This window comes from Acomys russatus, chromosome 1 (assembly GCF_903995435.1).
Source record: "Acomys russatus chromosome 1, mAcoRus1.1, whole genome shotgun sequence".
Taxonomy (NCBI): domain Eukaryota; kingdom Metazoa; phylum Chordata; class Mammalia; order Rodentia; family Muridae; genus Acomys; species Acomys russatus.
In genome coordinates this window covers 94,701,745-94,813,463 of record NC_067137.1, presented here as the reverse complement: position 1 = coordinate 94,813,463, position 111,719 = coordinate 94,701,745, and the positions used below count along the sequence as shown (strand labels likewise).

Sequence of the window (111,719 nt, the reverse complement as noted above, 5' to 3'; positions counted from 1 at the left end):
GTTCTGGAACTTAGTCTGTAGACCAGGCTGGCCTCGAACTCACAGAGATCTGCCTGCCTCTGCCTCCCATTCAGCCGTCATTCTTGTGTAAGAACAGTGTGAACGTGGAAGAGTTACAGGAGGTTGTGAGTTTCCCACTGTGGGAAAAAAAGAGCTCAGTTCAGGTTCTCTGGGAAAGCAGCAAGTTTTCTTAGCTGCTCAGCCGTATTTCCAGCCGCTTTAAAAAAGGCGGGGGTGGGGGGGTGGCTAGAGAGATGGCTCAGAGGTTAAGAGCACTGTCTGCTCTTCCAAAGGTCTTGAGTTCAATTCCCAGCAACCACATGGTGGCTCACAGTCATCTATGATGAGATCTGGCGCCCTCTTCTGGCTTGCAGGCGTACATGCAGTAGGAGCATTGTATACACAATAAATTAGTTTATTTTAATTTAAACTACTTGCCCAGGAAATCTTTGGTTAACAAAGAGATGAGGTGTTTTAAAAGTTCTCAGTATGCCAAGATACAGTAAATGTGGACTAAGTCCTTCCTACCTTAGTGCCACTCGATATTTTTGTCCCAATTTCTCAATTTCAGCCATTACACAATCAGTTATACAAGGGATACCTGAAAGGAACAAGCAAGACACAGCACAGAAATTACTAACAGAATTTATAAAGATGTCCTCTGAATTACAGTTAGTTCAGTCTGCAAATATCCTGTAGACTTCTGCAATCACAGAAGATTAGGTCCACCGAATCGACCAGTAAGAACTAGAAGAGATGGGCTGAAGACATGGCTGAGCACTGGCTGCTCTTCCAGAGGACCCAGGTTCAATTCTGAGAACCCATATGGCAGCTCTTAATTATAATTCCAGTTCCAGGGAATTTGATACTCTCACACAGACATGAATGCAGGAAATACCAATGTATATAATAATAATAATAATAATAATAATAATAATAATAATAATAATAATAATAATAATAATAATGCAGGAAATACCAATGTATATAATAATAATAATAATAATAATAATAATAATAATAATAATAATAATAACAACAACAACAACAACAACAACAATAACAAGAAGAAGAAGAAGAAGAAATAATAAAAATAATAAAAAAATAATAAAAAATAATAAAATAGCCGGTAGTAGTGGCACACACCGGTAGATTTTCTGAAGGAGGCGGAGGCAGGAGGACCACGAATTCAAGGCCAGCCTGGGCTACACATTTTAAAAAGGCCGGGTGTGGTGGCACATGCCTTTAATCCCAGCACTCAGGGGGCAGAGGCAGGCGGATCGATGTGAGTTCGAGGCCAGCCTGGTCTACAATGCGAGTCCAGGACAGCCCAGGCTACACGGAGAAACCCTGTCTAAAAAAAAAAAAAACAACTAAAAGAGAGTTGGGTATAGAGGCAAAAGCTAGTAATTCTAGCTACTCCAGATCCTGATGCAGGAGGATTGAAAGTCCAAGGTCTACTAGGCGTGGTAGTGCACAAATCCCAGCATTTGGGAGGCAAAGGCAGGCAGATCACTGTGAGTTCGAGGCCAGCCTGGTCTACAAAGCGAATCCAGGACAGCCAAGGTTAACACAGAGAGACCCTGTCTCGAAAAAACAAAACAAGAGCCGGGCGTGGTGGCGCACGCCTTTAATCCCAGCACTCGGGAGGCAGAGGCAGGTGGATCGCTGTGAGTTGGAGACCAGTCTGTTCTACAAAGTGAGTCCAGGATGGCCAAGGCTACACAGAGAAACCCTGTCTCGAAAACAACAACAACAACAAAACAACAACAAAAAAAGAAAAAACAAAACAAACAAAAAAAGAAAGTCCAAGGCCTGCCTGGACCAGAAGGCCATCCTGGGCAATTTCGTGAGACCCTGTCTCAAAACAAAAAATGTGGGCCCAGGACATAGCTCAGCAGTATAGGGCTTGCCTAACTAACATTCAGGAGGTCCTGGGTTCATTCATGCTGAATGAAACAAGACCAAGCAGGAGGCAAGTCCACAGAGACAGAACTAGATTAATGTTAATTAGCAGTGGGAAATATAGGGAGCACTGCTCATGGTGAGGTGTAACAACTCAAGGGACTGGGATTTCTTTGGAGCTAGTTCCCTATTCCTTTGCAGGCCCTGTGTTTATATGGCTGTGAAATTAGTCTTCCTCAAGCACAAACTGCCTTCTTGCTCCATAACTATTTGATTTCATTGACCTAGGATCTCCATTCTTTCCTCATTTAAATTTTAGCTTTTCCCCCTGTCTTTCAAAAGCATTAGTAAATCATACCCATTAATTCATTGGGGGAAGGATTGGGACCACGTGCTACAGTGCATGTGTGAAGGTCAGAGCACACCTGTAGCAGTCTGTTCTCTCCTCCAATACGTGGGCTCCTGGGCTCAAACTCAGCAGGCTTGATGCAAAGTGCCTTTACCTGATGAGCCACCTTGCTGACCCCAGTATATTTGTTTTTTAATATCCTTTAAAAATATTTATTTAGTGAGTATGAATGTTTTTGCCTACATAGATGCACAATCATGTGTATATGGAGGTCGGATGAGGGCGCCGGACCCTCCAGAACTGGAGTTACAGATGGCTGTGAGCCACTATGTGGGTGTGGGAACTGAAGCCAGGTCCTCTAATTCTTTTTGTTTTTCTTTTCTTCCCCCGAGACAGGGTTTCCCTGTGTAGCCCTGGACTTGCTTTGTAGACCAGGCTGGCCTCGAACTCACAAAGATCCACCTGCCTCTGCCTCACTGAGTGCTGGGATTACAGGCGTGCGCTACCATGCCCAGCTGATTGTTTTTGTTTTTGAGACAGGGTTTTTCTCTGTAGCCTTGGCTGTCCTGGACTTGTTTTGTAGACCAGGCTGGCCTCAAACTCACAGAGACCCACATGCCTCTGCCTCCCTGAGTGCTGAGGTTATAGGAATAGGCACAATGCCTGGTGTGATGTCCCAAATCTAATACCGAGCGTCACACACATATCTAAAACACAAAACCAAAGAAACCAGGGCAAAAAGGCAAGACAGGAATGGGAACTGGAAATACAGCTCAGAGGATGACACTGGCATATGCGCACCATCGCAGGATTAGCTCTCCAGCTCTGCCCCACCACACACCAAGAAACTTCAGGCTTTCTTACCATAAATGGAAAAAATGTTTCATTTAGCCTTTATATCGTGAATTGGAATATATCTTGCTTAATATAGATTTCCATTTGTTCAGCATTTTATTTTATTTTATTTTTTGGTTTTTCGAGACAGGGTTTCTCTGTGTACCCTTAACTGTCCTGGACTTGCTTTGTAGACCAGGCTGGCCTCGAACTCACAGTGATCCTGCCTCTGCTTCCCAAGTGCTGGGATTAAAGGCGTGTGCCACCACCACCCGGCTGTTGCTCAGCATTTTAAAACCCAGGTTCAGAATTGGTGTCTCTAATGACAGTCAAAGCACTATATTCTGAATTGTGAAAATATAATTATTCCTAGTCAAGTATTCATTAGCTCCCAATTTATTGAAAACTGTTAGTGCTAGGATATTAAAAATTAAATGGCTGTTGGTTTATTTAATGAGGTTCCTCACTTTCCTTTTTAAAACATGTATTTGGATAAAAATGATTATTCTGTGCAGATGTCAGTCACAGAAACAGGAAGGTCTGGTACTCACACTTGGCATACAGACAGTCCATCATTGACTGCACTAAGTCCAGTTTGGCTTTAATGGAAAAGTTGATGAAGTTGGTATCAACGAGGATGTGGTAAGGTGGACCCAGCTGTGTATTGTACTGGAAGAATAAGCAGGAAGGATGTTGGGGGCTGAAAGGAGAAAGATCACAAATTAAAGTCGACATTGATAAGTTGATGTTCATAAAACCAAAATTGAAGTATCTGGGAAAGTTCACCACAGATAAATGTCCTTTCCCCTTATTAATTGCGAGTGAGTGTTTTAAAAAAGCCACGAGCCAGGCTGAAGCCACAGCTCAGCAGTTAAAGCGTGTCCTGCTGCTCACACAGAGGTTCACTTCCTAACATCCATCCTGGGTGTTCGTAATTGCCTGTAATTCTAGTTTCAGGAGGTCCTATGCCTCCAGCCTTCCCAGACACCCCAACTCATGTGCACATGTCCACATACAGACCCACTTATACACACAATTTAAAAAAAAAAAAAAAAAAGGAAATCTTTTAAAGGAAACAGATTGCTTAACATTAGGATCCTGTACTACAGCGGGCCTGTTACTCATCTGAAAGCCCACAGTGCTCAAGTCTCTGTGTGGACAGTATCTGCTGTGACATCATAGCTCCTGTCAACTGCGGCATGAAGAGCACAGTATCGTGGGGAGACTTTTTTCATGAAGTTAAATGTACTTATTTTAAACAATGACCTTTATCGAGAATATATAACCGTATCAATTTTTGGCAAGATATTCTCTCTTTTGTCTAATTTTGGTGTGGCAAACAACAGTTGTTGTTGTTATTATTATTATTGTTATTATTATTTTGGTTTTTCGAGACAGGGTTTCTCTGTGGTGGAGCCCTGGCTGTCCTGGACTCACTTTGTAGACCAGGCTGGCCTTGAACTCACAGTGATCTGCCTGCCTCTGCCTCTAAGTGCTGGGATTAAAGGCGAATGCCACAACACCCAGCAATAATTATTAATTTAAGAAGTTTTTTCTTTAAGCTAGGCGAGGTGATGCTCACCTTTGATCCCAGCACTCAGGAGGCAGAGGCAGGCGGAGCTCTGAGTTTGAGGCTAGCCTGCTCTACAGACTGAGTTCCAGACAGCCAGGGTTACATAGAGATACCCTGACATGGAAAAACAAAACAAAGCAAAACAACAAGATTATTTTTAGCTGGGTATGGTGGCGCATGCCTGTAATCCTGGCACTCAGGGAGGCAGAGACAGCTAAGGCTACGCAGAAAAACCCTGTCCAAAAAAAAAAAAAAAAAAAAAAAAAAGATATTTGTGCATGTGCTAAACTTACTTGTAAACAACCAAGTGAATCAGCTCTGGGAAAGCCTGGACTCCTAACACGGTTTTAGGAATCTCTTGGTTTAATGGAAAACTTGAAGACGTTTTTAAAAAATACTCACACTTCTCTTTCCTTCAGCGCACTGGGATCTTTCTTCTCTTTCTTTTTAGGTTTTAATCTATCCTTTTCTTTACTGGAAAAAAAAAAAGGAAAAGAGAAAAACGGTGTATTTAAAATTGAAGTTTTAGTTTGTTGGGGTGTCACTCCGTGGCAGAAAGAGCACTGGATGAACATGTGTGGAGCCCCAGGTTCAATCCCTATCACCTCATGCTCCATTCTTTTTCCTTTTTTAGCCATGAAAGAAATCCAATTTTAGACTTTGTGACGTTAATATCAACATAAACTTTGGCCGCAAGTAAATATAGGAGGAAGTAACCTGAAAAATATCAAAATTAGTTAAAATCAATAAACTAAAAAGTGTTAATGAGTAAATTTTATATTACTATTAAATATTTCTTAGTATTTCTCTTATCAATGATTAAGATCTAATTACAAGAAAGTAATGCGGATTGGTTATGTTCAAAATATATATCAGTTTGAAAAATGTCATAATGAAATTTATTGTTATGTACGATTAATATATGCCAATAAAAAGGGGCTGTGAAGAGGTTGATATTAATTTACTGAAGACTTCTGAATATCCCAAGCTGTGCATGGGGGCTCTCCCAGCACTGGAGAGACCAAGGCAGACAGACCCTATGAGTTTGAGGTTTGTTCTACATAGCAAGTTCCAGGCTAGCCAAGGCTATATAGAAGACCCTATCTCAATAAACAACAACAACAACATAAAACCAAAAACAAACCCAAACAAATAAGATTCATATCACCAGTATTGGGGGAAAGTTTCTCCACATTCTTTATAAAGGCCTGAAACATAACACACATATAAAATGAAGACTTAACCACAAATAAATTTCCAGTGGGACATCATTCCTAAAAGATATAAAATAAAGCCAGGTGTGGTGGTGCACACCTTTAATCCCAGGCTATACATAGGGACCCTGTCTCAAAAAACAAAACAACAACAAAAAAGATATAAAATAAAAATCCGTATCAGAAGCTGAGAATAGTAATTCTATTGGTCATTAGACCAATGACCACTCTTTTTGGTTTCTCTCTGTAGTCCTGGCTGTCCTGGACTCACTCTATAGACCAGGTTGGCCTCAAACACAGAGGACCTTCCTCTGCCTCTCAAGTACTGGGATAAAAGGCTTGCTGCTGCCACCCTGCTCTTCTGAGACTCTTAAACACAAAGAAGACCCGACTGGTCTTCATCTAATTAACAGTTCGCGTAGTCTTTGCTGCTGTCAGAAAACTGGTTAGGTCTTCTTCTTTTTTGGGGGAAGAGAGATGGGGGAGTTAGAGACATTGTTTTTCTGTGTAGCCTTGGCTGTCCTGAAGTTTACTCTGTAGACCAGGCTAGCCTCAAACTCAAGGACCCGCCTGCCTCTGCCTGTGGAATGCTGGGATTAAAGAAGTGCGCCACCACGCCCAGCTTTGAATTCTTACAATTTATAAAATAGAACTATCTTGGAGTTTTCCCAGTATCCCTTTTAAACTTGGGTGTCAGGAACTGGAAATCGAAGACTCACATGGTGTGACCATCCTTCCCACCCTCCAGAATGTGTAGATATAATTCCATGCAATATAGCCCTAAAACATAATAAGCAAAACCAAACCAACCAACAAACAAACAAAAACCCTCTAAATTCTACTACTTAGCCCATCGTGACTCTTGTATCTCTCATCAGTTTAAGAAAATGGTTCTGGCCACTCACAGTCTCTGATCTCTGAGACTAAGCATTCGCTTCATAGTCGCATATTTCCTGGTTTTCTTTTGCTTCCCCTTCAAAAGGAAATTTTAGAGTTAAAAGAGCTGGAAACACACCGCATCCTTTAAAGTTCCCTTTTCCTATTTTTCTTGCCCCTTCTCCTTTCCCCAAACAACGCCCAGTCCTTCTCCCTAAACCATAGGTCCCTTCGAGCTAAGATCAGAATGGAATAAAAACATAAGGGAAGCACCGAGGCTATATTTGGCCAAGGGCTGAGCTCCCGATCGACCCCCAAAACGCTCATACAAAGTTCCTTCTCCCACTCTCCTCACCATGTTCACGCCGCACTCCCGTTTCTTCCGGAATCACTCACAGCGCGACGCATTTACATCATCCTTATGCTGCTTCCGGCAAAGGCCAACCCGGAGGCGGAAGCCACTTTGGGAAACGGAAAAGCTCCGGAGCCGGCTCCTAACGCTGGCTGAGACCGACACTGGAGACTTTCGGGGGGCGGGCGGAGGGCAGGCTTTCTGCTGGATGTAGCCGCTGCCTTCTGGGACCCCAGAACTAGGACTTGGCCACGCTGCAGCCCCAGCTCGGGTAACGTTTCCCTTCACGCCCCAGTCAAGGCAGAGAGAGCCCAGCCGACCCGCAGGCACCGGAGTTGCAGAAAGCTAGCGAGAGAAGAGGGACGAGGGCAGAGGGGTCGGAATCCTGGGCTGCCGGATAGGTTGCAAATACATTCTCTATCCTCCGGTGCATCGGGGCTCTATATTTCAGCCCAGAGACTCTGGTTACTGCTTGGTTTTCTTCGCCGGCATGGCACTAAGTGAGGCTGGGTGGACGGTTCTTCGGGAAGAGAGGGGTGTAACAGCGCTTGAGCCCGCGCCCCTCCACCCCCGCTCCGATTCTCCCATATTCTCTGTCTGTCTGTCTGTCTGTCTGTCTGTCTGTCTGCCTGGCTGTCTTCCCGCCTTCCTCCATGTATGTGTATACGAGCACGGGCATCTTCATATTGCTATCCACTTTTTTTTTAAAAGAAAGATTCCGATCTTGGAAACATCCCCCAACTTTCACCCCCGTCTTTTTGCTAGACTGACTGCCCAGAAAGCCTTCGAAATGGTCCCGTCACACTACGCCTGGCTTGTTTTTTACCCAGGTCCTAGGCATCCCAACCCAGGTCCCCTTGCTTGGTCTGTAAGCACTTCACTCACTGAGCCAACTACCCCAGTCGCGGCGGCCTTCTTTAAACCATCTCAAGAAAACCGGTGCATAAGTTGGTATATGCAACTACTTACCAAGCCCGGAATATGATGGGTAACCATTGACGCTTGTGAAGTCTTTTGTGCTGTCCTTAACAGGAGAGGGAAGATTTATAAGAAGGAGAAAGAAAACTTCTGCGATGTTTGTTTTTGTTTTCTGTGTTTTGCTTTTAGTATCTGCTCTGTATTCTAGGTGTTCTTAACCACTTAGAGAGATTTCTTTTATCCCTTGAAAGTCTGTGGAAGGACAGGGACAATTTTCCTGAAAATGGATGTACGAGTGTATGTACACACACTTTAATATGCAGCTTATGAGGTTCTAGACTGTGTAAACTTCATTTTACTTTCACTTTGACCTTCACAGTACCTCAGATACCTTTGCTTTACTAATCTTAAAGTTGTGGGCTGGACACTCGGAAGTCTGTTTGGTTCTAAAGCCCGCGTTTTTCTTATTGCATTGACACTGACCTAGTGTTACTGGGTTAAAACGATAAAACGTTCAAAGTATAACACTGCAAGACAATGCACTGATTACTGAACTCTGGAGTTTGACTGGCTGCAGTTTAGACCCACTTTAATGTTGCTTACCAGCTGTATTATTTGGGGGCCATCGGTTGGTGCCTCTCTGTCTTTGTCCTTAAAGCTAGTACTTCTATCACAGGGATGCCATTGGGACTCAAAATCAGTCCCTAGAAAGGCTTACCATTAAAGTAACTCTTTTAAGTGTTTGAAGTCATCTTGTGTCACATTTTTCCAGCCTGAAATGTTATGCCACCTGCATATGGATCTAGTTTTACTATTTTGAAACTTGAGCATATTGATAAACCTCAGAAAAGTCACTAAATCTTCGGGTCTCTGTTAGGGGTCATCTTGTGTGTTGATTTGGAGGTGGAACTGGGGTCTTTCCTGCTGTCTTCTTTTACACACACACACACACACACACACACACACACACACACACACACACATTCAGATCTTGTAGTCACATACCTGCGGGTTTTGGTGTTGAAATAGTTTCCTCATTGATACATCTTCAGAGATTGTCTGGACCCCCCTGCTTTACCCCCACTGGAAGTTCCTAGTCTCCTCAGAACAGGTTGTCTCTGTCCAGCTAACATTCATGGGTAGAGCAGCCATTGGGTTTTTGTTTTTTTTGTTTTTTTTTTTTTCCCTTTTCCCGAGACAGGGTTTCTCTGTGTAGCCTTGGCTGTCGTGGACTCTCTTTGTAGACCAGGCTGGCCTCAAACTCACGAAGATTTGTCTGCCTCTTTAATTGAAACATGTTAGTGATTAGGCATTTAGCTTTTTAAGTTAACATGGTCAGTTACTTATTTTAAAGAGTTTTTGGAGACTGATTAGAAGAGAAAGTGTGCGTGCACCCACGTGAACTTGATTGAGAACACTTGAAGAGAAAATTGCAGCTAGTTAAACTGTAATTTGCATTTAAATTCAGGCACTGACAGAAAAACCTTTTTCCTCTAAGTTTGAAATCCATGAACTGATTTTTTTTTTTCTTTCTTATTTTAATGTGGTTTGCAGTTTCTGTTCCGAGAACTTTCTGATTCCTTCATTGTTAATAGTTGATAGGGAACTTAAATTAGTGTAGGAACACTGTGGTGGTTGAGAACATAGTTAAAAAACGGTTTTTGCCGCATTGTAATTTTGTCGTAATCTGAGAGTCTTAAAGCCTGCGATTAAAGTATGCAGCTATTATATGGCGTCCTTTGATAGAGATGGAAAGTAGCACGGTTTTGACTGTGTTGGAGGGGAGCAGAGTAACTACTTTTGACTACACACTTGTGAGGAAAAGAATGAGTTTGCTCCTCAGCGGTTCAAGGATCAGTGTGCATTTTCTGGCAGTTCTGAAGACAAATATTCTTTGACCTCTGAGTCCAGTTTGAATACTCAGTTGCCTTTGACTTTGTTCTCCTTACTACCTAGTCTGAATACATCCTTAAGTTAGGACTGCTGGAAGAGCCCGAGAGAACCTCTTGTATTTCAAGTTAATCTAAAGATATTATTTTTAGTTTCAAGCTACAGTTTTACACTTGTCTTTATGGTCCACATGTTCTTTCCCCCACAAACATTTGTTTCTGGTAACTCCTTTGTTGCTAATTACTCATTAATTTGATTACCTCTAGATGAAGTAGCAGGGCTGGAGAGATGGCTTGGTGGTTACGCACACTGGCTGCTGTTCCGGTGGCTCAGATTTGGCTTCCAGATTTGGTTTCCAGCACCCACATCTGACAGCTCACAGCTGACTCTAACTGTAGCTCCAGGGAATTTGATACAGTCTTCAGGCCTTCACCACATACACAGAGAGAGAGAGAGAGAGAGAGAGAGAGAGGGAGAGAGAGAGAGACAGAAACAGAGAACACATACGTATAAAATTTAAAAAAATGTTTTAAAGCATAATATAAGATAAGGCAGCCTTTAATACCAGCCCTCGGGAGGCAGAGGCAGGTGGATAACTGTGAGTTTGAGGCCACCCTGGTTTACAAAGCAAGTCTAGGGCAGCCAAGGCTACACAGAGAGACCCTGTCTCGAAAAACAAGATAAAGCATGTTCTCCTAGATCTTGATAGTGGACTGGTTTAAATGACACTTCAGAGGTCATTAAAAAATACTGCATATTTATCCACAAGGCATTTATTGAGAGTCCCTTCTGTCCCAGACAACATCCTAGTTACCCCAAAAAACTCAGCCTCTGTCAAAGAATTACTTGCAAATAGCTAAATATTATGGCAAGTGGTCAACTAGAGGTACATAAATTCAAATATTTTGGAGAAATTACTGCACCTGTTCAGCCTTCTGGAAGGGTCCTGGTTAGAGTATTGCTCTGTAATATTTATTTGCTACAATCAACGTACCCTATAACAGTTTAGGTTTCATTACATTAGAGAGTTGTATAGTATATTATTTACACATACACTTTAAAGACAAGGCCTGGCTAGCTGGGAGTATTGACACATGCCTTTAACCCCAGCACTTGGGAGGCAGAGGCAGGTGGATTGCTATGAGTTCGAGGCTAGCCTGGTCTACAAAGTGAGTCCAGGACAGCCAGGGCTAACACAGAGAAACCCTGTCTTGAAAAAAAAAAAAAAAAAAAAAAAAAAAAAGACAAGGCCTGATATAATCCCAGGCTGGCCTTGAACTTCCTATTTAGCCGAGGATAACTTAGAATTTTATTTCTTTCTTTATTTGCTTGCTTGTTTTGAGACAGGATCTCTACATAGCCCTAGCTGTCCTGGTACTCACCAGGTTGCCTTGGAACTCCCAAAGATTCACCTGCCTCTGTTTCCAAAGGGCTGGAATTAAAGGTGCGCTCCACTGTGCCCAACCAGCTAGAGCTTCTCGGTTTTTTATTTCAACCTCCTGAGTGCTAGGATCATAGGTGTGCACTGCCCCACACAGTTTGTGCATTGCTGAGGATCGAACCTCATGCTGGGCAAGCAGGTTCTACCAGTTGAGCCACAACCTGAGCCCTCATTTTACCTTTTCAATGCTTCTAGCCATTGATTTTCACAGGTTTCCTTTTCAGTTACTATTCTTTGGTGCCATTTTCTTAGAAGGGTTATTAAATTGCTTAACCTTCATTTTTTTTTTTAATAGTAACGTTCCAAACTTTTAAGGTGGTGTACTGTGTGTGTGTGTGTCTGCTCATGTATGTGTGTGCTTACAGCTAATGCATTTGTTTTATTGCAGTTTGCCTGTTAGTGTAAAATGCTGACATTAATTGCCTTTTGTGTTCATTGTACTTTTTTGGCCAAAGATCAGATAATGGTAATTTAATAATAAGTAACGTACATCTTGTTTAGTCTGGTAATAGTATTAACTAGTTCTTTTTTTTATTAACTAGTTCTTAATAGTTAATACAGATATTTCAATTTTCTATAGAGATCTGCCCTCCCCCCCTTTTTAAAGATTTTCCTTTTTCCTTCCTTCCTTCCTTCCTTCCTTCCTTCCTTTCTTTCTTTCTTTCTCTTGTGGCATTTTTGAGACATGGTTTCTCTGTGTATCCTTGGCTGTCCTAGATTCTCTCTGTAGACCAGGCTGACCTCAAACTCACAGAGATCCACCTGCCTCTGCCTCCCTAGTGCTGGGATTAAAGACGTGTACCACCACGCCCATCAATTTATTTATTATGTACACAAATGTCCCACCTGAATGTACATCTGCAGGCCAAAAGAGGGCCCTGGATCTCATTATAGATGGATGTGAACCACCATATGGGTACTGGGAATTGAACTCAGGACCTCTGGAAGAGCAAGCAGTGATCTTAACCTCTGAGTCTTCCCTCCAGCCCCTGGTCCATGTTATTTTAACTTTCACCCGTTTTGGAACATTCAGATGCAAGGATAGCCTCTGGTGTAAATGGTAAAGCTATTTGGAAGAAAAAGCAACTGAAACCTCCTGCATGTGAAGCAGTTTTTCACATTTTGATAAAGAAGCAAGTACAAGTGGTCAAAGAGTATGCAGCAAGGAGTAGAAACGTTTAATAAAGTGCCTTAACCTTGCATTGCTTAGTCAGGACAGCCATTTGGGGAAGTGAAATACAGAATATTCATATCTACTTTTCATCTCTTTTTTGTTGTTGTTTTAATTTTTGTTGTTGTTTTGATCTGCCTGCCTTTGCCTCCCTGAGTGCTGGAATTACAGGCGTTTGCTACTGCCCCTGGCTCATCCAGCTTTTTCTAATGTTAACTTTTTACATCGCCATGGTACATGTGGCCTGAGAATATAACATTGGTAGAATATCATTTACTAAACTACAGACTTTTGGATATCACAAAAGTTTCAGCTTACTTTCTTTTTCTTTCTTTTCTTTTTCTTTTTTTTCTTTTTTTCTTTTTTTTTTTTTTTGTGTGTGTGTTGTTGTTGTTTGGTTTTTTGAGATGGAGTTTCTCTGCGTTAGCTACTTCTTTTTCTATACATACCCCAATCCAGAGTTCCACATTGCAGTTAAACTGTGTGTAATTTTTTTAAAAATAGAGTCTCATTATGTAGCCCTTTTTAGCTTAGAACTTGTTACCGATAGCTTCAAAATTGTCAAGAATTTTGTTTTGAATGTATAAGTACTGAGCTTCTTTTCATATTAAGTTGAGAGTGATGGCAAATGGTTGTAATCCCTGAATTTGGAAGATGGAAACAGGAGGAGTAGGCATGTTAAAGTCATCCTCAGCTACATAACGAACTAGCTTGAGGCTAACCTGGGCTACATGAAACTCTGCCTCCCCGTCCAGTCCAGTAAAACAACCGACTAACCAAACAGTAAAAAGATTGTTCTTCCTTTCAGTTGTATAATAATTTTTTTCTCTTAAAATTAAGATTGGAGGGGTCTGGAAAGATGGCTCAGTGGTTAAGAGCACTTGCTGTTCTTACAGAGGATCCAGGTTCTGTTCCAAGCAGCCACATGACAGTTCACAACTGCCAGTTCCAGAAAATCCAATAGCAGCTTCTGGCCTCCAAGGGCACCACCAGGTGTATGTCTGCGTGTGTGCGCGTGCAAAACACTCATACACATAAAATAAAAATAAATACTTTTTTTTTTTTGGTTTGTGTTGAGACAACATCTTGCTCTGTGGCTCTGGCTGTCCTGGAACTCATGTAGACCAGATGGCATTTACGTCACAGAGGTCTGCCTGCCTCTGCCTCTCCAGTACGCACCACCACACCAGGCCCAGGAACCCTTAAAAAAAAAAAAAGAAAGAAAAAGTGGAGAGTGGCAATATGGTTCATTGGGGTGAGTGCCTGCCACACAAGCCTGACAACTTGAATTTGATCCCTGGAAGCCATAGTGAGAAGAGAGAACCAACTCTTAAAAATGGTCCTCTGGGGGGCTGGAGAGATGGCTCAGTGGTTGAGAGCACTGACTGCTCTTCCAAAGGACCCGGGTTCAATTCCCAGCACCCACATGGCAGCTCACAACTGTCTGTAACTCCAGATCTGACACCCTCATACAGACATACATGCAGGCAAAACACCAATGCACATTAAAAATAATAAAAAATTAAAAAAAAAATGGTCCTCTGACCTCTATACAAATGCTATGGCACAGGCATACTTTGTGCACACGCTGATCATGGTAATAAATAATTAAAAAAAGCAAAGTTACTTTAAAAAGTAACTTGAAAGGAATGGGCCATAACAGGCGGGAATTTTAGCTTTAGTGTGTGTGTAACAGTTGCTGTTCTACCCCACAGGGTTGCATATCTGGCCATTTGCCTGTCATTTCATGCACAGTTAATAAAATAACAACTTCCTAGACTTATTGAGGGAGACAGCTTGTCAGATTCAGAGAATTGCTTTGGAAGTATTCCTGTTCCAGCCAAGCTCCAGTGGCTCAGGGTTCCCTGAGCATAAAGACTGCCATGGGATGGGAACACTGGGAGCCTGTCCTCATTCTGTGGATCAACATGGAAGAGGTCAATTTATAGACAGAAAAACAGCCGGATAAAAGGAAGCAGTACACTGAACTAACAATTTCTTCTTCTTTTTAAATGCTAAAAAGTAAGTTTTGTTGTTCATTTAGACATATTGTCAGCTCCAAAATTTTTAGAAAAACCTAATCTTTCTAAGCTGGACAGGGCTCCAGAAAATGGTCCCTGCTAACATTCTGAATTGAATATGGAAAGAAGAAGTCAAGAGAAATGTATTCGGACACCAGGTGTGGTGGCTCGTGTCAATAGTCTCAGTAAAGGCTGAAATGAGCCTTGGGAGCTAGATTAGGAAGTTAGCTTGTGTTAGAGAGTGAAACCATATCTCAAAAAGACCAAACCCCTGAACAGGTGGGAAGAGCAAGTGGGTCAAAACTCACCCAGTTAAAATGAAGGAAAGAAAACGTATTATTATTTTAGTTCCATGCATGTGTGTGACTAGGAGGATATTTCCTTGTGAACACTGTTGTCTACAAAGCCAGAAGAAGGTGTCAGGTCCTCATGAACTAGAGTTGCAGGGGCCAGTGAGCCACTTGGCATGGGAACTAAACTTGAGTACGTGGCTTAACTGCTGGGCCGTCTCTTCAGTCCTGTGTATGAAGCTTTAGCACCTTGTCAGCGATCTCTAAAGGTCACATGCTTGAGGTCTTAATGTCTTCCAGCATATCTTCTTGGGCAAGTGATTCCCAAACTCCATTCACTTTGCCATCACTGTTAGGATTTTGGCCACACATAATAGTGTTTCTGAAATATGATTTCTTCTCTGTCCTGACTTCTGTATGTGGGACACTAGTTTACTTGCCATATAGTGACTGAGGACTTAAAGGGAGTTCTTTTGAGAGGAATTCAATCTGAAGCAGCATCATATAGTGTCATTATGTACTTGGGAAAACACTGCTTGGGCAGTACTTTCTAGTTATTATTTTATTTATTTTTTGTTTTTGTGTTTTTCGAGACAGGGTTTCTCTGTGTAGCCTTGACTTCCCTGGATTTGCTTTGTAGACCAGGCTGGCCTCAAACTCACAGCGATCTGCCTGCCTCTGCCTCCCAAGTGCTAGGATTAAAGGCATGTGCCACCACTGCCCAGCTTATTAAAGATTATTTATATACCATTTCTCACTTTGAAATGTAGTCCTGTTCTGACAGATTTCAGTGTAAACAAAGTTTTCTTTTTCTTTTTCTTTTCTTTTCTTTTTTTTTTTTTTGAGACAGAGTTTCTCTGTGTAACCTTGCCTGTCTGTGACTTGCTTTGTAGACCAGGGTGGCCTCGAACCCACAGAGGTCTGCCTGCCTCTGCCTCCCATGTTGTTGGGATTAAAGGTGTGCGCCACCATGCCCGGCAGTTAAGTTTTCTTAGTAGTGACATAGTTAGTGATGAAGGATGTTAGGTTAGGTCCAAGGTAGAATTATATCTCTCACTTTCCATACTGGGTATTGGAGAGTCACCTGTGGGTCTCATACATACTAAGAGGCAAGCACTTTACCACTAAGCTATATTCCCAGCCCTATTAAAAAGTACCACGAAAATACAGCCAAAAGCCTTGAGAAGAAATGTATTACGTTCGAAAATTGTATGTAGCTACTTGCTATAATTGTAATATTTGCTGAGATTAAAAAGTAATACTTTCTGCCAAGCATGATGGCACAATGTCTGCAGTCCCATCTTTTGGGTTGTAGACACAAGAGAATCAGGAGTTAAAGGCCAGCTTTAGCTACATGGAACTTTGTCTCAAAAAAATCACAGAGAGGCTGGGCAGAAGGCTCAGGTGGTAAAGTCTTTAGGACCCGGAGTCCTGACCTTCCGCATCTGAAGGGGAGATAAACCTGTTTTTGTTTTGATCCCAAGTGTGGGATGGACAAGAGGGCAGGATGTTTACCACTTAGATGTGAAAAAACAGGATGTTTTTCTACTTAAAAGTCGAACTACTTCCTGGGGGAGCTTGATGAAAATCATTGAACAGACTGAGAGGGTATATATGTATATATACATGAGCCCAAACAGGAGAGGAGGCTTTTTGCTTGGGGTTTGGTGTTTGGCTGTTCATCCCTGCGCTTCAAGAGGCTCCTAAAGAGAACTGCTCCAGGGAAAGTTTTAAGGCTTTGGACTCCAGCGGAGGCTTGAGGTTCCAGCTGCTGTTCCCGGTTCCAACAACAACTTTGGTGGAATTGCTGGTCTGCTGAAATCCTACTGACTACGCCAGGGACTGATATCTTTAAGGTTTCATTGCAGTGCTCTTTAATATCCTTTTCTGATTGTTTGGGTTAGTTGGGTTGTTAGAGAGGTAGGCTCGTTTAGTAAGTTCATAATAAAATATAATTGATAAGAAAATTGAGCCTACAGGTGGAAGATACAGATTTATAGAATAAAAAGTAGGTTATTGAATCTACTAGCTTCAAATATTTTACATTAATATTGTAGATTAGTGAAAACTTAAAACTATTTTATTCAACTTTTGCTTTATGTATTGTATAATGTATGTTGATACAAACTTAAAACTGTATATTGTATGTTGGTTAAAACGTAAGATCATTTTGTTTGACATTTGCTTAATGTATTATACATGTGCAACTCATTTAAAAAGGTGTTAGACAATTCTAGTCTTATGAAAGCTAACTGTTACAACTTGTTCAAGGTAGTCAGAGATAGAAATTGGTAAGTTGGTCACTTATAAATCTTATTAGATACTGAATTACTTAGTTATAAAATAAGCTTTAGTTTCTTGTATATGTTTTTTAAAAGAAATAGATGATGGATAAGATAGATGGTCTTCAAACACCTCAGAGATCCACAGAAAATAGCATTTAATAATAAAGGGCTTTTATGACAGACACATCCACTCCAGACAGCACCTCCAAGTCTAATTATGAGGGCATCAAAAACAATAGTTGCAGATAGCTACTGGACTGAAAAATTGTACTTATCTCTACTGCTGATGACAAACTGACCATCTACAATGATCAAGCCTGATACTGAAAAATTGACTGCCCAGCCTTACAGAGACCAGGTGGGCCAGTCCTTCAGGATTCCTGCTTCAGAGCAGTCTGTCAGATGGTTTTGGGCCAGCGGGCTGAAGACTCAATGCCTCCCCGGTGGAGAGGAGCCTGTGACTGTCCAGGCAGTCAACTCTCTGTCCTGTCTATACTTTGGAAGTTTCTTGCCTGCACTTCTTAGTGTTAAGTAGTATGTCCTTGGGGGTAAAGACTAAATAGCCACAGTGTTACTATTTTTAAAAAACTCTATAGACACTAAGATAAGACTTAATAGGATAAAATAGATAGTAAAGTAATTTCTCCAAGATTGTCAAATACAAATGGGACTGGTCCTTTTAAGTGTGACTTTTGCTGGATAATTTTCATAATTATTTTTATTGTATTTAGTTTATTATATTTAATAGAAAGGGGGAGATGAAGGGGAGATAAACCTGTTTTTGTTTTGATTCCAAGTGTGGGATGGAGAAGAGGGGAGGATGTGTACCACTTAATACTTTGTGGAGGAGCTTGGTGAAAAACATTGAACAGACTGAATATATATATGTATATATATATCGCTTTTTGGTTGGGACTTGGTGTTTGGCTGTTCATCCCTGCACTTCAAGAGGCTCCTAAAGAGAACTTCTCCAGGGAAAGTTTTAAGGCTTTGGACTCCAGCGGAGGCTTGAGGTTCCAGCTGCTGTTTCCGGCTCCAACAGCAACTTTGGTGGAATTGCTGTTCTGCTGAAATCCTGACTATGGGAGGAACTGATATCTTTAAGGTTTCATTGTAGTGCTCTTTAATATCCTTTTCTGATTGTTTGGGTTAGTCGGGTTGTTAGGGAGGTAGGCTTGTTTAATAAGTTCATAATAAAATATAATTGATTAAAAAGAAATTGAACCTACAAGCATCCATGTAAATAGCTGGATACAGCAACATGGGTGTATGATTACATCCCCAGGAGGACAGATAGAGTCCGGAGAATAGGGAGACTTGATGGCCAGCCCAGCAGAATCGCTGAGTTCCAGGCTCAGTGAGGCAGCCACTAAGGAAGCCTCTGGCCTCCACAGGCACACATACATACACACACACACACACACACACACACACACACACACACACCATACAAAACAAGAAAAACTATATTTTCAGGCTTCTTTTTATGGGACATGTCAGTAAACTACTCGGTCTGAACAGGGCTCAGAGTGATTAGCAAACCGGTCCAGATGGAGTGAGTGCATCTCACTTTTTTTTTTTTTTTTTTTAAATCTGCTACTTACTTCATATTGACTCTAAGGAACTCTCTTGTTGTAAAATTTATTTTTTTATTATGTATGCAGTATTCTGTCTACATGTACATCTGCAGACCAGAAGAGGGCAACAGATCTCATTATAGATGGTTGTGAGCCACCATGTGCTTGCTGGGAATTGAACTCAGGACAACTGTCTTGTTTTAAAGAGAATCTACATAAGAATTAAGGGACATAGGATTGCTTTGGTTCTGGTTATCTTAACCTTTAAAGGACTAAATTTTTATTTTAAAGATTGATTTATTTACTATTTATACAGTATTCTGCCTGCATGTGAGCCAGCAGGCCAGAAGAAGGCACCAGATCTCATTGTAGATGGCTGTGAGCCACCATGTGGTTGTTGGGAATTGAACTCAGGACCTTTGGAAGAACAGCCAGTGCTCTTAACCTCTGAGCCATCTCTCCAGCCCTAAAGGGCTAAATTTTAATTTAACTGGTGAGGAATATGGCTTTCTCCAGCCTCACACAGGTGCAAGTGACTTGAACTAGAGAGAAAATCTTCTGGAATCTTATCATTCACACCAAAATGGTATGTAGTTGAATTTTCCAGCCTTGAACCCAGATATGTGTTCCGAGTTCTAGAACTTGCTCTCAAAAGCAGATTCAGAGCTGCAGAGATTTGGTGTGTTCCGGGTTCTAGAACTTGCCCTCAGAAACAGATTCAGAACTGCAGAGATTTGGGGTTTTCTGAAGATAGCACAGGGACCAAAACCTCGGCTAAATTTAGGTATGCCACTTAGTTGGTAGAAGGGGGTAATCTGTTAAAAGACAAAGTCTTTCCAGATTCAGAAATAGGCTGTACTTTCAGTAGTGCTTAGTAGTGTGGGAGGTTTGACTGTGAGTGAAACAAAGAAATAATAAAACTGAATAATTAGGAGATAAATGGCGTGTAGGTTTTTATAAAACCTTGCTAAAATTTTTGACAGATTTTTTTTTCCCCTTATGAAACTTTTAGAAAACGGGAAAAAAATCTTTGTGATCTTGTCAAAGACTTTAAAAATACAGAACATAGCCGGACATGGTGGCGCATGCCTGTAATCCCAGCACTCGGGAGGCAGAGGCAGGTGGATTGCTGTGAGTTAGAGGCCAGCCTGATCTACAAAGTGACTCCAGGACAGTCAAGGCTAACACAGAGAGACCTTGTCTCAAAAAACCAAAAAAGCAAAAACAAAACAAAAAACAACAACAACAACAACAAAAACAGCCCTAGGAACACAGGCTGAAGACATGGCTCACTGGTTCAGAGTACTTACTGTTCTTGCAGAGTTCAAGTCCCACTACCATGTCAGGCAGTTTATGCCTGTAACTTCACGCCAGGGGATCGGATGCACTCTTCTGGCGTGTGTATGCATACACAATTTTAAAATGGAAGCATAAACTATAAAGAAAAAGTTGGTAAGTTAGATTTCATCAAAGTTGTGTTTACTCTTTTTCCACCTGCATGTGTGCCTGAAAGCCAGAAGAGGGCACCAGATCACATTATAGAAGGTTGTGAGCCACCATGTGGTTGCTGGGAATTGAACTCAGGACTTTTGGAAGAACAGCTAGTGCTCTCAACCTCTGAGCCATCTCTCCAGCCCCTAAATGTTTATTCTCTTTAAAAGTTCAGCTTCCGGTAAGGAAATAAAAAAGAAAGCTAGAGACGGCTCCCCAGTTACAAGCATTCACTACTTTGCCGGAGGACCTGATTTCAGTTCCAGCACCCATATTGAGTGGCTCACAACAGCCTGGAATTCCAGATCCATCGAATCTGACACTTTCTTCTGGCTTTAACAGGCACCTCACATGTGGCATACACACAAATTAAAAAAAAAAAAAAAAAAAAAGCCAAGAGCAAGTCATAGAAAATACCTCACAAGTGTATATCTAATAACAGACTTACATATAGCGTCTATAAAGAATGAAAGCTCTCCAGGACAGTCAGGGCTGTTACACAAAGAAACTCAATCTCGGAAAAACACAACAACAACAAAAACAACTAAAGCTCAGTGACCAGAAGACAAAATAATTAATAGACATTTTACCAAAGAAGCTATTCAATACTAATACATATCTGAGAAGATGCTCAGAGTTCTCAGCCCCCTGAAAAATGCAAATTAAGCCAGATGTGGTGGTGCAAGTTTTTAATCCCAGCACTTGGGAGGCAGAGGTGGACAGATTTCTCTGAATTGGAGGCCAGCCCAGGCTACATAGTGAGATTCTGGTGGGAGGAGGACGGGCAGTTATGGAATGAGTTAAATTAGAGCCACTTACAGTACCAAGTGTTGGTGGAGGCAGAACAACTGGGCCTCTCAAGTGTTGTTTAAATGTAAAGTACTGCAGCTGCCATGGAAAGCAGTTGGGCAGTTTCTTGTAGTTTGAAAATAATGCTTCCCATATGGGACTCATATGGGTATTTACTTCAGAGAAATAAAACAAGAGTCCATGCAGAAACTTATGCTTGAAGATCCATTGCTCCTCTATCCATAATAGCACCCAACTGGATAAAATCCAAATGTCCTTCGGGTGAATGGTTAAACAGCCTGTACTCTGTCCCTAAAAGGGACTGCCATTCAGCGATCAAGAAGAGCAAACTCCTTACGGATGCAATACTATGAACAAGTCTAAAAACTGGCACGCTTGGGGCTGGAGAGATGACTCTGGTTAAGAGCACTTGTTTCTCTATGAGGACCTGGGTTCAATTCCCAGCACCCACATGGCACCTCACACCTCTCTGTAACTCCTCCAGTTCCAGGGAGTCTGATGCCCTCTTCTGGTCTCTGCAGGCACCAGGCACACACATAGTACGCAGACATAACATACAGGCAAAACTCTCAGACACATGAAATAAGATTTTAAAGTAAATCTTAAAATTTGGATGTGATTCTTTGATATTTATGGAATTAGATTCAGCTTAGGGTCAAGATTAATTTAGGTCTGATTTTGCTTTAGATACATGATTTTGAAATAACCATCGCTAGATTGAATTGTAAAGAGCTTATTGGTTGTTAAATTAGGTGAATTTAGAGGTGGAGAGATGACTTAGTGGCTAAAAGGCACTCACTGTTCTTCCAGAAGACCTGGGTTCAATTCCCAGCACCCATATGGCAGCTCACAACTGTCTGTAACTTGACAGCCTTAACACAGACATACATACATGCAGGCACAACAGCAATAAATACTAATTTTAAAAAAGTTAGGTAAATTTAGACTAATGTTCATTTTAAAAATAACTTTATTTTTATTTATGTGTGTATGTACACAGGAGTGCACAGGTGTCTGTGGAGGCCAAAAGAGGGAATCTGATAACCAGACACGGGCTCAGCCATCTCTCTAGCTCCTCAATTTTGGTTCTTGGTTTTTTTTTTAATGCTAAGAATTTAAATTTTTTTATGTGTATGGCTGTTTTGCCTATATATGTGTATGTGTTTTGAGTATGTGCCTGGTGCACATGGAGCTCAGAAGACTGTCGTCAGATGCACTGGCCCTAGAGTTAGAGACAGTTGGGAGCTGCCATATGGGTGCTGGGGTATTGAACCTGGGTCCTCTGGAAGAGCAGCCAGTGCTGTTAACTCTGATCCATCTCTCTAGTCCCGCCTTTATAGTCTTATTTTGTTAATTGTTTATTTATTTATTTATTTTACGCCCCGATCAAAGCTTTCCCTTCCTCCTCGCCTCCCAGCTCTTTCCTTCTCTTCCCCCAACCACATCTATCCCTCCTCCCTTTCTCCTCAAAAAAGGGGAGACCTCCCATGGGTATCAGTCTGCCTTGGCATACCAAGAGGTAGGTCAGGTGTGGTGGTGCACACCCTTAAACCCAGCACTCCTAGGAAAAGGCAGGGGAGTCACTGTGAGTTCAAGGCCTACCTGGTCTACGTAGTGAGCGCCCAGGGCTATGTAGAGAGACTCTGTCTCAAAACAGACAAACAACAAGAAGTATAGGATATAAATTGAATTTGAAGTTGTTAGGTTAGAACACGAATGCTCTAGAATGCTCTAGAAAATAGCTTTGGTTTTGAGTCCCTGCCCTCACCCTCTGGTGTCTGTCTTTCCTGGGTCTGACCACGTTGACTGCTTTCTTCTGGAAATAAATTCTTTTGGTCTCCATTAAGCCACTTTTGCAGCTTTCCCCTTCCCCAGTGATTCCTTGCCAGTGTTTACTCCTTGTGCCTACTTTCCCACACACTTTTTAAAAAAGACTGATTTTGTGTGTGAGTCTCTGCATGGGAGTAAGCACATCTGATCCGTTGGAACTGGTGTTCCAGATGCTTGGAAGCCACCGTGTGGGCGCTGGGAGCTGCACCCTGGTCCTCCTGAGAGCCGTCAGTGCTCACCTTGAGCCATCTCGCCAGCGCCGCCATTTCCTACCTTGTAACACCTGCTTTTTGAGATAGGGTCTCTTCAGTCAAGGGGCTCAGTCTCCACAGTAGTGTCAACTACGAGTCTGTCACCATTGCCTGTTTTCTGACCCCCTCCATCCCCCCACCCCCCCCTCCGACCCCCTTTGGTTACATTGCTTTTCTCAGAGTTCACTTAGTCTGTCTGCTTTCCCGGTCCCCATGTCTCCAGGGTGTTGCACGTGTCTGTACTGTCAGCTATCTTGTTTCCATGTGTTTTGTAGCTATGTCTACCTGGACATCCTCTAAGGGCACAGGCTTAGGATGCTCTTGTGTGCTAACTCTTCACTCGATGTTTATCTGGGCTCCCAAGGTCAGAAAATCTACATTTGTGCTTAGCTTTCCACCCTTGCTTCTGACTGCCTGCACAGGCCACTCACCCTGCTGCTTCTAAGAATGTCAAGAATGCTCTAGCCTCTCTCCAGCCTCAGTTCACTCCTTCCCGTCATCTCCCTCCACCCTTTAAAAATGTTTGTGGCATTGGGGATTGAATCCAGAACCTCATGTGTGAGATAGGTGCTCAACCACTGAACTAATGAGACATAATTTTGCAAATTCAGGCTCACCTTGAAGCCTTGAACTTTTGATTGTTGTGTCTCTACCTCCTGCCACCAGGCTCGGTTTACTTGGGGGCTTAGGGGAATATAGGATCTTACTGTCTGTCTCAGAGTGGCCTCAAACTGGAGTCCTCCCACCTCAGCGTCCTGAGTGCTGGGATCCATGGGGCACCGTGGCTACTCTGATCTTGTCTCTCAGTCAGGAGTCTGTCTTTTTCGTTCTTGTTTACCCCAAAAGCTCTCTTAAAATCTGTTATCCTCTTTTTCCTTTGGTTAAAAAAACAACTTAAAAAAAAAAAAAAGCTGGACATGGTGGCACATGCCTTTAATCCCAGCACTTGGGAGGCAGAGGCAGGTGGATCACTGTGAGTTTGAGGCCAGCCTGGTCTACAGAGCAAGTTCAGGACAGCAATGGCTACACAGAAACCATGTCTCAAAAAAACAAAATAAAACCTCCCTTTTTTGGTTGCTTAAAGTCTAAAATAAAATAATATTCCTTTAAAATTTCAAATTAAATATATAATTTGAGCTCTCATTTTACCTATCTCCCAAATACTCCTCTCCCTGGCGGGGCGTTTATATACAGCAGAGTTTCTGGTTCTAGAATCAAGTTGTCCAACTCCGTCAGCTATCAAGTAGCTCTCTGCCTCTGTTTCCTAAGCTAATTGGTTATATAATAGATAGGCTTAGTATGCGGTTGATGCAGGGGTTGAGTGATCTAATGCAGATGAAAGGCCTCCTAGAGTACCTGGCCCACAGTAAGTTCTCAGTGTGCTGGACTCTTGTTATCAACATCCTTGAGAGAGTCCCACAGCATTCAGTATTTTGAATGGTTGCTATGATTGTTTCCACATGGGATCTCTCTACCTGATCCCTTGGGTAGCATGTAGCCATCTTCCTCACTGGAGCTGCTATGACCTGACATAAGCCACCATCATAGTTGGTAACCCAGCAGCTTTTAAAACAAGGCCCCCTGCATCCAGGATTTTCACTCTCATCTTTCTTTCCCTGTAGCCCAAGGCTTGAGCAGGCTTTCTTCTTTTTTTTTTTTTTTTCCCAGTGTGTTTCCACTTTACAACTGAGAAAGGCTACATCACTAGTCCAAGACCAGGCAGTGCCAAAGGTCATCTTCTTTGCCATTAAGACTGTACTAGAAGCAGACACCTTGTCCCCTGTGGTCTTTCTGAATACGTTGCTTTTATAATGCTGAAATTTGTCATCACTCCTCTTTTGGCTTGGTATTTGTATCTATCTCTGGGATATCAGACTCCCCCGCCTACCTTTACAAGTACTTATCCTTTTTTTAAAAAATAAATTTTAATTATATGTATATTTTGGGTCTGGTGAGGAGATGCTTTGAAAATGCAGGGCTCCGCAGAGGCCGGAGAGGGAGTCACGCCCACTGGAGCTGGAGCAGAATGGGAGCTGGTTCACTTGGTGTTGCGACCCCAGCTCAGGCCCTCTACCAGGCCGTAGAGCACCAAGCCTTCTCAGTGCATTGCTTTCCTGCCTCTATTGTGAAGACATCTTCTGTCTCTTAGGGCAAGGTTACCCCTCTCCTTCCCTGTCCTCCACATTTGGTTATTCTTCTGTCATTGTACTTAGTGCATTGTGCTGTCCATCTTCCATACTGAATCAAGTGTATCAAGGTTAACTAAGTCCCTGTCTTCCCAGCCTTCCCTGAGGAACCATTGGTAGTGGTTGCTGGCCAAGGGGAGTCATTTTCTTCATGAGTATAGCCACTGGTAACTTGCCAACACCACGGCAGATAACCCCTACTTGTTCTCAGGCAAGCAGTCCTAATTAAGTTGAGCTGGTCACAGAAGTCAGCAGCGGCAATAAGAAATGCAAGTTGGGGGAGGACTTACTTCTGGGAAGAAGTGGGGGTTCAGCAGGAATGGGAAGGGAATGAGAGAGGGTAGTGGGGGGGTGAAAATGACACAAATTCATTATCTGACAATTACCTTGTCAGATAATTTATTTTTTTAAAAAGGAAATTATTATGTCTTAGTTGGGCAGCATAGCATGTTTTAGGTCAGTCTAAATACATGGTTAAGGCACTAAAAAAAAAAAACCCAACGACAGGGAGTTTTATGATAGAACCATGGGTAGCATGCCGGGAGGGAGGTCTACGATAGGACCACATGGAGCATGCTGGGCGTTTGTTCTATGATAGAACTTTGTGTAGCTTGCCCGAGGCCTTGATCTTGATACCCAACACAAAAAGGATGAAGGAAAGAAAGAAGGAAAAAAGGGAATCCCACAGGGTGTGGTGGCGCACGCTTTTAATCCCTGCACTTGGGAGGCAGAGACAGATGGATCTTCATGAGTTCAAGGCTAGCCTGGTCTACAAAGCCAGTCCAAGATAGCCAAGGCTACACAGAGAAACCTTGTGCCTCCAGACTTTAGTTTTTAGCAGGTAGTCTGGTGGATGGCAAATGCTCAAGGTATGTGTAAAGACCAAGTTGTGCAGAGGAATCAAGGGTGTTGGTTTCCAGCAAATTACAAAAGGAAAATGTAGCTCTCCAGGGATGGGAAAACGCAGCAAATTGATGCTTAAAATGCAAGTGTGACAGGTGGTGGTGGTTTGTAACCCTCATTCAGGAGAGGTATGTGCTTTTCAGACTTTCATGCACAAGAGCTTTAAGGACCCTGGCAGGGGGCAGAGGCTGGCAGCAGACCACCAAGGAGCCTTTTGGTCTTTACATATATAAGATATATACAGCTATTTGAACATACCCATGTTTTAGAGTTAGAAATTCATGGAACTTTTGTATTCTTCATTCTTATTTGCAATATTTAACTTGAAAATACCTTTTTTCTCTCTAGTCAACTTCCTTTAGTAGGAGAGATATTGTAAAACATCTATCATATGTTCTCTGGCTTTTTGAGTGTTTTGCATTCCCCGAGCCTGAGAGGCAAGGGGTGGGTTGCAGTATGGCAGCACACCAGCCTTCACTGACCTGGGGCACTGTCCTCTCAGAAGTGTTATGTCACGGGACAGGAGGGTGAGCTCATCTGGTTCTGACTGACTGCGCTGGTCCTGGAAGGCTGCTGTTAGTTGGAGGCACCTCATTACAAGAGTGCTGGGGACCAGTTGGAGCAAGTTCACAGGAGACCCACAGGCATGCTTAAGAGGCTGAAGAGCCTGACTGATGAGGAAAGTTTATAAATGAAAACCGTACAACTTGGCTGAACCAAGACAGCAGAAGTACACAACTGTATAAATATCTCAAGAATATAAACTCAATGGGGAGGGCAGCTCTTTATGGTGAGGTTTGGGATCGGGAGAAAAACATCCAAGAATAAAATTAAGATGGCATAGTTAGAAACTAACAATTCAGAGAGGGTATGGTGGGGTATTTTATTTCTGGGACTCTTTACCTTAACAGGCCTTGTCCCAGCTGATGTGTTTTTTTTTTTTTTTTTTAAGTGTTGTAAAATAGCCTGAAAGATGCATTTTCTTGCATTCTACTTGTTTGTGGAAGCGAAAAGGTGAGAACAGAATTCTTGCATGCTGCCACTACTTCTAAATGAACCCAAAGTGGACTTTCACGTGAGTGTTTTCTTGACCTCTTAGAATAGCATTTTGAGGGCTGGAAAGATGGCTCAGTGGTTAGGGGCACTTGCTGCTCTTACAGAGGACCTAAGTTTGGGTCCCAGCACCCAGCTGGTGGTTTACAACCATTCATAATTCAGGTCTAGTTCTAGGGGGTCCAGTGCCCTCTTCTGGCCTCTCCCCAAGCACACATGAGGTACACATACATACACATATATACAGACAAGACAGACAAACAGCTATACACATAGAATAAAGAAATCTTTAAAAATGTTTGAGTAGCATTTTGAAAACAGACTGAGTCATTAGTATATATTAAAATAATTTTAGGAGCAAAAATATATTTGGTCCTTCAGCTACATTGTATTAAAAAAATCCTCTTGCTCAGCCCTTTGTAAATGATTGAATAAACTTCCTAGTTGTCCTATGAATATAGGCATGAGGCTTTTAAATAAGAACCAGGAGTGATTGTTCGCAACTGTAAGCCCAGCGGTTGGGAAGCTGAGACAGGAGAGTGGTGAGTTTCAGGCTAGCCTGTACTACATACTGAGAACCTGTTTCCTACCCTTAGGGGGAAAAAGAATGGAAATGAGAAACATTTGCGTAATTTTATGAGTTTTCTAGCTTTTCCTAGACGAAGTGTAGTAGGGTGGGAAGAAAATAATTTTTATACCTTCATTGATTTATTATAGAAATGTATTTATATTTATAAAAGGCAGCTACATAACTTCAAGATATGAGCTGGGTGTGGTGGTGCACGCCTTTAGTCCCAGCACTTGGGAGGCAGAGGCAGGTGGATCGCTGTGAGTTCAAGGCCAGCCTGGTCTACAGAGTGAGTCTAGGACAGTCAAGGCTACACAAAAAACCTGTCTGGGGGTGGGTGGGCTAGCTGGTTTAAATGAAGCTCTTGGAATCTGAAGCAGGAGGATTGTGAGTTCAAGCCCCACCTTGGCTACATAGAGAGATCCTGTCTCAAAACCAGATACTTAGAGGTTTTTGCTCCTAGCAACTCAGGAAAAAAAAAAAAAAAAAAAAAAAAAAAAAAAAAAAATATATATATATATATATATATATATATATATATATATATATAAATACATTATCATATATATCTAATGCAGCTACTTGGCTCTGCCTTTTTGTGTAAAAACTAGGTGTAGGCTGGGTATGTGAATGAATGACCTTGGCCATTTTTGTTTGTTTGTTTGTATGTATGTATGTATGTATGTATGTATGTATTGGTTTTTCAAGACAGGGTTTCTTGTCTGACTGGGATTAAAGGTGTGTGCCACCAACACCTGGCTTCTCTTAACTTCTTTATGCCATTTCATTATTTGATAAAAGGCAACTTAAACCCCAGCAATGTGGTATTTGCTTATAGTCCCAGCACTGGGAGGTGAGGACAGGAAAGGAAGTTCAAAGCCACCCTTGGCATATGGTGGGTTAAGGCCAGGCTGTATCATACGAGACCCTAGCTCCAAAAGAAAAAACAGAAAAGTCCAAACAATACTTCTCCTCTTCTCTACCCCCTTCTTAAAGAAAGTAGCTCTCCCAAAATGAAATGTTCTGTAGAAGTAGAAACCTTTTACTTGTCTTCGTTTTATTAAGAATCTGGAACACTGGGTCTGGAGACACGCTCAGTGGTTAAGAGTATTTGCTGCTTTTCCAGAGGATCCGGGTTCAGTTCCCAGCAGCCTTATCAGGCAGCTGCCGATAGCTCCCACTCCACAGGGTCCCATGCCCTTTCTGCCCACTGCAGACACCTGCTGTATCCACACACAGGCACATAATATACACATAATACAGTTCTTTGTTTTGTTTTTGTTTTTTGTAAACAAGCCATGCACAGTGATAGACATCTAAATCTCAGGGTTGGGAGAATTGGGAGGGAGACGGAGGCCATCCTCACTCTGAGCTACGCGAGGCTCTGTCTCAGCAGGCTCAGCTTGTGGGCCGCAAACCCTTTCACAGGGGTCATGTACCAGATAGTCTGCATATCAGATACTTATGATTCATTTCATAGCAGCAAACAGCGGAACAAAATGAATTTATGGTTGGGGAGTCAAGATATATGAGGAGCTGTATTAAGGAGTCACAGCATTAGGAAGGTTGAGGCCACTGTTCTTTCTCAAACAGAGCAAGAATATGGATAGGGTGTGAAAGTTATCTGTAATTACATATTCCAAGATGTGGCCATTCCTTTTTGTTTGTTTGGTTGGTTTTTTGGTTTTTCGAGACAGGGTCTCTCTGTGTAGCCTTGGCTGTCCTGGACTGGCTTTGTAGACCAGGCTGACCTCGAACTCACAGAGATCCGCCTGCCTCTGCCTCCCGAGTGCTGGCATTAAAGGCGTGCACCACTACGCCTGGCCTGATATGGCCATTCTTAACATTTTTGTTTTCCTCTGATTTTTAAAAAATGATTTTTAAAAGAGTTATTTAACATTTTTATTGATGTGTATGTATGTATGCCATATATGTATGCACCCATGGATTCCAGAAGACAATGTCAGATCCCCTGGACCTGGGTTTCTAGGTAGTTGTGAGCTGTCCCGTGTGGGTGCTGGGCAGGTTCTCTGCAGAAGCAGCAATTATTCTTAACCACCGAGGTATATCTCCAATCACCCTTTTAAAATCTTTAATAATTATGCAGTGCTGTTCCTAAGATTGGGCTTGTACTGTTTGGACAACTTGTGCTTGCATTTTCATTTAACGTTTTATTTGTGAGCATTTCAAATCTGGTGTTTTTGTTCTTCAAAAGTTTCATTTAAAAATTATCATATAACATTCTAGCATGAGGTCTTGAATAGTTTACATGACTATTCCCATGTTTGTAGATCCTTTAAACTGGTTCCAGTTGCTAGTGACCCATGTTTTGGCTCATATATTTGGCAACTCTATCACCACATGTTAAAATCCATGCATATACTTTACTCATTTTTAATTATAAAAGTCTGCCAAATTGTTTGATCTTCTGGCCTCCAGTCCTTCTGTTCTGGTTTGTTTAGCACTTTGTGTTTTCTTTTTCCTTCTTTTTTTTTTTTTTCTTTTTTTTTTTTGTTCTTTTTCTTTCTTTTTTTTTTTTTTTTTTTTTCCTGTCCTGGACTTGCTATGTAGACCAGGCTGGCCTCGAACTCACAGTAATCCACCTGCCTCTGCCTTCGGAGTGCTGGAATTAAAGGCATGCTCCACCACGCCTGGCTGCACTTGGTGTTTTCAACCTTGGTTTCCCTCAGCAGAAAAAGGAGCATGGTTGTTAAAAATGTGCATTCTGGGGCCAGGCTATCTGCTTTCTGTGATTCAACTGAGAAAGTGCCTTACTCCTTATGCCCTGACCTATAAAATCAGGACGAGAAGTCCTGTGTCTGTGACTAAAGAGAATGATTTCTGTGTGTGAGATACGAGGCGCTGACAGAGGCTTCTGCCATTAGTGAAACTGTTTCTTCGTCTTTACTCTTTACTGGTTAGTAGCTTCTTTTCATTTCATTAGCTTCTTTATGTTAACTCTGTGTGTGTGCGTACCCATTAACTCCCTTTTGTGTTTGAGAGTTAACTGACTTGGTAACTCTATTTTGAAAGTTGACAGATTTCTCCCTTCCCTTACTTATAGGAGCAGGTTTTACAACTCCTCACTTCCTTTTTTGGTCTTGAACTCTCCATCCTGCATTAGCCTCCCAAGTGCTAAGATTACAGGCATGCACTATAGCACCTACGGAGAACTTTAAATTTATCATCTTTTACCATGTCTTGGAACTGTAAGCATGTGGCCTGCACAGGTGGATAGATGAGCATTTAAAGCTCTGCTGGCTCTTCTTCCCAGCAGAGTCCTGGGCTGTTTCCATGTCGTGGCCTTTTGAGAGCTGCCTCTGCTCTGCTTCCATCTCAGGTCTTGACATGCTTCCCACGCCGTGTCCCCACCCCATTACGCTGCCACTAGGCCTGAGGCTGTCTTGAGTCTCTTGCGTCTGTACTGTAGCGTACCCCTGCTGTGTTTGAGCACCGGAGCATCTGGAGAGAGCCATGCTAGTAGTCGAGAGCTTGTCAGGCGACCCTGTGGACTTGGTGGAGTAGTTTCAAACCAGCCATGCTGTTGCTATTGCAAAGCTTGGTCAGAGTTAGCAGCTCTGGGTTACTTTCAGAAACAAAAGCTTATCGCTCTTTTCCTTTTTTCTTTCTAGGATCATTCTGGGACAGCGGAAGAGATGCCCCAGTCAGTGCTGGTGGTCTCTTACACTAGAGAAGCCCGGCGATGACATACTCTTGGGCTCTATTTCCTCACTTCAGCATCCAGCCGCTTCAGTGCAGAAACACTGACGCCTCGCTTACCGGGACACACGCCATCTCAATGAAGGCCTGATGGGCAGATCCCTTTCTGGTGACTTTTTGGTCTTTTTTTTTTTTTTTTTTGTTCCACGTGCAAGCTAGAAGACAAGTGAAAGGAGCTAAAAGTCCCTGCTTTGGTGAATAACTTGGTTCTCAGAACATGGGCCCTCGTTTAAAGGTGAGCATTGTTGTGTGCCCTGTGGCAGAAACACAGGCAAGCACTTTTCTACAGTGTCAGTGAACTGGGCAAACAGTAAACTCATGTTGTACAGTGGGTTTTGTGGGTTCTGTTATAAAAATAATATATAATATATATACATACACACATATACACACGCATTTTCTTCATTCAGCTATAGCTTATAAGAGGGTTAAATGGGTTGAAGAGATTCAGAGTATTTCAGAGAGGCCTGGGAGAGAGAACCTGGGAAGCTGATAGGGTTGAAAGAGTCTCTGGCAGAATAAAATGTGAACACGCTGGACACTGCTTCACTGTGGCCCCATAAAGTCAGGCCACCGCAGCAGAGCTGAGTCAAGCTGCAGAAGTGAAGTGCAGACTGGAGATAGATCCACACAAGTGGACAGAGATGAGCAAATGGCTAGCCAGGTGGCAGTTGGAGTAAGCCATGCCAGGAGTTGGGAGTGAGCTGAGCTAAAACCAACCGCTGTGGTAGTCAGGAGTTTTCTGGCTGCCAGTTGCATGTGCACCAAACACATACATGTGGGCCACACACACCACACCACACATACAAACCACACACAGACTCTACACATACACACCACACACACAGATCACCCACCCACATGTACACACCACACCCACAGCACACATACACACACACACACACCCCACACATACATGCAAACATACACACACCATGCATACACACCTCACATACAGACCACACACACATACCCCACCATACCACACCCCCCAGCCCCCACATACACACACCGCACACAGCACACATACAGACCACACACATCCCACCACAGACACACCATGCATACACAGCGCACACACACACACACACACACACACACACACACACACACACCATGCATACACAGCACACATACAGACCACACACATCCCACCACAGACACACCATGCATACACAGCACACACACACACACACACACACACACACACACACACACCATGCATACACAGCACACATACAGACCACACACATCCCACCACAGACACACCATGCATACACAGCACACACACACACACACACACACACACACACACACACACCATGCATACACAGCACACATACAGACCACACACATCCCACCACAGACACACCATGCATACACAGCACACACACACACACACACACACCATGCATACACAGCACACATACAGACCACACACATAACACACACATAACACACCATACATAACACACACACACACACACACACCGTACGCACATGCAGACACACACTATATCACACACTCTGGGTAGTCAAGTGACAGGTTACAGAGTGAAGCACCCTCCTCTTTCTTAGGAGGTTCAGGTGAGAGTTGCTCCTTTCCTCCATCTGGTGTACCCCGTAAACTCCTGTGTTGCCTAATACGATTCAGATCCACACCTGTGCTACTGTAGTCTAATTGACGTCACAAATATATAGGCTTCACCCTTTCTACTTCAAGGGAGAAGATATGGATCAGACTGCGCTTGTGGGTGGTGCTGGACAGATTGTGCCTTATATACCCACCTAGGTGCAGGCACCGTCCATCCTCCACCCTCAAAATGGTGTCAGTTGCCACTTGTAAAATTGGGGAGTTTCCTAGGCTAGGTCAATTTTTCTACAGCACAGAGTAACTCAGGACAGGACACAACCTGATCTCAGCACTGAGGATGGATTGTGCTAAGACATGGCAACTGTGGTAGAGAACGAGGGTCGGGGCCACACCCTCAGCTGCTAAGACATGGCAACTGTGGTAGAGAACGAGGGTCGGGGCCACACCCTCAGCTGCTTCATGGAGAGAGCAGGGTAGTGAGGCCACACTGAGATTCGACTGCCTCTGGCAGAACAGTTCTGAACAAATTCTTAACTTTTAAGAAATGACTTGTTTAGCTGAACATGGTGGTGCACACCTGTAATCCCAGCACTCATGGGCAGAGGCAGGTGGATTGCTCTGAGTTTGAGGCTGCCCGGGTCTACAAAGTGAGTCCAGGAGAGTCAAGAAACCAAAAAAAAAAAAAAAAAGAAAGAAAGAAAGAAAGACTTTTTTTTTACAACAGATCTTTCTTTGGTGATGGAGCTAAAATATATTAGGTGTTGCAAACTTGAGGATATAGATGTCTGTCAGCATTCTGACATTTCCTGAAGATAGGCACTTTCAAACATTTCCTCCCTTTTCATAAGTCCTGTGAGCTAAGCCGCTCTAGTATTAAGCAACTTGCCTAGGGTTGAGCAGTCAGCAAAGGTATTTCTGCACTAGAGAACTGGCACTGCGTTGCCATGCTTTATTTTTACTTCCAAGATAACAACAAAAAAAAGCTGTAGGAGTTTGTAGTTCTAATTTTAGCTTTGCTGAGAGATTCCAAACAGTTAGATTGGATGACCTTTTTTTTTCTCTCTCTTTCTCTCATTCTCCCCCCCCCCCCCACCCACCCAAGACAGGGTTTCCTTGTGTAGCCTTGGCTGTCCTGGACTCTATTTGTAGACCAGGCTAGCCTTGAACTCACAGAGCTTCACTTGGCTCTACCTCCCGGGTGCTGGGAGTAAAAGTGTGCACCACCATGCCTGGCCTTTTTTTTAATACTTCATTTGTTTTCTTAAATCTTTTTACCCCAAATACTTGGCTATTTCTGTGGCTTGATTCTTTTTCATGATTCACAGGTACAGGTTCAAAGTTAGGGCCTTCAGTTAGCTCTTCTAAGCCCAGCTTTTTTGTGGTTTGGTTCACCTGTTAAGATGAGAATAATTGTGCTTATCTCGTGGTCACAGTTAGGGTACCTAGTTAAGATACGTGAAGCCCGTTGAGCAATGGTTGCTCTCAGTTCTGAGTGCTTGAGTGACCCTCACTTACTGGGACAGGTGCAGCCTTTCGATACTGTGACACAGCCTGGTCCTCTCTGGAGATCATATTCTAGAACTGTGCAGTGAATTGTCAAACAAGAAAAAGAAAATAAAATTAAAAAAAAAAAAAAAAGAAAATCATACAATGCTTGAGTAAGTTAATGGTTTTGCGCTAGGCCAGGCTCAGAGCTCTCTTGGGCCTCCTGTGGCCCACAGGCCATGCAAGTTACCAGCTTGTCAGTACTCCTGTTGGTCTTCAAGTCTAGAGTGTCATCGGTTGTGAGGTTTATAAAGGCAAGCGTACTGTAGAGGGGAATGCCAGCTTTGCATTGAGTAGAATGCTTACCCTGTCTCTTTATGCTTGGGGTAGAGGGGCAAGGTTCCAGTGCAGTTTGCATAGAAGTGGGAGCAGCGAAAACGGAGGGAACTGTAGGAACAAACTGTTGGAGAAGTGTCATGCATGAGAGAGCTCATGGCCCTCCTTGTGGACATTTGATACACTGACTGATCTGAATTAAATTAGTAATTTTGGATGTTAAAGGGCTTACATGAATATATTGGTCCAAGTGATGATAATGGTGGTTCAGTGGATGTTTTTTTTTTTTTTTTTTTTTTTTTTTTTTTTTTTTTTTTTCAGTGGATGTTTAAAAACTGTATTAGGGCTGGGTGTGGTAGCACCTTAATCCTAGTAATTGGGAGGCAGAGGCAGAGGCAGAGGCAGGTGGATCTCAGTGAGTTTAAGGCCAGCCTGATTGATGCAGTGGTTTCCATTTCAGCTAGGACTGCATAGACAGACCCTGTCTCAAACCAGACAATCAAAAAAAACGTATTAGGGTTAGGAGTGTAGCTCTGTGGTAGACCTCTGCTTAATACACGAGGCCATGGTTTCCATCCCAGGACACCAACAAACAAAACTAAACCTACCTAAAAGAGAGGTTCCCTTTATGAAACACTCTTGAACTAAGCATCTGGACGAAGGAAAGAGCAGACAGTTGATATTTAACCAACACTTTATTCATATTATAGTTTCTACCTACAATTACATTGGATGCTTATGAGTATTTAAAGTATTTCTTGTATGTGTTGTTACATATGTTTATGGGATGTGCATGCTGATGCAGACATACCATGTGCGTATGTGTGTGTGAAGGCCCAAGGTTGATAAGTGCCTTTTGCCTCTATTTTCTGAGCTGGGACATCTCACTGAACCTGAAGCTTATTATCAGTTTGCCTAGGGTGACTGCCACTGAGCTTCAGCGATCTGCTTGTCTCTACTCCCAAGAGGGCTGGGATTGCTGGGGACCCAAACACCAGCTCTTGTGCCTGTGCAACAGGCACCAACTAAGCCATCTTCAGCTCCCATAGGGGAAGCTTTAATTTTTGTTTTAAATTAATTACCTTTGAAAATGAAGGATAAAAGAATGTAAATACCATAAAACAAATTTTTAGAAGTTAAGTACAAATTTAGAGGTAGGAAGAGTTTCTAGATTGAAAATGAGAGATTTTAGGGAGTAAGGGGCTAGGGTTTTCCTTAGAGCTTAAGATCAGGACAGAACAGAAACTGAAAATGGGATGATGACAGTGAACATGACTTGAAAAAATTATTGGCTTATATTAATTAGATACATCTATATAATACATTTTGGTTATATATGCAGGAACATGGACAATTTACCAGAGGCTGTGTTACTGAGGAAAATATCTCCCCAAATATCATTCACTAATTACCCATAAATCCTCAGGAAGGCCTGGGGCCTCATGAGTTCATTCATTTTCCATGATAGGATACTAACAGGCTCCATCTCATGTAGATCTTGTGCAGGCAATTACGGCTCCTGTGAGTTAAAAGGGCAGTGGCCATGCCATGTCTATAAGATAGCATCCCACTATTTCACTCCGTCTTTGGCTTTGACATTCTTTGGCCTTCTCTTCTGCAGTGTTCCTTGAGCCTTGAATAGGGCGATACAGATGTCCCATTTATTGCTGAGCATTCAAGTCATTGGATCAGCTATGAGTCTGCAGTACTCCTGGCCACAGCCAATAGAAGGTTCTCTAATGACCACAAGTGACAACAGCAGTAACTTATGAATATGAACCTAAGTCTTTAGAAGGCAGTTTAAGTCGGGCGTGGTGGCGCACGCCTTTAATCCCAGGACTCGGGAGGCAGAGGCAGGAGGATCACTGTGAGTTGGAGGCCAGCCTGGTCTACAAAGTGAGTCCAGGACAGCCAAGGCTACACAGAGAGACCCTGTCTCAAACCCCCCCCCCCCCAATAAAGGCAGTTTAAAAGGCATTGTTTCCATCTAGCTCAACAACAGCAGTAGCGTCTCTTCTGGGGCCTGTGACCTCACTCATGGGATTTTGACCAGGCTTGCTGTACTGGGAGATGGCTTTGGAAAAAGGCACAGAGACAAGGCATCTCAGGGTGTGTCTGGGTAACATAGAATGGCTATGAGGAGAAACGATGGATGACTGTGTGAGGCGTGGTTAAGGAGAGTAGGGTGTAGCAAGTCCGACAGGGCGGAGAGAACCCCTGACAGTCAAGGAGGAACGAGAAAGGGAGAAGACGTAGAGGATTACAAGCCCAGAATGTGACCTTGGGGAAGACGTGGAGAGGACTGCGTGTTTTAGGAAGGCTTTGGAGCTGTGATATTACAGCAGAGGATGTTTTATAAAGGGCAGACCAGCGGGTGAGGGAGTGACAGAGATGATGCCTTACTCATCTGTTCTAAGAGGAGTGCCATTTGGGAAAAAAGTAGTCATTGGGTTTTAAACTGTGAAGAGGCTTGTGGTACAGATGTAGAAATGATGTATTGGAAAAGGTCTAGGTGATGTAAAAGCCGGTACTAATAATTTGGTTGAGACATAATCGAATAGGAAAAACAATGACTGAGGGTTCAACAAGGCAAAGGTGACGACAGTTCCATCCTGGACGCTCCCCAGTATCTGACACATAGCACTCAGTGTGTGTTGGATGGCTTGCTTTAACTTCTTTTTGTTGTTGTTTTGTTTTATTTTTTGTTTTTCGAGACAGGGTTTCTCTGTGTAGCCTTGGCCATCCTGGACTTGCTTTGTAGACCAGGCTGGCCTCAAACTCACATCGATCCACCTGCCTCTGCCTCCCGAGTGCTGGGATTAAAGGCATGTGCCACCACACCTAGCTCTATTAACTTCTTATATAGATTTTCAGTCACCATGTTAGAATAGTGTCAGGGACTCACTCACTCACTCCCTTGCAAGGTAAGATTTGTAACTGTTAATACATTTCTCCCTTGAGAGGGTCAGTAGAGGTTCCCTGAATTTCCTGTCAGCTCTGAAGCAAAAGAGTTGTGATACTGGTTCTGTAGATAAGTACCAGGAAGCCTGAAACTCACTGTGTTCCAGGCGTAGTTCTAGGCTAACACACTAGCCCCTTAAGTCCTCACAGCCCCCAAATGAAGGACATGAGAGTATATCCCCATCTGGCAGACAAGAAGAACTGGCCTAGCTTGGCCAGGGTCACAGTTTAAGCCTATGAGTCTAATTCAGGGATCAGGTCACCTGCCTTGTTCCTCTGTATTTGACTATATGTTATATTCTATGATTTCAAAGGTGTCATTGTTATGGGGAGTTGTGCCAAAGTCATGCTAAAGGAGATGACAACAGAAAATACTAAATCTTAACTTGTTAGAGCAGCAAAAATTGTGATGCTTGCAGAGGTTGTACTTTAGTTATAGCCTTGGCCCAGCCTTTAGGCTTCTGGCTTGCTGTTTGCCAGCTGCCTCACAGGGGAAAGGTGGTAACTGTCAGAGATGATAACGAGTTTTCCTGCCCCCTCATCTCAAGCCATAATGTATTCCAGGGAGCAAGAGGCTTCAGAGCACAAGTCTGTCCATCAGCCGTGTGCGCTTCACTTTTGTCCGATGCCGTAGCTTCCCCGAGGACCAGAAGTTTCAATCCAGTTTAGAGGTACCTCAGTCAGCTGAACTGCCAAGTTTGAGCCCATGGAACCATCTAGCATAGCCTGTGAGGAACAGAGAGCTGTTTGTGAGCGATATGATGACAGCTTTTCTACATAGAGCCCTGGGAGATGAGCTACTGTGAGGAAGGAGACTCAGTAATTCTAGGCTCGGGGTTTGATCCACATAGCAACTGTGTAGTAGATTTTTCTGGGATATCCTGGTCTGCATGTGCCGACAGTTCCAGTGTTCTTCAGACCCCAGCCTAGATGGGAGTTCCTGTGACAGCTGAGATGATCATTCGCTACCTGCTCTGTGGGTTTCATTTAATACATTATTAGCAAAAGAACTGAGGGGGCATTAGCTGCCTCCACTGTTTATGTGTATACACATATTGAGTGTGTGCATATAAATGTGTGGAGGTGCCCTTGGCCCACACATGCAGGTGATGCCAGAAGTTGATGTTAGGTATCTTTCTCAATTGTTCTCCACTTCATTTTTTGAGGCAACATGTCTCACTAATCCTTGGAGCTTGGATTTTGCTCTACTGGCTGGTCAGCAAGCTCTAGGAACCCTGTCATGTCTGCACCTGCCACAGCTATCTTTTAATGGGGGTTTTGAGGGATCAAATTTAAGTGCTATATATATATAGCCGGCAACTAAGCAACCCCTATAGCACCTTTGGTTTTGGCTTTGACACAAGGCCTATAACTATTGGCAGTCATCCAAGTGCTGAGTCACCTCTCTGTAGTTACAAACTTAAAGCAGTCAGATACAAAAGCACACAGGTGCTTGTTTTTCTTTTCCCTTTTCAAAGTTGTTTTATGCCGTCTAAGATCTGAGTCTAGAAATCTTTAGCTGTCTTGTCTCTAAGCAGTAAGTGTTGGGTGCTGATGTAGACATGTGAGGGGAGGGGCAACAAGTTGAGTAACTGAAAATTTCCCCTCAAACTCTGGCCTTAGTGGACACTAATTAGGATGGAAGTTACTATCCCCTCTTTTTTTGTTCCTCCCCTCAGCTTTCTATCAAAGTCACCTTCCGGAGGGCCCATGAGGCTGTCTGGTGTAGTGACATCATGAATGACTTCGCCTCAGTACCCACTACTTACTATTGGAATGACCCAGAGTTCATTTTGGTTACATAATACCAACATGCTGATCATATTTGCTTGTAAAAAGAAATATCTTCAATTTATATAGTTGTTTCTACTTAGCTGAATTACTTCCAGAGGGCAAATAACAAGAGGGGAAAACGTTCCATTATCTTCTTTCCTTGCATTAATTAGCACCACTTTTCATAGAAGAGGGAAACTGTCTTGGGAACCCAGAGCCTAAGAAGATGAAAGCCGGTTAACCTCATTTTGTAATTAGCATTAAAGCAAGTGGCTGCTTGTGTTCTGAGAGCGGTCAGTAGATTTGAACCTTTGAGGGGAGTGTTGCAGTCTTGCTTTCTCTGTATGACATGCAGTATGGAGCCCCTATCAAGCTTAGCGGAGAGGATTGGGACATTTAGGCATTGACTAGACTAGAGAGAACGGGGACGTTTAGGCACTGACTAGACTAGAGCTGCTTGGTTTAAGCCATATGCTCTGCGTTCTCTCCTGAGGTGCTTTGCGGAGACACGGAGAGACACTGAAGAGGTTTTCTTTTGCAGCTGCAGCTGTGATCCTCGGCTCTCTGCTGGCATTGAAGAGACCTGATGTTTTACGTTATTGGTATGTGATAGCAAGTTCTTTCTCTTGTCTTGTGTGTATTGCTGCCTAGTTCCTATTTGCTCCTTATCTCTCCTCCCTCTCCTGGAAAGTGGAGCAAGAAATATTTCCACTTGTGCCAGAATGTACCTTCACACAGTTGGCAGAGAAGTTCACTCATTTGGGAAATAGTCATTGAGTATAGTCTGTGCCAGACATTATTTATTGTAAAGTCCAAATCAAAGTTTAAAAAAAAAATCATCCCTTAAGGAGTTGACAACATGAAGGGGGAGGTGGGCACGTAGGAAGACGTTAGTAGATACAGACGTTTGAGGATGCCCAGGAGAGGGAACCTCCAGCTGATGGGACTCAGGAAAGACCTTAGCCACGTGGACGAGAGAACAAAGCTTCCAAGTGGAGAGAACTGAAGGCACGTTGTTTTGATGGCTTCTGTGGGGGGCAGCACAGAGAGGAGGGCGGGGGGCCGCTGTGTAAGCTTCATGGTAAGAACGGGGTCAGCAGACTTTAAAAGGCAGAAAAGCAAATACATTCCAGTTTTGTAAAGCATGCACACACTCAGCTCTACCTGAGTGGTGCACAAGCCACTCTTAAGGACCAGGTGACGTGATAGCGCAGCATAACCTCATTTATAGAGAGCAGGCAGGGGGTGGGATCTGCCCTGGGTGTACAGTAACCTACTCTTACTCCAGACATTTCTCCTTGAAAAGACAAAAGACAAAAACCAACCAACCAACCAAACAAAACAAACACTTTTCTCTTTACCCAGCATTTTGTTTTTGTTTTTGTTTTTAGTCTTGCAGGCTCATTTTTACTTTGAAGCTTTGTGAGCTCGCCAGTCTGTTTTATAAATGTGTAACGGGCAGGTGGTTTGTTTCTCTCTCTTATGCAGGTGGAATCACAGTGTCTGTGGTTGCATTCTTCTTCACAATTAAGTTCCTCTTTGAGCTTGCCGCACGTGTAGTCAGCTTTCTTCAGAATGAAGACCGTGAGCGCCGAGGGGACCGGACTATTTATGACTACGTGCGGGGAAATTACCTGGATCCCCGGTCCTGCAAAGTGTCCTGGGATTGGAAGGACCCCTATGAGGTGGGCCACAGCATGGCCTTCCGAGTGCATGTAAGGGAATGTTTTCTGTCTCCGTACCCACCGTGGTTTCTGAGTCATTTGCTTTCCAGAGACCAGCGCTGTCTGGGTGGTACAGGCTGGAATGTTAACATTTTCCCTTGTTTTTCAGTCCCTCCCAGGAGCTTGGGAATTGTTAATATCTCAAGAGCCTTGACTTTTCCTGTCCTTTTGGTTTACTGGGTACATGGCTTTGATGATGTGTCAAGCCTAATGTTACTTTTTTAAAGAAGGAAAGCAGTATTGAGGCTGCTTGTAGTTGTACTACTAGGGTGCTAGCTCATGGGAGGTCGATGCAAGAGCTCTCTCTGATCAGGAGTTCAAGGTCATCTTTGTCTCCATAGGGAGTTCAAAGCCATTCTAAGCTGTATGGGGACTCTGGTTCAAAACAAAACAAAACAAAACAAAATAACCCATCAAACATTTTTAGTCCCAGGAGCTAGAGGGAGGTAAAGTTCTGTGAGTTCTGGGCCAGCCTGGTCTACATAATAAATTCTAGGGCCAGGGCTATATTGTGTGACCTTGTCTCAAAAAAGAGAGGGGGGGGGGGCGTGAGACGGGGGGGAGGGAGGGGGAGGGGGAGGAAAGGAAGGATGGGAGGAGGTATAGATCAGGAATTAGTAAAATCTAACATGGAAGCCCAAGCAAACCCATGTTCTATTTCTGTAAATACCTCCTCCTCCTCCTCCTCCTCCTCCTCCTCCTCCTCCTCTTGCTCCTCTTGCTCCTCTTTCTCCTCCTCCTCCTCCTCCTCCTCTTGCTCCTCTTCCTCCTCCTCCTTCATTGCTGTTATTTGAGACAGGGTCTCTCTATGTAGCTCTGGCTATCCTTTAAGTTACTATATAGACCAGGCTGGCTTCTTACCCATAGAGATCCACCTGCTCCTGACTCCCAAGGGCTGCCTGGCATTGTAAGTGCCCTTTAATGGGAGCACAGCCACATTCATTTGTCCTTCTGCCACTTTCTCATTTGCGTAACTAGGATAGTTGTGTATGGTCTGCACAGCCACACTTACTCTCTGGCACTTTACAAAGGAGCTTTATACCCATGCAGCAACTGCCCACTGGGTAGTGTTAAGTTTGGTGTGTGAGCCTGAACCGCTCCCCTTTGCCTGGTGTTACTCTTCTCCTCGGTGCCAGTGCTAGATGCTGTGCTGCTGGCTAACTGCCTGCACATTTAGGTTAGCATAATAGTGCTGGGGACCCCGGGGAGGTGGCACTTACTGTTCAGTAACCTCAAGTTCAAATTGACCTTGTGTTGTATGCTGCCCTGGCCTCTGCACAGGCAAAGAACTTGTCCATGGCTTAATGGCTTTCTTTGTCACATGTGTGAACTTGCCTCTCACTGGGTTCCTAAGAGCAGAACTGAAAGGAACAGCCAGGCTCTGAGGTTTACCAGTGTGGCCTTGGCCCGCTGCTTCCTCTGCCCAGAGTCTTGTCACATGGAAGTGGCTCCCTCTGTTTTACTGATAGTGCCTACCCCCCCTCGCCGTTGCAGTTGTTCTATAAGAATGGACAGCCTTTCCCCGCACATCGGCCCGTGGGACTGCGAGTTCACATCGCTCACGTCGAACTAGCAGTGGAAATTCCAGTGACCCAGGAAGTCCTCCAGGAGCCAAATTCCAATGTGGTAAAGGTGGCCTTCACTGTGCGCAAGGCTGGGCGCTACGAGATTACTGTGAAGCTCGGTGGATTAAACGTGGCCTACAGTCCTTACTACAAAATATTTCAGCCTGGTAGGTTCTTGGTTCGTTCTTTATTTCTCCCTTTACTCCACCGTCCCTTCTCTGTGCTTTCTTCTTCTCTTTTCTGGTCAGGCGTGGTGGGATCCCCGGCCTCATGCTAAGCATGTGCCCTTTAAAAAAAATAACACATTGAGATTTTGCTCACATGCCACAACATGTATCAGTTTAAAGTGTAGCAAGGTTCAGAATCCATTGCTCAGCAGATACCACCACAGTCAATTTTAGAGGAATTTCGCCTTGCCATCAAGAGACCCCAGACCCATTAGCAACTCTGTTGACCAATCTCCAGCCACAGCCGCTAGTCTGTTGCTGCAGTGGGGTTGCCATCTCTGCACAGTTGTCAGTTCTGTCTCTAATCATGAAGTATGAGGCCTTTGTAGGCTCTTGTTTGACTTAATGTAATGCTGTTCAGGTATCCATATGCATCATGTTTAGTCCTGTTCTTTTACTTGCCAGATAATATGCCTTGTATTGTTTGTCTTTTTGTAACTTGTAGACATCTGGGTTGTTGCTTCCTGTGTTACCTCTTGACTAACAAGGGTAAAACTACTGTAAACATATGTACAGGTTGTCTGTCTGTGTCTGTCTGTATCTATCTATCTATCTATCTATCTATCTATCTATCTATCTATCTATCTCCAGGGAGCATATCCAGGCCAGAGGTCAAAGGACAACTTGGGGAGTCAGTTCTTTCCTTCTGTCATATGGGTTCTGGGGGTCACACTCAGGTCAGTGGGCTTGGAGGCAATGTTTTCTTTTCAAATAAGAAAAGTTGTATTACTTTTGTGGTCTTTCCGGCATCTGCGTATGGGTCTCTATGTGGGCATGTGTTTGTATTTCTCCAGGAATAGAATTGCTGAGTAATCAGTCTGACCGCCTCTTAAGGGCCAAGAATACCAGAATAGAAAGGAGATACATTTTTCTGAAAATTTTAAAAAGATTTTTCAAGTAAAAGTACCTTGGCCTAAATCCACTGGTACCATCAGTATGTATTTTCCTTCATACTAAAGAACATTTGTCCATAATTCATGCCTTTTCCCTTTGTGCCTTTATGTCAGATGACAAATGCTCACTGACACTGAGGTCTAAACTGCAGGTTCTGGCTCTTGGTTCTACAACATCGGCGTTCGGTGTTCTGAGGTTTTATCCCAGGTGGACTGCTGCAGCCGGGCAAAGGGAGGGCGCATCTCCTCCTCCAAGGAACCCTGGAGGAACCAAGACTTAACCCATTGCTCCTTCAGGTTGAGTCAGGTGGCCAGGACCTTTCCAGCCTCAGGTCAGAGTTAAGGCTCCATCTTGGAAGTGTTTTTCCTGCTCCCAAAGCTGCCCACAACTGTATTCCTCGTCAAGGGGACCCAGGGTATAGGAGGACAGGGACCACGGAGATGCTTCCATCTTGTCTGTCGCTCACTTCAGGTGTTTTTGTATACTTTTTAATTAGAAAGTTTTGGGTTTTTACTGTTATGGTTTGAGAGCTTCAAATAAATTCTATGTACTAGTCCCTTGTCTGCCGTTTTTCTCTCTCATCCTAATAGAATCTTCCATGGTATAAAACATTTTTCCTTTCATGATCATGCTTTTGATGTGTAAGATTTCTGGCTAGTTTCAGACCCTAAAGGTTTTTCTCCACTGGTTTTTCTAAACGTTGTATTGCTTCACATCTTATGTTAAAACCATGCTCCATTTTTAGTTAATTTTTATATGTGAGACTTGTGTCAAGGCTCTTTGATTTTTATCCTCAAAGCTCTCCGTTGCCCAGGGACCGTGTGCAGAGAGGACGTCTTTCCTTCATGATTAGGGCTTTTGCAGCGTGGTCAAATATCAGCTGTGTGTGTTGGCCTCTCTTGGGTTCTGTACTACAACTTTGGTTGATGTGTTTGCCCCAGCCAACACAGCGCCTTGACTGCTATTTGTCATGTCATGGGCCCTGGCTCTTTTCCATTTATTCTTCTTTTTCAAAATTGCTTTAGCTAGTTCCAGTTCATTTTCTTTGTATAAAGATTTTGGTGTGATGTTTAATTCTATCAGCATTTTTCTAAGATCTTAGTAAGAATTGTATTAAACCTTTATTTCTTTTCTTATTTATTCAATTTGTATACAGTGCTCTGCCTACATGTACATCTGCAGGCCAGAAATAGGGCACTAGATCTCATTATATATAGATGGTTGTGATCCACCATGTGGTTGCTGGGAATTGAACTCAGGACCTCTAGAGGAACTGTCAGTGCTCTTAACCTCTGAGCCGTCTCTCCAGCCCCTAAACCTGTTTTTCAATGTGGGCCAGTTGGCACTTCTCTGTGTTGAATCTTATTTGCAAGCATGATATGTTTTATGTATTTGAATGTCCTCACACCCATGCACAAGGAACTGTACTAATTAGACTCAGCGAGTTAAAAAAGGAGGACATAAGTTGGGATGATTTGTACCTTTTTGATACACTATAGTTTTGGTTTTGTCATTTTCAGTGTTTTTTAAAAAATTCATTATTTGTGTGTGTGTGTGTGTGTGTGTATGTGTGTGTGTGTACACATTCAAATCACAGGTGTGTATACATAGAGATTAGAGGGCCTTTGTGAGATTTTCTCTGTTTCTACCTTTCATGTGCTCTGGGAATCAACTTAGGTCACCATGTGTGCACAGCATGCACTTTACCTGCTGAGCTTTCTCACTGCCTTTGGCCTTTTGTTTTGTTGTTGATTTTTTGTTGTTGTTGTTGTTTTGGGGGGGTGTTTTGTTTTTTTAGACAGGGGTTTTTCTATGTAGTCCCAGCTGTCTTGGAACTTGATATGTAGACCAGGCTGGCCTTGAACTCATGGCAATGAGGCTGCTTCTGCCCCTCGGGTGCTAGTAAAGGTGTGTGCCACCATGCCTGGCTTCAGCACTCAACTTTACAGTCTACCTCAAAGGTTCCCTGAGAGATTGTAGCACTGTGTTTGTGTTTTCTCAGTTCTGTCTTTCAGATGCTTTTCTCATTTTGTGTGGTACAGAAAGAGGGTAAAAATAACAAGAAAAACAAAAACACTCCTCAAAGCAACAAAACCAAGTCACCAGAGTTCATGTCTGTGACTCTGTTTCTTTTTCTTGGGCTTCATTGTTTCAGGAATGGTGGTTCCTTCCAAAACCAAAATTGTGTGCCATTTTTCTACTCTCGTATTGACCTGTGGGCAGCCGCACACTCTGCAAATAGTGCCCCGGGATGAGTATGACAACCCAACCAGCAACTCCACGTCCCTGCGAGATGAGCACAACTACAGCCTGTCCATTCATGAGGCAAGTGCCTTCCGCTCCGTGCTTGTCCAAGGAAGTCAGGCTCCCTCCTCTGTTACCCTCTCCCCCAGCTCTTCTCCCTGATGCCTGAGCCCTCTTGTCTTTGTCTGACAGTGCCTGTCCCATTAGGAAGTGTAAGGCTCTTGGTGAAGCAGAAAGTGATACATGTGACGTCACGCTTTGCTTCCTGTAGCTTGGTCCTGAAGAAGAAGAGAATAATGAAGTCTCATTTGAGAAGTCAGTGACGTCCAACAGGCAAACATGTCAGGTGTTCTTGCGGCTCACCCTGCATTCTCGAGGTTGCTTCCATGCCTGTATTTCATACCAGAATCAACCCATCAATAATGGCGAATTTGACATTATTGTCCTGAGTGGTGAGTTGAAAGCTGTGATGTGGTCTTTGCCCAACCATTTCCTCCTCGTATGTCTGTCCTCCAACCCACTCCACAAACATTTGATATGCCAGCCATATTTACCTTACTGCCCCGTAGGTCACTAAGTGACCGTCAGTAGGTAAGGGTGCCCTCCCGTGATCCCTGTCTCAAACCTTACTCCTTGTACTTCAGATGCTGAGAGGAACATCGTTGAGCGCAACGTGTCCACCTCAGGAGTGAGCATTTACTTTGAGGCTTACCTTTATAATGCTAACAACTGTGCCAGCACCCCTTGGCATCTTCCTCCCATGCACATGAGCTCTTCTCAGCGCCGGCCCTCCACTGCTATTGAGGAGGATGATGAAGACTCGCCCTCGGAGTGCCACACCCCTGAGAAGGTGAAGAAACCGAAGAAGGTGTACTGCTATGTGTCACCAAAGGTTAGAGCTTCTATTCTTGCCTTCAAGTCAACCACCTGAGTCTGTATATAACTGGCATTTAGTGACAGAAACCGTAAAGTGACATTAGGGCACGGTCATCTCCATGTAGGGTTTCTGGGACACTGAAAGAGGCTTCCTGGGTGGGACAGAAGGTCGCCATCTCTGCTGCTGCAGTGGTTTGCTTTGTCTGAGGGCAGATCTCCGCCATGGCCTCTGTGTCTCTTGGCACTGTCGAGTGCCTGAACATTCACCCGCTTTGGGAATGCTGGGGAAGATTTCCTGAGGTGCAGCTTGCAGAATGGTACAGAGGGCTGCTTCTGACCACTAAGAAGTCCTCATGAGGATAAAAGTCACTATCGGCCTCTTGTGCTGTTTTGAAACCATTTGATTTTCCATTTTGTGAAAAATGTGAAATCACATTAAGTGGTTGTTGCTACCAGGCTTCAAGATTGTAATGAAATTCTGGCAGAGGCAGGAAGGTGAACTTCCCAAGCCCTGAGCTCAGACATGATTCTTAGGGATGTTCTTTTGACTGCATTTTCTTCTTCCAGTCTGCACACAAATGAGACTATTGGAGTAGCCTATCACATCCTTTAATCTCCAAGACTGGCTTCCAATTCCCTTGTCCTTTTAATGTTCTTCTGTGTGCCATACTTACGTACAGATCTAGCCTTCCTGTGGAGTAGAGGGATGGCAGTGAGGTCGTAAATGGGCTGAAAAATGCAGAAGGTCTGCACTGAATTATTGTTAAAACTGGCAAACTGTTTTCTCTTTTCAGTGCTGTTGGAAGTTTTCTTTAATGAAAACAAGTCTTTAAATCACAGGGGAAATGTAGAGGCCAGGGATGTAGGTCAGTGGTAGAACATGCCTAGAGCATGTGGGGGGATGGGGAATGTAGTTCAGTGGTAGATCATGCCTAGAGCATGTGAGGGGCTGGGGGATGTAGTTCAGTGGTGGATCATCTCTAGAGCATGTGAGGGGCTGAGGGATGTAGTTCAGTGGTGGATCATGTCTAGAGCATGTGAGGGGCTGGGGGATGTAGTTCAGTGGTGGATCATGTCTAGAGCATGTGAGGGGCTGAGGGATGTAGTTCAGTGGTGGATCATGTCTAGAGCATGTGAGGGGCTGAGGGATGTAGTTCAGTGGTAGATCATGCCTAGAGCATGTGAGGGGCAGCCTAAACACTGAAAAAAGAAAATGTATGACACAAATTCGCCTAACAGATTTCAAAACAGACCAATCCTGCATTATCTTCTCCTCCTTTATAAATGGCCTAAGAAGAGCCTTCCTGGACCTCATGGTAAGGAATTGAGATGAACTTTCGTGTATGAGGTTTTGCTGAGCTTCCCACCAGCCTGCTCACACAGGTATACACGTGTCTTCTTCCTGCCTGGCCATCCATGCCAAGTCCTTAGTACATTCAAATAGGCGGAAAGGCAGGCTTGGTGGCCCACACCTATAGTCCCCACACTCAGGAAGCTGAAGCAAGATCACTGTGACATCAAGGACAGCCTGGGCTGCCTAGTGAGTCCCAGGAAAGCCTGTCTCAGACCAACCCGGCAGTAGATCCAGTAGGCAGGGAGCAATGGGGATGGCTGCTCTTGGCTCCTGTTTGTGGCCTCAGGGGTCACTGAGCAGCAGCAGGCGGGCAGGGGTCCTGGTTGATCCAGGTGAAAGGTTTGTGCTCATGAAGTAAAGGCCTAACTCCAGGCATTTCAGTGAGTCCCACTTGAGCATTGCGGTGATGACTTGCACCTAGGAAATTGCAGCGTCACACAGAGAAGACTTTGGTGTTTGCCTCGTAGCACCCAGACAGGGCACCCGTACTTAACCACTCACTTCATCTCCTGTGTCGTCCCCAGCAATTCTCAGTGAAGGAATTCTACCTGAAAATCATCCCCTGGCGCCTCTACACCTTCCGAGTGTGCCCTGGGACAAAAGTAAGTGAACCTCAGGTCTGCCTTGTGCTGAGCAGCCCTCGGCTTTGGGTGGTCAGTCTTTTCTCTTTTTATTGAGGGCTTTCAGTGTGCTCCCTCTATGCACAGATACATTTCCAAACAAAGGAAAGGTTATCTCCTCATTAAATGCCACGAACGTCAAGCAGTGTGCTAGTGAGACTGGATACTTTACCAGTGTCTTTTGTCTTCAGCACCACTTTCAAAGGATGTTGGGTCCTGTGCCCACGCATGGTCCCCTGTGTGCTGAAGCTCATTTTATGAGCAGGAATGTTCTTGTGTATTAAAACATTTGGCTTTTTTGGTTTTATTGTTGTTTTCAATTGCTCTGGACCTAAATCTAAGCTTTAACTGGGTATGTTGTTTATAAAGATCACTGTCTGCCAGCAGTTGCTGCTTTGTGTGCCTTCACTCATATTCCCCTTCTTGTGTTTTATATTGGAAGGCCTGCAGTGTTGCCTGTGATTCTTACTTAAGGCAGTTTCTCTGACTCAAGTAGCATCAGCAAAAACTAGTAAGATGGTTCAGTGGATGAAAGTACTTGTCAACCAAACCTGACCACCTGAGTTGAATCCCAGAACCTATGTAAAAAACCAAATGTGGGGGCTGGAGAGATGGCTTAGTGGTTAAGAACACTGGTGGCTTAGTGGTTAAGAGCACTGACTGTTCTTCTGGAGGATCCAGGTTCAAATCCTAGCACCCACATTGCAGCTTAACCTGTCTGTAACTCCATAATCTCACACCCTTACACAGACACACATGCAGGTAAAACACCAGTGCATGTAAAATAAAAATAACTGTGTTTAAAAAAAAAAAAAAAAGCCAAATGTGGTGGCACATGATTCCAGCACTTGTGTGGCAAGATAGGAGGCACGGGCAGGAGAGTCTCTTGGAAGCTCAAGGGCCAAGTAGCCTGAAGTATTCATCAAAGCAGAACCAACTCTTAAAGACCCTACACAAATACACAGCACAGACGCACGCACACTAAAAACAAGGACAAAAAGTCAAATAGAAAACTATGAACTGAGCTAGGCTCATTGGCACAGGCCTGTAATCCTAGCGCTCAGGAGACAGAGGCAGGCAGATCTCTGTGAGTTTGAGACCAGCCTGGTCTACAAAGTGAGTTCAGGACAGCCAAGGCTTTGCAGAAAATCCTTGTCTTGAAAAGCAGAGGGGGCAGGGGCAGAGAGGACAGAGAGAAGAAAACTATGAACTGTAGAACAGTGAGGTAGGGCTGGGAAGATAGCTCAGCAGCTAAAGGTGCCAGCCAAGCCTAGTGCCCAGAGTTCAATCTTCACCCAAATGGTGGGAAAAGAGAACTGATGCCTACAGGCTGTCCTCTGACCTCCACATGCATGCTGTGTGCTCTCATATACATTCGTGCTAAATAAGTGGATACGATAAACATGAGACATACTCCTGGCAGGTACTTATTTGGAAAACACAGAATTGCCTTGCTTTTGTTGTGTGTGTAGCAGAGTAGGCCTGTGAAAGGCTTCGCTGGAATTAAGGGTTTATAGATAACTACTTTCTAAACTGCCTTTCATAGTTTTCGTACCTTGGCCCTGACCCCGTTCATAAGCTGCTCACGCTGGTGGTGGATGATGGCATTCAGCCTCCTGTGGAGCTAAGCTGCAAGGAGAGGAACATTCTAGCAGCCACTTTCATTCGTTCCCTGCACAAGAACATTGGTAAGGGTGGGGAAGGCAGTGGACTTTCTGGCTGTGGGGCCACTGAGACTAGGCCCTAACGAAGCATGCTGCTCCTCAGGAGGCTCCGAGACCTTTCAAGACAAGGTGAACTTTTTCCAGCGAGAGCTTCGGCAGGTCCATATGAAGAGACCTCATTCCAAAGTCACCCTGAAGGTCAGCAGACATGCCTTGTTGGAATCGGTAGGTACCATTTCATCTTGATACGCAAGTTCTCCAGCTAAGGACTTCCTCAGTAGGTGCCTATATCCTGCAGTGTGTCCTTTCTTTTGTCTCTTCTTTTAATATAACAGATCCCTCCCTTTAAGCATACTAGAGACTGTTTGTTCTTCTCGTTGTGTATACACTTACTATGCTGGGCCGGGGCCACTGTGAGAGGCCTGCAGCTGAGGGCACAGCCTTCTGGGCTGTGCCAATGGAGTGCCTGTGCAGTGTGCAGCATTGGGAGCGGAAGTGCTGGTTGGAGAAGCAGTCTGTCAGAGCGTCCCTTGGGGCAGGAGCTCTTGCTGGGTTAGAAGGAAGTTAACTCTTGTTGTCACTTGGGTGTGGTAGAAATGGAACACCTGATGAGTGTCTGTCTCCACCACACAGACACTGGCATGGAGCTAACATTCCCCAAGAGTGAGAAGGCTTGGTGCCTGTCCAGAAAGTGTCTGTGGTGCTTGGCTCTGGTTGGAGTGACTGGAAACCCCCTTTCTGAGCCACACTCTCCCCATGTGGCATGGCTCCCTGTGTGGCCTTGCTTGTGGTAGATAAAGATGTCTAGTGCATAGTCTGTACTTTACTGAAAATCAAAACTCCTTAGCTTTTCTTTATAGCTTTTTGCTTGAATCTTAAAAAAACAAGCCAAAACTTTTCTGTAAGAGGTTTTTCATTAATAAAAATGGAGTTTCTAAAAATAAAAATGAGAGGTTCTAAAAAAAAAAGAAACAATCTTAACTTTCAAGTTCCAAATAGGATTGTTTGTTTCCTCTAGTGAGAAGTTGTCACAGTGTGGGCCAGGTTGACTTTGAAACTTGCAGCCCTGATGTTTCCTGGGATCGTGGGGATTTGCTACTATGCTTAGGTTTTTTTTCTTATTTAACTTTTTATTGATTCTTTATGGATTTCACATCATGCACCCCAGTCCCACTCAGCTCCCCTTCCCATCGTACCCAGCCTCTTCCCTTGCAACCCCCCCCCAAAAAAGAAAAAGAAAAAGGAATCTCATTGTGGAAGCTGTAGTGTGTCCCACAGGATACCCTTCTGGCCATACTTCTTTACTTGCAAGTGTCTGTTACAATGAGTGATTGGTCTCTTTCGAGGCCTCTGGGGTCATTTTGAGCATGGTCTGACTACCTAGGCCCCATGGCACCAGTCAGAAATGATCTTGGGGGTGCTTAACCCACCTGGGCTGCATGGCACCGAGTTGGGGTCATCTTGGGTGTGGTCTGCCCCTGTTTTGTTTTGTTTTTGTTTTTGTTTTTTCATACTAAAATTCTCCTGGAGATCTGCGTATTTGAATATAAGGTCATATCACTGAAATTTACTTGTGTGCGTATGTCTCACTTCCATGTAGTGGTTAGCTCAGTGGACAGCAATGTTGCTCTTGAGGTTCATCTTTAAAAGGTTAGGGATGCCAGCCAGTGTTGTGACAGCTTTCTTCCTTTCTTCTTTCTAGTCTTTGAAGGCCACTCGGAACTTTTCCATCTCAGATTGGAGCAAGAACTTTGAAGTGGTTTTCCAGGATGAAGAAGGTAGGTCTTGAAGTTTCCTTTTATTGTTTTAACTCTCCTTTCTACTCCCACACTCTCCAAAAAGCCCAAACCAGCCTCCTCAACTTCCCCAAAAGACCCGGTCTCCACGAGTCAGGAACCTGACTGGATGGCATGGTGGAGCATCGAGACAGGGGTAAGCTCTTAGTGTTCACACCAGAAGGACAAAGTAGCCACTGTAGACCCAGGAGTGTCGTCCGTCTCCTGGGCTTCCTGACCTTCTGTGTCTCTGTGCTTCGTGACTAGAATGCCTGGGATTCTTCTGAAAGAAGTGGGATTTCAAAAGTGTTCACCATGTACGTGAGCTGCAGTGAAGAAACGGAAGGGAGAGGAGAATGCTGAGTGATAACTGAAGGAAGAGAGTAATAGGAGGTGGGGTAAGCCAGCATCACTTTTCATTTGTGTTATACTTTTCAGCTTTGGACTGGGGAGGGCCTCGCCGGGAGTGGTTTGAGCTAATCTGCAAAGCACTGTTTGACACCACCAGTCAGCTCTTCACCCGGTTCAGTGACAACAACCAAGCTCTGGTGAGTCTGCGCCTTCCCTGTGGTGGGCGGGAAGTTAAACTCAGTAAGTAGAGGTCACACAGCTGACCTGGGAGTCTGGGTGACTTGTGTTTTGCTCTTAACATGCTGATCATAATGAACTAATCAAGTTCCTTCCCTTTTATTTGGCTCCATGATCTCATCTGCAAAATGGGGAAAAGTAGCATTGGGCTAAGAGTGTTATATTGTAACGGCTACTTAAAGAAAAAAGCCTGAAGTTGGTGTCTGTACTAGATCTTTGACTAGAAAGAAGCCATGAGTTCAGTACCTGACTGAAAAACAGGCATCCGATCACCTGTCCTTAAACCATGGAGGGACCACAGACTCATCAAGGTTCTTTAGTGCCTGCTGCCCTCCAGGCACTTTACATTAGTCAGCTGTCTGCACTGTGATCCTTAAACTGAAATTTTTATTCCCTTGGTATGGGGTATGAGTCAGCTTTCGGTTCCTCTAATAAATGCCTAAACAGTCAGCTTATAAAGAGAAAAGGTTACCTCACCACAGTTTTCAGAGGCTTCAGTCTGTGGTAACGGCCTTGTTGCTTTGGGGCTTGTGGTGAGGCAACACATCATAGTGCCAGAGTACGGCAAGATCGTTCACTTGAGGGCTGGGGCATGCAAGGAGAGCAAGAGACCAGGGCATACCTCAGTAACCTGAGCCCTACCGATGGTGCTCTGGGCTGGGGACCAAGTTTTAAATATACGCACCTTTGGGGAACATTCCAGGTCCAAATTGTAGTACATAAAATTGGGAGTCTTTCTGGAAGTAGCTAGAATGGACGAAAAATGGACAAAGGCCATTCGGGTTTTTTTTTGTGTTTTTTTTTTTGTTTGTTTGTTTGTTTGTTTGTTTGTTTTCCGTTTTGTTTTGTTTTTTGTTTTTTTCTGTTGACAGGTGCATCCTAATCCTAACCGCCCGGCTCACCTGCGCCTGAAGATGTATGAGTTTGCAGGCCGCCTGGTAGGCAAGTGTTTGTATGAGTCTTCACTAGGAGGAGCTTACAAGCAACTGGTCCGTGCCCGTTTCACTCGGTCTTTCCTGGCCCAGATCATAGGACTCCGTATGCATTACAAGGTAACATATTAGGTGTGCATTTCGACTAAACAGTCTGGCAGTTGACTCTAGAATCTTTTCACATGAGCTGATTTTCTAAAACTTTTTCCCTTTTATTTATTTATTCATTCATCTATCTATCTATATCTACCTACCTACCTACCTATCCATTTATTTAACGATTTACTTTTATTCTGCATATATGTGTTTCGCCTACATGTATGTACCTGCACCAGATGCATCCTTGGTGCCCACAAGTCAGAACAAGGCATCGGATTCCTTGGAGCTGGAGTTACAGATGGTTGTGAGCCTCCATGTGGGTGCTGGGAACAAAACCCAGGTCCTCTGGAAGAGCAGCTAGTGTTGTTAACCTCTGAGCCATCTCTCCAGTTAAAATATATTCACGGCAAAAGAGTGTTGATGTATTTCTGTGTCTTCCTGTCTCCTCAGTACTTTGAAACAGATGACCCAGAATTCTATAAGTCCAAAGTGTGCTTTATCCTCAACAATGACATGAGTGAGATGGAGCTGGTCTTTGCAGAAGAGAAATACAACAAATCAGGTCAACTGGATAAGGTGAGAAAGAAGACCAGGATGCATGGCCCCAGGCCCCTTTACAGTAGTTTCAGTAGGACTTTCTGCAGTGAAGACTCGACAAAGAACCGAGTGATAGCAAAGTGTTATTGCATAGGCTGCTTTGGGAGGGAGTGCTGTGTCACTGATTGGCAGTTTATGCAGGTAGCTGATTCCTAGTGCAACACGATGCCTATACGTATTAAACACCCCTACCTGTAATCCCAGCACTTGGGAGGCAGAGGCCGACCGATTGCTGTAAGTTTGAGGCCAGCCTGGTCTACAAAGCGAGCCCAGGACAGCCAAGGCTACACAAAAATCCTGTCTTGAAAAGATAATAATAACAACAACAATAATAATAATAATAATACCTCATTAACTTAGATACTGCCACTGTAAAACTAGTTAACAGTACATAATTAAAGGGAAAGTAGCAATGACTGAAAAAAACATGGCAGCTGGGTGCAGTGGTGCACACCTTTAATCCCAGCTTTTGGGTAGCAGAGGCAGGCAGACCTCTGGGTTTGAGGCCAGCCTGGTCTACACAGACCCTATCTCAAAAGAACAAAACTAAACACTAGTGAAAACAATAGGAATGCCAGTTTATGTCTTTGTACTTGTGAGGTCTGTATGTAGCTTCCAGAGCTGGCATAACAAAGCAGCTAGTGAACAGAATGCTGGGTTACAGTGTGTGGCCCTAGTGACAGCAGCAGGTTGTTCACCAGCATGAAAAACGACTCACTCAGTAGAGTAAGACAGTAGAGCTTTCCCCCTATAATTGTGGATATTATATTACTGCTATAATTTGGTGTGGATTTTTTGTTCGTTTAGAATAAGCATTTCTAGCTGTGGCCAAAGAAATGTTACTAAGATTTATTGGTCACATTAATGCAATTAAATAACATGTTGTTATTAGGACCTTAAAATCTGATCTTGTAGCTACTTGGTGAGGGGGGTGGGGGTTCACTTATGCAGACAACTCCGGTTTCCTTACACAGACTCTCCAGGGTAATTGGCTTAACTGCTTGGGTCTTCCTCAAATGCCCCTCGGTTGTTGTTTATTGGGTGTGTGTGCATGTTTACTAATTCTGCTTGTGACTCAAGCTTGTTCAGCTTTTCTTTGCAGATAGACAAATTGAGGAAGAAGTAGTTAATAGACTAAACTTTTGTAGCCAGTTAGTATCAGGGCTGGAGTTTTTTTGGATGGCCAATCTCCCAAGTCTCAAGCCGTTGTTCCTTCTGTGTGTGGACTTGGGAGTTAGAAGAATGTGCAGCAACAACTGTTTTCAGCTTAGAATTTCAGAACAATAAACGAGCTTTTTTGAGAAAAGGTCATCAGTGGTTTAGTTGCAGGAGATGGATTAACATCTTGCCAACGAGATCACAATGTCTTCCTTTGCCTCAGCAGCATGAGAGGGGACCTCACTTAGCTCCTACTTTGGAAATCCTACCCAGCAGAGGATGGAAGCAGAGGTGTGAGCCCTGGTGACTGGTGACAAGAGGGAAAAGCAAGTGTGTTAAAAAGCCAAAGGCAGATTAGAGACTTAAGGCTGACACTGAGGGAGCCCATCTACGCTGCTTGTAGAATGTTCCAGGCTGACATCTTACAGATTCTACCCACAACCTCTCCTTGTCTTGTCTTCTGTCTCCTGTTGCAGATTGTAGAACTAATGACAGGTGGAGCTCAAACCCCAGTAACCAACACAAACAAAATCTTCTATTTAAACTTGCTAGCCCAGTATCGGCTGGCCAGTCAAGTGAAAGACGAGGTGGAACATTTCCTAAAAGGTGGGCTCCCGTCTCCTTGACCTTACGATGTACATATCATAGTATCATAGTTGCGGGTCTGGCTTTAACTTGGATACTTTTTTTCAGGCTTGAATGAGTTGGTTCCTGAGAACCTTTTGGCTATTTTTGATGAGAACGAGCTTGAGGTGAGTGCTTAGGGTTTGAGCCTAGGTTGCTTTTCATTTCCTTGTGGGCGGGCCACACAGGGTCTGTGTCACACATGTGGAGGTCTGGAGGCCACTTGGAGACTTCCTCCTTCCACCACAGGAGTTTCCAGATTGGATACACGTGGTCAGGCTCGGTTGGTAGCCAGTGCCTTTACCTTCTGAACCATCACAGCGGCCTCAAGGCTGCTGCTTTTCAGAGCATGCCTTGGGGATCCTGCTTGCTGTACCTTCTGTTAGAGGTGTGGCAGGAAAGCCTTTTTTCCTCTTTTGGATTGAGATGGAGTCTCACTATGTAGGTGGAAGGATGATGATGATGATGATGATGATGATGATGCAGCAAGAGTTGAATTCACTTTTTAAATTTTATTTTGTGTATGAATCTTTCGCCTACGTGTATGTCTGTGTACCATGTGTGTGCTTGGTGCCTGCAGAAGCCAGAAGAGGGTGTTGGATTCCCTGGAACTTGAGTTACAGACAGTTGTAAGCTGCCATGTCAGTGCTGAGAATTGAACCCAGGTCCTCTGGAAGAGCAACAATGAGAGCCTTCTCTCCATCCCTGGATTAACTTTTGTTACTCTTCTATTCAGTGACCCTTTATTTCCCTTTTAAAAAAATAGAATGTTGAAAGTCAGAAAGTGGCAAATATTTATGAGGAGTGGTAGTTAATATTTATCCATCAGCTATTACTGATATTAGCTGACTTGTAAGGAGGATTGGCATCATATATAGTCTTCATAATATCCTATGACATTTAAGAGGGTTATAGAATGTATTTGTTTAAGTATATATGAACCATGAGTTGAGATACCAGGGGAGCTGCAACGAAGAAGACAAAGCCCCTTATGCTAGCAAAAGAAACCCCACAAGATGGGGTTACATTTAAAGCCACATGTGTGTTTACATGCCTATAGTGTCACAGAACCTGTGTGTCTGTTTGCATATCTATAGTAACTGTGTTAATAGTTCACATTTTGTATCAGCCAGAAGTGAGCTATAAAATGGTAAGTGCCATTTTTGAAGTTAGCTAAATTAATGTCCTTATGAGTCAAGAATGAAACAGTTTGTCCTCCCTTCCTGCTCTCACAGATGGCCCGGTCAGTCAATGCCACAACCTTGAACTTCCTGTAGCTCTTCTGGGGAGTTTGTTTCTGCAAATTGTTTCCTGCTAGACATCCTTCAACAGCACTTGGGAGGCAGAGGCAGGTAGATCTCTGAGTTCAAGGACAACCTGGTCAGCAGAGGGAGTTCAGGACAGCCAGGGCTACACAGAGAAACCTTGCCTTGAAGAGTAAAACCAGAACAACAAAAAAGAGATCCTTTTAAAAGTGTAAGGAAAAAAAAAATGAATGTCAGTGTCAGGTGATGCTGTGTACTTCTTGTTAGCGGAACTGTCACAGAGAACAGCCAAAGCCTTCTGTAATTTTATCACTTTTTGTGCCCTAAGATTAAAAAATCTAAACAACAAATTCCCAATTTGAAATTTGTAATAGACCTCTTACCTAGTGCTAGCTAATTTTGGGGCAGTAGAGTATTTTGTTTTAGTATGAGCATTGTAACAGCATATAAAAGTGAGTGGAAAGGAAAAGTTTAGCCTCTTACAGTTGTGCCTTAGCCTGCTCCTAGTTACTCATTAACTTGGCGTGGTCTTGAAGAAACCACAGCTTCAAGGCTTAATTTGGCCTTTATTGTCTCTTTATTAAGAGGCACCACATTCCTCGTAGCTACCGGGTGGATACTCATAGTCTGCTAAGTAACACGCTGGATCTTGGACCAAATTAGGACATCCACAAGACGTTTAGGGCTCTGATGCCATTAATGGTCTCTCTCCTTTTTTTCAGTTTTCTCAGCGTACCATTAGTTTATCTGTTCACATGGAAGCAGAGCTGAAGGGAAGTAGTAAAAGTTCAGTCCACCAAAGGAGGATAGACCTGAGAGAAAACACTCATAAATTGGCTTTTCTCCTTGGCATTTCGTTGCACTCTAGAACATATACTTGGTTCTTCTATTTTTTTAATCTTGTGCTTTAATTACAAAGAATCCATAGCAGTTCTTAACTAGACACGTTCACCAGGAGAACTTTGCAGCTACACAAGCTTACAGTCCAGCTTTCGAGGGTCTAAAGCAGTAGCTCTCGGGTACAGCTTCAAGCATATCTGTCTGGCTTTGTAATCAGGTCTGTGATACAGGCACATGTTTGCCACAGAGCATATTGTGTGTCATGATGCACTGGAGTTAGGGGACCACGGCTAGGAGTTTCCTACTCCCCTCCACTGTGGGTTGTAGGGATCCAACTCAGGTCAGCTTGCACAATAGTCACTTTTTTTTCCTGCTGAATTTTGTGTGTGTTTAAGCTGTGTGGGTTTTTAAACACTGTGACTTTTTTTTTTTTTTTTTTAATACCACACTGGTTAGCAATCATTGTCCTATTGTAGTTCATTCTGGCACTGCAGTGGCACCTTGTGTCTTTCTCCTGGCGTTGCTTTTATTCTGCATTCCCAGGGCAATAGGTAACTGACTAAATAGTGTGCCTTTGTCCTTCTGTGTGTCTAGCTGCTGATGTGTGGAACTGGAGACATCAGTGTGTCTGATTTCAAAGCCCATGCTGTTGTGGTTGGCGGATCCTGGCATTTCAGAGAAAAGGTACCAGGTTCAACTTCCTATAATAGGGTTGATATCATCGTATGTGGAATGGTTTTAGAAAAAAAAAAAGTAGAAGCGTCAAAGAGGTTGGCATGTTGACTGGCAAAAAGATGATACATGCGGAGAAAACAGGTAGTTATCCAAGCTGAAAGGAGATCAGGTCCCTAAAGACTGTTACCTTGACTACCACTGGGGCAGAAAGTGGAAAACAAGCAGAGCCAAGCCCTCAGTTGGTGGTTATTACCCTTCTGAGCCTGGGATGATGTGAACTCTTGGAGAGGTTGTTATTTGTGCCATTAGAACTGCAAATGGGAGCATATGCCTTCCCAGAGTACCCTGCTCCTTCCTTATGGATCACATCTTAGGTTGCACACCATGTGTGACTATAGCCCTGTTGTTTTCCTGCCAGGTCATGAGGTGGTTCTGGACTGTGGTTTCCAGTCTGACCCAGGAGGAATTGGCTCGGCTGCTTCAGTTTACAACAGGTTCCTCTCAGCTCCCACCTGGAGGCTTTGCTGCCCTCTGTCCCTCATTTCAGATTATTGCTGCTCCAACCCACAGCACGCTTCCTACTGCACACACATGGTAGGTGTCTGGCTGCCCAAAGCATCCCTGTGGGAGATCCTCTCTTCAGCCCTTGGCCACGTTTCTTGCAGTATGAATTAATCATTTTCCTCCTTGTTTTTCCAGTTTTAACCAACTGTGCCTCCCTACATATGACTCATATGAAGAGGTGCACAGGATGCTACAGTTGGCCATCAGCGAGGGTTGCGAGGGCTTTGGCATGCTCTGACCACTCCTCTGTCACCTGCTTGGCTCCCATGCTCTCTAAAGCATCTGGACACATGTTAACAAGCATAACCACTGACCTTAGCACATGTAACCATTAGCCAGAAGAGACTGCATGCTCCCTTTGTCTGGAGTGTTCTGTCATCGACAAGCATTGTTCTTACCTCACCCTCTGTGTCCATATTTACCACAGGCCTTGGGCACGTGGTACCTATCTGAGCTCTATTCAGTCATGAGGAGAGGACCGTGCTGCTGCCATTTCATTTGGTCCTTTGAGAATCTCTGTGGCTAAATCTGCCTCAGTGACTTGGAGAGATGGTTGACACAGAGGACTTGATTCTGTTGGAAAGCTGTCACGCTGAGACCCTTAAGCCATGCCTTGTTCCAGCACACTCTGCTCCTTGGAAATACCCTCCTTGATCTCACTACTTGACCAGACTGGTCTGCCCATCACCTCTTCTCAGTAGCCAGGAGAAGCACAGATAGAAAGTGGCTCACACACGCCATCTGATTTGTCTTCCCACATAAGGGCAGGCACAGGCCATGGCACTGGATTTGTTCGGATGGGGACCGTAGTACAAAAGGATCTCTCTGTGCTGACAGAACTGGAAAAGACACTCCCTGCGGGCATTCTTGAAGATGATCACTAGTCTATAAGGAGTTTGCTAAGCTTCCTCTTGAATTTGAGCCAGTGAGAAGGATGTGAGGGACGGCTGTGCTGGAGCCTCTCTGCTGGCATGTGGATGGCTTGAAGACTACTGATGCTTTTCTCTGAGCTTGTTCTTTGCACTGAAGACGACTTTGCCTGACCTCCAATTTACGTAGTCCCTTAAGAGCTGTCCTTAGCGTTCTGCTGGAGGAATTTGAGGAGCAAAGGACTGGGACATTGAACATAGCTTGCCAGCTCTCTTTGGTGGTGGCCTCTAGCAGCGCTGAGGCAGAGGGACTGTGGTCCCAGGTCCTGGATCAGGCCATTGGGAACAGGCATGATGGAGGTCCAGCAGCAGTCAATACCTAGCAATTCCAGGTACTTGGTTTCACCACTTACCAGGAAGGGGGGAACCAAGGAGGGAAGAAGCTATATGGACTTCAGCGTTAATGGAGATGAAAGAGAACTTGTCAGCCTCTCGGAAAATGATTAACATCTTTTCATTAGTGTTTGAGTGAAAACAACATTAAGGCTCAAGATCACATGGACTTCCCAATTTCGTCTTTAGTAAGGCTTTGCCACAAGCCAGTAATTTCTGATGGGACACTCACTCAGAATATTACAAGCCATCTTCAATGCCAAAACCAGCAAGTACACAGAACCCCAAGACAAGGCAGTTCCTGTGACAGTGCCTTGGCCTCGTGGAAGCATGTCTGAGCCCTCCTGTTCCCAGGGATCATGAGAAACAAGCCCTCCTGAGCTGTTAGACTTCCTGCCTGACCTCCTTTGCAGTCATCATCTGTCCTTTCTTGGCATGGGTGCTGACCTCACCCTTGGGGTTTGGGACCTGGCACCAGGGTCTCTTCACCCCAGGCTCCTCCATGCCACACGGTCACTGCTCCTCAGGGACCAGGACAAGGTGCTGCTGCTTGCCCATACTTTCCCTTGGAACATGTACAAGATGGTTTAGCAGTAACCCTGCTGCCTGTCAGGCCTCCATTGGGGCTCCCAGCTGGGGTACATGGCTGGCTTGGCCGTGTGGGGCAGTTCTTCCTCCTGGGTTCTGCAGTCCCGCCTCCAGCACCCCTCTAGAGACTACACAGAGGGAGACAGCTTAGAGTCTTGGCTAGACCTGTCATTTTAAGCTCTAGTCATCGCACTTTTCAGAGTCTCCTAGGCACTGATGCAGCCCAGCTGGGGCAGCTAATACCCCATGGTGGTCTTTAGGTACTAGAGTCTTTAACAGAAACCCTTAGTACTGTGTGGGTTTCTATTCTTCTAGTTCTCTAACTATCTGGAAACATTTTTGCTCTTTTGCATTTTCTTTTACCTTTTTTTTTTTTCCCTAATACTGCTTTCGTACTAGCCAGTGTGTGGAAGAGATTCAGTATAGTGTATTGGAGAGATAAAAGGATGCGGTATTTCTTGGGAAATTTTCTATTCCTGTTCCTTACTTTGGCCAGTTCTTATGTTTATACTTTGTGACATAGGCACTCGGGAGGCCAGCTGCCCTCCTGGCTTTTGGCTTTTCCGTGTCATGAGATGAACACCAAGGAGAGTGTCAGCATGGTTCTAAAAACTTGGCAGAGACTGAGTTCTGCTGCACATTGTCAGGCCAGGTCTGGGTGCCTGCAGCTGGAGATGTAAATATTTTGTACAGTAAATAAAATGCCTACAAGAATCGAGAGCTAAGTGACTGAGTCAGGGTGGGGGCAGTACTTAAATGGAAGATGGGGAGAAAAGTGTTTAGAGATGCTTTATATGTTCCTGGAAGCAGGGAGCAATGTGCCCGGGATAGAGTGTGCACTTGGGGCCCTGGCTTGTCTCCAGTACCTCAGAGCCAGGCAGGGCCGCATTACTAGCTGTAGATAGCAATTCAGCGAGAAACTGTTGGTGCTCAGAGCTGAGAAAAAACCAGTTTGATATGAGCAAAGGGTGTCTATAATTAAGAATTTATTATAGATAAATCTTTAAGCATCAGAAAGTCAGCAGAGAACTTTTCTAAATGAGAAGTGAAAGGAGGGGCCTGGGGGATGGCTCAGCAGTGAGGGGTGCTTGCTGCTCTGCCAGGACCTGCCACTTACAGCTGCTGTAACTCCAGGGGAACTAGGGAGCCAGGGAACCAGGGTGTCCACAGGCATCTGCACAAACATGGCGCACATGAACCCACACAGGAACATACATTACAAAAAAAAAAAAAGTTAGAGTTGAAGGGAGGTGGAGGTGCATGCCTGTGGTCCAGCTCCTTGGGTGGCTGAGCTACGAGGATCACTTGAGCCCAGAAGTTTGAGAACAGCTGAGTAACAGAGCGAGACCTTACCTCATAAAGCAAAAACCCTTTCAGTATCAAACAGCAGCAAAGCCCCAAACAAAACAATAAAAGAGAAAGTATGGGGGGGGTGGAGCCACCCACCCTCTGGAGGTAAGCACTGTTAGCACTTTGGCAGCCTTCCAGTTTTCATACATTTCCTGTTTAGTTGCCACCACCCTGTTGCCACCACACTGTTCCCTTGGTTGCACCCTCACAGTTGGTTTTTAAAGTCCCCTGAGACCATTTTGGCCCCTGAGAATGTAGCCCAGATTATTCTCAGTGCTGAGCCTGATTAACCACATGTTACGCAGCTGCCACAGGTACTCCTGGGCATTTCTGACCTGCTTGTGGCTCCCTGTGATGTCAGTGGGACACTGTTAAGTATCACATAAGTATGGTGAGTTCTCCCAAATTTGTGCACTGGGCTAGTATTTCAGACTTTTGGGAGTAAATCTCTGCCCCCGCCCACCCAGCTTTTTTTTTTGAAACAGAGTCTCTTGTGCAGCCCAGGCTGACTGAGAACTCCAGTTCTCCTGCTTCTCTGCCTTCTGAATTCTAGGATTAAAGGCATGGTCCGCCATCTTGGCTCCAGAACTGTATCTGAAGATAGAGTCTGTCTGTTTTCCAGAAACCAAATGACATTTTTATCTGTCTCTTGAAGATTGGTTTAGACAGAGGACCCAGGCACTGGGCCACCAGTGTGTCCTGCCTGCCTCACATTTACTTGGTACTGGGTATGATAGGCGGTCACTTTATACCTTGGTTTACCTGCTAGTCACTGTTGATTCTGTGGTTAATGGGGAGAAAGTCCTGCTCCAGAGGAGAGGTTTTCTAAGAGGTGCGGCAGGTCGTCGGTGGCTTTAAAATCTGCACAGAGAAGCCAGGTATGGTGGTGTACATGTTTAATCCCAGCATTCATGGAGGCAGAGGCAGGCGGATCTCTGAGTCCAAGGCCAGCCTGGTTTACAAATGAAGTTCAGGACAGCCAAGGCTACACAGAGAAACCCTGTTCCAGGGAGAGAGAAAAATTCCTGCATGGAGAAATTTGTAGAATTGTGAGCTAATAACCTGGGAAAAGAGAGAGCCAAGTTTCAAACGAGCCCTGCTTAACACAAGACACACTTGAGGATGTAACTGAGGGGAGCAGGTCCTAAAATTATTTTTGTCTCTACATTGGTGGAAAATCCTTAGTCACATGCAAATGGGATTATTACAATGAGGTCAGACAGAGTTCTCTGATGTTTATCTGTTACTGTGTCAGCAAAGGAAGACTCATTTGAATAAACCTTGTCTATACTTTCTTTATATGAAGCAGCACACATTAGTAAAGGCCACATTTCTGGGACATACTTTGCTGAAAAGCATGCAATTTCAAGAGTGCCAGAATAAAGGAAACACTTCCTCCCCCAACACCAGTAACACCGGATAATCACGGTCAGTATCTCTGTGGTGAGAGATTCCTGTACCTCTCTAGGATGAAGTCATCTCAACAAATCCCCTATTTCACTTGCACTGTTGGTTAGTCAAAGGTGGGATCTGAAGCTTTCTGTCCCTCACAGGCCAGAGTGTTCCCTCTCTCCAGAACTCCCACTCAGAGAAGTTGCCAAGTCATCCCTTTGCCCATTAGCAGAGTCAGGGATGTCAGAATTCGCAGGCCGGCTGGAAAAGGCAGGTGGCTTTTAGGCTATTTTCAATACAAAATGTTGTGTAAGAAGAATGTCATTTTAGGCTCTCCCAAGACCTAGGTCTGACCCTCCCAAGTTGTCATGTCTCGAATCGGGTGTTTCTGTGCGGTCACTGGCTTTGTTGGCCTCCTTTTCTCCTCCAGTTCTGTCCATATCTGTATTTCAGTAAACATTTCTTGTATATGGAACACCACAGAGAGCTTGTGTCATGCCTGCCCGTGAGTACCTCAGTTTTGTGTCCTTGTCCTGAGGCTCAGGCACACAAATCCCAGGTCACGTGCCCCAGGTTTCACGTTCTGCTTTATTTTCACAAGGATGGGGAATATTGCTCTCTGTTTGGAAACTGGGTCCCAGGGTAACGGCGGCAAGTGAAATGTCTAGCCCCTTTAACAAAGAGAAATTACTCTCCCTGTTAACTTTCAGGGGAGAGTTCTCATTGTACTGTATGCAGTCTCTCACCTAGCAGATCCTGGACCAGGCCTGGAGTGGGAACTCTCCAACCTGCTCTCCCAGACCTGGGTATTGACTTTGGCAGCAAGGAGACTGGCCAGTTGCCTGCAGCTCAGTGAATGGAATTAAACTCTTGAGTGAATGGGGAAAGGGAGTAGTTTCAACATTAATAGCAGTCAGACAGATTTACGCTTGGTTAGGGTCACTGGGATGGCAGGGGAAAAACAAAGCCATTCCTGATGGACCCCCCCAACCATGAAGAGGAGAGAGAACACCATGAAGAGCACAGCATTGGTTTGTGGGCACCTCAGGTGGAAATGCTGAATTTAATTCCAGTTTTTCCAGTGTCAGTCAAGCCCAGGAAATGAGTCCTGAGTCCACTACTGTGTGGTGTGACCAATCTTGTTCCTCTCTGGGGCTTGGGCAGCTCTGGTGATTTCCCTCATAGCTAGCTGAGTGCTAGTTTAGACTCTGCACTGATGTGTGGTGTGACCACTCTTGGTCCTGTCTGGGCCTTGGGCAGCTCTGGTGATTCCCTCAATAGCTAGCTGAGTGCTAGTTTGGACTCTGCCTCAAGAACACCAGCTCACTGTGCTCCCTTCTTAAAAGGAGCTCCTTGGAGCCTTGTTCATGGTAATACCAACACGTGTTTCCTCAGATAGTCCCAGCAATGGAAATGAAACTGTGTTCTACAGAGGCTATTTTGTGTCTCCCTTGGGGGGGGGGTGGGGGGAGTGGCCATACTGGACAAATCCAGGGCAGCTCCTGGTTGCCTCTCTTGGAGCCTTGTGGGGGAGGGGGTCAGGTGACAACCATCCATCCGCAGACTCCCCAGCGGTTGTTCTCATCCATTTCTGCCCCAGAACCTTGAAAACTCTTATTGTCTTGGCGTCTTAAGTTGTCTAAGTTAACGGCATCCAGACAGCCTCTCACAGCGGGAGCCAGCTCAAATCTCTCTTGTCAGGCCATAATCGTGAGTTCTGGTTTAAGCAATGTCACTGTGGAGTAGCTACGGGGAGAGAAAAGAAAGCAAACCTCCAGCCCTGACTTTTGGGGGTGAGGTTGGGCATAGGGGCTTGGTGCAGTGAGAAGAGGGGCCCAAGATAGTGGCTGGCACAAGTTAACGGAGAACTCGGGAAGCAGAGCCAGAGCCTCCAAGGACTGAGCCCAGGAAAGCCTGGCACGGGGAATAGTTGTATTTAACCAGGAACACTCACTCGTTTTCCCTCAGCCTTGGCAGTAGGTCAGAGCAAGCAGTTCTAGAAGGGTCCACATCCTTTCTATTGTCCCCACCCCAGCTTCAAGTCATCATCCCAGACATCTGCTTCAAATTTGAGCCTTTGCCTCTCTGCCTGATTGCATACTAAACCATGGGCGGCGAGGGCGGGGCCGCAGGTGTCTGGGTGGGGTGGAGAAGAGAAGGATGGTTCCAAGTTGAAGCCGCTTTAAGTTGTCTTTCAGGTGGTACAGCAGACTAGGACGCTGGCATAGTCTTTAGATGCACATATGCCTCCAGTAATCTAACAAGTAACTTGTTACACTTTCTGGGTAAAGGAAGGCAACCCCAGGGGAAGGAATTAGGAGTGGCTGGAGAAGCCTAAGCCTGGGCCATGGCAGGAACTTGTTTTCAAAGGCAGCTCAGCCAGTCCAGAGGGAGCTGGCAGAGATGGTTAGTGCCCACAATAAGCAGTGAGGTGCTAATGGGGCATTAAACACCTCTGGCGGGCCTCTAAGCTGAAACAGACACAAGTGAGTGAGTCTCAGAGCTGTGAAACTAGCCTAGCAGCCGGGTGGCCAGTAGGGATGCAGCCAGAGGAGCTGTCAGTCACAGCATCCTTAATGGTTTCTCTAGCACTTGTTCTGAGTCTCAGACTGTTGCTAAGTTACAGAAAGTAACCTAGAGGGATAATTCCAGAGCCTGTGTAATAAATAGTAGGTGGTGCTTATTTCGTGTTCATCCCACACGGACCCTGCCCTAAACGTCTGAGCTGTTACCCCTGTTCACACTCACATCTGTCCCTAGGCTGTGTTCTGTATTTCTGTTTTACGGGAGGAGACTGAGGCACAAGGAGTGATCTGCCCAAAGTTACATGTTCCAACACCTCACCTCACACAAGCGGCTTGGGGGCAGGGAGCCAAGTCCAGAGGACCCCTGCCAGGGAACGGCCACAGAACTTGTGCTCATCCTCCACACAAGGAGGCAAACTGTGTGGGCCTACGACTCCTGGGAACCCTGGGGAGCCAGGCTGGTGGGCTTGTCCCAAGCCAGTCCTGCCACTCGGCACCCCCGAGAGGCTACTGCCCATTTCAAGGCAGTGCTTGTCATTTCTGCTTCTTGCAGGGCAACAGGCATCCCTCCATCTTGCAATCCCCAAATGCTTGGGGGAAGAGGCTGAGCCAAGTGTCCAGCTCCAGGCCCTTGTGGAGAATGGAAGAAAAGCAAAAGGACGAGAGCTGGCCAAGCCGTAGGCTGCTGTTTCAAAGTTAAGGGTAGAAGCCAAGTCCATCACTTGGCTGGAAATGTGGGCGCCTCCGTGACATACCAGCTCACCCTGGCAACCCTCTCTTGTCTCACTGAGAACAAACCATATGGGCAATGACAGGCCACAGGCGTTTTCCAGTTGTCTTAGATCTGTGACAGAACTGTTTGTTTTGTTTTGTTTTTTGATTTTTTGGTTTTTTGTTTTTTGTTTTTTTTGGTTTGGTGTTTTTTTGTTTGTTTTCAGGTCGGAGTAGCCTCTCTCCACAAAGAGACAAGATGCACCTGAGAGAGGTCTGAGAGGCCTATCTGACGGGGCCATGGGGCCTAGGACCCAGGACTGGTCCTCTGCAGGCATAGCCAGGTGTCAGTGAACATCTGGACAAGCTTAGCCCATGGCTTATATTGTGCACTCAAGGAGGAATAGTCCCCATCTCGGAGTGTCAGTCCTCTAAACCCAGCTTGTGTCAGAGAGCATGAGGGCTAGGGAATTTCTGAAAAAGAAAGTCTGACGTCAGCTAAAAAAAAAAAAAGACCGGCTAGAGAGATGGCAAGATGGCTTAGTGGGTTAAGAGCACTACCTGCTTTTCCAGAGGTCCTGAGCTCAATTCCCAGCAACCACATGGTGGCCCACAACCATCTATAACATGAGCTGATGCCCTCTTCCGGCCTGCAGGTGTACATGCAGATAAAACAATGATAATATTAAAATAAATAAATCTTAGGGAAAAAAAGGCTAAATACAACTGTTTTGGTGGCTCGTGGGGGCTCATGTCTTCAATGCCAGCCAGCATTTGGGAGGCAGAGGCAGGAGAACCCCTCTGAAGTCATCCTGGGCCAGAGTGATTTTTATGATAGTCTGGACTCCATAGTAAGACTTTTGTCTCAAGCCAAAAGGGGTTAGTAGGCATTATCATTTTTATTATTACTTGGGTGTACGGCACACACGTGTATGTGCGTGTGGAGGTCAGAGGTCAACATCAGATGTCTTTGTTGTTCTGCATCTTATTTTCTGCGGCAGGGTCTCTCACTAGACCTGGAGGTCACCATTTGGCTAGAGAGGCTGACCAGTGAGCCTCCAGGATCTGTTCTGTTCTCTCAAGCAGTGGGCTTGCAGACACACTGTTGTAGCCAGCTTTTGCACGGGAGCTGGGAATCCAGACTCAGGTCCTTGTTTTTGAGCAGTGAGCCCTTTGCCCAACCGAGGCCATATCCCCAGCCTCCTATCATTACTTTTTGTGGTATGAAAGACTGAACCCAGAGTCTTGAAATTCTCGCGAATGTTCCACCGGTGACCCAGTCACACTGTGGCCCCTGTCCTCTTTAAAAATGACTTACACTGGTAAGCCAATATCCACACCTCTCATAGACTATGTTGTATTTTAATTGAGGATAAGTATCCACTGTTACATGGGCGGCTTGGCCTCTCATTTTAACTAGAAAAGGTTTGATTCTAACACGTGCAGAGCAGAGGGAGCTTGGAACTCAAATGAATGGTGGTGAAAACGTTCTGTAAACCACAGAAAAGTCTGAGCGTGGGCGCTGCTCTCCAACTCCTGCCTTCTGTTGGGCTCGAGCCTCGACCCATCCTAGACAGAGCTTATCACTTTGCCCTTCCAAGACAAACCTGGAACTTTTCTTTTTTAGAAGAAACTTTGGAAAATGAAGGGGGGGGGGTCAGCTAAAAAAAAAGCGTGCAAAAGAAGTGGAGTGCTAGGGCTTGTGGGTGACGGATACCTCCTTCGGACCAATGTCAGAAGCCAAGTGCACCGCTAGCCATACCGTGGTGGGCATTTCTGGTTCCTCTTCAGCCTCACCTGGATATGCCACAATTGAGGGGCACCAAATGTAAAAATGGATGGCTCTTCTGCTTGTGGCTCTCCCCTCCTTGGTGCCCCTCAATTGCAGCAATTTCCCAAGAAGCTTTTGAAGCCTCTGCTCAGGGCCCCTCGATGATCCGATCTGCTCCCAAAGCCGTAAGATTTTCAAGGTTGCATATTTTACATTATTTGCTAGCATTTGGGGGCGGGGGCGGAGAATGATTGATGCTCTCAGATTCTATTTTGATTTCTCCTCTGTCATGTGTCTTGTGTCAGGTGGTGATGGGTGCATCTGACATTGGGGACTGAAGGAATCGGAATTAGGCATGTTTTAAAGTGGGCCTGCTATAATGTATCTGTTTGGTTACCCTTAACACTGGAATAACCCGGATGATAAGAGAAACAAGAGTCGAAGTGTATGGAGCAGGAATCAGGTCTGATAAAGCCTGTCAAACAGATAATCAGAGTGCATTCAGATTTCAGGTTATTTCAAGCTTCCATAATTTTGAAAGTCATCTTTATGGGGGGAGGAATCATAAAATTAGGAGCAAGGCATGGTGGTACACATGTTTAATCCCAGCACTCAGGGAGGGAGGCAGAGGCAGGCAGATCGCTGTGAGTTCGAGGCCAGCCTGTTCTACAAAGTGAGTCCAGAACAGCCAAGGCTACACAGAGGAACCCTGTCTTGAAAAAAAAAAAAGAAAGAAAGAAAGAAAAAAAGGAAGGAAAGAAAGAAAAAGGGAAATCAGGTAAAAAGAATACTTGGAACAAGGGGAAAAATCATAACAAATCACACAGCTTTAAAGGCTGGCAAATGCCAGAAACATCACCAAGTCCAGAAAAAAGTATCCACACCTACTTCCGGATCTGGCCCTTGGCACCCACTTCCTGTCTGCTCCATGTGGGAAAAGGGGGAGGGTCAACTTCAGCCTGATGTTGGAGCATCCAGCACTACAGAAAGGTGGCAATCAAGTATGAATATTATGCGACACTCTGGCACCCTGGACCCATCCCTCAAAAGGACACAAAACATGCCCATTGCTCAGGCAGTTTTCTGAATTGAGAGCAGAGAAACAGTGTGCCGGGGCCATACCATCAGCTTCTGTGGGGCTGGCCTTTGCCGTGTACAGGACTCAGAGATGTCCTTGGAGTGAGATGGCCATGTGTATTATGACTGATTCCATAGAGATTTGGGAGGACTTGTCTTAGCTAGAGGAAGACGGGGTCGTGTCGCTTAGGAAACACCTCCTAGGGTTTACTTAGCATTTCCCAGTGTCCTAAACTGTGTTCCTCAGGAACAGATTTAGACACTAGGGTTTATATGAAAGTGACAGTTTCTTAGGAATCTTCCCAGGGGTGGGGGTGGGGCGGAGAAGGAGGTCAAGCAAGGGTAGAGTGTCAACCAGAGAGCTGTGGAGGGGACACGGCTCTGTCTGCAAGGAATTCTGGAGACTAGACATTTATCCTTTACTCCCAGAATCCCTGGGTCTGACCCATTGGGGCTCAGGGAGGTAACTGCCCAAGTGCCTGTGTGCCTTCTATGCAGGTGGCCCAAGCAGGAGCCAACAGCCAAAGGCATACTGTTCACAAAGATGCAGTGGTAGCGCTTGGAAGCGGACTATATATCCTGCAATAAATAACATGGGAGTCTGGGAACAGGTAAACGGAGAACTCAACTTCTGCCATCCGCCATCCCATGTGCTAATTGGTTTAGCTGATTGTTTTAGCTGCATGTAGTGGCTTACTGCTTGTTAACATGTATTGATAGTCTCCTTGGATCCTCATAGTGGTCCTGTGACTACTATCTCCCACTCCAACTGGTGAAGAAATTGAGTCTCAGTGACTGCTACCCTGACCTGTCTGAGAGGCCCTGTCAGATGCAGGGACTCTCCCAGATCTCCCTTGACTGTGATCCAGGTGTCAGCACCCTGTTCACCTCCCTCAGGGGCAGAGTGCTGTGCTCCTGGTTTACTTACCACTGAAAACCATGGCCTAGCCTTGTGTGAGGTACATGTGCAATGGATGCCCAATGTAGGAAGGATCTGAGAGCCAAGCTTAGGTGCCACACTGAGTGCCAAGCTCCTGAGACAACTACATCTTTTATTTATTTATTCATTTATTTATTTATTTTTGGTTTTTCAAGACAGGGTCTCTCAGTGTTAGCCTTGCCTGTCCAAGACTTGCTTTGTAGATCAGGCTGGCCTTGAACTCACAGTGGTCTGCCTGCCTCTGCCTCCTGAGCTCTGAGATTAAAGGCGTGCACCACCATGCCTGGCTTGGCTACTGCATCTTATGATAGGGCACAGCCCAGTACTGGGACCACAGTGGTGGGGGAAGGAGACAGGATGACCATGAAGTGCCCAGGGGTCTTGGAACAAATGTTTGCTGAGGAGGAAGAACAGCCTTGAACAGAGAGACTTGGAGAGTGCTGAGGAGAGGCCCCAGCTGTGCTCCCACAGCACTCTCATTCACACCCACAGAAGCCGCCGTGAAATGCCCCTCTACTCGGTGTCAGTCTTCCGGGAATGGCAGTGGCCTATTTTTAGATAATTGTCAGTATGTCTCTGAAGTTCTCCTCAAAAGTTGAGTAGTACTCAGAGTTCAAAATCAAAATCTGAGATGGCTGGTGGCCCCTGGAATGTGCTAGAAATGGTCCTGAAGTCTTGTCTGAAAACTCAGGAGGGCTTGCAGAACATAAAGAAAAACAAAACAACTAAATGTGGAGGCCGGTATCAATTGGATAAAGTATGTATGCTGTACACACGCCAAGGAACAAGCGTGTGTGCCTTTGGAGGCTGGCTGGGGCCTTGCAGGGGCGGAAAGGGAAGGATTGCTTAGCAGTGCAGTGGAGAATACAAAACACCCTCCTTCCTGTCCTGCCTGCCCTTCACCTGGGCCTGTGCCCTTGGGAAATAGTGACCATAGTACCCAGCTGTGCTACCTCTCTGTAATGCCAGAAAAGACTGGGCCCCAGCCAGGATGGGGAGAACAGTGTCCCACCAAGCCCGGACCTAAGGATGAAGAGCTGGAACTCCTGCAGGCTTAGGAGCTCCAGGCTGGGTGCCACCTGCCCTCCCTAACTCAGACTAAATATCCAGCCCTGAGGGTAAGTGAGAAATTCTTGGCCTCAGCCCGCCCAGGCCTAGCTGGCTTGAAACAGCTTCCTTCAGGGAATGAGGGTTGCTGTCTGCCCTTGGCAGGTTCTTCCTGTTCCTCACCCCAGGGATTCAAAGCTGATTGGCAAATTTATCCAAGCATGGAGGGTAGGGGCACAAGCCTTGGGAAGCAGCCAGGACAAAAGGAGGGAGAGGCAGAGACTGGAGACAAACAGAAAGAGAGACAGAGAGAGACAGAGACAGAGACAGAGAGACAGAGACAGAGACACAGACACAGAGACACAGAGACAGAGACAGACAGACAGACAGAGAGACAGAGTAAGAGAGACAAGTGAAATAAAGAGACAGGGCAAGAGGGGCTGGTGGAGAGAGGGCAGGAAGGACAGACATATCTTCTAAGAATGTAAGAAAAGGAATGTGTCACCCTGAGTGGGAGGGTGAGAAGTCGAGAGGTGGCAGCTGGGGCTCCCACGGTGTCGAGGCGCAGTTTCGCCCAGCAGCTTTCTACAGCAGAAGGCCTGCGTTCTCAAAGGCGGGCCTAAGGCGCTGGAGCAGGGCTTGCAACATCCCCACATCTGCTTCCCATCTGTGTGTTCTCTCGTGGATTTGCGTCCCAGGCTTTCCTGCCAGAGCACAATCCATTCAAAACAAAAAACGTGGCTTCTCATTCGTAGTTGTGAGTCCATGCGGTCACCCGGACGAAGCTCTCTTGGGTTGCTTGAGGTCTCACCGGCTCCAGGCAGTACCAGTGTGGAACCACGCATGGGAATTGGTGGCTCCGAGAGAAGGAACATCTCTGTGGGAGGACAGAGTGCCTGTGGCCCTGACTTACAGAGGACTTGGAGCTCTCGCTGGGAGGTGCTTCAGGTTTCCGGGACCTCCCAGACCCTGCCTGAGAGGTTTTACCTGTTAACGTGCTGGCAACTCAGCCGCTTGGTCCTCCCTCCACCTGGGGAGTAGGATGTAAGAGTGGAGCCCTCATCTGCCATATGAAAGCACGATGCACTGTCCTTGAGAAACGGCACTTGTGTTATGAGCTGCGAAAGAGTCCAGAGCCAGCCTCACCTTTTTATGGAAGCAGAGACCTGGGATGCTTGTGTTCCTCTTGACATCCTGTCAGGAAGGCCAGTCCAGCCCACCTCCTAGCTCCTTCCTCTCCTCTTTCCCTGGCCTTTCTCACCTTCTGCTACTCTACCCGAGTCCTATTACTATCTTCCTTTTTATTCTTCTCATTGATCCCCTTGCTTCACCATTTACTCAACCATCCATTTATTCAGCCATGATTTCTTCACTGTTTACTGGGTACCATGTTAGGCTTATAGTTATTCCAGTAAAAGAAGCTGGAAAACAGCACAAGAAATGTCAACAGTCAGTGTATGAGTAAGCCATTTGGGTGCTAAATTCCTTAGCCTTGTGGGGAGGGAGGTGGGAATATTCCCAAAAGATGAGTGAGTTTGGGCTTGGGGTCCCCTGATTTGCCCTTAGGATAGGGCTTTCTCATTGGGTAAAGAGGTGGGAGGTCTAAAATGCCCTTAAATCTACCCAGGCCTCTAGTTACAGGAGAGCTCAGAGACAAGAGATGGGGGTAATGGTACAGGGGGACCCTCTAGAGTGGGAGCATTCTCTTGCAGGCCTACTGAGAAAAGGCATGGTCCCTCAGTCCTCTGAAGAAGAGAAGGCAGGTCCACTAGAGGTCAAACTGGGGGGCAGCTGGGAAATCATTCTGACAGCCTGGGAGGAAGTGGCTTAGGCATAGGAGCTTGGGAAAGGGCAAGGCAACCAGGAGAGAAGGAGTCAAGGGTAGGGTGTGAGCTCTGGGGTGTGTGTGTGTGCGCGCGCGCACATGTGCACTTGTGGCCAAGGCATGGAACGAAGAAGCACTAAGAACAGTAACGGCTCAAGTACCAGTTTTCTAAAGGGCTGAGGAAGTCCAGGACTCAGGTATAAGTGCTGGAGGGGAGTTTCTTTGCTTGTATAACTGAAGAACAGAGCACAGAACAGATGTCAGGCCTCATTAGATAACTGGCTTGCCTTGAACTCCAATCCTCCTGCCTCTCAGCCTCCGGATTGCTGATATCACAGGCATAAGCAAACACCATCATGCCCACTTTCAGACGTAGTCTTCGACTCAGGGGCTTAGACAAGGCCAGTGGGCCTCCTCCCTTCACTCCGACTCCCCAATAGTGATGTCGGCTTCGTTCTTTAAGCTGAGCTCATGTGGCCCTTACCATGAGAAACCAGGAAGCAAAATCTTGCAGATGATTGGGTCACGTGCCCTTGCCGTATTACAGGGCAATGCTTTGATTGGCTAAAGCCTGAATTAAATGGTTGACAAAACATGGCTGTTATTCTATCTCCCTCCTACTTCTGGTGTCTTATTTAAAAAAAAAAAAAAAAAAAAAGCAGCCAGGCCTAGTGTCACCTGCCTTTAATCCCAGCACTCTGGGAGGGGAGGCAGAGGCAGGAAGGTCCCTGTGAGTTTGAGGCCAGCCTGATCTACAGAGCAAGTTCTAGGACAGACAGGGCTATAGAGAGACCCTATCTGAAAAAGAAAAGAAAAGAAAAGAAAAGGCCTTTTAGAGTTCGGCTATTTCTAGTCTAGAAGGGTGTAACTGTATGAGAACAGCGTCGTTTCTTTTATTCATTGTGAAACCATAGGATCCAGTGCTGCCTGCTCCGCTCTGGATGCTGATAATAAGTACTGAGTAGTTATCTGGTGCTAGGAACGCCAGGCTCCCTGGCTAATGGCGGTCTGAGCAGTTACACACTTTGGAAGTCAGTCATTAGGTCAACGACAAGTGCTTATGTCATCACCTGCATTCTACTGATGGGAAACTGAGGCACAGGGAGCTCATACAGTTGGGAATCTGGCTCAGCTCCACGAACTAGTAGGTACTCTGACACCACGTGGTGTAGACCGTCCGTGACAGGGGTTTCAGGGCAAGCCAAATCCCCAACCCTCACTTTCCACAGGAACGTGGCCTTTGTTTTCAGGTTAGAAGTTTTTCTAGCCCTCCTTGCTCTGGTGATCCTCAAAGCCCTGGAGGCAAGAGACCCTGTGAGGTGTCTGAGGAGCTGCTCTTCCCAGCTGAGAACCGAATCCTATGCAGCTTCCAGGTTGGGGGCTGGCAGGAAGGCGGTCTTATACATTTGTCTCCTTTCACGGATTCATTCGAACTTTACTAACAAGATGAGTATAAATGTCAACAAGGAAGTTTCCAGCAAAGGGTGGGGCATATTGCAGAAACTCAGCAACCAACTTTCAAGTCTAGCTGAGAAACAATTTAAGCAGCAAAATAAAATAATGGTAATGATAGGTCAGATTATAAACCGAGGGAATTAAACAGATGCCCACAAAGGCCTTACTGAAATAAGTAATGAAGATTTAGAATGAAGACGAAAGATCGCCTTTTCACTAGAATTCCAGTTAATAAAACATAGACGGGGTTGGGGAAACTTAAGATCACCATTGCATAAACACAGCAGCAATAATGGTTGCAAGAAAGAGCCACTAGAGGTTGGTCCTTAGCTCAGTGGGAAAAAAAGTTTAAGTGGAATCAGTATGGTTGTAGAGTCTTCAAATATTTCTTCTGAGATGTTTATTAAAGAGAGAGAGGCAAGCCAGGCGTGGTGGCGCACGCCTTTAATCCTAGCACTCGGGAGGCAGGGGCAGGGGGATCACTGTGAGTTCGAGGCCAGCCTGGTCTACAGAGTGAGACTAGGATAGCCAAGGCTACTCAGAGAAACCATGTCTCAAAAAAAAAAAAAAAAAAAAAAAAAAAAACCAAAACCCAACAAAAAAACAAAAATCAAAACTGAAAGAGAGAGAGAGAGAGAGAGAGAGAGAGAGAGAGAGAGAGAGAGAGAATTTAAAAATGAACAAGAAAAAAAGTCAGCAAACACAAGCTTTGCCCAGGGCCACTATCCCTGGTATTAAGACATACCAGCATCTCGTATCCCTTGAGAGGATGCCCTAGGAGGAGTCTGGCACCACTACAGTGGCTTTTACCATACATACATGCATACGTACATGTAAGCATAATTTCAGGCTGATTAGAAGAAGGCAACAGCAGACACACTCAAGTGGAGGGACAGACTGCAAAGTGTCTGAAGAGTGCCCCTTGAAAGAGACAAGGTCATAAAAGTCAAGAACATCTGAGGAACCACAGCAGAATGTAGGACATTAAAGAGACTCAACACACACACACACACACACACACACACACACACACACACACACACACACACACACAAAAGGGAGAGAGAGAGAGAGAGAGAGAGAGGGACTCAACACCTAAAAGTCATGTGGGTTCTAAAGCAGAAGAAAAGGCCAATGACAGTGTGTGCATGTGTGTGTGGAGGGGGTAGCTGAAGACATTGGAGGAGCGTCTGTGGTTTAGTTAATAGTCTCATGCCTAAGTTAACATCCTCCTGTTCATTTGACATCTGTACCATGGCCATACAAGCTGCTAATTCTAGGGGAGGCTGAGTGGGAAGTATAGAAGGGCCTGTATCCATTTTTGCAACTTTTCACTGAGTCTCCGATTACTTCAAAATAGCCAGCGAAGTCATATGCTTACTCCGAGTGGCGCACATGGGATACAGAAGCCAAGCATTTGGATAGCCAATAAGGATTAGCCCTGCTTTCAAGGGTTGCTCAGAGCTATGCATTAAGCATTCAAATCACCAGGGATCTTGTTCACTGTGATCCAGGGGGAAAAGCCTGAGAGGCTGCATTTCTTACCCATGTCTGCTGCTGGTGGTCCACAGACCACACGGAGAGTAACAATGGCGCAATATGTGGTAGGATAGCAAATTTTGCACATACACACACACACACACACACACACACACACACACACACACACACACACACACACACACACGGCCCGAGAACTGTGCATGGAGGGCTGTAAGCACCAGTGGCTGAAGCCTGGGCTCCTTACCTGGATTCCTGAGCAGCTGTGGGAACTCCAGGCTTTGCATTTTTCTGGCCTTGGCCCTCATCTCAGAAGTGTTGGCCAGTTCTCTCTGGTCGGCCTCTGGCTGCAGCCTGTCTAGCCTGGGCCAAACTGGGGCTAAGTGAAAAGGGGACAGGTGCAGAGTTAGACATACTCAGAAATTCCATTGGTGCCTGTGACAGCCAGGCTCAGGCCTGGGGAGCACACATGTTCCCCTTTCAGACCTCAGCCCGCCAGCAGCAGCCCAGCCTTTCCTGGAGCCTTCACTTGGGCAGCTTCCAGCAAGAAGTGATGGTGATGACATGCTGCTCCCCAGAGATCCTCCATTGCTCTCTGGGATGTAAGCATGTCTACAGACACAGGGCCAGACGGCCCAGAAAGGCAAGTTATTCCTACTAATTAGTATTTACATATGTGCAAAAATGGTCACGGCGCTGCGGAGTCGCTGGCACTTCACCCGTCGCTGAAGCCGTGCTCCGCATCGATACAGCCCTCAGCCAGCTTAACCCTCAGCACAGCCCGTCCACAGAGAATTTCAGTGCATCTGAGGTCCTGGGGGGAGGGGGCAGGGTTTAATCCCAGGGAGATGCAGTACAGGCCATGAGGGTCCCTGCATAAGATCATCTCATCTGCTGAGACTTCATGGACGGCTTGTTACATACTCACACAAGAACACAGTGTAGGAAGCTGCCAGCAAGGGGCAGCAAGGGGTCTGGCTGGCAGATTTTGGTCATGCAAATGAAGTCCTATGGTGGGGTTACAGAAGGTTGACTGGACCTCCAAGGATGCTTGCCACACGCCAGGTGTGCCTTAATTTTACCTTTCAACTATGCCTTGTCAGGTTGTGGGAAGGGAAAGTCTAATACTGTTGTCAGTTGCCCAGCCTTGAATTACATTCTGCCCCATCCACCCAGGGAATATGGCTTCTGCAAGGTGGAAGTTCTTGCCTATAATTATTGAGAACTAATACAGAATCGAGGCTCATGGGTCGCTCTGTGTGTATTCCTGCTAGGGTACCAAACACAGATCCATCAAGGGCAGCCTAGTAGTTCATATAGAGCAGACAGGGAGCCAGTTGGACCCTTGCCAGCCCTGCCCAGGGCCTCCAAGGGATTCTTTTGCTGTTCTGGTTGACAACAATTCTGGGGACATGAAGCAGCTCTCACTCCCTCAGGCTCTTGAAGTGTTGTGTGCTTTCTTGGGTAGACCAGTTGGCTAAGGACATACCTCAAAGGAAAAGCAGTCCTCATGACCTAGGGAGGGGAGGTCTTCTGAGGTCCCATGGTTGGGTTGTGGTAGAAAGATGTATCCTTTTCCATCCTAAAGTATCTCTCTTTTTTCCCTTTGCTTTAAAAAACTTTTTGTGTGTGTGTGTGTATGTTTATGGGTGTTTTACCTGTATGTCTATTTGTGTATCATATACATGCCTGGTACCCAAGGAGGTCAGACAAAGGCATCAGGTCCCCTGCAACTGGAGTTACAGACAGTTACAAGCCACCATGTTGGTGCTGGGAATTGAGCCTGGGTCCTCTGTAAGAGCAGAAGTGCTCTTAACTGCTGAGCCATCTCTCCAGACCCTACTTTGCTTCTTTTGCCCTTCTTCCAGGGTACAATAGGCTATGTTCCCCTCCCTCACCCCCAGCGTGATGCCATCTCCTCTCCGTCATTTCGTAGTCTGTATCTCTTACCGTCGCATCCTCACAGAGAGGAGGGCAAGACAGAGGGTATGCAGGCTCCGGGTTGAATGTTTGGGCTCAGATCCTAGCCCTGCCACTGAGGAGGCACCCAGCACCCACATTAAAAGCCAGATGTGAGCCAGGCGTGGTGCTCGCCTTTAATCCCAGCACTCTGGAGGCAGAGGCAGATGGATTTCTATGAGTTCGAGGCCAGTGTCGTCTACAAAGTAAGTCCAGGACAGCCAGGGATACACAGAGAGACCCTGTCTTGAAAAAAAAAAGCGCCTCGCTGATTTTTAGGAAAATGAGTGTGTCTATCCCAAGAACAGTAAGTGAGGGCTGCCTTTTGTGTTCAAGCACCATAGGAGCAGTAGAAATATGGGGAAATTGAGTCAGTGAAGAAAAATTGAGAAGCAAGCTGTTTGGGACAGAGGTAAACAGTTATTTGTTCTTTTCTCACCCAGGAGTGTCACCTTTTAGTCTTGTTTTCTTATATTATAAGTCTCTTGGTTAGTATTATCGCCTGAGACCTCAGTTTCTCTGTCTGTTAACTAAGAATAACAATGCTGTCATCTTTGTAAGGTGGCTGTGTGGGTTCAATGAGGTAGCACTGAGCTCCAAAGCCTGGCAAACTGTGTGTTCAGCAGATGTTCACATTCATTGCTTTATGGTGTCCATAATGCTGGTCACATTGCAAGATAAGTGTTGAGGTTCCTGAATCCCACCCCCAGCAGCTGTTGTCCACTCTGACTCCCTTCAGTCCACCCAAGTCCAGTCCCCCAATGCCGACTCTGTAAGGAGGAAGTCGAAGGTGGCTGCAGCTGTCTGCTTGGGGATGCTGACTTAATTCTGGCCCTTAACATTAGTGTGGATGGGCCAGACGGCAGCCATGATAATGAGGAAAACAGCAGCTTGGTGATGGCTGCCAGAGGCCTCCAGAGCACAGGACACCAGCCGTCCCTTGGACAAGTGGCTGTCTGCCCAGTCTCTTGGCTCAAGTATCTTGTGAAGTTTGACTTCCTCTCTCTTCCACCATCTTGGAGGTTTTGGAAGCCCCACCATCGAGTACCTTGTTTTAAAATCCAAAGGCTCTTTCTTGATTGTCCCTATTCCCTTTCCTATCTCCCTCACACTGTCAAGTGTAGCCAAGGTGACATGAGTTTTACCTTCATTTCCTCATCCAATTGGTTCTACACTCCAAGAGTAGTTGTCCTTCTGTATCCTTGGGGGATTGGTTCCAGGATCCTCTGTAGATACCAAAACCCAAGGATGCCCAATCCCTTCTATATGGTGGCAAAGGACTTACTTGAAATCACCTCTAGATTCCTTACCATGCCTAGGATAAGGTAAATGTTAATTAAACAGTGGGTATACTTAATTAATAAGAAGCAATGGCAATGGGGGAAAGTCTACACATATTCAATCCAGATGCAATCATCAGCCCAAGGACTTTGGATCGGTGGATACTGAAAGTCAATTGTAGCTCTTTTTTTTTTTTTTTTTTTTTTTCCGGTTTTTCGAGACAGAGTCTCTCTGTGTTAGCCTTGGCTTTCCTGGACTCACTTTGTAGACCAGGCTGGCCTCGAACTCACAGTGATCCGCCAGCCTCTGCCTCCCAAGTGCTGGGATTAAAGGCGTGGGCCATCACGCCCGGCCTCCAACTGTAGCTCTTACTTGTCCTAGTTTTACAGAAAAGGAAGCAGTCTCAGAGGGCCCAAGACCTCTGCTGGAGATCACACAGTGAGAGAAGGAGCCGAGAGACCTAACTGAAGGCTTCTGGTACCTGTTCCCATGTTTTGTACCTTCTTCCCCTGGGGGATGGTGGCAGGTGCTCTGTGCTGAGCTGTGTGCCACATGAGGGCAGAAGGGACAAGTTGGAAGAACTTATACTCCTATGCCTCGGGCCAGCCGTGGCTGATGAAACTGCCCTCCAGAGCCCCAGGGATTCTCTCTGAAGCCTTTTCTGAGCTGGCAATTGCCTCTGGGTCCTCCTTGATGCTTAGAACCTTTCTTCCAGCCATTCTTGCTAGGCCTTTGAACCTTTGCAGGCTGCAAAGGGGCTGCAATGCCTACACCACCTGGCTTTTCTGGGGCTTTGTACCTACTATCTCCAGGCTGGTACCCAGGAGCTGCAGACAGGCCAGTTAGGGGTGTCCAGAGAGGCCAGTCCCTGGGCTAATTAGATGAGGACCATCTTGGCTTGGGGCAAGAAGATTCCAGCCCTTCCCTGGAAGCTGTCAGAGCCTCAGCCCAGACTCCTGCCTCGTTAGCTTTTTCTCATGACTAGATTTCTACTTCCTGAGGCTGACGTTGTTGATCTATCCCAGGCTCTCTTCCCCAGGCCCCTTTCCCTTGCACCCTGGCTTTGAGGTCCAGCTGACTGCTCTGTTCTCCAGCCTGGCTGCCCTGGTAGCCAAGTAGTAACCATAGTTATCAAGAGGCGCCGCTGTTCTTTGAAGCTTGGGAAAATACCCTGTACTTGACCTTGACCCCTGGGTGAAGAGGAATGTTAAGATTGGAGCTTGAGTAGGGTATGCTGTCCTGGCCAGCAGCCTGTCTATGCCTTGGGGTGAGTGATGGGGCCAGGCCGGGGGTGGAGTGGTCAGTGATTCTCCCAGAATAGGATTTCACTGGGTAGTATCTATCTCATCCTGGGTTTTGTACTCTGTGGTTCCAGTGGCTGTTGAGACTGTTCCTGCCACTCATGAGCTGCTAAGATGTGCAGTGTCCTAGGAACTTGTCCCCACATCACATTGTCTCTGAAGAGACTGGTGAGCGCCAGAGCTAACAGGGCAGCACTGAGGTGCACTGCTGGTGAAGGTTGCAGGGATCTTATCTAAAAATTGTCCTAAGGGTGGACTTGAAAGATGGTTCAGCTGTTAAGAGCACTTGTTATTCTTGCAGAGGACCCATGTTCAATTCCCAGCACCCACATGGCAGCTCATAATCATCTGTAACTCCCTGGCCCACAATAGGCACTCAGTAAATGTTGGTTGAAGGCTGGAACACTGAACAAAGATTTTGTTGCCAAAGTTAAAAGGCCTTGAACCAATGGCCATTCTAGTTCTGCATTCGTATCTCCAAAACACAGTTGCTTCAACCATCAATGAGTTGTGCTACCTCCAGAGCCCATTAAAATCACTTCTGGCCTTTTTGTTGTTGGCTTGCTTGTTTGTTTTGAGATGGGGTATCTCTGTGTAGCTGTCCTGGAGCTTACTCTGTAGACTAGGCTGGCCTCAAACTCACAGAGATCCTCCTGCCTCTGCCTCACAAATATTTGGATTAAAGGTGTACACCACTGCTGCTCTCCCTCTGAGATGCTTAGAAGAGAGTGATATGGACAGTAATGTGAAGGAAAAAAAGTCAAAGCATCTCCCCAACCCCCCCCCAAAGACCACCAGCTCCTCTTACACGCCTGGAGCAGTGGGTGTGCTGGAGAGCGGGGCAGGGCCCACCCTTTAGACTTCTTTGACTTTCAGTGATTTTCCTGGCCATGGGGCACACCTAGCCCACATCCACAGAGCTACCTTGCAAGCAATGGGTGGGCAGCTGTCAGGCCAAGTGACCATGGCTCCCTCTGGCCAGCTGTTTCCTTGCTTTCAAATCGTGGCTGACCCTGTGTTGTCCCCAGCCTGTTCCAAGCAGCCTGGGAGACTTCCAAGCGTGTCTTTTACAGGCCAGATGTGCATCCACTGGCTGTGAATGCTTGCCTGGAGAGCAGGTGGGTGGTAATGACTTTAGCAGAAGCAGACCGTGGCTGGAAGCTAAGGGGACAATTCTATCAAGCTGTCAAGAACAAAAACAGTGTTCTTTTTTTTTTTTTTTTTCTGAGCTTGCTTTTTCAGAGGGAGAGAGCAATGCCGTCCAGGGCCGGAGCAAGAGTCTTGGCCCCTGTGGCAGATTCTGGAGAGTCCTGGAAATTCTCATACCCCACCCCTCTCATCTCCCTCCTCTCTCAATCGACATCCCATGTGTAGTGAACATCTGTTGTGCGCATATGCCCCAGAAATCCTTTTCCTTCTTTGGGGAACAGAAAGCCGATTTTCCTTTGGGGAACTCCACCTCTCCAATTCCATACATTCCTAGTGGTGTTGCAGACCCTGGGATGCTCTTGTCCCTCCACTCCCAAAGGGTGGAGCCGCCTGAGGACTTTGAAACTGGATGGGAGTCACTACCATGGAGGCTTAGACCCATCCAAAGCCAGAGATGGCTTATGGGTGCCTGCCACCAGACCCCCTGAGCTATCCGGGCCTTGTTGAGTGCCCCCGTCAGTACTCTTTGCGTCTTTCCAGTCAATTGCTACCCCTTCATTTAGTTGCTAGAGCCAGCTTCTGTAACTTGCAGCCAAAGCCACCATGACTCATACATACTCTCTTGTATCCCAGCTTCCGTTTCCTGCTTTTCTCTTTCTTGCTGTTTACCTGTAAATCATTTTGGCTCTCTATGACCACCTCACCCCCCACCCACCACCCCCACCCCTGAACCATCCAGCTGCCTGCCCCTTTCTCCCCTCCTCAGGAGGGAAGGGCTATCCTCATCTATTCTTTCCATTGCAGAGTAAGTAAAAACATCTTTTCTCTTCTGGGGATTGATCGTAACAGTGAAGAGGTAAAAGATATTTCAGGTACCCCAAAACAAGCCCTGGCCACATCTCCCTGGCTGCACCAGTCACCTGTGTACAGTGGGAGTTGCTTGGCCCCAGAACATGGTCTGCAGAGCTGTTTATGCCTTTCCTTCACGTATGCCCTGATACTCATTAATCTTTGTTCTCAGTGGAGTTACTGGTTTCAGAATTCTGACTCAGAGTGCTGAGGACATGGCTCTTCGGTTAAGAGCACTGGTTCTGCCCAGTGGTGGTGGCACACACCTTTAATCCCAGAATTTAGGAGGCAGAAGTAGTGGATCTCTGAGTTCAAGGCCAGCCCAGTCTATAGGGTGAGCTCCAAAGCAGGCAGGGCTACACCGAGAAACCCTGTCTCCGATGGCGGCTTACAACAATCTTTAATTCCAATTTTGGGGGTGGGCCTCATGCCCCTTTCTGACCACCAGGCATACACCTGGCACACCAGCACATATACAGTCAAAACACCCATACACATAAAATAAAAATAGGTGTTAAGGGTTGGAGAGGTGGCTCAGCTGTTAAAGACTAGGCCCACAACCAAAAATATAAAAATAGGTTTTAAAAGAAGAAATCCAATTCCATACAATGAAGCACCTACAGTGTGTAAGGTCCCGAGTTTGGGATAACTGATATACATTGTAATTCTTGTTCTGATATACATTGTAATTCTTGTTCTGTCTTTTTTCCCTTGTTGGTGTTAAAGTTTGGACTCGGGGCCTTGTGACTGCTGAGCACAAACCCGACTGTGGAGTTACCCCTAGTTGTTTTGCCCAACCGGATGCTCCCTACGATGCTTCCTACTTCCACCGAATGCTGTGGGAGGAGGACTAAGCCATCTTTGGGCCATAAAGGAGGAAAGACGGGCCTGTGGCTCACATCAATGAACTACAGAAGTGAGATTCAAGAAAGCCAGGAATTTAGGCAGCGATTGTAGTCAGTCCCAGGAACTCCTCAGGCCATGTCTTTCTGGGAGAGCTGCAAAGTGGATGATTCCATTAAAATGTTTATCTGCACCAGGGTCAAATCATGGGAGAGAATCTAAACGGGGCCCGCTTGGGCTACATGCCTTGTGGCAAGTATAGTAATTGGCCATTCATCAAAAAGGCCTAGAAAACAGAAGGGTAGTTTGCTAAAGGAAAAGGATGGTCATGTGAGAATAAAAGGAGGGAGAGAGGGCACAGCCGACACAGTCCAAGGCAGTCACAGACCCGGAATAACAGCCCAGCCTGGTGAGTACATTATTGCCTGTATGGGCTAGTCTCATAGCAACCACGGGCTAAGCCAAGGGTTGTAATCAGTGATCTCTGTGACCAGGCAGAGGGCTAAATCCCCTCATGTTACAACTAGGTGAACTGAGACCCCAGGTGGGGAGGCAGTCCTAGGCCTAGGTCCTTTGTGTCCCTCGTCACAGGCTATGTTCTATCCTGCATCTGGCCTGGTTGTTTCACTAGCCTAGTGCAGTGCAGAGGGTCAGACTGGATCCATAAGCTCTGCTTCTGATAGGAATTTTCCATACAAGAAGGGAGTCGGGGAGAAAGTCTATATGGAAGTCATTCGGAGGGTCACCCCACATGTGAAAGGGTAATGGGCACGCTCCATAAATATTTATCAAACTGCCCTAGCTGTATCCTGGTGCTGGGAGGTAGAGCCAGCTCCCCTATATTTCTATAGCACCATGTCTAGATCCCAAACAAAAATGACAATCTGAGGCTTTGGACTTTGGGCTCCAGAAGGGGCAACCACCTGCATGTGAGCTGCTCCTACATAAACACAAGCCTCCACACCCCCAGATCTTTATTTGGGGCGGTGTCCAGCTCTTGGCTCTGTGAGGTTTTCTTACTTGTCCTTGGGCTTTCCAAAGTTTCCCCCATGGTCTAGAGCAGTCACCTCAGAGGATGCCAGGCCCCAGCTTCCTTCCTACCCTGGGCCCTTTTCCATCAGTTCTAGCCAGATCCCCATAGAGCCAGACAAGCCCTGTCCCTCTTGGTGTTTATAGTCTGCAAATACTTGTGACCATTTGTGCTGCCCTGGCAGGACAGGGAGGACCAATCCCTTCTGCCTGTCGTTAAGCCCAGCCTTTGCCTCTAAGTCAGCATCTCTCTTCATGGCCTGACCGTGGCTGCAGCTGACAGCCTTCTGGAGCTTCTCCTTTTCCTGTGGTTGCCCAGTGCGTCTGCAACTCCTGGGTCCTTCTGACTGCAACGGGGTCCCTTGACATCTTTTTTAATTCCTACCCTCAGGGGGTCTAGCCCAGCCTCCTCTGAGAAGCCCTCACCTCCTAAGTTCCAGGTTTTCCAGGCCCTACACTGGGAAGGCAGCACTAGCCTAGGTCCTTTGTGTTCCTGAGGATGCAGGATCAGGGGCAGTGATGAACCCTGTTCCCGCTCTGCTCTGTTTTCTCCGGTCCAGCTGGCATGGGAAAGACCTTTTCTTTGTTGGCCTTCACGTGCTGGGCAATTTCCGCCTGTTTCCAGCACATTCCTGCAGGTGTGACACAGGCTTCACCCACCTCCTCCCCAACACGGAGCTCACAACTTCACTCTACTTGGGTTGGTCACTTACTGTGGCTTGCCCAGCTTGGCGCACAGACGTAGCTTTCCTGACGTCATGAGCACCACTCAGTTGAAGGCTCGCTCTCTCTTGAGCCTCGAATGCCCTGGCTCTCTGTCTGGGTTCTGGAGGTGAAGAGGTCTTTCTGTTTGAGCCAGGATGAAGGCTTTGGACAGGATAAGCGGAAGCAGTCATGAACACCCCAGGTCTGGATGATTTCTCTAGAAGGTAGCAGTCATGCCTTTCCTCTGATGTTTTGGGGAAACATCAAAATCTACCTAGATTAACAAGAGTTCAACCTGGTTTTGTTTGTTCGTTTGTTGGTTTAATACATTTGCCTTTACCTCACTACAAATAAGAGGAAATATCATAAGCTTTTTATTTTTTACCACAAACATCTCTCACCATCCTCACTCACCTCCCGCACCCAGCTGCCAATCTTCCAACAGGCAGTTTCCATCAACAAGCCTTAGCACTACCCTCAGCGAATTCAAAGAAAACCATATAGAGACAATGCCTTGGTAAACATGGAAACCTAAGACAGTGCCTTGCTGCCTCCTTTTTCTCTGGCTCCACGGCCTTTTGGGTCTTTCTTGCCTTTCTTCTTGGCTTCTATACAGTGCCCATCCTGGCTGCTGCTTCATACCTTGCCTCTGAGGTGGTTCCAAGTGTCCTGACTCCTGCTCTGGAACTCCAGGGCTGAGATGACAGCACAGTCTGTCCATCAGGGGGCTGTGAAATCACTGAAGTGAGTCATGATTAGCATTAAAATGCAAAACAGAAGAGAGGTAATAGAAAACACGAGAATGCCTCCCAGTGAGCAAGGATGCCTCATCTCAGTTATTATATGTCCCTGTGTGTCTGTAAGATATGCTTCCTGCTGAGAGCTGCGGGCAAGAGTTTGAAAACACTGCTTCCAGCTGGCCTGTGCGGCTGCGGATGTTTGCGCACATGAGGGTTGGGGCTCACTGTCCGTTTGACAGGGGCAAGGCAGCAGGCACGCCTCTTTGGGATTATTTAGATTAGTTTTGGTTTGAGGAACTCCTGTGAGGGATTATCTTGAGTAGGTTATTTGAGGTGGGAGGACATGCCTTAAAGGAAGTCAGCATTATACCCTGGGCTTGTTTCCTGGACTGCACAGAACCGGTGATGAGCACACGCCTTCATTGGCCCTTGCTTCCTGGCTTCCGGTGCAGAAGGACCAGCTGCCGCAGGCTCCTGCCACCTTGACTTTCCCACCTTCAGACCATGAGACAAAATAGAGCCTTTCTCCCTTTAAGTTGCCATTGTCTAAATATTTGGTCACAGCAAAGGAAGAGTACAGGTGGCACAGGTGGCAGTGGGAACGCTGTCATCTGAGACTCCTTGGGCCCTTTGAGGAAACAGCAGAGAAGGCAAAATGGAACAGCCTGTCCACTGGGAGCATTGTGGGGTGACTGGTAGGGAGGGATGCGTGCTAGTCCCATGCCTTTACACACACAGAGGAAGAAGCTCTGTAAAATACTGGGTCTCTGTAAATGGAGGATCCTGGTCCCTGAGGCTTGTGTGGACACAAGCAAGAACAAACTTGTTTTAAGTGTTGGGGATTGAACTCGGGCCTCAGGCATGCTAGACAAGGGTTCTGTGACTAAGCTATACCATACCAAGCCCAGGTTTGTTTCTTGCTGTGTATTATTTTGTGTGTGTTTGTTTTTAGACAGGGTCTCACTCTAGCTCTGTCTGGCTTGGACTTCACAATAGAGACCAGGCTGGCCTTGAACTCACAAAGATCCACCTTCTCCTGCCTCCTGAGTGCTAGGAATAAAAGCATGTGCCGACACACTTGCTTTGGAGTTTGTCAGCCTGTTCTGACTAATGTCCTTCCTCTGGGTAACATTTACTTCCATTTGGCCACCTCCCCTTAGACATGTCTCAGGGTTATCATACGCCACTTGAAATTCTGTATAGGAGTCTAAAACTTTCAATGCATCCAAATAGCTTGGAGAACACTGCCACTCCCTGTGCTCTTAGACCTGGAGGCAATAAAGGAAAGCGCTATATCCTTTAGAAGGTGTCGTTGTTGTTGTTGTTATTTCAAGAGACAAGATTTCAGTATATAGACCAAGTTGGCCTCGAACTCACAGAGATCTGCCTGCTTCTGCCTCTGGGGTGCTGAGATTAAAGGCATGTGCCACCATGCCCAGCTGCAAGTTCGTTTTGTTTGTTTGTTTGTTTGCTTGTTTTTTTGTTTTTGTGTGTGTGTGTTTTTGAGACAGGGTTTCTCTGTGTAGCCTTGGCTGTCCTGGACTTGCTTTGTAGACAAGGCTGGCCTCGAACTCACAGAGATCTGCCTACCTCCCGAGTGCTGGGATTACAGGCATGAGCCACCACTGCCTGGCTTGCTAGCTCATTTTTAAAACACTGGCTAGCTAGGCTTTCCCTCTCAACAGTCTCTGTAACCTCCACCATGACCACCCCACCACCACCAATTTCAGGTCATTTCACATGACTGGCTCACAAAGCAAGTGTTTCCCCTTCCTCATTTACTTGGACCAACATGCAAGGCTTTCCCACTTATCTCTATAGACTCTCAGTTTATTTAGTTCAGTTCATATCTTGTTCCTAGCTTCCAATTTTATCATTTATTCCTTCAGTTCTACGTCATGTGAAAATCTGAGGGAGTCACGTTTTTCCTGATCCCCAACTGTGAGAAGTCTTATGCTGCTCCCTGCCCCAGCTCACACATGAGCACAGATCTCGGTGACCTCCACCCAGCCGTTCCTGTGGGGGAGGGGTGTCTGACAGCTATGCATCATCTAACTGCATTACCGACGGCCTCACATTTCTTCAGACTATCTCTGTCAAGTATCATTTGAGTGTATTCAAATATGGCAACAATTTGCTGACCAGGAACCCTACTGAAAACGGAAATGATGGATCTGGAAGACGGTTCCATGGGCAAGAAGCTATTTCACAGCATAAGGACCCAAGTTTGATCCCCAGCATTCAGGTTAAAAGGTCAGTTGTAGTGGTACGTGCTGGTAATCCTAGTGTGGGAGAGCAGACAGGAGGATCCTCAGGCTTGCTGCCAGCAAATCCAGCCAAATTAAAATAAAAGAAACAAGGTAGGGTGTGGCGATAATCTTCACAAACCTGGCTCTGGTGGTCTTTGGACGCTTCTTCCTCAGCCTCTTTCCTGTCTTCTCCTGGCCAAGACTTCCCACAGCCTAGCTAGAGAGTTCTTCTGCAGTCTTAGTCTTCCCTGGCCAAGCATCCCATAGTCTCAGCTACGGGTGAGCGTTCTCTCCTTGGACTCAAATGCTAAGCAGTTTTTTGCCTTTCTTCTACCCTGCAAGCATCGGGGTGGGGGGTGGGGGTTAAGGGGTGGGGGGCTGGGAGGGGGGGGCAGGTTTGTCCTCAGCCTTATTCTTCAGCACGCCCGCTGAAGGGGGTTGCTCAAGAAACAACGGCTTGGCCGTTAAGCGCTCAGCTTATCTATCTATGGAGTTAGGCTGTGAGGGAAGCTGCAGAGCGTGAGCATTGCCAAAGGTGTGACACAATGTCAACAGCAGGAGAGGGTGAGATTGCAGAGGAGGAACCTGCAGCCAAGCAAGAGTGAGACTCAAGGGGCAGGAGTCTGACTGGCGCTGAGCCGGCCGCCAGAGGAGCCAAGTGCAAAGGTGAGGCATTCCGACTGGGTTTAGAAAGGTAGAGGTATCTGGGAACAGGCTGAAGGGAGAAGGGCAGTCTGGTTGATGGGTCACCATTGCAGGAACCAGAAGCTAGGCCACCCTAAAGCGCTGGTGGCTCTCCCCATTTCTATAAAACTGGGTAGTCCCTCTGGGGACAGGCTGGCTTGAAGCAGGGTTGGGGTTGTTTTAAATACAGCAAGCTCCCTGGCTCTGTGTCCACTGGTGTTTATTTGGACAACTCTGGGCAAGTTGATGGAGATTGGGTCACCCTGCCTCTTCCCCTGTGTGCTGATTCTACCTTTGACTGGAGACATCAAGAGACAGGAAAACCCCAGACTAACAGTCTGCACACTCCATGGATGGCTGGTGACTAGGATACAGAAAAGGGAGGGGACTCCTAGAGTTAAGCCCTCTTTCTACTCATTGACTTGAGCTTGCCAGAAACCCTCCCTCCTCAACCCCAACTTTTCGGGAAACTCAGAAGACTATTACTTCCCCAGTTGATATGCTCTCTGTATTACTTACTTTCATGTCATTGCGACCAAAATGCTCAAGAGAACAACTTAAAGGAGAGAGGTTTTATTTTGGTTTTGGTTTACAGTTTCAGATGGTTCTGTCGGAGCTGCTTGGTCCACCCACTGTGGGTGGCTGGAACATATGACAGAAGAGGTCCATTCCCTCATGGTGGACCAGAAGCAGAGAGAAGTGACTGTGGGTAACAGGTATAATCTTCAGAGGCATGCTTCTTGGAACCTTCCTGCAGCAGCTAGACACCAGCTTCTACCGTTTTGTTTTGTTTTTGTTTTTTTTTCAAATAACACCACTCACTGGGGACCAGGTGCCCAGCCCAGCATATGAACCTAAAGGGAAAACTCATATCCAGACTGTGATACTGACCATTGCACAGGTAGTGGATGAAGATGCCCTAACTGTCTACCCCCAGCACCTAGTATGGTGCCTGGTGTATAGTATGTCTTTGAGAACTCTATGGGAAGAGAGGGAGAGCGTTGTGATCCTCATCAAATGGGCAGAGCTTCAGACGGAAGCAGGTGTGCAGGGACGTCTAAGTGTGCCCGAGTGGGCTACTACACTTTAAGAGGCGAGGCTATAGGCTTTTAGTAGGAAGATGGAAGTGGGCGGTGTCGGTGGGGGCAGTTCTCCATGGAGAACCGGAAGTGGGGCTGTGCCCCTGCCTCTCAACTGGAGGAGTAGGATGCTTACAGCGGTGTATCTCTGGGGTGTCCTCCCTGCCCTTTTAGCCCTCTTCTCCTCCAGCAGCTTTGGCACATGCACTCCCCATTAGAGATATCCCCAGGCCCGGAGGCCCCACTCTGACATGCTCACCGATTCCTGGCCTCCCATGCCCAGACAGTCAAATCGCTCCCAGCTTTCCACAGGAGTTGAAAGAGAAAGAGGTGAAAGGCTTGGGAGTCAGGAGATCCTGATTCAAGTGCTGGGCACTGCCAAAATCAGTCATGGGATCTAGGAAAAGCATCTCTCCCTCTTTGGGCCTCAGTTTCCTGAACCATGAGTTAACAGCATTGGTTGCCTGGTCCCTTAAGGAAGTTCCCTCCTGCAGGCACGTTCTCTGGACCTTACAGTTCTTGGCTCCATACCCCTTGTCTGTCTGCTCCTCAAATCAAAACTTCAGTGTTGACAGGGATTTGAATTTGTATATATATAAAAAGCCAAGGCCTGGGGAGGGGGGGAGGGGCAAGTCAGGGAGTCCCATTAGTGGCAGATGTAGGATCAGACCCAGGATCGCTGTTTCCTGTAACCATCTGGCTTTGGCCTGAATTGTCTGAAATGGAAGTGCCTGTGCTCCCAAGCCTCCCGAGTGTTCTGCCTGGTTGGCATGGGGGCTGTGGTGGCCTTTAGCCTTCAGAGCATCAGCTCGAGGTGTGTACCTTCTGAGCCTACAGCAAGGGTCAACTAATCTAAACAAAGCCCAAACCTGGAGACCCAAGCTCCAGCCTTCTCTGCGTTGCTGACTAGCCCGTATACATCTTGGATTTTATCGTTCTCTGTTATATGACCTTTGTTGGAACGTGACCTCTAGAGAGCAGACACTTGCTTGCTATAGTGGTATCCCAGGTTTGGGCTTTCGAAGCATTGACATTGAAGTGAATTGACTCTTAAGGCACATTCTTGGAGAGAGTATGATCCATCCCACAGTGTCTGTTTTTGCACCACTCCATAGAAGTCCTAGGTCACCAGGCAGTGAAGAGGCTGCTTTCTGGATGGCGGTTCACACCTGGCCCAGTCCCCTGTGGCCTGGGCTGTTGTGTCACTGGCCAGTATATAGTTGATTTTTCTTGGAGCTGTGTATAGACAGACATCCATTTAATTCTCTCATTTACCGGGGAGGAATCTGCCTCCAAGAGTCTCTTGGCTCAGGCTGGGAAGCTGGGAAGTGGTTATGCTGAGGGCTGAGGTTGGCTCCGTGTTCTTCCACTACTCCTGTGCCAACAGCCGTGGACTGACCACAAGGGCAGAGCGAAGAACGCTGGGAGTGTTTGGTGGAGGAAGAAGTAGTCTAGGAAGGTTTTGGAGGAGGTGGCCTTTGAGAGAAAGAACAAGTAGGGACTGTGAAGAGCATCTCGCATGAAGGAAAGGATGTGTGCTGAGGCATTTGGTGAGAGCATGGCGTCGGGTGGGGTTGGGGACGGGGTCGGGTGGGGTTGGGGATGGAGGCGGGAGGTTTTGAGTGCGTGGTTGTTCTGAGTTTCAGCGTAGATAGAGAAGGGTCTGACACAAGAGAAGCTTGTGGGCCAGCCCCAGTAAAAAGGTTTGGGTTTGATTAATGAAGTAGTGGGGAGCCACTGCAGGTTGTTGAGCAAGGGCAGTGACATAATCAGAGCTGTGAGTCCAGAAATGTATGGAGAGTTCATCACAAGTCTGTTTCTCTTGGAAGACACAGCCTATTGTCTTCAGGCTGTGGGGAGGGCTAAGAAGGGGAACCAGAGGGAATACAGGTTGGCACTGTCACCTTCAGACCAAGGCCTAGGGGAAGTGAGAAGGGAGTGAGTTGGACCTGTGGTGTGCAGAGAAGGGGGAGGAGCCTAAGACTTTGCCCTCCCCCTTGGCATCTTCAGGCATTAGTTGGCCCGAAGTCTGGTCTCTGAGGCAGCACACTGAGCATGCCTCCGCTGTCTGTGTGAGTTCCTGAGGGATGAGATCTTTAATTTTTGTCTACTGAGCCAGATGGGCAAGAGGCCAGCCTATGTTACAACCTCCTCAAGGCCCCTTGGCCAAGACGCTCAGACCAGAGTGGACAGAAACCGGGAGTGAGTCATGGGGACTGGCTGGGCCAATGGACCCTGGCTGTGTCTCTCCCCTCCTCCCTCAGCCCGCTGTCTGTGGTCTTTCCTGGGGACTTTCAGGGTCCAGGCCTGTCCCTAAGGGCTTGAGGCCCTAGAGACAGAGCACTCTTTGTGAATGTCCTCACTCTTGACCCGTGTCTCACCTGAAGGGAGCAGACAGCATCTTCTCTGTGCCAGAAGGAAAGAATGATGGTGAGGCTCCCAGTGGCCTCCACAGAGGAGCCGGTGGCTGCCCCTTTTCTCTGCTCCTATAACCCTCACCCCTCATGGTAGGAGAGTGTCAAGTCCCAGCAGGAGGCCAAGATGTGAACATGCTGAGGGAGTCAATGACAGCCAAGAACAGCTGCCCCCTCTCAGTCCTGTCCTCAAACTCCTACACAGCCACTCCAGAGGCCTGCATAGGTGTGCCTCCTTCCTCAGGACCTTAAGAGCTTCTTCCTGGAGATTTAGAATCATCCATCTGGGCTCTTTTTATTTATTTATTTTTAGCCCCAAGACAGGGTTTCTCTGTGTAACCATGGCTGTCCTGGACTCGCTTTTTAGACCAGGCTGGCCTTGAACTCACAGTGATCCACCTGCCTCCGCTGGGATTAAAGGCATGTGCCACCATGTGCAGCGGCTCACTGGGGCTCTTAACCTCACCTCAGGGGAACACACAAGTCTCTGTGGTCTTACAAGGTGGAGGAAAAGGAGACCTCCAAATGCCCACGTGATTCAGATTTCCGGAGACTGTCCTGTGTGGTGAGTTTACACCCAGGGGCAGAGGCAGGTAGAGCTCTGTAAATTCAAGGCCAGTCTGGTGAGTTCCAGGTCAGTCAAGGGGTACATAGTGGGACCCTGTCTCAAAAACAAAACAAAACAAAAAACGGAGAAGGGGGATGAGGAGGGGCAGGAGGAAGAGGGGGAGGAGGAGGAGGGGGAGAAGAAGGAGGGGGAGGGGAAGAAGGAGGAGGCAGAGAAAGAGGAGGGGGAGGGGAAGGAGGAGGGGGAGGAGGAGGGGGGGAGAAGGAAGAAGGAGAGAAGGAGGAGGAGGAGAAGGAGGAGGAGGAAGGGCAGAAGGAAGAAGGGGAGAAGGAGGAGGGGGAAGGGGAGAAGGGGGATAAGGAGGGGCAGGAGAAAGAAGGGGAGGAGGAGGAGGGGGAGGAGGGGGACATTGTTATGCTATGGATTCCAGGGGTTCTAGAAGACTCTGCTGTAGTTAGAGGCTAAAGGAATATGTGCACATTAGGTTGGAAATGGCATCTCGGCTTCGTACTAAATTCACAGTCTTCAGAAGGGTTTACCCTTATGCCAGAGTCTGGGAGTGAAGGGAACAGAGTGGAGACAGTATTTGCAGAGCAGCCCAGTTCACATCTCTGCAGATACCCTGGAATGAGCACAGTGGGCTTTAGTGGAGAAATGATAGACTTTGGAGCGAGTCAGACTTTTTAGATGAGTCCTGGCTGGGCTCCTGGCCTGTGAGACCTTGAACATGGTACTACCCCCTTCCCCACCCGTGGGTTTGTGACCTGGGGTCATAATGCCTACCTCCTGGCTGCATAGGGTTTCCATTTGTATCTCCCCTTTCCCATCCTCGTCTGAGGTCAAGAAGAGCTCGGCCAGTGCTGGCAAGCCACTCACAGGAGGCTGACTGTGGTCTCCTTTCTTCTCGGTGTGTGGAGTCGAGGTGCCTGAAACTCACCATGCTAACTTTGGTCTGCTTGGACACAAAATGGACCCATAGCTGATCCACAGGCCTGCCAAGGCGTCTTGCTTGGGGCTAACAGCTGTTCCGGGGGCCATCGGTATCCCTATGGTACCACAGATGCTGAGTCCTTCCATCTCCCAGGGGATGGTGGCTGCAGATGGTCTCCCCACCCTTGGAAGCTGGTGTGGATCGAAAGTCTGTGGAAAGATAAACCAGGAATGAGTCACTATTGTAGATGCTTATAGTTGTGGCTATAGATAAGCTGTTTTACCTCCCTGGGTCTTCATTCCCACCTACCACATGGGCAAAACATAACACTTCCTTCACAAGGTTATTGTGAAAATTAAATGAGAAAAGGAACATGAGGAACTTAGTGCAGCGCCCGGTACCTTTTCTTTTTCTTTTCTTTTTTTTTTAATACTTTAAAAAAAATACTTTTTTATTTATTACGTTTAGTGTTCTGCATGCACAGCAGAAGAGGGAACCAGATCTCATTCTAGATGGCTGTGAACTGACCATGTTGCTAGGAATTGAATTCAGGACCTTTGGAAGAGCGTGGTACTTTTTAAGCACTAGTGTGGGAACAGCAATCAGCAATCAGCAACCCACTCCCATGACAGAGCATAATTTGCCCTGAAGGAGGGGATAGCAGAAAAAGGCATGGTTATCCCCATTTTCAGATGAGAAAATAGAAGCCAAGGAAGCTCTGAGCTGAGCTGCATTTACTGAAGGCAACCCTTCCAGAACATTCTACAGTGTCAGGGCAGATTGCTTGATCTCTGCATGGGCATTCACGCTATGGCCACCACCTCTAAGCCAGCAGGCTATGCTCCCTGGGAGGCAATGCATCAGCAAGCAGATCAGGCCCAGTGGTAGGGAGCTGGGGGATGCCAAGCTGTGACATCTGAGTCAGAGTGGTCCTGGCAACCTACCTCTATGGGCAGAGAAGTCAACACGAAGAAGAGGCACCAGGTCACCCTATACCACCTCCGTCTTTAAAGCTTGGGATGGAGGCTGTACCATGCAGGAGTCCCAGCTGTCCAGTGTCTGAAGGACACTGAACCCGTGAGCCGACCCCTCTGGGAGACTGGGGCCCCAATCACCCCTCTCCAAGCCGTCCTGACTTCCAATTAACCAGGAAATATGTTATTTGTTCTGAGTAGGGGAACAAGCTCTCCTGGGGAGAGGAATTTCGGGCTGGAGGTCCAGTGACTTCCAAGGAAAGAAAAATCTTTGGAATTCTGTGGGGAGTCTGGGTCTCAGCAAAGGAAGCAGAAATGCGGTCCTTGTTTTTGGTCCTTATTTACCAAATTAGTTCAGGTTCTGGTAGCTCTCTGGCTGCCAGCACCATTCCAGAAAGACATGGGAAAGCAATTAGGTTGTCCCGTGTGTCCAGCAGACTACTATCCCCTTGGTGGGTAAGTGTCCTGACCAATGTGTCGACTCCTTAGAACGAACTCTACAGGGCTTCCCAGAGTGCCTTTCTTTGCCCACACTCCACAGATGGGTGAGCGAGCTTAAAGGCATCCTCCTGCCTCATCATTAACAGGGAAATGACACACGGTGAGTCAGGGGCCATGCTGGGAACAGTTAACCCGTTGTTCAACTTGGGCAGCCGGGGTTCAAGGGGACCAGAGCGTTTGATCATCTGGGAATTAAATTGTGAGCTGGCAGGCATGAGGGAGGCATTTGAGACTGTGCACCATAGCTCCTTTAGTGGTCATAACAGTGCGGGGTGGTTGGGAGGGTCTCCCTTAGTTGTGATGGGAGCTCTGGATCGAGGCAGGATGGTGTGCTCTTAAGAACTTGGGCTTAGGTGAGCCAGGCTCGAACCTTGCATCTGCTACTTGTCAACAAGTTGTGTGGTCTTGGGCAAGCCAGTCGGTGTGGCCAGTCCCAGTGCTCTTTTTTTGGTGTTTGTGGCAATCACAATGCCCTATAGCAGTCTTTCTCAACCTTGCTAATGCTGAGACCCTTTAATACAGTTCCTTATGTTGTGATGACCAGCTCAACTATAAACTTCTTTTCATTGCTACACCATAAATGTAACTTTGCTACTGTTATGAATTGTAATGTATATATCTGTGTCTCTCGATGGTCTTTGGGGGGTTGCGACCCACAGGTTGAGAAACACTGCTTTATAAGTTGGTTACAGGAGTCATTTGCACATCACGATTATAATACAGTGCCTGGGCCATAATAAGTGCCATAAATTGTGGCAGCTTAAAACAGCAAACCTCTACCAGAATGCAAGGGTTAATGGTAGAAAGGATTTTGAGAAGCTGTGCCATGAGGTTCCAACAGTTAAGGGGGGTGGGGGTGGGGATAGGCTTGTGAAGGACAGAGGAGGTGGGACAGGAGGATGGTGCTCAGATGGGCAGCAGATGCCAAGCTTTGGAGTGGATTTTTGGGGCTCTGGGCCCAGGAGAACATGGTGGGGATTTCCAAGGACCACTTGTACTCACCGAGGAGTGGGAGGGGTACCGGGTGGTGAGGGAAGCGTGTCTGCTGAGGCTTTTGGCTGAGGCAAACAGCGAGACGCTGAATGGGCGGCAGGCTTCCAGCGAGGCAGGCTGGGGAGACAGAGCAGTAATAATGACTTGGAGACACAGGAGGAAAAAATAGCTCAGGGACAAGATGACGCCAAGGTTTCTAGCCTTGAGAAGCTCTTGGGGATGTGAGGTGAGCATTGGGGGGGATGGCGAGGAGAGCCCCTGAAGGCACTAGGCAGGTGAAAGGGGGGAGGCCTGGACTACACAGATGGACCCTTGGTGCAGGAAGAGTCAGCGCGGAGGCGGAGGCTTGCTTCACTGTGGAGGGAGAGAACTGAGCATTCTGGGGCCGGAGTGTCCAAGGACAATAAGCCTGGATCAGGAGCCGCCACCCAGAGCACAAGCTTTCCTCTTTTCAAACGGGCTTAGCGATACAGGTCCTCCCTGGTTGGCAGGACATTCTGTCATTCAACCCCACGCCATCCATCACGGAGGCGTGTCTCTAGATTGTAGCCCACCAGATTCTAGCCCTGTTCTGCGTTCTAGGGAAGCAGTGAGAAATATTATCAGCTCATTTAAAGATACAGTAGCCAGACGATGAATAATTTTACAGATTGCTGTGCAGGGCTCTTCCTGTACATGTCTGCTGATGCTGGGCTGGGGAGATGCTTGCATGCAAACATGTTAAGATTTAAAAAAAAAAAACGAAATGAAAAGAAAGACCAAGCATGATAGCGCATGCTTGTCAATCCCAGCACTGGGAAGGCTGAGACAGATAAATCTCTGGGGTTTATTGGACAGCAAGCCTAGTGCAATCCGTAAGTCCCAAGCCAGTGAGAGATCTTGTTTTAAAAAACAAGATGGATGACCCCTGAAGAAAGACACCCAAAGGTGACCTCTGGCCACCACACATGTGCGCACCCCCACATGAACATGCCTGCTCGCGCGCACGCACGCGTGTGCGCGCACACACACACACACACACAATGTCCACTCAAGTGGCAGAGACTAGAACAACAGGGAATTCCAAAGAGAAGTACAGGACACCTTTACATAGAACAGGTTTTTACAAAACTACCTTGCTTCTTGCCTACAGGGGAGAAGGATGCAGTTAGTCACTGGGGCGGAACACACCGGTCACCTTAGTAGACAGGGCTGAGGTTTCTCTGAGGATGCTCCTAATGTCAGCTGAGTGAAGGGGGCCACCATCTGCCCAAGGAGGAGACTGCCGTGTCTCTCCCCAGCTGTCCATCCTCTGGTGCTTGGGCACTGGATGGCACTTACCCACCCCCACCCCAGGCAAGAAAGCTCCTGGGAGATCCCAGCATGCAATGCATCTTTAGGAACCGAGAAAGTAAATGCGTGAACAGACTCATGTGCAGTTCCTGAATGGAGAATTGTGACTGTGACACTCCGCTAGAGTGGTCTACACAGCAGGGAAGTAATGGCCACCATACCACGCCTTGGCCTGGTATGGACTGGAATGCCTCTTGGGGAAAGGGATGCAGGATCTTCAAGAGGTTGGCCAAAGAATACTTTGCTATGACAGTGCAGGGTGGAAGCCCCCCAGCCACTTGCCAAAGAACCCACAAATGTGTATGAAAGAGCTGACCGCTGCTCAGGCACCTTAGGACTTTGTTACTCCTTCTCTGACATTTCCTGTGGATCAAGCAGAGCCACAAGGTAAAAGGAGACGCTGAAGAGCAGGCCCCACCCCGCTCACCCCACTGTATGGCCTGCGGCCTATTGACTGGGAAGTAGAGGGGAGAAGAAGAGGGTTAAATTACACATGATAGTGAGTGAATCCAATGAGATTTCGGCCCGAATAGGAGCAGGCTGTTTAGTGTCTAAAGTTGATCTTGGTTACAAAGGCCGTTCATGTGTAGGAATAGGCAAGCCAGGACCGTGCCTGAGGTGTAACTAACAGTGGAGAAGACTGGGGCTGGAGAGAAGGCTTCAGTGGTGAAGAGTGCGTGCTGCTCTTGCAGAGGACAGGATTTTAGTTTCCAGGACCATGTCAGGTGGCTCCCCTGTAATTCCAGGTCCAGGGCCCCTATGTGGCTGGCCTCCAAGGGCCCCTGCACTCACGTGCACCTACCCATAGGTAGACACACCTATACACAATTGAAAGTAATTTTAAAGATTTTTTTTTTTCCTCTCAAAGAGTAGGGAAGAGGTGGCAGCACACGCCTTTAATCCCAGCATGCAGGGGGCAGGCACATCTCTGAGTTGAAGGCCAGCCTGATCTATAGAGGGAGTTCTAGGACAACCAGGGTGACACACAGAGAAACCCTGTCTCAGGGGAAGTGGGTGGAGGGAGGAGAAAAAAAGAAAAAGGAGAAAAAAAATGAAAAAAAAAAAAAAAAAGAGAGAGAGTGTAGGAAATATGGCTGACTGTCTCTCTGTAGGCTCTGCCTGTTTAAATAACCAGCTATACAAGTCAACATACAATAAGGTGATTTTTAACTCCTCAGTAAAGCCACGAAGATAAAGCAGGCTTGTGTGAGAGCATGCTGACTGGGAGGTGCAATGGCTCTGCTAGACTAGGGGTTCAGTGATGGTATTATGGTTTGGTTCTTAAACACCTGTGGGAGGTTGATGGCTCCTTTGTAACCCTCTTGGGAGGTGAGGACCAGGGGAAGGAAGTTAGATCATCGGGGACATGCCCTCCAAGGGGCTGTTGGGACCTTGACCCCTTATTTTCTCTTTGCTTCTAAGCTGCCATGAGGGTCCCCCCCCCCCTTTCCTTCAACACAGGCCCCAAAGCAAAGAGCTGATCAGCAGAGAGGGCTGAAACCGTGAGCCAAAAGAAATAATTCCTGGCTGGGCATGGTGGCCCACGCCTTTAATCCCAGCACTCAGGAGGCAGAGGCAGGTGGATTGCTGTGAGTTCCAGGCCAGCCTGGTCTATAGAGCGAGTTCCAGGACAGCCAGGGCTACACAGAGAAACCCTATTTTGAAAAAAAGAAAAAGAAAGAAAAAACAAACAAACAAACAAACAAACAAACAAGACATCAAAACCAAAATCAAAACCAAACCAGACTAACATCTCCCTCACCCACCAAACCTCCCCCCAAGACCCCAAAAAACCCGAAGAAATGATTCCTCCCTGTAAGCGGATACTCTGGGTATTTCCTCACCGGTTTGGGAAGCTGAATGTGGCCACTCTAGGGGGTGATGTTTGTGCTGTGAGTTGAAATGCAGAGCCCGTCCCAAAGACCTCTTGGAGACGAACACTCCAGGCAGAGGAGAGTGGCACGGCAGTGTGCTGTTTGCAGAGCGGAGAGGGCCCGTGCAGAGACGAGCGAGAGTAAATTCCAGCCCGCCAGAGTGTGCTTGCCGGACACCGGATTTTGTAGGCCAATGCCAAGGATCGAGGCTTTCTTTTCCAATTAGCTATTACTTAGGTTTCTGGGAGGGGAGAGGCTGGTCTGAGAAGCTTTAAATGGTGCCCTTTACCCGCTATTTCAGTCCATCTCCCTCGGAGGCAGTAGGCTATGAAACCGCTTCCAGGAAAACCATATTTGCCCAGGCCTTTAGCCTTTCAGGTGGGGCAAACGGGAGGAGATAGATGTCAGGTTTGAGAGGACACTCAGATGGGAGGCAACCAACATCCATGTCCCCCTCAATAAAAGAAGATGTGAGAACCCAGCCTGGCAGGGACCAATCAGAGGTTCATGCAGTCTTCCTGGGGAAATCCTCCAAGGAATGAGGGGCTATGATGGGTGTCCAGGGAGTGGACTGTGGACCAGAGGCCACAAACCTGGATTTTATTTCCCTCTTTATCAATGCTCTCCTTTAGACACCTTATTCAAGAGGCTCCATTTCTACCTTCCTGAAAAGAGAACACCTCTTCCGTGGCATCCAACATCATCACAGGCCCAGGCCTAGCCTTGACGCCACAGGAAGCAGATTAAGATCTAGGAGCTAAAGTGGAGGACAGAGCTTGTTGCTACAAGTTGCCAAGGGTGCGGCCAGCTCCACTAGGGGGCGCGCGCCCCCAGCTGCCCTTCCCTACAGGAGTCTGGCTCCTGGGGAGCTGCCCCAGGGGACACCTGCATCTCGCCTTGCGCCCCCAGCGGTCAGGGGACGAAGCGACGAGACCAGGCGCGCAAATCCCAGACTCGGTCCCCATTACTCTCTGGTCTGGGTAACTTTCCCAGCCTCCTTCAAGGCCTGAGAAAGCAGCCTTGTTCAGCTGAGTTCGTGAGGTCAGGAGTAGGAAATACATCCAGGTGGACAATTTAAGCTTGCTCAGGACAGGAGAAATGCAATTGCAGCTCAGGTGCTCTTGTCTAGGCAGACACCATCTGTCCTTCCAGTCCGTGGGGCTGCCCTGCGTCGCCCGCAGCTCCTCATGGGTTAATCCCCTCGCCGCCCGCTTGCTTCACGGTGCCAAAGTGGGTGTTGCTGGAATTCCTGTCTCCTGTAATAAGGGGGCCGAGCTGTCCCTCCAAGAAGGGGGCATGGCGTGGATAAAAGAGACGAAAAATCAGGGGGCGGTTTCCAAAAATAAAACCCTCTGGTTCCCCTTCAGACGGCTGCAGTGCGGGCGCGAAGGTGCAGCGGACTCGGGTTCGGTGAGCAGCCCGGGCAGCTCACTCCATACAGTCCTTGCCAGGGAACCCCCAGACCCCAGGCGGCTGCTTCAGAGGCCCCCTAGACGGGAAGGGCAAGCTGCCAGGCGGGTCGGTAGAGAGCATCTCTCCGAGAGGTCTCCGGTGCCCACAGCTCTGCAGCTACTCTGGCGCCATGAGGGCGCCGACCATCACCAGCTGCTCCGGACGCGTCCTACGGATGCATTGGAGGAGCTTTTTGCCACTTGCCCTGGCACTCTTGATGGGGACAAGTGATGCCCAAAGGGATTCCGTGGGGAGATACGAACCAGCTAGCAGGGATGCAAATAGGTTGTGGCGCCCTGTGGGCAGCCACCCCGCAGCGGCTGCAGCCAAGGTGTACAGTCTATTCCGGGAGCCCGACTCTCCGGTACCCGGCTTGTCGACCTCGGAGTGGAACCAACCAGGCCAAGGGAGCTCCAGGAGGCCGGCTGAGGCCCAGGCCAGGAGACCGCCTCGTGCCCAGCATCCACATCGAGTCCAGCCACCTGTCCAGACTCGGAGAAGCAGTCCCCGGGGCCAGCAGCATCCAGTAGCCCGGGCTGCGCCTTCTGTTGTGCGCCTGGCGACCCCTCAGCGACCCGCGGCTGCACGGCGAGGGAAGCTTACCGGGTGAGCACTGGAGAGGGAATGGCGGGGAGGGCAAAGGATATGTGGATCCCGGATGGCCATGCCTTCAGTTGCGTGCGGGACAGAGACTCGTGTCCCCTTGTCCTCAAAACCGTTTAGAGAAACTGTGCTAAGATTCCAAAGCTGGGACTCGGGACCAGCTTTCAAACAGTTTTTGGGGGCAGTGGTAAGTCTACTACCCTTTTCCTTGGATACCAGCTCCCTGGGAACCCCGACGTTAAGTTCTTGTGAGTTTCTAGCTCATTCTGCTCTGGGTTAACCAGCTCTTGCAGTGGCTGGGTGGGCGCTCTGTGCTCTTGAGGCCCAGAGAAGGTTAAGCTGGCTCAGGGCGCCAGTAGGTGGAGGATCTGGGCGGGGGGCGGGCGGGGGGGGGGCCGGGACGCAGGACTTGAAGACAGATGCATCTCCAGAAAGGGGCTGGCAGCGAAGCTGACGCGCCGAGACAAGTGTATGGTCCGGGCTCAGGTCTGCTGGGACACGCAGAGGACTTAGGCATGGGCTTTGGAGCTCTTTAGAGGGGAAGGCTGCTCCGACGCTGTGTGAGGGACTGACTGGCTCTGTGTGTGCCAGTGAGTTTATGTCAGAGCTATTTGTACATTTTGCAAGGCCAAGCCTCCCGCCAACTCTTCAACGTATTATTTTGCATCACTCGCTAAGGGACCCTGGATTCTAATACCACAAAAGGAAGCCCCTCCCCCCCCCCAACAAAGCCCAAGCCAGAATTCCAATAGCTGCTAGGTCGGGGACTTTACCTGAATATCCAGGTGTCTCTGGAGGGAGGGCACAGGAGCCTGGCAGTGCCTGACTGGGCAGGGTGCCATCGGTAAGTCTAGAGGGGCTTTGGGAGCCCTTGCCCTGAGCCTAGTTCACATGTTGGTTTCAGTGCCAGGTAGGAGTTCCGATGCTCCCCGGTTTCACTACGGAGGATCTTAAGCCTCCTGGTCTTTGCACATACTCTTCTCCTTGACTGCAGTGTTATTCACTGTGGCTCATCCCTTTTCTGCCCCCGCCCTGCCTTCTGCGTGTAGCCTTTATCCCCTCGATATATTTCTATTTCTGCTTATGTGCTCAGACTTACATAAGTTCTACTTAAGCAGGGGTTTGTTTGTTCGCTTCTGGGTTCCCAACAGATCCGTGCCTGCACGTACCCAGCCTTCCCTGAGTCTAAATGGACTCCCCGCTGCCCTTCGGAGGGCTAGCCTAAACTTTACAGGTTACAGATCCGCATCCTGTCAAGTGGCTCCTGCATAGGACCGTTCAAGGACACACCTGCCCTGTTTCAGCCTCGCTCCCACTCCCCCCTTCCCGCCTTGTGCAGGCAACTGTGTGATTACATGTGCTCAGCATGGGAGGGGGGAGCGGGGATCCACAGAACACAAGGTCTCCTGCTGGGAGGGCAAGTCAATTACTTAAAGTCAAGTTGGAGGCGTGAACAGTATGTGCCAGTGAATGTGTGTTCTGTCAGTTCGGTGGCACATTTCAGTGGGGCGGAACAGCTCAGGATTTGAGGCCCCTGAACGTAGAGAACCGAGCAGGAAGGAAGCGGCCAGAGTGGCACCTGAAGAGGAGGCAGTCACACAGGCTTAACACTGCCTCAGGGCTTTTCACCACTGGCGTTTGCCCAGGGGCAAGAACCAAGCCCTAGAAAAGGGAGCCAGGGACTGAGGAAGGGTGAAGTTTGGGCTGACATAGGAGGGAGTTATACTGTAGTCGTGTGTGTGTGTGTGTGTGTGTGTGTGTGTGTGTGTGTGTGTGTGTTGGAAGGTGCTGTTAGAAATCTTAAGGTGAGCCCCTGCTGTAGTGGTAAACATCTTTAATCCCAGGACTCATGGGGCAGAGGCAGCCGGATCTCTGTGAGTTCAAGGCCAAGTCTGGCTTACAAAGCGAGTCCAGGACAGCCAAGGCCACACAGAGAAACCCTGCCTCCATGAACAAATGAACAAAGAAACAAAAAACAAAACAAACAAAACAAAAAACAAAACAACAAAACACAAACAAAAACAAAAAAGAAAAGAAAAAGAAACAATAAAGCAAAGCAGACTGTCACCAGGACCAAGCTGGCCAATACCTAAGTGTGTAAATTGTGGGCGGGGTGCCGGCCATATGCACCTGCTATATACACAGATGCATACCTGTGCCAAACTTGGCTCCTCAGTTTTGTCTCCTGAAGCTTTTTTAGGTATTGAATTCCTCTGGCATCTCATTAATCCCATGGAGAGGGCCGAATGGCAAAATTATTCCTTAACTTTGTGACAAAATTGTTCCTTAACTTCCTCAATCCACGTCCACTCTGGCCATTATGTGCAAGTTAGATCTAGGGACCAAGTGCCACCTGCTGGCCAAGTATAGGACTGCACTGTTGCTATGAGCCTTAAAAAAAAAACTCCTTCAATGTCATTACTCTGGATCCTGGGGTTATAGCCTCGAATAAGATAGACAAACCAGGCAGAAGTGATTCTGCTTGTGCCCTCCTCCTGTTGTCCTGTCTCTGAGGAGGTAGGCCTCTGCCGCAAACATGCTCCGCCAGATCTCTTTGTAGTCATTGGAGCAGGAGGCACTGGCCCAGCGTTCTGTGTGATGCGCTTGGCACTGTTCCGTCCCGAGGTCAGCTGGGACAGGAAGAAGAACCCAGAGCCTTGGAACAAACTGGGTCCCAATGGCCAATACAACAAGTTCTACTCAGTGAATGTTGACTACAGCAAGCTGAAGAAAGAAGGGCCCTGACTTCTAAACCATGAAGTTCACCATAAAGCTGCTTCTAATGAAGGTCTTTCAGAAGCCATCCGCACAATTTTCCACTCAACCAGGAAACACTTCCCCTCTGAATGCATGAAATCATATTGATTTTTTGGGAGCTATTACACTGATGAATAAATCTCTGAAACTTGGGATGGGGGGGAAGATAGACAAGCCGGGCGTGGTGGCGCACACCTTTAATCCCAGCACTCAGGAGGCAGAGGCTAGGGGATTGCTGTGAGTTTGAGGCTCAGCCTGGCCTACAAAGCAAGTCCAGGACAGCCAAGGCAACACAGAGAGACCCTGTCTCAGAAAAAAACAAAACAAAACAGAACAAAACAAAAAAGATAGACAAATGGCCAGGTGGCGGTGATGCAACCTTTAATCTCAGCACTCTGGAGACAGAAGCAGGCAGATCTCTGAGTTTGAGGCCAGCCTGGTCCTCAGAGTGAGTTTTAGGACAGCCAGGGCTACATAGAGAAAGAGAAACCCTGTTTGGATAAACCAAGACCCAAAACAAAAACAAAAAACAAACAAACTCTGTCTTTATGGAATTATTGATGTACCGAGGATTAAAAAAAAAAAAAAAAAAAGTGCCAGGCACTGTGCTAAACATCTGAGATATAGGTAGTGACAAGTGTAGCTATGTGACACAGTCTACAGGCGACTTCCTAAGCCACTCTTTCCCAGTACTCAATGTTTCTTGAACCAGCCTCATAGCAGACCCTCTAGTATTTCCTTCATATTCTTTTATTTTTTTTCCTCCTTCCACAAGTGGAGTCAGGGATTGAACTCAGCTGTAAGACTTGGTGGCAAGGGGCTGGAGAGGTGGCTCAGCGGTTAAGAGTGGTTGCTGCTCTTGCAGAGAGGTCCCGAGTTCAATTCCCAGCAACCACATGGTGGCTTTACAACCATCTATAATATGGTCTGATGCCCTCTTCTGGCCTGCCGGTGTGCAATCGGTAGAGCACTTGTATACATAATAATAAGAAATAAATCTTAAAAAAAAAAAAAAAAAGACTTGGTGGCAAATGCTTTTATGCAATGAGCCACCTTGTCAGCTTTATTAAAGTTATTAAAGTAACAGGATTCTGTGTTATATCTTTTGAATTAATTCCATAGAATTTTACATGAATACTAAAGGCATTGGAAGTAGCAGACCCACAAGTTTATCATCATCATCATCACTTTATATATTATATCCTGAACACAGTTTCCCCTCCCTCTTCCTCTTCCAGTCCCCTAACCACGTCCATTTCATTTCTTTCCCCTTCAGAAAAGAGGCAGGCCTCCCAGGGATATTAACCAAACATGGCATGTCAAATTGCAATAAGACTAGAGTTGAAATTTCTTCTATAAATTTGCCTCCTTTTTTTCCCCCAGTTAACCACTACTTTGGATTTAAATATTTCCAATGTGTGCTTTACACTACTGCAACAGAGGCAAAAGCCATAAAATACACAATATTATTGCCTTGCATATTTTAAACAAGACAAGTAATAACATATTGTATTTGCCTGCAATGCTTTCCCTTCCTTATTAGGTTTTTGAGATTTAACTAGAATAATATACAGCTCAAGTTTACTCATTTTAACCGTTGTATATTGTTCCTTTGTCTAAACACACCACAGTTTATTTATCCACCCTCCTGTTTCTGGATGTTTAGATGAATTACATTTTTTTTATCATTACAAACAGAGCCTGACTCACTTTTCTGCATAAATAAATCCATAATTAAAAGGAAACTTTGTATCATTATTGCAAGTTAAAAGTAGTACTATTTGTCAAAAAGAGAAAGGAAATGAGGAAATTTAGGGAATTTTGAGATAAAAAGAAAGAAGTCTTTCAGTCCAGGTCGGGCACCACCCACTGTCTTGGAAGCTGAACAGTGTGGCTTGTGCTGTCTGTGGACAAGCAGATGGGCTGTGTCCAGGGGCAGGGCTCGGTGACGTAAGGACCTAGCCACAGATGGAGACCTGAGGAAAATCACAGAACAGGGCATCCCTTCCTTGCCACGTGAGTCAGCTCTGCTAGTCATATAAAACTGACTCCCCCTTTCTTACCCCAGCGTTACTCAGCTCATTTTGTAATTTTTAGATTTTAATTTATTATCATTTATTCATATTACATCCTGAACCTTATTCCCTCTCGCTTGTATCTTCCTGTTCCCACCCTCCCTCTCCCTCCCTCTTCTGCCCTTTTCCTCCCCCCTAGACCTACTCCCCTACTACGTGACCATAGCCTATCAGGTTTCATCTGGATAGCCTGCTTGCCTAAAAGGAGCATTTGATGTCTAGCATGCATTAGACACCGCGTTAGCCTACAGAAGCAAAGGGAAAAAGGAAAGAACCTTCGAGATACCCAAGACAAAGGTAGACCCTAGTGGCTGATGTGGAAGTCTGGGATTATGCAGATCTCATAACAGCAAACATGACAGATGCAGTCACCTCCCAGATGCTCTCCTTAGACATGTCCATTGAGAACCCCAGGCCAGTCTGTGCTCTGGCCCTGACATCCCTTTGGACTCCTCTGTAGGCATTCAAGGCAGACCCGGCTGCTGACCTCCTACTCTTAGCTGAAAAGCCATCCCCTGGGGTATTTGGGGTGATGAGTGCAGTGGGTGAGGGGCAGCTCTTTGGGCAGGATTTACTCTATGAATTTCCAGCCGTGTAGGCTCCTTGGTCTGTGCTAAGTTCCCACAGGCTCTGTTTCTTAGAAAACTCCCAGGGCGTGCAGCCTGCTTTCTCTTTAAAACCTTCCAGCCTGCAGAGACCTAGTCACGACCACAAGGGGTAGCGACTTCCAAGTGACTGGACTATTTTTCCCCTTCTACCCGGGTACGTGCTGGAAAGCTCTGGGGCTGGGGGGCAGCTTTCTCCCTGGGGCCTGGAGACTTGGGCCTTGACTGAGAAGAGAACTTTATAGAATCAGGATGGTGCCGGAGTTGGTGGCCAACAAGACAGAGCTCTTGGCCGGCCAGCGGGACATTCTGAAATCTCCCTGGGAGGCCATGCCCCACAACGTTGGGCCCAAGGGCCAGGAGTGGGCCTCAGCCTTTGCAGGCTTGAGGAATTTATTTTGAATCCTTCGTATGACTTCCACAACCGCACACGCTTTTGGGTCCACTTAAGTGTCAAACGATCTCCTAAGCGGCCCCAGATGCTCGTCCCAAGGATCCCAGGAATGGCTGCCAGCTCCAGCCTCTGGACCCCACCACCTTTCCCTCCCGCTCCCACTCTCCTCCTTTTCATTTCTGTTCCTTATGACTGGGCCTAGAGAGTCAGAGCCAACCTTGCCTGCCCTGACCCCAGAGGTCTGACCCAAGAAGTTCTTTCCAGTGCATTCCTTCTCCGGAATCTCCCGTGTCTGGCTGTTGGGATTAGCAACTTGGACTGGAGAACCTTCTGGTGCTCATGTGTGAATGCTGCCCCACCTCAGACCAGACGTTAAGTTCTCATGAAGGTGTCCGGGCCAGGTGCATCCCCCCCACATACATTCCATTGGCCTTCCCAAGTGACAGATGTGCTTGCTAGACAGAGGCAGTTTAGTTACATTCTCTCTTCCTATTATCTGCCACCCTGGAAGCCTTTCTTGAAGAGTGACCTAAGAGCCCTGTTTCTTTCTTTCTTTTTCTTTTTTTTAAAATTTATTTTTATTTTATGTGCATAGGTGTGAGAGTGTCATATTCCCTGGAACTGGAGCTGCCATGTGGGTGCTGGGAATTGAACCCAGGTACTCTGGAAGAGCAGCCAGTGCTCTTGACCATTGAGCCATCTCTCCAGCTCCGAGAGCCCTGTTTCTTTAGTCTCTCGCTTCGCACTTAGTCTGATCACATATGGGCCTGCCCAATTCTACTCCTCTCAGTTTGAGTTTGTGGGAAGGCGACACACTTACACATCCTTGAGACTCTAGTCACACATAACCTCCCTGGGGTTGTCAGTGTTTGCAGGCAAGGGGCACAGTGTGTGGTTTCGGTGAGAGGCGTTGTAGACTTGGAGGCTGGCTTAGAGTTCAGCCAGCTCAGGGTTTTTTTGGTTTGGTTTGGTTTGGTTTTGTCTTTGGTGTTCTAGATAGAACCAGGGCCTCCAGCATGCTGGGCAGGCTCTCTCACTGAGATACCCACTAGCCTGCCAACCTAGATTTGAATCTCTCTCTCTCTCTCTCTCTCTCTGTGTGTGTGTGTGTGTGTGTGTGTGTTTTATTGTTGTTTGAGATGAGATCTTGATACATAGCCTAGGCCGGCCTAGAACCCCTGTCAGCATACCACCATGCTCTGCTCCGTATTGGCTTTTCTGACACCCAGTGAGGTGGGCATTATCTTCACTGTGCAGATGGGGACACAGAGGTTTCCCAGAGGTATACAGGGGATGTTAGAGACAAGATTCAGCTTTTGTCTTCATCACACCATAGAGGTCGTTCCTGGACCGGGTGGCCTCCCTGTAGAATGGGGACAGTCTTCCTGGCCTCCAAGTATTCCTCCTGTGCCCTGCCCAAGGTGGGGCCATACGAACAGTCCCATCTCCGAGCGTCTTTGTGTTAACTTTGCTCTGGTGTCTCCACAGGAGAAATGTCTGCGGGGGACAGTGCTGTCCAGGATGGACGACATCAAATAGTGCCAACCACTGTATCAAACGTGAGAGCCTCCTGCCCATCCACCCCTCTTGCTCTTGAGGACTTCAGGGCCTGGGGGCAGACAGGTGTCCCTTGGCCTCATTCTGAGGATGTCTCCAGAGTAAAGGCGATGTGTAGTGGAAGGGAGATTTAAAGATGCCTCCAAATGGAAACTGTTTCTCAAAGCAGTCTCCCCTTCATCGTTTAAATTTCCTGCATTTCCTTCCGGCCTGCTGTGTTGGTTCCCAGTGGTTTTGATCTGCAGACTGTGCTTCTGGGGGACCCTACTCTTATTGTGAGCTGTAGGAAACCACCTCTGCCCTGGCCCCTGGTCCACAGACCTGGCCTAGCAGGCTGTGTGTGGAAGAGCCTTCTCTTGGATACTCTGAAGCCTACCAAGCTGCCTTAAATGTGGGGAAAGAAAGACATCCTCTTAGCTATGTAGAGACCAAGGGTGGAGGCAGGAAGAGCCATGGCCTCTAGGCTGACCCTTTACCCAAGGGTGGGAGAGCCGTGGTCTGTGCCATGACCCAAATCATGGCAAGAGCCAATATTTCCATAGTGCTCACGTTATGCACATTGCTTTACATTCTCATTTGGAGCATGAGGAAACTAGCCAGGTGATGACAGGAGCAGAAAGGAACTCAGACAGCTTGAGTGCAGGATGCCTCTTACACCCTGCTACCACCAGGGGTATAGTCCTATTTTCTAGGCGTCACTCTGCATGGGGGTGTTAGGCAGGGTAGTGTACTTCTTGGGGCTGCTACTAGCTAAGAATTGAGTGTTATGATCACCAAAACCCTTGCTGGGTTCATCACAGTCAATATCACAGTCAAGCTTCTCCAAATGTATTCACTTTTCCTCCACCTTTGAGGAAACTGAGACTTTGGTTGGGCAATATGGTGCTGCCCATGCTGAGCCCATGCCCCTGGCCCATTACTTCCCAACAATAGCTGAGGCTGGTGTTTCCCACAGGCGATACGGGGTGTGGGGGCTGTAAGGAACTCCTTTGCACCTAGGCCTCCTCCTGGGTCTCCATCACTTCCCTACAAACTCTACCCAATTGTCCCCGCATGTAGCTGCCACTGTCTCCGACAGACCCAAGCCTTGACTGAGAGGCCTTGGTCTTGTCACTTCGTTCCTCAGGAAGGCACACAGACTCTTCCCATGTGAGAGTTCCACAGAGGAAAGTACCACTGTGTGACATGTATGGTGGTCTCAGCATGGCGGTTGCCTTTTCTCTTGTTTCCCAGCGCATCTTGAGATAAAGATGTAATTGGGTTGTGATAGAGATGGGATAAAAATGATCAAGCCCTCAGATTCTGCCTCAGGCCTCATGGCCCTGACCCTTCTGCTATCTGTAAATATAGCTCTGGGGAGCCTCTAGGCAAAAACCTAGTAGCTGTCTTGCCTACATATCCTTTTCAGGCCACCTGGATGAGTGGGACCACGAGAA

The 111,719-nt window shown here is 46.6% G+C and overlaps 2 protein-coding genes across 5 annotated transcripts in view; one reads left to right on the top strand and one right to left on the bottom strand.

The window, feature by feature from the left end:
• Window positions 1-7,188, bottom strand: part of Fcf1 (FCF1 rRNA-processing protein) — an 11,748-nt gene extending 4,560 nt beyond the window's left edge. The window contains exons 1-5 of one of the 3 annotated variants that reach the window (XM_051149314.1): window positions 7,107-7,188; window positions 6,781-6,848; window positions 5,064-5,135; window positions 3,640-3,788; window positions 529-601 (exon numbers count right to left, since the gene is read on the bottom strand). In XM_051149314.1, coding sequence (XP_051005271.1) covers window positions 529-601; window positions 3,640-3,788; window positions 5,064-5,135; window positions 6,781-6,848; window positions 7,107-7,109 — 365 coding nt within the window. In that variant the 5' untranslated portion in view covers window positions 7,110-7,188. The other 2 variants (XM_051149319.1, XM_051149308.1) reach the window with 2 other exon arrangements.
• A 24,505-nt stretch (window positions 7,189-31,693) lies between these two features.
• Arel1 (apoptosis resistant E3 ubiquitin protein ligase 1) lies at window positions 31,694-60,614 on the top strand. 2 transcript variants are annotated; one of them, XM_051149301.1, is made up of 19 exons: window positions 31,694-31,743; window positions 40,199-40,259; window positions 41,146-41,372; window positions 42,876-43,113; window positions 46,223-46,392; window positions 46,583-46,763; window positions 46,956-47,203; window positions 49,066-49,143; window positions 50,708-50,849; window positions 50,929-51,050; window positions 52,528-52,603; window positions 53,039-53,148; window positions 54,061-54,240; window positions 54,670-54,795; window positions 56,451-56,580; window positions 56,668-56,726; window positions 59,298-59,387; window positions 59,797-59,972; window positions 60,078-60,614. In XM_051149301.1, exons 2-19 carry the CDS (start codon window positions 40,244-40,246, stop codon window positions 60,178-60,180), a joined length of 2,472 nt encoding a protein of 823 aa, XP_051005258.1. In that variant the 5' UTR covers window positions 31,694-31,743; window positions 40,199-40,243; the 3' UTR covers window positions 60,181-60,614. The 2 variants fall into 2 exon arrangements, with proteins under 2 accessions (XP_051005258.1, XP_051005261.1); XM_051149304.1 differs by lacking the exon at window positions 31,694-31,743 and having other exon boundaries at window positions 40,131-40,259; window positions 41,146-41,342.
• The last annotated feature ends 51,105 nt before the right edge of the window (window positions 60,615-111,719 follow it).

What these genes read in the sequence shown, in the direction of transcription:
- Arel1 (XM_051149301.1), top strand. An exon ending in GCATGGCCTTCCGAGTGCAT is followed by an intron (nt 41,373 to 42,875) that starts GTAAGGGAATGT and finishes TCGCCGTTGCAG; the next exon opens with TTGTTCTATAAGAATGGACA. An exon ending in TTCCCTGCACAAGAACATTG is followed by an intron (nt 50,850 to 50,928) that starts GTAAGGGTGGGG and finishes GCTGCTCCTCAG; the next exon opens with GAGGCTCCGAGACCTTTCAA.